This window comes from Electrona antarctica, assembly GCF_951216825.1.
Source record: "Electrona antarctica genome assembly, chromosome: 21".
Classification (NCBI taxonomy): Eukaryota; Metazoa; Chordata; class Actinopteri; order Myctophiformes; family Myctophidae; genus Electrona; species Electrona antarctica.
The window spans coordinates 14,754,997-14,892,496 of record NC_136802.1 but is presented as its reverse complement, the minus strand read 5'-3'; the positions used below and the strand labels follow the sequence as shown (position 1 = coordinate 14,892,496).

Below are 137,500 nucleotides of genomic sequence, written 5' to 3'. Positions count from 1 at the left end.
CTTTGTGAGTTGTTTTTACAGGCGACAAGCTGCAGAACTGTGTGCCAACATCGCTGACATTTCGGACATAAAGAACAGGGTGAATGTGCACCTTTTCAAGTAAAAAAGAAAAAAGGAGTCTATTATAGGTCTTTTTTTAGCCTTTACACCAAATCTCTTAAAAATAACCAATCTATAAGGTCAACAAAATTAACAGCTTGGGTCGAGTTCACCAGTGAGAAATGTGGCAACACACACCAAACATCTGGGGAAAAGAGCAAAAGAACCAACTACATTAGTAGTATAGGGGGCAAGCGCACTTTTAATTCATTATTTCAGTTGAAAGCCACTTATAACAGTAGAGAAAAGTCCACCCTGCAGGATTTTGTCTGTGTTACACCTGCAGCACATTAATCTACTTGTGTCAGGACAGCATAACAACAACACTTCCACATTGCTTTAAGAGTTCTTCCTCGCATCAACACCGGTACCGCTTTCACGAAGGCAGTCTTCGGCACACGCGCGGCTGGCCGGCGGCGAATGACACACGGCACACGCAGCCCAGGCCAGCACAGCATATTGGCTGGTACAGAGCCACCAGAGACACTCGCTATGATGAATTACAGGCGAGCGGAGAATGCTGAGGCTCTATCCAGTGTGCTTTACAACCCCGAGTCAGCCGGCCAGCTAGACAATCCATTTAACACTGTGTGGAAGCCTGTATCCAGCAAACACAGGCCCCGGATGGGGAGTTTAGGGCCCTCCATGACTGATGACACTGGCTGACGCTCAAATCACATACAGCTCCCTTTACTGTATGCTACAACAGTGTTTCCCAGAATCCCAACCTGGCGTACAGTACAGGCGCCCATAGATCATAGGCGGGCCTCGTCTTGTTTTGGAGGCAGTCGAACATTTTGAAAACGTTGAACAAAATCATTACGTGCCTTCATCCACTGTCTGCCTGTATGTTCTCAATGTGATATATCAGTGATCTACAGTTTCATATATAATACAATAAATAAACCAGTAAGACGCCTGAGGGCAAGAAGCAACCTCGCCGGCTGCCGGGGTGCGGCTGCACTAATAACTTTGGGGCAGGCGAGTTTAAATGGACAGGTATCAGTCAAAAGGGAGACATCGAAGAGGAAGGATGGATGGGGAAGGATAAACATAATATGTTTATGCTTCCATCCATCCATCCTTCCTCTTCGATGTCAGATCCTGTTCATTCCATATTATGGAATGAACAGGATCTGACATATATCCATATACTAATATTGATGACATCAGGGATCTCTTGCGACAGCATTTACTATGAACCCTGATTTACTATCATCCCTGATGATGTCATAGTGATGTCACGAGACCTGGGCACAATATATGGGGGCTTTTGAGTGATACACTAACATTGACGGAGAAAAAAAAGCACGATTCCATAGTTAACTGTGATAAATCATTCGCAAATAAATCATTGTGGGCTCATATATCGCTATCCTTCGCACGATAAGTAGGGCTTAAGACCTGAGTCAGAAATGCCTTCTAAATCAGTACTTCTCACACTTTCAAGATTTTTCTAAAATGTAAAAAATAAAAATAAAAAATAACAAAGCTTGTATACAGATATACAAGCGAGCTTGTATACAGATATACAAGCGAGCTTGTATATCTGCTATAAACGCAACGCAGAAATTGAAAATGACACAGGCGCTTTCCCGCTTTTAATGGGTCATGTGGTCAACATCATTTTCACTGGAATCGGATCGGGAGCAACAAAATGTGATCGGGACATCCCTATATCAATGTCCATAACATGATGTTTGACTGGATATTGTACTATTGTGATATGGCACAAGTGTCCTATAAAAAATGTAACGGATCGGATCTGGAAAAATCGTTTTCGGCAGATAACTCCAAATCAAATGATCGGAATGCGATCAAAAATTATCGAAATCTACAAAATAACTAGTAGCTAAAGTTTTCATATAAATGTAGTGGAGTAAAAGTACAATTTTGAGATCCAAGACGTAGTGGAGTAGAAGTAAAAGTATTGGAAATTGGATATACTCAAGTAAAGTACAAATGCCGCAAAAGTATACTCAAGTACAGCACTCAAGTAAATGAACTTGGGTGCTCTTTCCACCACTGCAAGTGCGTGCACGCCGTGCACACGGGAGGGCTCTCAGCCTGTGCTGTACGATGTAAGAAGAGGGGCTCCGAGATAAACAAAGGACCAAGGCGAAATGCTTGCAATGGAGGCGGGGAAACAGGGAGAGATTCAAGGTGAATGTCTCAGTAAGTGCACATGCAGCAGCACGCTAGACCATCCCAGCGGTGGAGAGAAGGCAACCAGCAGCACTACATCAGTGACTCTGTACTCTCTGTATGTGTGATTTGCAGAGCGCTGCTAGATGTGTTTATCACTGGTGGGAAGGAAGGGTTGCACGAAGAAATATTACGTACCATAAAGAACACTGCTTATGAACCCTCTGTAGGAAGGAGAGTGATTCTGGAGTTGTGGCCTTGAGGCTGATATAGCGTTGGACAGCGGTGGATTAACGGCATATTAAGATTAACTGTACATGGAATATACTGTACAGTAGGGGTGCATCTACTGTATATACTGGTACAAGCATTTAACAAGCGTCAAAATCGGTTTAACCACTTTAACGCTTAACCTTTTTAATATAGTCTATTCAAAAATAGCCGATTTACAAGCTCACAACGTAGATTGTAGATGTGCCATGTTGGAACCATTTTGAGAAATCTTGAAAATGTGTGAAGTACGCTGTAGTAATGATCAAGTACAGGGTCGGGATCGGGATCAGTTCCCTCACATTTTCCTGGAACTGGTTCTTATCACACTGGTTACTTGGGCTTCACGTCTTATTACAATACCAAACTCTTTCATTTTAAGGACCACAGTAAGGGTCCATTTGGTTCCGTTAAATCCAACAATCACAGCACTCCATCTTTAAGGAATTACTTTACAAAAAAAAAATAATAATCAGAACATGGCAATAAGAGGTTTCTGCCCTACGACAGCAGCAGCAACGACGACACGTTAAGTGTTCCTACCTGGATGGCCTCGGCCTGCGCGCAGAAGGGCTGCACGTAGTGGGACCGGACGAGCTCCAGGGTGCGCTGGATCCGCGCGACCTGTGGCGTCTGCAGCTGCCTGCCGATGCCCAGCAGGTCCTCCAGGCGGCCCCTCCAGAACACCAGCTCCTCCAGAGGGCCCGCGATGTCCCCCATCTCCACCGCCTCCTGGGCCTTCAGCATCTCCTTGATCTGCCGCGTCCAGTGGATCACCACGACTGCACGCACGTATAGGGAGGGAAAGCATGGTGGAAAGTGAACTTAACAAGGCTGCTTTGGAAGCAGAGATTTCATTATACTGTGCACAGACACATAATAGTAATAATATTTCCTGATGTAATCTAGGACAAGGTATCGTAAAGTAAGAACTTAGAAGCCTCCATAACTTTAATTTTTGATTCCAGCAATAATCTTTTTTATTTATTTTTTTAGCTTGTAAAGTTTATAATCTGTCCCCTGATAAAAGCCTTAAATGCTTGCCACAGTATAATTGCAGATGTCTCATCGGTATTTCAGTAGCAAAATGTTCTCCCATAAAAGTTATCAGCTCAGGATTCTGAAGCCATGTCTGCTCTAACCTCCACTTAGGGGGTCCTGAAGCCATGTCTGCTCTAACCTCCACTTAGGGGGTCCTGAAGCCATGTCTGCTCTAACCTCCACTTAGGGGGTCCTGAAGCCATGTCTGCTCTAACCTCCACTTAGGGGGTCCCGCATCCGACCCAGGGCTACAGAAACCAAACTGAGCCATGTCTGCTCTAACCTCCACTTAGGGGGTCCCGCATCCGACCCAGGGCTACATAAACCATGTCTGCTCTAACCTCCACTTAGGGGGTCCCGCATCCGACCCAGGGCTACATAAACCAAACTGCGCATGATGATGGAAAGTGAACCAGTGGATATTTTATTTGATGTTGCACTTTTTACCGCACTGCGATAATTTGACAGCTTTAGTTGCTAGTTACAATGTGGGTATTAATACTGAGTATTAATACAAAGCATACATTATCACCAAGGACTGTTTTAAATCGTTATAACCCGTCTACAGTTCACAACACGTCACGACGTGGCACGCTTTGAGCTTGTAGATCTGCAAAAAGAATTTAAACTATTTTGGAATTCTTCTAAATCTTTTGACAAGGAAAATAGTTTTGTGCTTTTACTCGAGTATTTTTTTTTCTTTTTACAATATAGTACATTTAATTGTATCACTGTATTAGAGTAGAGTAGAATAGAGGAGTGGAGGAGAGGACCCATGACCCACCTCATTTCAACCCATTTTGTTAGCCTAGGTTGGCTACGGGTAGAAGACAAATGGGATTGACATTCAAAATTGTAAATGCCTGGATACCTATTTTTTTTTATTTTGTTTGTTTTTTTCTAAGTTTGTTTTGATGTGAAAAGGAGAGGCAAAATAAGCCTAAACCTTTTTGGTCTTGTACAGAAGTTGTAAGAAAAGAATGATCAAATGTTTAATGTTCATTTTATGACTTAAAAAAACCTACTACTATAGTATAGTAGTAGGTTTTTTTAAGTAATAAAATAGTAGTAGTAGTAGTAGTATAGTAACTATACTAGTACCTGACTAATTACCTAAAGAAAGTGAGAAACAGAAACCACAGTCGCAATACTAGAGGGAGCGAGAACAATGATTTGGTACGACCCACTCATAAAACAAACATGGGTAAAGTGTGGAGTGACCTGACCCCTTCCATCAAAAAATGTAGATCACTGCATGGCTTTCATTAAAACAGGCCTGAAAATTCACCTCTCAGTAGGCCAAAGGCAGAGGAAATAATCACTTCTCCCTTAGACAGGTGATCACCCCCCCCCCCCCTCTCCTGTTTGCACCCCTTTTGTTTGTTTTTCTTCCACACTGTACATTTATCGTTTGCGATGACATTGAATTGTGTTGTTAGTTTTCATGTCATGTTTATGAATTGTATACCGGAATGGAAACAAGAGCTATCCTTTTAGACCTTAATGTTTGACTGTACTCTGTTGCTGTTCCTTCACATTCTGCCTAATAAAGTATTCAATCAATCAAAACAGAGGAGAGGAGAGGAGAGGAGGAGAGGAGAGGAGAGGAAGGCCGGGGTGAGAGACAACGAAGAAAACAGTGGTGAGTGGGTCGATTAGACTACGGGGGAAACGCGGAGAGGGGCGAGGGGATGAAGGCGTGTGAAAAGGTTAGGAAGGGGAAAAGAAGATGGTCTGGAAAAAAGGAGGCTGCGTGCGGGAGTATAGATGAGGGTGGAAAGGTGATGAGCCCAGCGCCTCATTAAATAATGTCTCAGAACAGGAAGGAAGCACAGCGCAGCTTCTTCTACGCAGATCAAAGAGATGAAAGGACCACTGACCTTTTTAGACAGCATCCCCCCCAGAGACGGACCACCACCATGCAAAAGGACACGCACGCACGCACGCACGCACGCACGCACGCACGCACGCACGCACGCACGCACGCACGCACGCACGCACGCACGCACGCACGCACGCACGCACCAAACTGGGCAAGGCCTGGTCGGGGCCCGACGGGCTCAGACTGAAATCTCAAGCTGGAACACACACGCACACGTACTTACTCTCCAGTCTGCCAACCAGTGCCTTGTCCTTGCTGGCCTCCTCGGGGCTGTGCTGCAGGGCCTCCATAGGGATGTAAAGCACGGTCTTCCCTTCCATCTTGAACCTGGCATCTGTTGCACACACACGCACACGCACACACACACACAAGAGGTTAGCACACATTAGCACAGTTACAACTTTACACCTTCACAGCCATGATGGCAATGCACAATGTGCCAAAAAAAAAAGTGCGCGCGCGTGTGTGTGTGTGCATACTAGCTCTCTAGAAAGTGTAGTGCTTTAGAGGTTTTTACGTCTACAAAGTGACACGCGAGTGGGGCAAATGTCGCTCCAGCAAAGGGTAGCGTAGGGTTGCTCTGACATCAAAGGGAACGTCGTTTCCAGTGCTTGGCAGGAGGAGAGAGACAAAAATAAATAAAAACAGTTTAGCACTTCTGCAGCAGAGAGGTGCCACTCGCCGTCCTCCCCAAGGACACGTGCCAGGACGGAGCGCGAGAGGCGAGCGCAGGCAGAACAACGTGAACGTGAGACAGAGAGAGAAAGAGACCTTACGTCAGCTAAAGGTAGAGCCAACAACATCATCATCATCATATTATAATCATATTATAATTCACTCAATGTCTGTCTGAATGAATGTCTGAAACACTGTCGTAGCTCCTCACTGCCTGCACCAATCGCTCAGACTTTGGCATTGATCATAATATTACAGAGGTCTTAACAAAGCCCCAATTTCACTTTAACAAATTATTGATTAGTAATTCATTTATTAGTGCATTAAAATTGCCCATCGACTTAACATGGGAAAATGCAAAAACTCACATCAAGTATTTTTCTCTCAGAAACCATCGGACCTACAGTTACAACACTTAGAGGAGAGGTTCAGCGGCACGGCTGCAGCTCACCGCTCCAAGAGATGGGTCAAATGCGGAGAACAAATTTCACTGCGGTAACCGGAACTGGTTCTTATCACACTGGTTACGTGGGCTTCACGTCATATTACAATACCGAACTCTTTCATTTTAAGGACCACAGTAGGACCATATTCAGAACGGGTACGGTTTAGTCTACAAAACCCAGGTCAAGAGCATTATGGTGTAGTCCTGCCTAGCCTGGATGAATGCCTCTCAGACCACTATTAGGCAGCTAGACAACATCCCAAAAAAAAGGCTTTAAAAATCATAGCGGTGGATGAGGATTGAGGACCTTGCCCTACAGCAGGGGTTCTCAACGTTTTTGGCCGGGGACCCCCGGAAATGCTTTGGCAATGTCTCGGGACCCCCCCCCCCCCCCCCCCCCCGCCCCCTCCCGACTCCCGAAATTGACTGCTACAATAACCTTAAACCATTTTGGGCGGGAACCCCTTTTGGTGTTTTAAGCATCGTTATAATTTAGCTATTGAAAAATAGCAGATCTACAAGCTCATAGCGCGCCACCGAGTGGCGCGCTACGAGCTTGTAGGTCTGCTATTTTTGAAAAATCGTGAAAATAATTTTTTTTTTTTAAATCTTTTTTTTTTTTTTTTATAATTTGGGGACCCCCTAAAATAATTTGGCGACCCCCCGAGGGGTCGCGACCCATGGGTTGAGAACCCCTGCCCTACAGCAGTATACCATCAGCAAGCTGAGTCACCGTGGAACACTTGCAGCAGCAACAACTGCACACTCCCAGCTGTCCAGTGGGTCTCAAAGCACTGCTACCCCAAGCTCACACCCCAGGTCAAATCACCCGGAGGGTACTACCATGCCACGCCCTGGAATCCCCCAAGTCAAACACCCAAATGCCTTGATAGGAGCTTTCTCCACTCTGCTATAACAATATGGAACCGCCTTCCCCCTGCGGTTGTTGGAGACATTACATCACGTAGTAAGCAAGCTGTCTGTTTATATAATGTATGTATCTGTATAGTATCTGTATCTGTGTACACTATGTGTTTATGTTATGTATCATGTTCATGTTTGTGTCCCGGCCCTCTGGTCTGTCCCCCCTTGAAAATGAGATGCTGCATCTCCCTTCAATACAAATCTGTGTCCATGCCTTCACGAAGAGGCTGAACAAACACCTCCTGAGTGTGACTGTAATCCCATAAAGCTCAAGGACTTTTAATCATCCAACATTCAGTTTAAATAGTTGCAGATCAGTGATAGGCTCTTCGCATATTTTTCTTAAAGCCTGTAACTGCCAAAGCATAATAAAAATGAGTGAGACTTTTACAATAATAAGATGGAGAAGAGAGTTTGGCTTCAGGCATCTTGCGCACGCACGCACGCACGCACGCACGCACGCACGCACGCACGCACGCACGCACGCACGCACGCACGCAGCCTTACTCTTTGTAAGGAGATAAACAACACGAGGACAGCAAACGACAGTGAGCGAGCTAGGGAGGGAGAGAGAAATAACGAGGCAACTGAGAGCACATAAGGTGAGCAAAAACAGCTAAAGAGCACAACACAGGAGAATGTGTGTGTATGCATGTCTGTGCACACCCACAGGTATGTTCAATGCCCCCCCTCCCCCCAGTGCGCGCATCAATTTGTTTTCCCACCACCTACTTTTGTGCGTGTGGTTGTGTGCGTTGTCTGTGTGTGAGCGTGCACGCTCCCGGGGCCTTCCGTTCGACCCTTACCACTGTACCTGTGGTGAATAGATAAATGACAGTGAACGAGGGTGCGGCCTTGCTCCGAGCCCCCATCATCATCGCGTGACTGCGTTTGTTACCGAGACTCTGGGAAGTTCTCAGAAAAACAGAACAGTTTCTCTGTGACTCGCATACAGCAGAGAGTGTGTTTACCCTGGAGGCAGGATTTGAGAAGTTGAGGAATTCCCGAATCCTTGACATGATTGCCGCATGCGTTTTACTGAAACTGATATTGCAAAATGGTGGTGGTAGTGGTGGTGGCGAGGGGCCGGGGATGAGAGGGATTTCGGTCAGGATTATCCAAACTCTGGCTGATTATCCTGGGCTGCGTGGAGCGGTGTCAGGTAGAGAGTCGTGTAAAGTATCCAAGTCAATGTTTTGTACTTTTACCTCCTACTCCACTGCCTCTCAGATCCAAATATGCTTTTGTATTCCACATTGTACTGCACTACAATTATTTGAAAACTTTAGTTGTAGATTTTGATTATTAGTGCAAATCATACGTTAACCACTTCAGCCCTATATAACATAGATTTTGACCACAATGCTGCGATGCCATGCATTATGAGCTTGTAGATCTGCTATTTTCCAAACATTTGTATACATTTGAAAACTTAATTGAAATGGGACATTCTGCACCCATGGACCCGTGACTCTTTTTGATACAGAGACAGTCATGGCGACAAGACTAACTGTTCAGGAGAGGAGAAAAACTGTTTTTCTTTTATGCAAAATGAGTTAATAGCACAGGCAGACTCTTCACATACTAGAGCATGTCTGTATAATACATGCTTAAACATGTAGCTAGGTGTAACGTTAGTCCACAGAAGTGAACCTTTCAAGCCTGTTTTCTGCAAGACATTAGTCTATAAGCCATATCTCCACAACTGGTGGGTCAAACTGAACAATGTCAATTTGAAGCTATGATTCCCTCCTTTCATATGACATGACAAAAACAAAAATAAAATAAAAAATTATCCAATGACTTAGCCTCAGTCAGAAACGGTCACATAATGAGTACTTTTACTTTTGGTACTTCAAGTGCATTTTGATGCCAATACTTTTGTACTTTTACTCAAGTACATTTTCAATTCTGGGCTTTTACTTGTAACGGAGTATTACATTACCATATTGATACTTTTTTTTTAAAACTCCACCACTGGGTTTCTGTTTACCAACCGCCAGTGCGTGTGTGAGTGTGGACTGCGCACACACTTGCACCCATGTGCGTCAGAAGAGCGGTGGTGTTTCAGCCAAGACGATTGGAATGATTAACATTGAGAATTGAACCATCACAGAGAACCCGGTATACAGTACACTGTATGATTACCTGTGGTGGAAAGTAACCAAGTACATTTACTCAAGTACTGTACTTAAGTATAGGGGTACTTTTACTTTGATCAAGTATTGCCTTTTTTCCTCAGAAGCAAATATTGTACTTTATACCTGACAACAATTATTTGAACGCTTTAGTTACTAGTGGATTTGGATTATTACTACAAAACATGCATGAACCAATTAAGCCTTATTTTATAATTCAACTTGTAGTGGCACTCCGTCTAAATGTTCTTAAAAATGTACCACTTGGTGGAGTAGACCTCACAAAAACACAAAACAGTAGTTGTACGCAAACGACAAGACAAAAAGGTTTTACTGAGAAAAAACACCAAAAGTTACAGAGTCCAATGTATGGTCAAAAAACTGTGTTGCTTCCTTCTATGTCTGACTCCAACTGACTACAAGACTGTGACATCAAACAGAAATACACACAGGTGCCTCCAACTGGTCCAAATTGGCTCCCATTAACATCAAAGGATAATTAGGTCACACTCAGATCAGGTCAGCTAGACCTTTTTAAACACACATGACACCCATGAAATGCAATCAAATATCCAGCATAGCTTTTTAACCCTTTTTAACCAAAATAATTATTAATCTTAATCATGAATTCACTTAAACATAAAACATTGACAATTGGCACCTACATTACCCGGCCCCTAATTGGTTAGGCAGGAGGGCTAAGCAATTATCATACTTAAACATTCAGAGCCACATTACTGTTCATGTCCATAAACAATCAAAAACTTAAACATGTTCTTTTTAATCAAATCTTCATTTTTCCTGTCCTCTTCTCAGTTAGGTATTTTTCTTCTGGCCTGGCTTCTTGCAACAGAGAGCAGAGTCTATAGGTCTTGGGTTATCTTCGTCCTTTGCAGGGTCTTTTTAAATGTCACTGATGATCTTCGCGCCCTGATTGTTTGTGATAACTCCTTTCTTTTCTCTTTCAGTTGCTGCAAAGTTTTCTTCAGCCTTAGAATCCAGGCGAGCTTGTGCCAGTCTGAGTAGTACTTGATCAGTTCGTTCCTTGGCTCCATGTTATCTTTGACTTTGATCTCAGGATCATCTTGAAGGGTTTCTTTCAGTTGAACAGGTTGAAACGAGTCTGTGCAGTCGGAGACCACTCGTATCCTTTTCCTTTTAGGGTGATGCACCCCTTGGTGCGGTATGTAGATCATGGTGCAGTCATCACGACTCGGTTCATCTGTTGGAACTTGAACAGTGCAGTCTTTGCCAATAATGGTGTCATTGAAGCCGTTGCCGTGAGACTTCTTCTTGAACTTCCTAAGCAAACTGACTGTAGGCTGAACCACATGGTTAGTAGGCTTTGCGTTCTTCTTGATCGGCAATTCAATGCTGCAATGTCCGTTCTCAAAGATTGTGGTTTTCTGCACAGCCTGTTTGTCCTCTTGGGACAGCTCTTTGTCGTCAGAGTTGCGCTCTGGAAAATCTTGAACCAGTAGCTTCTCAATCTCCACCACAGAGAGTCTGTTCAATGAATAATGAAGTCGTTTTTTCCCTCTGTCACTCGGTTCCTTCCTTAAAGGCCCATTCACGACCCAGCCGATGGCAGTCTTCACAGCATACGGTCCTCCATTTTGACCATTCATAACGTGCCATGGCTCCATTGCTCGTGGACAGTTCGCTCCAATAAGTAGGCCAACGTCTGCTTCTAATTCTGGCAGGTGTACTTCGCTGAGATACGGCCACTTCTGGATATCAGATTGCTTCGGTATGTTTTCAGGGTGAACAGGTACGTAGCTGTGGGTATACACCTTCGGAAGCTCAATATACTTGTTCTCTTCTAGCCCACATATTTCAAGATCCAATATCACACAACTGCTCAGGAGTTTCCGTTCTTCAGGCGTGTCTTGGCCCATGGTGCTGAGAAGTACTTGGGTTGGCTTCCCCTTAACGTTCAGTTTCTTTTGCAGAGCCACCGTGCAGAACGTTCCGGTGCTTCCCGGATCAATGAACGCGTACGTTTCGACATACTTGTCACTTTTTCTTGTCTTGACCTTCACCGGTACTATTGACAGAACACATTCAAGTTCCCCGGCCCCTGTGACGTTACAGGATTCTTGTGTGACAGAAACTTGTGCGCAAACTTCACTTCCCTGTGCACCGTCATCCTTTTCAGGTGAAGCTTCACGTGAGACAGAAACTTCTCTTTCTGTGTGTAGAATGTCTGGATGCTTTAATTTGCATTCGATACACTCTGCTCTTTTCTTGCAGAATTTGCTCAGATGTCCATAAGTTAAGCACCCAAAACATAAGCCCTTTGACTTCAAGAACTCCACACGTTCTGTATGTGGCTGCTTCTTGATCTTGTTGCACGAAGCTAGTGTGTGATCTTCCTGGCAGTACAAACACGGCTTCTCAAAAGCATTCACTGTTTTGCTTCTTTCTGGCTTCCTAGATGTTCCTTGAGGCTGCTGATTGTCATCTGAAACGTTGGTTGCGAAACTACTTCCACAGAATTCTCTCTTCACAGGAGGTCTTTCTCTTTGATCATTCTGTCCAGCCGTGACTGGGCGGCTGTCTGGTATATTACCAAAGAGGGGATCTGTAGCTATTTTAGCTTGCCGGTCAATGTATCTGACCAAATCCGCAAACTTCGCTCTTCTGCCCTGTCGCTCTTTGACATCGTAGGCTACATCACGCCAACGTTCTTTCATTCTGTATGGTAGTTTAGACACCACCGTTCGCAGGTTGGTTGGATTGTCCATCTCTTCCAAATAGTCTATGTCTTCCATAGTGTTGTGACATCCAACTAAGAACATTGCGTAGGCACTTAAAGCCTTTCCATCGTCGGACTTGATCGTCGGCCATTTGAGGGCTTTATCAATGTACGCACTGGCGATCCTTAGTTCATCCCCATAGTGCTTATGGAGAAGTTGCTTCGCAACTTGGTAACCTTTCCTCGACGGCATGTGAGCACAGCTGCGAACTAACTCTTGAGGTTCACCAGCTGTGAATTGTTCCAAGAAGTACAACTTGTCTTGATCAGTGTCAGTCTTTTGTTCTACTGAGTGCTCAAACGCTCTGATGAAAGATTTGTACTGCAATGCATCACCCTTGAACACAGGAATATCCTTTTTTGGTAACTGGGATTGCTTCTGTTGGCTTACAAGCAACTCTGTTATTGCATTCTGTTTCTGCAGGACTTCTATTATGCCATCACCTCTGGTGCCCTGATTGAAATTGTGATGATCTCCTTGTGAAACTTGTGACTGCGACGTTTGTGACTGTGCCCGAAAGTGTACATTTACTGGTTGAGCACTGCTGGCTCTTTCCTGCTTCACACTCCCATGCCGTGGTCTTTGTGATGCCAGATAGCTATTCATACCATCTTCCTGTCTTTCATGCTCTTTGAGTACTTTTATTTTTGCACTGCTTGCTGCTAATGCAGTCTCCAAATCGAGCTCCTCTTTTTTAGCTTTAATTTCAGCCTCTGCTTCCCCAAACTTAGCTTTAAGTTCTGCTTCTTCTTTTGCAAGCTGCTGTTTCTTCTTGAGTGCAGCGGAAAGTTCAAGCAGTGCTGCGTGCTCGGCCTCTTGTCTAACACGTGTTGACGACACTCGTGACACTGTTGAAGCACGACTTACTTGAGACCCACCTTTGCGAGCACTTCCTGTGTCCTTGACACTAACCTGTGATACACTATCACTTGGTTTAATTCCATCTTGCAGGTCATTTTCATTATCACAACCTTTCATCATTGTTAACTGATCCTGCCTTGCAATCCAATTTGCAACTGTGTTCATGAACTGGTGTAGATTTGCCTTTTTGGGTTCAAACCACATATCTTGATCCGCTATTCTTTCATCCTCAGGCAAAAGACTTGAAACTTCGTTATTGAAATGAAAGAACTCATCATAAGCATGTGCAAAATCACCTTTGTACACATCTTTTACATGTTGCAAGTTTTGAACATCATCCATCAATGGCTCTATCTCATTCATTTTGCTTGTCAGAGCTCCCAATCTCTGTCTCCTTAATGCAATGCTTTTTTGCAATTTCTCTTCTACTGCTTTCTCAGTCTGTTTGCGAGACTGTCTGCGTGACCTTCCTCCCTCCACACCTTCAGGTTCATTTTCATCAGCCATCATATCAATTGCAGAGTAGAATGCTCAAGTTGCATGCACAAGCTTAAAAGCACTTTGTATAGTCACTCTTCTTAATCAAACAAGTGCAAAACAACTTCTCAAGTGATGCAAAACTCCACGTAGGTTGAATGAAAGCTTGAAATTATGCTCACATGGAGAGAGCCACAGTCAACATAGCATAGAAGAGAAATCCAATCCACTTAGCTTCACAAATCCAGGTAGTATCTTCGTGTCACAAAGCACATGGAAAATGGGAATATTTTTAATACCTTGTCTTGGGAATCACTCCAAAAGATTACCCCTGTTACTGCCTTTCCTTCAGGTGAACTTGTTTTCCTCCAAAAATGTCCAGGCAAGTTCCAACTGTAGCTCATTAGCTCAGTTTTTTGACTAAATGTAATGGCACTCCGTCTAAATGTTCTTAAAAATGTACCACTTGGTGGAGTAGACCTCACAAAAACACAAAACAGTAGTTGTACGCAAACGACAAGACAAAAATAACTTTTCTTAAAAAGGTTTTACTGAGAAAAAACACCAAAAGTTACAGAGTCCAATGTATGGTCAAAAAACTGTGTTGCTTCCTTCTATGTCTGACTCCAACTGACTACAAGACTGTGACATCAAACAGAAATACACACAGGTGCCTCCAACTGGTCCAAATTGGCTCCCATTAACATCAAAGGATAATTAGGTCACACTCAGATCAGGTCAGCTAGACCTTTTTAAACACACATGACACCCATGAAATGCAATCAAATATCCAGCATAGCTTTTTAACCCTTTTTAACCAAAATAATTATTAATCTTAATCATGAATTCACTTAAACATAAAACATTGACAATTGGCACCTACACAACTGTTTTAAAATAGGAGATCGTCAAGCTCACAAGCTTGTAGAAGCTTGTAGATCTGTATTTTCAAAAGATCTTGACAAATTTGGAAAACTTCTGAACATTGAGCACTTTTACTTTTGGTACTCGAGTTATTATTTTGATGCCGATACTTTTGTACTTTTACTCATGTCAAGCTTTGAATACAGGACTTTTACTTGATACAGAGAATGTTTTGATACTTTTACTTCAATATAATAATAATAGTAATAGTAATAGTAATAATAATACTTCAGTAAAATAAAGTTCTTCCTCCACTGTGTGTTCCTCCTTGCTGCTTACCATGTGGGAACAGCCGGGGAGAGAGAGCACATCATCTCTGGCCCGCTAACCGTTATGTGGGACTGGAGAGAGAGCACATCATCTCTGTGGCCTGCTAACTGTTATGTGGGAACAACAGCCAGGGAGAGAGAGAGCACATCATCTCTGTGGCCCACTAACTGTTATGTGGGAACAACAGCCAGGGAGAGAGAGAGCACATCATCTCTGTGGCCCTATAACTGTTATGTGGGAACAACAGCCAGGGAGAGAGAGAGCACATCATCTCAGTGGCCCTCTAACTGTTATGTGGGAACAACAGCCAGGGATAGAGAGAGCACATCATCTCTGTGGCCCTCTAACTGTTATGTGGGAACAACAGCCAGGGAGAGAGAGAGCACATCATCTCTGTGGCCCTCTAACTGTTATGTGGGAACAACAGCCAGGGAGAGAGAGAGCACATCATCTCTGTGGCCCTCTAACTGTTATGTGGGAACAACAGCCAGGGAGAGAGAGAGCACATCATCTCTGTGGCCCTCTAACTGTTATGTGGGAACAACAGCCAGGGAGAGAGAGAGCACATCATCTCTGTGGCCCTCTAACTGTTATGTGGGAACAACAGCCAGGGAGAGAGAGAGCACATCATCTCTGTGGCCCTCTAACTGTTATGTGGGAACAACAGCCAGGGAGAGAGAGAGCACATCATCTCTGTGGCCCTCTAACTGTTATGTGGGAACAACAGCCAGGGAGAGAGAGAGCACATCATCTCTGTGGCCCTCTAACTGTTATGTGGGAACAACAGCCAGGGAGAGAGAGAGCACATCATCTCTGTGGCCCTCTAACTGTTATGTGGGAACAACAGCCAGGGAGAGAGAGAGCACATCATCTCTGTGGCCCTCTAACTGTTATGTGGGAACAACAGCCTGGGAGAGAAAGAGCACATCATCTATGAGGCCCGCTAACTGTTATGTGGGAACAGCCTGGGAGAGAGAGAGAGCACATCATCTCTGTGGCCCGCTAAACGTTATGTGGGAACAACAGCCTGGGAGAGAGAGAGAGCACATCATCTCTGTGGCCCACTGACTGTTATGTGGGAACAACAGCCAGGGAGAGAGAGAACACATCATCTCTGTGGCCCGCTAACTGTTATGTGGGAACAACAGCCAGGGAGAGAGAGAGCAAATCATCTCTGTGGCCCACTAACTGTTATGTGGGAACAACAGCCAGGGAGAGAGAGAGCACATCATCTCTGTGGCCCGCTAACTGTTATTTGGGAACAACAGCCAGGGAGAGCACATCATCTCTGTGGCCCGTGACATGAAATAACAATCCAACACTGTACAAAAGCCTCCCTCGTCCAGATCAATGCAGTGGCTGTCAGAGAGACATTCTGTACACTCTATTGTTGGGATGTGTTTCTCTCCCTTTCAAGGGGAAAACCTTTTATTTATTTATTTTGCTTGTGGCAGTTTTTTTCTTCTTCTTTTTTTTGGGGGGGGGGGGGGGGGGGGGGTTGCTTTAATGAAATTGATACAAGGGAGAAATGGCTCAGGGTGGTTTCAGTATACAGGAGAAAGAAAGGGGGAACTTACAGGGATGAGGAAAGACGTTGGGGGGAACACAGCGTGTCAAGGATTCAATCACAACACAGTGATGGCGGTTAAAAGACGGAACAGGGGAAGCAGAAAGTGTACTAGTGGCAACAAATTACCGACTACACTAGAGATGGCACTTTTCATTTTGTAACTGAGCTTAGCCAGTTTCAACATGGCGTCCCTATTGCGGGCACATTGAGGGCATATTGCGTGACAGTTTTGCCTACCCTGCTGAAAGCACAATGACATTTTAATGCTATGAGCATGTTCAACTACTTAAAGGGGAAAACCACCCATTTTCAATATTTTACTATGTCATTAATATACCTTAGAGCTGTTTCCTAGAACTGTAATTATGAAAAAAAATCATTAACATGGTGAAACACATCTTGATGACATCATCAAGATGTGTTTCACCATGTTAATGATTTTTTTCAGACCTCTAGTTCTAGGAAACACAGAATGCGGGGACTTTTTTTATAATTTCCACACAACAGCTCTAAGGTATATTAATGACATAGTAAAATGTTGAAAATGAGTGGAATGCCCCTTTAACCGCATAAACCCCAGTCACCCTATTCTGGCCTGGGCATGTCACAGTAGGCGAACGTTTGGTAATAACAGAATATCTCTAAAACAACACATGCTGGGCTTCCAGATTGTCGAAGCGTTGTGAGTATAGAGAGTAGACCTCTCGAAAATAGCCAACCGACTAACTCAGTTTTGAGCTTATAAAATAAGTTTGATTGACTGAACACTTTAACAGTTTGCATCCATGTGGCAAATACATGAGGAGCGTATCTCCTGTTTCCATATAGCGTGAGGCAGCTTGAAGTACACCCCCTGGACGTGACGCTAGTATGTCACACAGACTAACCCCTAATCCAACCCTTGATGCGGAGTGCCAAGCAGGAAGGCTTTTAGTCTTTTAAAGTAACGACTTGGCCAGGGTTTGAACACCGACCTCCCAGTCTCAGGGTGGACACCAACCAGTAATCACAAGCTGAGCTGGATTTCAGCTAGTAGATGGGCTATAATGGCATGCCCAACGCCAGGTTTGAAGTGAGTGGTTAAATCAGGCATGGCTAGAAGGAAATCATAGAATGTCACACCTCTCTTTCTTTCTCTTTCACAGTACAAAATCAGTATAAAAATATGTCCGTATAAAAGCAATTTCAGTCATATCTGCCCTGTGCATTTTTGGATTACCATGCAAACAGAAATGAATTCTTCATTCATAATTTCAAATGTTCAATGCCAAAAACACAATTAAATTGCTAATCACAAGTATTTGTGTGACAATTAATCGTCAATTTAATTTGCAACCGTGCCAGCCCTAAAACGCAACTCACCCGTGAGCTTGGAGAGGTACTGGTGCAGGTCTACGATGGAGTGGTTCCGGACGCTCTCGGGCCACTGGCTGGCCTCCCGGGCCATGTTGGGCACGAACATGGCACTCATCAGCCTCAGGAGGCCCTCGGTGGGCTCGCCGCGCACCATGCCGAACTGCACGCACGCCTCGAACGTCTCCTCCACGAACCCTGCGTCCGCTCGACGGATGAAGTAGGAGACCTGATCCACCACCTGTTGTGACACAGAGAGAGCAAGAGAGAGAGAGCAAGAGAGAGAGAGAGAGGGGGCACAACATATTTAAGTTGCCGATTAATTGTCACACAAAAAATTGCGATTGACGATTTAATTGTGTTTTTGCCATTGAACATTGGAACATATACAAATTTAAGTTTGTCATGGTCAGTGAGTGTATATACGGTCAGTGACCATATACATTAATTTATGGGCCCTTGACATGTCAGCTCCATATACACCAGTAAGACGCCTGAGTGCGAGAAGCGACCTCGCCCTTTTAGGGCACTTTGGAGGGCACTGGCCATAGGGAGCATGTCTTGAGTGTACACAATGTACAGGGTTTGATGAGGTCAGATCAACATATGAACAGGTCAACTCCATATATGGAGATCTAAGGGTGGCAGCAGGGGCAGTGTCTTGAGTGTACAGGGTTTGATGAGGGCCCAGGTAGGTCCGGGCATTAATTTTCGGGCCTGTTGAGAACTCTAGTTTTCGCCGGCTGCTGTGCACGGCTGCACAAATAATTTTGGGACAGGCCCGTCTAGAGTTAAAATAATAATACATTGCATTTGTATAGTGCTTTTCTATGCACTACTTGCCTACTCAATGCGCTTTACAATGGTCCATTCATTCATACATTGGGTGAAGCGGAAAACAATTGACGCCAGTGTCCTCACTTCCCACATTCACACACCAATGGTGACAACCACTGGATGCAATGTAGGGTTCAGTGTCTTGCCCAAAGACACTTTGACATGTAGACAGGAGGAGTCGGGATTCGAACCGCCGACCCACAGATCATTGGACGACCTGCTCTACCTCCTGAGCCACAGCCGGACAGGTATCAGTCAAAAGGGAGACATCGAAGAGGAAGGATGGATGGGGAAGGATCAACATATGGAATGGTTCTGACATCCATATACTAATATTGATGATATCAGGGAATTCCATATATGGGCTTAATTGCGACAGCAGGTCACATTTACTTCTATGACATCAGGGATCTCTGATGATGCCACGTGATGTCACAAGACCTGGGCACCATATATGGGAGCTTTGCCCATGTATGGGGATTTTGAGTGATACACTGACTGTCGGTGAAGAGGTGACCAACGAAACGATGGTTAGGAAAAACAGAGGGATGTGTTGTGTGAGCAATGACCCCCCGTGGCGTGAGCCGCGTGACATCATGTTGTAGTTTTCAGTGGTCACCTCTTCACCGAGAACTGGACTATGAATAGGCTTTTATGGACCGGCGGTGCGACGTAGGAGTGAAGGGCGCATATCGGCCCGAACTTGTGCGGAACAGTTTGCCTCCCGTTCGCCACCACTATACGTGAAAGAACATGAAAACAATAAATACAAAAATACTGTGTGTGTTGCATGACGAGTCATCCGCAAATATGATTAAATCCCAGCATCCATTGTGTGTCGTCTGTGGCAAGGAAACAAAAGGACGAAACACATTTCCATTCAGTCCTGTGGGTCTCTTTAGAGGCAGCCGGCTTGCTATTCAGGGACATCATTACCACAATCTATGAAAGCATATCAGTTGTAATATTGTTACAACTCTGTGTGTGTGTGTGTGTGTGTGTGTGTGTGTGTGTGTGTGTGTGTGTGTGTGTGTGTGTGTGTGTGTGTGTGTATTATTGTACTTGTGAGGACCAAAGAAAGAGAGAGACATTGTTAAGGACAATTTTCCTGGTCCTCGTAAGAAGGAATAGATTCAGGAATAGAATTAGGAATAGACTAGAAAAAGTGCCCTTCTGGGCACAGGTCTCCACCAGGAGGATAGGACTGTGAGATGTTTGGCAAAATGTTTAGGAGTAATATAAACATGTTTGCCTTTGATGGCAATTGGATGATTTGAGGCATTTTGTTCCAAAAATGTGTTTTGCAAAAATCAACCTGTTGGTGGCGCTATAACAGGCCAATGTGAAAAGGGTGGGATATATTCCTCAGCCTAGTAAGAAAATGTGTGAAAGATTTCACGTAAATTGCATGCTGCGTTCATGATTTGAGGCTTTTGTTCAAAACGGGGCAATCTTGCAAACTGTGAAAGCCAATTATAGCCAATTAGGATGGAATATGAAATATCGGACAGATCCGACTTGAGCACATGACCATAGATATACTGTGTAACGATTTGTGAGATTTTTGGACAGAATCTGGAGGAGTAATATCAAAAAATGTGTTTTACAAAAGTCGGCCTCCTGGTGGCGCTATAAAAGGCAGATGCGGAAAATGCAGGTCAAAGGTTTGTCCTTGGCCTCTAGGGAGTGTGCATGCAACGTTTCTCGCAGATCGGTGCAGTTTTAGGTAAAACATGTGAAAAGCTGCCTCATGGTGGCGCTATAACAGGCCGTTCTGGAAAATGTGGGGCAGAGGTTCATCGTTGGCATCCAGGGAGTGTGTGTGCAAAGTTTGGCATCGACCGGGTTAACGGTGCCGGAGATTAGCTGGTAACGGACGGACGGAAGGACGGACGGAAGGACGGACGGACACACGGACACACGGACGGAGTGCAAAACATACTCTCTCCCCATGCCTTCGGCCTGGTGGAGACAATAAGGTTATGGCAGCCTCTGTAGACATTTTTAAAGCACAGCTCAATGTACCAGCAGGGGGTCCCCGAATGTCTTAATGCCTAAAACATTGGGGGTCCTTGACATAAATGGATGCCTGCCGGTAGCAAAAATAGCTAATGTACAAGTTTACAACTCACGGCGCGAATCCGCTATTTTCGGCTTTGGGGTTAGGATAAAAAAAAAAATCGCACGAAACATAAAAGAAGAAATGGCATTCACAAAATTGGCGCCCTAAAATGTTGATATCCTCATTGGCATAGTAATACAAAACGTGTGTGTGTGTGTGTGCTGTGCACGTGTGGGTCTTGGACATGGCCCATTTGAAATCTCTATTCATATCTTTGGCTGTCCGAGAGAGAATGGAAGTCTGGCTTTTCTGAGCGTGTTTGACATTTCTATTAGTCGGGATAACGGCGGGAGCGGTTTCAGACATGGCCGACAACGAGGATGCATAACGACTTCAAAGTCGTCTCTCGCCATGCATACCAATATGAATAGTGGAGGAAAAGTAAGTAAGTACATTCACTCGAATACTTAGGGCATTAAGCAACTAGTCGACTAGTTTACTAGTCGACTAGTAAATCCACTAGTCGACCCTGTTGGTACTAGTTGACTCGTTTTTTTCCCCGATTTTGTAGGCCTCAAGATCAGGTAGATTATAGTTATAGTCACCATGTACACAGTTTTTCAATGTACAAATATTTATAACAAAAAAAAAAGAAAAAAAAAAAGTTTATTTTTTTAATTTATTTTTTACATAAACAACTAGTCGACTAGTCGACTAGTAAACTAGGCAACTAGTCAACTAGTAAAAATGACTAGAAGTGAATGCCTGTACTTACTGTAAGAACAACTTTGAGATACTTTTACTTTACTTGATCATTTCCATTGTTCTGTACTTTCTGTATTTTCTACTCCAGCTATCAGCTGTCAGATAATAGCTATCAGCTATTATCTGACAGCTTTGCTTGGCCAATTCATATTATTGATACAAAACCCATATTCTACAGTTCGGCTATTTGTGCGTGTTGTGAGCTTGTGGATCTGCTATTTGCACATACAACTGACACATTTGGAAACATCTTAAAAGAAAAAGAAGGCAATAGCTACATCGAGGTACTTAGCTCATCAAAAGACAGAAAGCGCAGCTTTTTGTGTTGGCTATTCAAAAAAATAGCAAATAGCAAAAACTGACACAAAAAAAAGCGGTGGCTATTCGAAAATAGCAGACATACAAGCTCGCAGCGTGTCACACTGCGAGCTTGTACATCTGCTATTTTTGAACATTTTAGAAAAATCTTTTAAAGTGTGGGAACACACTGCAGGCCTGCTCTCTCTCTCTCTGTCTCTGTCCACCCGTACACACTGCAGGCCTGCTCTCTCTCTCTGTCTCTGTCCACCCGTACACACTGCAGGCCTGCTCTCTCTCTCTCTCTCTGTCCACCCGTACACACTGCAGGCCTCTCTCTCTCTCTGTCCACCCATACACACTGCAGGCCTGCTCTCTCTCTCTGTCCACCCGTACACACTGCAGGCCTGCTCTCTCTCTCTCTGTCCACCCGTACACACTGCAGGCCTCTCTCTCTCTCTCTCTGTGTCCACCCATACACACTGCAGGCCTGCTCTCTCTCTCTCTCTCTCTGTCCACCCGTACACACTGCAGGCCTGCTCTCTCTCTCTCTCTCTCTGTCCACCCGTACACACTGCAGGCCTGCTCTCTCTCTCTCTCTCTCTGTCCACCCGTACACACTGCAGGCCTGCTCTCTCTCTCTCTGTCCACCCGTACACACTGCAGGCCTCTCTCTCTCTCTCTCTGTGTCCACCCATACACACTGCAGGCCTGCTCTCTCTCTCTCTCTCTGTCCACCCGTACACACTGCAGGCCTGCTCTCTCTCTCTCTGTCCACCCGTACACACTGCAGGCCTGCTCTCTCTCTCTCTCTCTCTGTCCACCCGTACACACTGCAGGCCTGCTCTCTCTCTCTCTCTCTCTGTCCACCCGTACACACTGCAGGCCTGCTCTCTCTCTCTCTGTCCACCCGTACACACTGCAGGCCTCTCTCTCTCTCTCTCTGTCCACCCGTACACACTGCAGGCCTCTCTCTCTCTCTCTCTGTCCACCCGTACACACTGCAGGCCTGCTCTCTCTCTCTCTCTGTCCACCCGTACACACTGCAGGCCTCTCTCTCTCTCTCTCTGTCCACCCGTACACACTGCAGGCCTCTCTCTCTCTCTCTCTGTCCACCCATACACACTGCAGGCCTCTCTCTCTCTCTCTCTGTCCACCCATACACACTGCAGGCCTCTCTCTCTCTCTCTCTGTCCACCCGTACACACTGCAGGCCTCTCTCTCTCTCTCTCTCTCTCTGTCCACCCATACACACTGCAGGCCTCTCTCTCTCTCTCTCTGTCCACCCATACACACTGCAGGCCTCTCTCTCTCTCTCTCTGTCCACCCATACACACTGCAGGCCTGCTCTCTCTCTGTCCACCCGTACACACTGCAGGCCTCTCTCTCTCTCTCTCTCTGTCCACCCATACACACTGCAGGCCTCTCTCTCTCTCTCTCTGTCTGTCTGTCCACCCGTACACACTGCAGACCTGCTCTCTCTCTCTCTGTCCACCCGTACACACTGCAGACCTGCTTGAAATGCATAAGGTGAATGTTTCCTCTGAGGGTGACACGTACAGTATAAAGCCAGTCAAACAGTACTCTCACAGGAATTACAGATGCCGACCCCCCTGAGATGTTCAATGTCACTACATTCATTATAGCGGTGCTTCCCAAACCTTTTTAGCTCCAGTCCGGACATAAAAGATGTATCGTCGCTGTCGGGTCGTAGAAAACCTCTTATCTCCATATTCTAACTTTTTGTGTGTTTTTTTTTCCCATAAATTAAAGCCCTGCTTACATTTACAATGTATGCATTTGGCAGACGCAGTTAAAGCCCTACTTACAATTTACAATGTATGCATTTGGCAGACGCAGTTAATCCTGAATGATTTACTACTGAAAGAACACCACAAGGTGATACATCAAATACATAATAGTCATCTATAGGATCTAAGGATCAGGAGTAAACTAAGAACCTAACATCCGTCTAACAGTAGAATAATATGCCATCTGAATTACATTTTAGCCTTTACTTCTCATGCGCCTGCAAGCCAAGGTCATCGAGGCTAGGGTAAGTGCTACGGCAAGATCGTACTTGATCGTATTACAGCGTCACACAAAAGCATCAAAAGTAGCGGATCAGCAAACTCGAAACGCAGCTCGAAGCGGCGTGTTTGAATCCTGAAAAGTAACAGTTTTCGACGTATGAGGTTTCCAATCAAGGCCTTATGTGCCACAAGGCACGACGTGGATAGGTAACAGGTAACAGAGGTTTCCAACTGACAGACGATTTATCATGAGGTGTCTCCCTGGGACACAAACTCAATGAGCCCGATTCACAATGCTGGTCGTAAATAACGTGTGAATAAAGGAAGGGTTTATTTTCTCCAAGCAAAAAACAACGTGAAATTCACAATAGGGGGAGTGTAAATCCTGAAATGTGCAGATCACAGGTGTAGGTCACTGACGGCTGCCAGCTGTCGTAAAATCACACACACAGTGCCAGATTAGCTGTACACGGACGGACGGACACACACGGATGGACGCGCGGACGGACAGGGTGCAAAACATCTCTGCCCAACGCCACGCCTTTGGCCTGGTGGAGACAAAAAGAGGGCAAAAGAGGAAAATTCCTAAAAATGGGTAAACGACCCATTGTTTGGGAAATGCTGAGCCACCTTCATAGGACTTCTACACAGATGCCCTCTCCCCCCCCACCTGCAGATGCTCAATGTCAGAGCATTCATTACGGGGCTCAATGGGGCACACGGCTCAGTCATTAAGGGCTCAATGGCACACATCTCTCTGCAGGGACTGCATGTACAGTGTGTGCTCTGGCCACTTAACCACTTGTTAGTACAGGATACTTAACCATACGCTGTAGGGCTCACACTGGCCATTATCTTCCTAATGATCGCTCTATCGATTACTTTCTCCGTTAACCACTTAAACACCAGCATCCGTACTCCGAGGAGAACCTTTGCAGAGAATAGCTAATCGACTAAGTTCGTTTTGAGTTTGTCGATCGGCTATTTTATGCGAAGATATTTAATGTAGCGTGAAAACAGAAAGGTTACTAGAGGGACTCTCTCGTATGGGTTTAAATTAATCGACTTTTGTATAATTGTTGATATAAAAAGGAATATCCATTATACAGTTTTTATCAACACAAACAAATATTCTAATAGATTTGTTATGTTCAACTATACTGATTACTGATAAACAAGTCTTACTCTCCGGGGCGGTATTGCAGTCGCTGTACCGCACTGTTGTGACGAAAAGAGAGCTGAGCCAGAAGGCAAAGCTCTCCGTCTACCGAGCAATCTTCGTTCCTATACTCTCACCCTATGGTCATGAAGTGTGGGTCATGACAGAAAGAATAAGGTCGTGAAAATAAGCGGCCGAAACGACGGGTGGCTGGCATCTCCCTTAGAGATAGGGTGAGAAGTTCAGTCACACGAGAGAGACTCGGAGTAGAGTCGCTGCTTCTTCGCCTGGAAAGGATTCAGCTTAGGTGGTTTGGGCATCTGGCTAGGATGCCTCTCGAGCGTCTCCCTAGGGAGTAGAGCTCTTCACCGGGTTCCCTGACTCCGAAATTACCCGAGTGGACCCGAGACCCGCCTGGGTCGGAGCCGTGTTTTATCGTAATCACTCGGGCAGGGTCGGAATCGGACGTACCCCCCGCGGATCTCGGGTCTGTCAATCATTATATGTAATGCCCGAGTGAATCCGAGAAGACCTGTACGCTACGGTGTGTGACGTGTGTGTAGCCTACTGTCAGTGCTTTTTTTTTGTTGTTGTTGCAAATCAGTGTGTGATTGTGTGCCAGTCTGACTGTAGAGACTCTCTCTCTCTGTCCGCTGTATGTGCGCTCTGCTGCCAAGCGCTGCGGTGGGGGGGGGGGGGGGGGGGGGGGGGGTTCTGTTTAAAGTGTGATAATTTAGGCTGACCTAGGATCAGGTTAGTGTTGCAGTAGCCTCGATACCCAGGCTTTAATTTCGTTCTGCGCGAAAAATAGTGTTGCAGCGACATGAAACGGCTGTGTTACTTGTGTGACGATTATGCTGGTTTAGGATCAGCCCCGTCCTGGTTTGCCTTGCGGCGCTGATTTGAATGAAAACACCGGCGTGCAATTAAATACTTTATATCACGATCACGGATCCCGACAACAGTGTGAGGTGAAAGCAAACTATAGCAAAGCTCAAAGCGAATTTATATAAGAAGGCAACCATGGCAACTCTCCTGTGTATCCCCACACGTGGATACAGAAGAGAGCAAAGTAGGAGCTGTTATAAGTGCGTTGAGTGTGGCGCCTTGTTAATATTCCATTCAGCCAAGACCGGTACATGGATCTGCTAAAACTCTGATGATTGTGTAAAAAACAGAAGAGAAGAGAAGAGTCTCTCTTTACCTCCCCCCCCCCCCCCCCCCCCCCCCCCCCCCCCCTCCCCCCCCCCCCCCCCCCCCCCACCCTCCGCTGCAGCCTGCAAGCAACATCTCTCTCTCTCGCTTTAATCATAAAATGGTAATTGGTCAATAGGTCCGCTATATTATTTCATAAAGTCCACATTTATGTCTGCCTGGCTGGGTTGGGTCTCTCGGAATGTCGGAAATAATTGGATCTCGGTCGGGCTCGGCACCGCCATTTGAAAAAAATCTCGGAACGTGTCGGAATTGGACGAAAGTGTCACGGATCCATTCGGGTTTGGTTTAACAATTTGAAAATGGTTTCAGAACGGCTCAGAATCGGTAAAACTTCACAGATTCATTTGGGACCATTTTTTTTTTACCCATGAAGAGCTCTACTAGGAATGTCCTCGAGGCATGTCCCACTAGGAGGAGACCCCCAGGCAGACCAAGGATGAGATGGAGGGATTACATCGACTCACTGGCCTTGGAACGCCTCGGGATCGCCCAGGAGGAAGTTACTAATGTTGCTCTGGAGAGGGAAATCTGGAGCTCTCTGGTGGATCTGTTGCCCCCACGACCCGACTACAGATAAGCGGTTGAAGATGGATGGATGGATCATGAACAAGTCTTATGTCTTATGAATGTGTTTATAATGCACACGTGGCCTACATGTCTACATTATTTTGAAAATACATGAATTAGTCGGGGAGCAGTGTTGCTTTCTTCGACTAAAACAATGACGAAAAATGATTGTCGACTACCATTTTTCACTGACGAAAGCGAAATACAAACTTGATGTGCCGAGCTAACTTCAGCACCCTGGGCGTGTTCCTGTGGGGCAAACTAAGCTACAAGTCAGTGTCATCAATATGATATGGGTAGGTAAGGCCATTCAAACGAGACAGATACTGTAGAAAAGCTTAAATATGTTCCTTTCAAAATAAATCGGTATCGGTCGATGAATAAAAAAATAAATCGGTGATCAGATCGGCCCCCAAAAAAACCTGATGGAAGTACTGTAGCCCTAATGTGTTTACCTTTGAGGGCATGGTGAACTCCACCTGCAGCCCAGCGGACGACGGGTCCAGGTACACCACCATCAGCATGATGGAGGTGTCTGTGGCGTACTGGTCCAGCCGCTGCAAGTTCTCCTCCGTCCAGGAGTCCTCTGTCACACCCAGCAGCGCCACACGCTTCCTGAACATCTCACGCTACAGAGAGAGGGAGAGAGAGAGAGAGAGAGAGAGAGATAGAGAGAGAGAGAGAGAGAATTAGGATGATACCCACTAATTATCAAAACCCAAGAGCATTGAAATTAATAAACACCTAAAGGAAAGTGAACCAGACGCGCTCCACAAAAAGGCCCTCACACACAGTGAATCCCTGGAAAGATGTCCCCTCAGCCAGCTAGTTCTGGGACTAACACAAGCACAACCACCAGACATTAAAACAAACGGGACTACACCAAATCATAAGAAAACAAAAAGAAAGCTATCTCACACACTGGAAAAGATCTACTCAAAACCAGGGCAAAATGGAATGCTATTTAGCTCTAAACAGAGAAAACACAGTAGCAGAATACTTGAGCACAGTAACTGACCCAAAACTAAGGAAAACATGAACTCGATATAGACTCAGTGAACAGTCTTGCGATTGAGAAAGGCCGCCATAGGCAGACCTGGCTCCCAAGAGAAGACAGACTGTGCACCCACTGCACACAAAACGAGGTAGAGACTGAGCTACACTTCCTAACCGTCTGCCCACTGTACCAACACATCAGAGACATATACTTTCCACGGATTACAATCACTCAAAGAGAGTTTGAAAACATGACTTAATGACAAAAAACTCCCATATCTGTTGGGTGAAGTACAACAATGTGCAAACACAGCAGCGAGATTTGTGAGCTGCTGTGACAGGAGAAGGATGTTAAATGGAATACAAGCACCTTAAGGAATACAAACCATTGTGTGTATAAGATAGTATTACCCATAAGTGTTAATGTAACACAGTTCTGTTTACACCTTTATTTAATTCCTATTTATATCCAATATTTATTTGTAAATACATTGTTTTATTTTGATTGTCTTCTGCTTTGGCAATGTTTGAATTGAATTGAAAGAGACAGAGACAGAGACAGAGACAGACACAGAGAGACAGAGAGACGGGGAGGGAGAGAGAGCGTGTAGTAGTGTACTAAGTACATTTACTCAAGTACTGTACTTAAGTACAACTGAGGTATTTCTACATTACTTCAGTATTTCCAATTATTTCCAATACTTTTACTTCTACTCCACTACATCTCAGAGGCAAATATTATTTTTCTTCACTACATTTATTTGAAAACTTTAGTTACTAGTTAATTTGTAGATTTTTATTATTATTACAAACCATACACCACTTCAGCCTTATACTGTACATTTTGGTTTTTGGCAATTTGAAAATAGGCGATCTACAAGCTCACATACTACTCATACAGTATAATGAGTAGTACTTATGGGACTTTATGCACAGTGTGATGTCAATACTTGTGTACATTTACTCAAGTACATTTAGAATTCTGGACTTTTACTTTTAACAAACTACTTCTATATTGTAGTATTGGTACTTTTACTTTTCAACAATTCCGTACTTTTTACACCACTGACAGCCACAAGTGTCGGCCACCAGTTTGTCTCTCCGCGTCACACGGCCTCCAGTGAAAATGACTTGTGGCCTGTTGCTTTGTCACAGGTGTGGCGTGACCGCAATAACTCAGACGCCCGACAAATCACCGCAGCCGCGGCGGGCGGTCCCTTCCTCTTTACCTGCAATTTCAACACACAGCAGGTGGCCGCCTCCAATTTTACCCAAATGATATCACTATGCAGATTACACGGGCGGGGGACGCCTCGTCGAATAATGCTAACGGGCAGGGTGTGTGTGTGTGTGTGTGTGTTGTGCGCGCGTGTGTACTTGGATTAATATAGTTGTGAGGGCCAAATGTACCCACCAAAGAGCACAATGTCCTGGTCCTCACCAGAGAAATGGAAGTTTTATGGGTAAAACGAAGGATTTGGGAATTGGAGAGTTATACAGTAGTAAGCCTCCAATTAGGAAAAAGATTCAGGTGTGTCTAAGGATTAGACATTTACATGTTAGATTTAGGGTGTTAGGATTAGAGTCATGCCCGACGGATGATTCATAAATTAAAATCACCGTCCTAAAATGTCGATGTCCTCACAAGCATAGTGATGCAAATGTGTGCGTGTGCATGCATGTGATCACTGATCACGCCGCGCCCACTCTCGGCATCTGTTTGGTTTTCAGCGGGGGAGGAGGACCGCGTGTGTGCGTGCACGCACGCACTGTTCACAGCACGGGGTGCGGGTCGTTGCATGTAAAGTGCTACCTCTACCTTCCCTGGCAGAGAGATGTAATTAATGTAATTAATTCAGTTGATGGTGGGAACAGTGACAACAACAGTGACGGAGCATGGGGTTCACTAAGCATGCTCTTGCGATCACAACTTGATCCTCCTATAGCAGTGGCTTTCAACCCTTATCATTACATCAACGTCCATTATTTGCCATTTGTGCCACGGACCACCTTTTGATGAGATTTTAGCCTCCCAGACCCAGTTCATATTTGTTGTCATTGGATACGATTTTGTCCACAATTCCACGCTGAGTTGCTGGTACAATAGGAGAGACAACAGGCAAACATTGATAAAAAAAATATATATACACACCGGTATATATTCTACATTCTCTAACTGACTCTAATTCTCTTGTACATTAAATTTGCAACCAGATCTTATTGTATGTGTTTTTAGATATTTTAGTATTTCAAAGTGTCAGTGATGTCACAGACACTGGCCTCACTTCCTTCCTGCCTGGATTACATGTTGTCTCAGTAAGGGTCTGAGCACACTTTAGATTCCATGCGCGGACAGAAGAAGCTGTGTTTTGAGTTTTTAGACAGCTGGTGGATAGAAATGAAGCTCCACCCACGCTGCAGGTTTCCGCGTCGGCCAGATTCCCGGAAAAGCTTGCCCCAGCGGCATTTGCCGCGTGGGTGGAGCATTCACATCCACCAGCTGTCTAAAAACTCGGAAATGACACAAAACACAGCTTCCTTTGGCCGTGCATGGAAGTTCAAGTTTACCCAGGCTGTAAGACAGCCCTTCCTTTGGTTTAACATCTTGGCTGGGGTACTGCAAGGGGACACCCTAGACCCCTTCCTCTTTCATAGTCCTGGAACTACGCGTTAAGGAAGGCCATCAATGGACGGACCTTGGCCTCACCATAACACCAAGGAGGTCGAGACGACACCCAACAGTAGTCCTGACAGACTTGGACTATGCGGACGACATCAGCCTGCTCTCTGACCACGTGGAACAAGCTCAGGAGCTCCTGACCAGAGTGGAATCAGAGTGTGCCAAGGTTGGCCTCCGGCTGAATGCCAAAAAAACTGAAGTTATCACCTATAACATCTCATCAGAGCATCCACCTCTGACAACAACAGGAGGCACTGCTTTGAAGGAAGTCAAGGACTTCAAGTACCTGGGCTCATGGGTCAACTCAACCGAACAAGACCTGAAAGTGAGGAAGGCACTTGCATGGAGGGCCATAAACGGCATGGCCAGTGTATATGGAACTCCAACCTTTCCCGTCAAACCAAACTCAGCTTCTTCTACGCAACGGTAGAGTCTGTTCTCCTATACGGCAGTGAATGCTGGACCCTGAAGCCAACCCTGCAGAAGTCTCTCGATGGGTGCTACACCAGAATGCTGCGTGCAGCACTCAACATCAGTAAGAGCACACATGTTACCAACACAAATCTGTATGATGGAATGCCAAGGGTGAGCCAGAAAATAGCAGCCAGGAGAATGAGACTAGCAGGACACTGCCAAAGACACCAAGAGCTGCCAGCCAGCAAACTAGTGCTGTGGGAACCAACAAACGGGCACCGGTCACGAGGACGTCCCACGCCAACATACGTGGATGTACTCAAGAACGACGCAGGAGCGCAAAGCACCAACGAGCTGGCCAGATGTATGGACAACCGGGATGACTGGAAGCAACGATGGAGGGCTCGTCTGAGGACGACCTAGAGAGATAGCATATTGTATTATTTATGTATTGAATTTTGTGATAATGCATTGTTGTTTTCCTTCATCTTTCCACTCGCCTGGCGAGGCAGGCAACCCACGCTTCCCCACAGAGAGAGACTTTCCTATGCTCACCCCTACGCACTCACTTTAAATCACGCACACATTGTACACAAGCATTCAGACATTCATACATCAACACATTGTTGACACACGTACATCCTCAAGGACTTCAATGGAAATACGCGCTCAGGTATGTTACGTTTTTTCATCCTTTTTGACAATGGTGGAGCACTGCACTAGAGCCTGGCTACAGTATGTACATTGCAGTTATTGCATTGTATTGTCAATAAAGATAGCAAAGTCAAATATCTGCTGCTATTTTAACCGCTTCATTCCATTGCTATTTTTCTGTCTTTCCGGGGTCTTGACAAGGATTGACAGCAGACAATAGAATATTATACTAAAAATTTAAAAAGCTTGATATTAAACAACACAAAACATGACGTAACCAAACACACACCCATACAAAGCCCATACTCAAGAGTGTAACAAACAAGACAATTCAGTATGAACAAATTGTACATAATATCTGACCCGTTTTTCGGTGTATTTATTTCTCTCTCTTTCCACCTTTCTTGAAACTGCAATGATGAGAAGCTTGTTGTACAACTCTGATGTTGGCATTTAAAGCAACCAAAGGTATGGCTCCCCCATATCTTGCCAGCATGATTGAACCCTACAAACCCTCCCGTGCACTCAGATCAGCCAACGCAGGGAAGCTGGAAGTACCCTCACTAAAAACGCCGGGACAACGCTCCACACGTCCCAAACTCTTCTCCCTTCTGGCCCCAAAACGGTGGAATGCACTTCCTGTTGCAATCAGAACTGCAGCATCACTCCCGATCTTCCGCCGTAGTCTGAAAACCCACCTTTTCAGACTCCATCATGGCCCATAGCACTTACCCTACCCCCCTTAGACAGCACTTCTTAGACTTATATAGCATTTGAAACAGACTTATAGCATGTCATGTAGACAGCACAATAAGTGCATTGTATGTAGTCATAGCACTTCATAGTATATATGTACAGCATAGTATAGCATATATGTATAGTTTATATGTATAGTGTCATTATATAGATATGTTCTAGTTATAGTTTCTATGTATAGTGTCATTATATAGATATGTTCTAGTCACGTTCTTAGGTTACGCATGTTTCGCGATAAATGCATTTTACATATGTGATGTATTCCCATGCTTTTTGTTCTTGCTTAATGTAAGTCGCTCTGGATTAAGAGCGTCTGCTAAATACCTAAATTGTAAATTGTACAACAAAGAATTGTACTCACTTTTGTTATTACACCTGTGATTCAGCTATGTTTTTGTGCATATTCCAAAAAACTCAAACCAATCTGAAACTAACTGACCACTTTGGAAGGTGGTGTGAGTACTGAGTATATGACATAATATGACAAATAGCTAAATATCTTCCATTTTAATTATTTTTGCCTATAGTGACATGCCCATAAAGGGAAGCCAGATTGGGTTAGTGTATCGTGAACACAAGGCTATCCACATTGAATTCACTCTTTACCATTGTATTTTATCCCTTGCCGTAGACAGATCGCCCTGTGCTGACCCAAAAATGTACAATAGCGTGAACAGAAAGAGGACGCTTTTCAAATAGACTGACAAGGTGAACGCAAAAAAGAACTCAGTCCCTTTTCATTTCATCCACTTCTAAGTTCTCGGTCCACTAGTTTGGTTTTCGTTTAAAAGGGGACTAGTAAAAACACCCTGTCTTGCAGGCATTATTCTGCTTGCTTCTACACAGTGTCACCCCAGATATGAGCTGAAACTCGCCGCCGGCTCTTTTAAAGCGAAGGAAAGTGTGAGCTTTAAAGAAAGAAAAACATGAGAAGGATGGGTAGATAGATATTCGCAGAAGCACCGGTGGGGTAGTTCAGGTTCACGGCCCGTTGTATTACAGTTTGCGAATAACCGCGATAAGCTGTGGTGTCACCCGCTGCAACCAAAGCGTAGCTAAATGACGGATGCATAAAGGGTGATTCAATAAATATTCAATTCGTTCCGCCTTTGAGAAAAAGTTTATAGTTTCAGTTGCCGGGGATAGACAACAGCCTCTCTGTGCCAAGAGAAAGCGAAGGTGCCCCCTCATCTAATCTGTGAAGTCATGCCAATGTGCTGAGAATCAATTACAAAATATGGAAAAGTTGACTCGGAGTCGGGTGTTGGGTACTTTCTGCGGATAAGTGTAATTTTCTGCTCGAGCAGGGATATCAATACCATAGGATGAGGTTCAATTGGTCGTAAAAGCTTTAACAAACATATGGGCCCGCACACTCAAGTCTCCCATTTAGCGTTTATGGACGCGTTCCAGCACAGAGCATGTGGTTGATAACTTTTTTTTTTTACGTGGGCCTGTGTTTTTGGTTTCTATGGTTCTCTGGATTTGGGAAGAGGGGCTTGTTACATGTTCACAAATACTGATTGGGTCGACCCCGATCACAGCAATAACATATGTGAAGTATTAAGTTCAGAGCAAATATTTAAAGTGAAAATGAAAGTTGTATGGCATATTTTATACGTGGTTGTGTGACGCTATCACAAGCCGAAAGTTGCCGATCTACAAGCTGAGACACGCTCCACGTCCACGGCGTGCTCTGAGCTTGCGACACTGATGTATGACGGATCATAGATTAAGCATTCGAACGTTGGGGAGAAAAACGGCAGCGCGGCTCTGACTTCCTGCTTAAAGCCGAGGGCTGTTACATTATACTTGACGTCCAGCTGCAATGCTCATTTAGCGTAACCCTACCGTTGGCCCATATCAAAATGCCACCACCGGTGGTTTCGGGAGGAAAGGCTAACAATCAATTTTTCACCGTTGACAAAGTCTCCATTAGCAGCTTGATGGCTTTACCTGGCTGATGTGCAGTTCCTGAAACTCTTCTTCCACCACCGCAAGGCCATTATTCACTTCTTCTTCTGAATGACTCTCCTCTGTGACTGATGGAAGCACACACACACACACACACACACACACACACACACACACACACAATTACTATACTAGGACATCAACCTTTTAGTAGCAATTTAACACACGTAGGCATGAAAAGGTATACCATATTACCGCGGCATCAACAGCCACAGCATTGATACCATTAGATTTGTGTGCTTGCAGTATTTAATGATTTCTTTTAATATGTGCATAATGTGTGCATATGCATTATGCATATGCATAATGTGTGCATATGCTGCCATATTTGTGATTATTTTGAGCACAATCATTACTTTTGACAGCAGTTTGGGGTTCAAGTCACGTTGCGACTTTTTGTTCTTTAGAATGTTTACCAACAGATAGAGACAGTACAAACATACTTTAGATCTTCACAGAAGGTCTCTACAATACAGTATAGTAAATGTTACGGTCCGTAGTACCAAAAAAAGAAAGTCCCTCAAAAAGAATCAAAACATTTGTATTATTATTATTATTATTATTATTTTATACTGTGGTATACTGTATTTTGTTTGATACCATAGTACCATACTGTAAAATCTCATAACGCTACATGTAGATCATAATAACAGACATAACAACAACCCTTTTTCTTCTGAAGACCAGGAAAATGGTAAATGGTCAAATTTAGCGCTTTTATCCAAAGCGCTTTACACAACAACATGTGCATTACATTCACCCATACACTCACTGATGGCGGAGGAAACCATGCAGGGCACCAACGTGCTCATCGGGGGGAATTAGGGGTTCAGTGTCTTGCTCAAGGACAGTTCAACACTAACTCTGGGCCCGGGGAGCCCGGCATTGAACTGGGAACCTTCCGGTTCCCATCTAGCCACTCTACCCCTGATCCACTGCCGCCCATAATGGTCCTGACAACTCGTCGATACATTTGGCCCTCACAACTTAAGTATAGTAATACTAGTACGCGCGCACGCGCACGCACACACACACACACACACACACACACACACACACACACACACACACACACACACACACACACACACACACACACACACACACACACACACACACACACACACACACACACACACACACACACACACACACACACACACACACACACACACACACACACACACACAGCAACAAGACATTATGAAAAGCCTCTGGAAATGCAGTGACGCAGCGACACCAATTTTCATAAATACATCTGGTTCGCATTGTCAGAATAATGTAGCCTCTCTCTTTTTTGTGATTATTTTGAGCACAATCATTACTTTTGACAGCAGTTTGGGGTTCAAGGTTGATATAATTGTGCTGAGCTCTGCTGTGCTATTGTATAAATCAAGATTTAAAAAAATTACAGACAGCTGATGAAAAGAACAGGAGAATTGTTTGTCAAAATGTGCACAGGCAATCATGTAATTGCATAATTGGGTATTTTGGAAAAGTATTTACAGGATAATTATGCTATAGCTTGTCACTTCAATACTTTCCTGGAGACCATATCAAAGCAAGTATTCATAACATTAAGCTGTGTGTGTGTGTGTGTGTGTGTGTGGGGGGGGTGTTTATGGGCAACACATGGCCTATATACGTATACACTGTACTGTACATACAGTGGTGGAAACTAACTAAGTACATTTACTTACTGCAAGTACTGTACAATTTTGAGGTATTTGTAATTCACTTGAGTATTTCCAATTTCCAATACTTGTACTCCACTACATCTCCGAACCAAATATTGCACTTTTACTCCACTACATTTATTTGAAAACTTTAGTTTTTTAGCATTAACAAGAGCTTGTGACTAAATAACTACATCGGTGCAGCTACGATATAGTATGTGTGCTATATATTTTTGTGGGCTCTATATACAGTACCTTCAGGGGGCGATGTGTCCAGGACCTCTTCGGGGAGGGCAGCAGGCCTGGGGGTCGGTGGGGGGGCAGCAGGGCTGCGGGGGGCTGTGGGGGTCACGCTGGCTCTGGTGCTTCTCCTCTTGGACTTGGCGCTGCTGTTGCTGCTGCTGCTGGCGGACCCCCGCGGCTTCCCCGGGGGACGTGGCCGTGCGTCTGCCATGGGGGTCCTATAATGGCATCGGCAAGCACAGAAGAGAAAAAAAGAAAAAGGTGTAAGAGCACAGGGCTGGATGAAAGGGTGCGAGTTGTGATCTTGTAGATCTGCTTTTGTCAGCAATCTTCATGACGTGCCCAAAATAGGGACAGCAGGATAAAGGTAGGTGCGTGCGTGCGTGCGTGCGTGCGTGCGTGCGTGCGTGCGTGCGTGCGTGCGTGCGTGCGTGCGTGCGTGCGTGCGTGCGTGCGTGCGTGCGTGAGACTTGGCTCTCCCTGAGTCATTTGGAAAAAAGAGCTGTTTCTTTTGCACCTCAGCTAACAACATAGCAAATTTGACACAACAAAGTACAAGTAGATAGGCTGTACAATATAAATCAAACATTAAATATGAGCACGCATATTCATGACAAATAGGCCTATAGGATACCAATTTTAATTAAACAATAAGCAATTAGATTCAATCACATAACCGGAAAACCCATATTTTGTTAAAACAGAAAATCACAGAATCAATTCTCATTAACATGTCAAGTCTAGATGCACAATAGCATTAAAAGGCAACACTGCAGTTACCATAGCAACCACACAAGCTAGACTTAACATAGCTACACTAAAGTGGTGTGAATGAATGCACTGGCTATGAGGCTACATCCTTTCATTAAGCACTAAATAGACTCGGTAGCATTTTCAAAAGAAACCTCATCTCCATACCTGTGGTGATAATTGCAAATGCACAAACACATCAGCTGTGTTTATGTGCACATGTGTGTGTGTGTGTGTGTGTGTGTGTGTGTGTGGACATAAATAAATTATTAAGTGTGCGTGTTCGTGCGCGTGTCATTCTTGGCTCCCAATGGCTCACCTGATAGTTCAACAACAGAAATAATAACTATTTTGTCCAATTCAGTGTGCCGCAGATTTGCTGCATGTCACTTCCCAAATCTCTCTCCCGTTTCCAATCTCTCTCAGTGTCCTATCAAAATAAAGACGAAATAGCTCAAAAACTTCTATTCCACTTATAATTTTCTTTCAGTGAGCCAAAAACTCTGCCATATGTCAAACAAACTACAAACCAGGGCAACATGGGAAATGGACGCATCTGAAGTCCCGGCTTGTGTTGACTACAATATGTATGAAGCACCTGTGTGACTCGCGCCTAGCGCTTGCCTACTGTGTCCCTGCCAAAAACAACAGATATACAAGCTCTCAATGCCTCACGGTGCAACACGTTGTGAGCTTGAAGATCTGCTCTTTTTGGCGGGTGGCCGAAAGTATAAATCAGACTTATGTCAAAGGGCCCTGCCCCGCTAACCTGACTCCGCCAGATGGGGCAGCAGAGAGTACACTGGGTTCCCCCCTCCTGCTCCCATCTGGGAACTCTCAGGCAGACTTGATGCTCCGGCCACAAAACGGCCTGGCCAATCAGCGTCAGCTAGAGGCGGGATCAAGGCATACACAGTGCTGCCTACCCAGTGTACTCTCTGCTGCCCCATCTGGCGGAGTCAGGTTACTGCGGGCCTGCCCCACCCCGCAGACTTCTGCATCATGCCTTGGAAAAGGCCAGCAGAGTTCAATATTAAACTGCCCCCCTTTTCCACTACACCCGATTGACAGGCTCCCCATGGGCTGAGTGCTGAACAATTTGCGGGCAAATGGAGCTGCAGGCAGGCGGAAAATTCAGAGACAAAAGTAATAAAATGCTGGAGTCAACAACTTCATGAACTATTTATCTTGGTAGGACTGATATGTCTCCCTCTCCCTCAGTTATTTCTTTGCGTTCTGCTTCGCCACAACCACGCCACTTGTCAAAGCCCACAGCAGCGGTCCACTTCTTTATTGAAACTTTGATTCCCCCCAAGTTGTCACTTTCTAACGACTGTGTGCAATAAAGGATACAGGTTATTGTTGGAGGGGAGGGGAGGGGGGGGGGGGGGGGGAAGGGAGGAGAAAGAGTAATGAAAAAAGAAACATTCGCACCGGAGAGACGGAACGCCAGCGTGGCAACTTCACACGGCAGGTAAGTTGACAGTGATCAATAACATTAATATTGGCTGCAGGAGAGACAGTGTGCTGGAGGCAGATTAACTACCTGCTGCTGGAAAACACAATGGACTTACAGACAGAGAAGAGCTATTGCTACAGTAGGTGCTTAGTGAGAGTCTGTCTGTCTGTTCTCCAGTCTCCCACACGTCACCGCATTACTCATCCCTTGGTAAAAAACACATTATTATGTCAGGCTATATGACAGGTTTTTTTTTTGTCAATACCTTATTGCCTTTGTGGAATGTGCATGTGCTGCTATACAGTATGTGTAACTTCAAAAACAGATATAGCCAGGGATGGAGAGTACTCAACCCCCCCAGTACTTGGAAAGTTAAGTTGCTCAGTCAAATTTGTATTTCAGTTAATCCATTTTAGACCTGAGTTAAAAACATTCACTTTGAAAGAATATATATTTAAAAGATTTGCGCCACATTTTTACGATTTTTCAAAAATAGCAGACCTACAAGTTCATAGCGTGGCACTCGGTGCCGCGCTATGAGCTTGTAGATCTGCTATTTTTCAATAGCTAAAGTATACCTAAAGTATACCACCCAAAATGGGTTCAAGTGGCACTACATAACTTTTCTTTTAAATGAATAAAATGTAATTTTGTTCAATCTGTATGGAGAGTATGTTACATAATTATATAACTTGGTTGTATTTTCTCACCCTGCTCTTCTAATTGGGACATTTAGATTGTGCCAACTGTCATATGTCTCACCTAGACAGAATCTGACACGAATTTTGACCTGTTGGTCAAGATTCAATTTATCCCATGAGCAAACTTAGGCAGGCTCTATTAGCTCAATGGTAAACATAAAAGTATTCAAAAGTGGTGTACATTGTCTTGTGAATATCAGTTGCTGTATTCAAATGTACTCACTTCAAGTTCTCACCAAAGTACAAATGGAAACAAATGAACCCTAACGGGTCCATTTGGTTCCATTTGTACGCTCTCAGAGTTAAAATAACATTGATTTTACATTATAAATTGGGGGTCCCAGAGATAGAAATGCCATTAAATGGGGGGTCCATAGACTAAATGCATGTCAAACTGGGGGTCCTTGAGGGGTCCTTGAAATTAAACAGGTTGAAAATCACTGCTAGAGCCATAAAACTCTTCTCTTATGGATGGCCCCTGGCATATATTTTCAAATGGGGGTCCGCGGGCTAATTAGTGTCAATTTGGGGGTCCTTGACATGAAAAAGTTTGGGAACCACTGGTCTAGTTAGTTCGTTAGTTGTCCAGTGTCCACCAGTGCATAGTGTGTTGTTTTCCAGTCTCCTCTCCCATGCATGACACCATTCTCTCGTCCCTTGATAACACCCATTATAACTTCAGACTACGACTGTACTGTACCTTATTGTCTTCGTGGAGTGCAGCAGGTGTAACTTTAAAAACTAATATATTAGCTAGCCTATAGCAATTAGCAGCTACTGTTGTCATCAGTTCAGGTAAAAACTGGAGTCCTGCCAACTGAGAACCACGAAAAACTAAGCTATCTGGTGTTTTCTAAAACGTTAAAATGTCCGTGTCAATCGTCAAAGTATATAAAAGTTCAAATGTTGTAGCTTCATAAAAAACATAACTTTCTAAACTGGCGTTGTCTGACCACGCAACAAAGCTGCTGCTAATTGCCCTGGCACAACACCGGTGTGTAGACTCATCTCCATAGAAACTGACGCATACATGGGGTAGTTTTTTTTGCCCATGCTGGAACTGGTAAGCAATGGTTCTGCTATATTATTTTAATTACTTTGACCTATTTAACATTTTATAGCTGCATATTCAGTGTTAAACTAGTCCACTGACTCCACTTAGAGGATCATGGCACGTGAGCTGTAGCAAAATGCATCTGTAGTGAAATATTTCAAAAATATCCAGGATTACAGGCTAAGAGTAATACCTCAAGTCACATAAGTTAGAATTGATTGGAAAATGTTTAGCCTGCTATAAAATGATATTTCTAAAATAAATAATTGCATAGTAGATAAAGCATCAATAACTTGTTGAGAAAATTGCATGGTTACATTATTTATTTTTCAATGTGTCTCCTCACCAGTTCAAAAGAGCCCTGAAATCACTTATCTTTAACCAGCCAATATTTTCCATATTTGTTGTGTATGGGCCCAATCAATATTTTTCAAATTAGTATTATCGTTGATGTCGTTGTTTCTTTCCTTTTCTTTACTGTGTGTGTGTGTGTGTGTGTGTGTGTGTGTGTGTGTGTGTGTGTGTGTGTGTGTGTGTGTGTGTGTGTGTGTGTGTGTGTGTGGCGCGTGCGCGCGTGTACATATTTTGAAGAAAATCTGGGAGACTTTTGCATTCAGTAATTGGGTCTTATGATCAAAATAATAACATTATAATAGATTGGTGTGTAAAAAAAGAAAAGGAAATCAATAGTGACTATGGACATAATGACCCCTGGCTCCTGACCTATAGACCACATGGTCCGTAAACCGTTGGTTATTTGGTTCCCAAGGCTATATTACTTATACTTTCAACCTGGCATCCCTATTTTGGGCATGGCAAAACCCCAAAAAGAGTGAAAATAGCCAATCTACAAGGTCACAAATATGAGCTAGACTAGCTATTTTCGCTATCTGTCATACAAATAGGCTAGGGCTCAAGTGGTCAAAACTAGAGGCCTACTAGCCTGATTATCAGACTGTAGCTTTCTTGAGACGCAGTCCACTCAGAGAGTGGGCGGGGTCTTTGGGCTGGATCCAGGCTAGGCCACCCTGGGCAAGACCTACGCTGAAAAGACTATCATCGGAAGTTGCGGGATTTTAGCGGAAGTATCTCCCAAGGAAATGACGTTGATGCTTTACAAATCAGTTTACATTCTCCGCAAATGAAACAAGTGTTGTGATTGGTCGGGGAAATATCGTATCCGGGGGAAATACATCTGATGGATGTTCCGGAGGATACGTACGCCGATAGCTTCTTTGCCTTACGTTGTGACCAGGCTCTTCTTTTCGCAGAAAAGTAAGCCTGGGACCGAGGCTAAGGCTAGGCCTATACTGTAGCTATAGCTGTGTGGGCGATTGTTTTACTTTTGTGTTACTCGTCGTGGACCCCAGGGCTCCTAAAATGCTTTAAAGATAACGTTTAAGTGTTACATATAAACAATAATTTGGTTAATTTATGGCTGACGGGGATTTTATAGATATCTTTTGTATTTAGACAAGCTGCGGCTCAAACAAATTCGTCATCGCAATCTCACAAATTACACCCATGTTGTTATAAGTTCCCTGTTATCCTTTCTAAATGTCAACATGATGCAGTGACATTCCCTTTTAAGTGCTTGCACATGTTCAAAAAAACTGGCATTTTTGTATACCCCACGTAGCCGAGCACATCGTCACTGTCGGGTGAAGACCTCGATTGTCCAAAACAGTAGCCTTTCAGGATTCAAATTGGAAAAATAGCAAAAGTAGCAGATCGACAAGCTTGAAATGCGTCGCTTCGCGCGCGTTTCGAGCATGTGGATCGGCTCCTTTTGACACCACTGTGTGACGCTGTAGTGTGTACAAGTAGGGCGTTCATTTACAAAATATGAAATGAAAAATAAATTAAGATAAAAGCAAAAAGGTATGACATATGGAGATAAGTGGTTTCTGCCCGACATACTCTATCTCAAGGCATTTAACGAGACCACCAGACTGTAAATAGAAGTGCACCTGTTCCATTTAGGCTCTATCTGCTGGGTGACCCCTTGAGAAACGGAGCCACTTGTGTCTTTTAACTGTAAAACGATAAGTACTGTCACTCTTCTGCTGCTCGCTTGCATTTCTTCCTCTTATTCAAGGGATTGAAACCCAAAGAGGCAGGAGGGAGGAGGGCGCTTTCAGGGTCAATCTTCTTTTTTTTTTCATCATCTCCAATTTAAAAACAGATTAGACCTTAAATTATGTTTAGAAAAAAGCTCTTTTCAAAAGGGGTGAAGCTCTGCTCTTGGTGATAGTGTCAAGCCATCACTCTGCACTCATAATATGGTTCAACTCTATTACCCATATCGCCAAACAAGGCTGTGCCCTATGGCCACAGAGTATGCTGCAGGAAACTCAATAACCCCTCAATAACATTCAGCAAACAGAATTAAATCGCAGCGTGGTTCCCTCAAAAGATTTAGTCTGAATAAAATTGGCCTTCAACTCCAACCGCCAATAAGACTTGAGGGGCTATAGCAGGCAGCACAACCGGCTGAATAAATATACTTGGGTATCGGGTGATAGGATCCATCACTTTAAAACAAAGCAATTATTTGTTTTGTTTTCTGTGCAGGAATTCGCACGGAAGCCGAAGCTGAAGGCAATGTTGCACACCTTCATTTGGTGCCGCCGGTCATCAGCAGTCATTTTAATGGTTTAGTGCTGCTCTGTGCAAGTAATTTCATTCGGATCAGCGATTCCCAACCTGTGGGCTGGGGCTCACTGGTGTGGCCGTGACGATATTGCAAGTGGGTCTCCAAAGTATTGGCCAAACAAGATTGTAATGATGTTAAAACATTAACTTCAGGCCTGGGCCGTGGCTCAGCGGTCCAGGCACCTTGGCTGGTAATCCAGTCTGGTAATGCATGTATAGTTGGCAGTGTGGCTCTGCTCATGTGATATTACAGATTACCTGTGCAATTAACATGCACAATCTGAGATCACAAACCCCACAGAGCAGAGCACAAGATCAAGACCTTACATGAACAAAATAACAACTTCAATTGTATACCATATCACATAGATACATATCACATACAATCCATAAATCACAATATAATCAAATGAATCACCCATTACAAAACTGGATAGTGGAGACCACATACCGGTATCATAGTGTAGGCTATACAGTGCTGCGTTGCTACTCGCCCATTGGGCCATGGCTCTTTAGTCGACTGGTAACGTACAGGCCTGTGGAATGGGGAACCCGGGTTCGCCTCCCGGCTGAGGCTACATTGGTGGCAGCGGTGTGTATGGGTAACCTCTGCATGTATGTTCCCGGGCGGCACAGACCCTAACCTAGTAGTCGACAGCTCCGCATGGACACGCTTCCAGGTTAGGGGACAACTGTAGGCTGCGTTGCTACTCGCCCATTGGGCCATATGGCTCTTTAGTCGGCTGGTAACGTACAGTACGTGCCTGTGGAATGGGGAACCCGGGTTCCCCATACATGTGGAATGGGGAACCCGGGTTCCCCATACATGCCTCTGTCCTTTATTTCTTGTCTGTTACAGTAGTTTGTTTGTATTTTCTACATTATGCGTTGTCTACATAATTTGCATACTTTCCAATCAGTAGTAGTGGTAATACTAATTACTTCTAATTCAGTCCTATAGGCCTATATATACTCACTGTATTCTTGTTTGGATATTACAAGTTGCAGGGTTTGGTATCCATTGTGGGGTTTTTTTTGCTTCCCATAACGTATAGTATATGTATAAAATTAAAATTGAGTTCAGCATCTGAAGAGGACTTGAGCAGGGATTATATGGACAATGCAAATGTAACACCAGACACCATTAAATCACCAGCTTATAGAATTCCATTTTGGAATTTCAATCAAGAGAGAAAATTGCATCCACACAACCAGGACCAGCCACTTGGTATTAAACTGCAGGCTACAAATCAGACACTGAGAAATATTTGGGTGCATCGGGTTGCGTTGTGAGCTTTATATGAGTGGTGAGTCGCTTATCACCACGGAGTGACGTCATGTAGTTTTCACGATGACTGCGGTTGGTCACCTTATTTATCTCCTAAAACTGGAGTATGAATGCCCATCAAGAGGAACAAGACCACTCACATTTCCAGATGTTCCGAGTAGGGAACAGGACTCACTGTGGGAATGAACTAGACCACCAGTCCAAGCAGCTTATCGTGTCACAGATCTCGAGTGTACTCGAATGATGATGATGATGATGATGATGATGATGATGATGATGATGATGAAGTGTTTAAAACCATCACCTGACTGACAGAAACATTACATCACATTGCACTACGTTACATCATTGCATATAGTACTCCACTAAAGGTACTAACCTGTTCCCTGTCAATGAATGAATCCGTGTGTGTGTGTGTGCATGTGTGTGTGTGTGTGTGTGTGTGTGTGTGTGTTGAGCTGAATAGAATGTGAAGTGCTCACAGCCATACACCCCCGGAGCCGTCATCAAGCCTCCTCCTCCCTGGGGCTGCTGTTCGCATCATGTGAGGCGTGTTACCTCTCCTATAGCACCCTGCACAACTGTACATCATCACTCTAGTCAGTGGTGGAGTAAGCACTCACATTTTAGATAAAAAGTATCAATAGAGTGTATGTGCATGCATACAATGAGTGGCAAAGTGAGTTTAACGTGTTTAATGCAATCAGATTTCTGTTTGGATGTGGGCTGTCAAGGCCAGAAGGCATACCTTCTGGGTATGATGATGATCAGTGCTGGCCGTGAGCAATTTGGAGCCCTAGGCAGGGTTTGTCCTAACATATGCATCCTTGGTGGGTGCACCCCCCTCCCATCATGGCGCCCTAGGCAACGGCCTGCTCTGCCTATAGGAGGTGCCGGCTCTGATGATGATGATGTCACGCGGCGCATACCCTCTATACTGCAATATATACTGTAAGTACTCTGTTACAAGTAAAAGTCTGGAATTAAAATGTACATAAAGTACAGTACCAAAAGAAAAAGTACTCATTATACAGAATGTCCTATTTCAAGTTTTCAAATAATGTTTTGAAAATAGCAGATCTACAAGCTCACAATGTGTAATGATTGAAACATTTTGATTAATTTTTTTCATACATTTCTCTTGTGGTTGTCCCTGGCACAAAACATTTTCCGATGGGGGTCCGTGGCCAAATATATCAATTTGGGGGTCCTTAGTTGGCACAACAAAGTTTGAGAACTACTGCGCCATGGCCGGACCCCCAAATGACCCCACACAACTCTACAGCACTGGCCCGCATGACATTGCATCATGGAGGCTTGCTAAAGTGCAAGCAGCCGAAGATGGTGGTGGTGGCAGGCCATTTATACTTCGACAACAAAAGAAAACGACACATTCTCAACTGAAAAATATGTCTTTTAGTACTCAGAAACACACACATACTGTGTGCACTCACATTTTATGCGTGTTTGCACACAGGCACACATGAGCCAACACGCGCGCTCGCAGTCGCCAAGTAGACCGAATGAAAGAGGACTGAATTAGCAATGAGGAGGCAGCAATACAGCATGGGTTCTTTACCGTAACAGACTGGAGGAATGTTGTGCATTAGCCGGGCCAGCCGCTCGTCTCTAGGCACCACATTACAAAAGAACCACAACGCCATGGTTTGTGCCTTAGTTACGGTTCGGCGCAGTGCACCGAAAACAGCAGATCTACAAGCTCACAACGCATCATGCTGTGACGCTATTGTGAGCTTGTAGATCTGCTGTTTCTGGTGGACGACACCGGACCGCAACCGTCAACTGAGCATAAATCCCCCTCAACGGGACAGATGTACCGCGACACACACATTCACACTTTTACACCAGCCGAGAAAATACAGCACATCTTTCCTCTTTCTGCTTGGTGCTCCAGACGTAATTGTGTGTGTGTGTGTGTGAGTGTGTGAGTGTGTGTGTGTGTGTGTGTGTGTGTGTGTGTGTGTGTGTGTGTGTGTGTGTGCGTATGTGTATGTACGTGTGTGTACGTGAGCACAGAGCACTAAAGCACCCTTTGGAATCACACTGGAGAAAGTCTCCGATGTTTCAATAAAACATCACAGCCAGACGCAAAGACACTTATTCTATTTTTTTTAAGATGAATGGCAGCACACTTTTTTCTTTTCCATTTCTGTTCCATTCCTTTCCTTTTATTTCTCAATAATTCATCTGTGAAAGAGGAAGACACACACACACACACACACACACACACACACACACACACACACACACACACACACACACACACACACACACACACACACACACACACACACACAGAGCTTGTTTGGTACGTAGCCTTTGGGAAGTTAGTTTCGGGGGAAGTTGTCGGATGGTGTGTGTCAGGCAAGGAAACTTTCACGCCCCGGCGAGCCTTGCCATTTTGCTGCCAGTCAAAATTCAATAACCAGAGCTGGATCACAGCTCTAAATCTACTTCCTCAGCCCCTCGAGGCCCAATGCCAGCCAATTTAGTTCTGGGTGGAAGTAAGAAATAGCCCTGTGTGTGCCCGGCGCCTATATCAGTGCTGTCAAGACGGGAGAGAGTTGTAACTGCAGTAATGCACCATCGCTGCATATTAAAAGTGCAGGAATGGGTGACTCATTGATCAAGTTTTTTTGGGGAAAAAGAGGGTACTTATCCAGTCAAATCATTATGCTCATCATTTCACTACTTCCAAGACAATATTCAAATGTAGTTATTTAATGAATAAAACATGATTAACACATTACAATTTAGACATTTAGCTCGACGAAGAGCGACTTACAATAAGCAAGAACACAAGCGAATACATGAAATGCATAGGAATAGTAATCTAGGATCATAAGTAACTAAGAACCTGTCATCCGTCTAACAGCATATCCATGAATTGAAACTATAAACACTATAGAATGCTATAGGATGCCAGATCAATAGTGACCTGGCATCGGTCTAAACCAGTAAGGCGCCCTGAGGGCGAGAAGAAACAAGGTATGGGAATGCCCATGTATGGACTTTTCTTTTTTTATTTACATTTTTGGCCCAGGTAGGGCATACAATGTGTCCTAATTAGTAAGGCCAGGTGGGGCCCAGTTAGTGGGAAGAGCCTTCGGGCTCTGGTGGTCCTGGCCATCCTGTGGTTGGATGGCAGGGTCCAGAAGTGATGGGACCCACCCCTGCCACCGGAGCCCGAAGGCTCTGGTGGTCCTGGTCTGGGAAATGATCTCCTCCAGGGCCTGATGGTCCTGACGGTTCTGGCTGTCAGATTTTAGTACAGCTCCGTCCCAAGGTACAGAGATAACCATCTCCACCGGGGATTTTGCAGGTTTTCATAGTAATCTGCGACCTACAGTCGCAATAACATAAATTACATATTTTAGCCTTTGCATAAGCATCCACGGTCGCCGAGGCTAGGTCAAGTGCTACAGCAAGTGCTAGGTCAAGTGCTACAGCAAGTGCTATGGCAAGTGCTTCGGTCTAAGATGGAGTCTGAAGAGGTGAGTTTCCAGATTACGATTGAAGATTGGGAGTGAGTCTGCAGTTCTAGAGGAACATTCCCAAAAAAGCTAAATAATCCATGAATTAAAAACAAAATTCAATGAATATTGTTTTTCAGTAATTTCATGAAGAAATGAACAAAAAACCTAAGAAATTCCATCAATTAGAAAACAAATGTTTAAGAAGTAGTGAAAATAGCAGATATACAAGCTCACAACGCAGTGCGACCCACACGTGCACACAGAAGCACGTGTGGGTCCCGGGGCATAATGTCTATTGTCCCTTTTGGGTCTTGAGCTAAAACGTTTGGGAACCATGGGGTTAAATGACTCCATGTCATAACAATCCCGTGCACTACCTATTCTAGTGTCACCATGCGGCGATATAGCAATGTCTCGTCTCTGTAAACCGCTAAGTCAAGGTGAGGCGGCGTGTGAATGACAGGCAGCGTGACAATGGCAAGCAGACCCCCCCCGACCCCCCCCCCCCCCTCCTCCCGGGGGCGCACGGGCCAGGAACCCCATTGATCCCTGGCGGTATTAAGAGATTAAAAGGTTCCCCCGTCCCCTCTGTGTGGCTGACAGGCATACTGACTCATTACGCCCATTAGCATTAAACAGGGCCATCAATAAGCACTCGGCTCAGCGATCAGTCTCTGTGAGACACGGCCCTGGGGGACCCCTCTATGGAGGACCCCTGCATGGAGGCTCAACTGGATGACCAGAGGCCAGCCAGGCACCCGGCCTTGATCTGCCAGACCGTCACCTGTCATGTGCACGCACGCACGCACGCACGCACGCACACACTCACGCACGCGCACACACACACGTACACACACACACACACACACACACTCACACACTAGGGCTGCAAGAATCGATTGTTTTCGCAGTGATTAAATAATCGAGAAGCGTGGGGTTTTATTTAAATCATTTTTTTAAGAATATATATCAAAGTAACACAATTTCCAATTGATTTTTTGTATCGATTAAATGCATGTAGTTCGATTAACTGCTGGCTGCACCCCACACACGCACGCACGCACACACCTCCCCCCCCCCCCCCCCCCCCCCCCCCCCCCACACACACACACACACACACACACACACACACTTGTTATTCTGATAGGACACATTGTGCTGGTTATTACAGTAGATGCCTGTTCAAGTGTTGTCAGACTCTGTTTGTCAGCAAGTTACCGTTCCATAGTGCACTCTGGTTTGCCAGTGTGTTCAGTGTTGACTTGCTCGCCAGTACCCACTCTTCCTGTGTGTGTGTGTGTGTGTGTGTGTGTGTGTGTGTGTGTGTGCGTGCGTGCGTACAGTACATGCGTGCGTGGGAGGGAAAGAGAAGTGGAACAGACGTAGCCTGTGTCCCTCGTCAATGCCACGCCACCCGATGTTAGCATCGCCAGTATCCATGTCAAGTACGGTAGTGCCTTATATACAATATGTGCGCATGCGTGTGTGTATGTGCGTGCATGCATGCGTGTGTCTGTGCGTGCAGTGCGCGCGTGCAGAAGCAGCCATGCAGTGTCAGTGGAGCGGTGAGCGTGTCACGTATCGACACGCCGACCGCAGCGTGATGTGACATGGTGGTGTCATGGTCGTCACGGTGGGTGTCCCCATGCGGCCTGCCTGCGCACCAACACTGTCTCTTCTGCTTCCCTGTGATATGAGGTGCAGTACAACGCTGTGAGGCAGCCAACGGCAGTGGTGGGAAAAGCATACTCACATGTTCTACACACACTGTAAGTAAAAGTATCAATACTGCAATATAGAAATACTCTGTTAGAAAAAAATGTGGGCTTCAAAATGTACTTAATGTACCAAAAGTAGAAAGTACTAATTCATGCAAAATGTCCCATTTCATGTTCATCATGTTTGCATCTTTTTTAAATAGCAGATCTACAAGCTCACAATGTGTTGCGATGCGACTCATTGTGAGCTTGTAGATCGGCAATTTTCAAATGGCCAAAATATACCGGGCTGAAGTGGTTAATGTATGCTTTGTAATCTACAATCTACAAAGTAACTATAGTAACTAAGGTTTTCAAATCCTCTGAGATGTAGTGGAGTAGAAGTAAAAGTACTGGAAATTGGAAATAATCAAGTAAAAGAAACCTCAAAACAGTACTTGGCTCGGGACCACCAACCACCTCCACCCCCCCCCCCCCCCCCCCCCACCACCAACACAAATTGACAGCTACAATAACCTTAATAATAGAGAAAATACATCATAAATAAATACTGAAACCAGATATAATCGTTAAGGAATGTACGTTTATGCATGTACTACTGTATGTGTACTATGTAACCTCTACATTTCCATTTTCCAGCCATTCAGTTGAATTTTCATTTTTCTTTTTAATCTGGGGACCCCCCAAAATGGTTTGGGGACGCCCCGATGGGTTGCAACCCCCAGGTTGAGAACCCCTGCTAAGGCTTCCCAGGCCAGGACACCCCACCCTGACAAGCACTTGTAATAGTAGCCATTACATTTAGTTTCACTCGGTTCCACAGATGCACTGCGAGGCATTGTAGGCTTTTTGATCAACTATTTTCACAATGTTTGACTCCATTTTATGTAATATACTCAGGGGTGCACACAACTTTTTTGGTCTAGTACTCAGAGGAGTACCTGGAGGAGTTACTTGGTGCTCCTAAAATGCGGCGACCCGTCTCGCCGGATGGATAAAAGAGGGATGCATGAATAACTTATAGAAAAACTATATTTATTGGATAGGTGGGGACTGGTGAGTCAATGGAGGGTATTGCAACTCTAGATTCATACCATTATAAAAAAAATCTAGAGTTGGAAATTGCAGCTAGGTCCATGTGTGGTCCAGCCCTAAATGCATATTCTAATAAAAACAACTTAATACTTCCTAAGGATAATATGAGCATCAAAGCAATATTTAGGTACTTAAAAAAAATAATATATATATATATTTAAATAGCCGATCTACTAGCTCACAACGTGTTGCGGAGGCGACACGTTGTGAGCTTGCAGATCAGCTATTTGTTTAACATACACGTCGGTCGTACGGCGAAGCATACGTCAGGCTTCCCTTTTGTTTTTTACCGAGGCAACGTACAGTCAGACTCAGACAGTTAGACACACATGGCTCCTCGGTGCAAAAATAAACAGTGTACACTACCCGACTTTACGATAATAAGGGACAGTATGTCGGGACACGGTGTTGTCATGTTGATAACTACGCTTCATGTTGTGCAGGCTGCAGCAGCAGTGCCAGTCCGCAATGCTTTGCACTCTTCCCACTGTCGGAACTAAAACCTGTACCCGTAAAAAGTCAGTGGCTGATGCCTATAAGCCAGACCGAATCACGACAGTGTGATTTGAGTCTGGCTTATTAGCCAGGCTACGGTGCCTAGGCTGTGAGAGACGGCATCGCACACGAGCAACTTGCTCCAGCACCCGGAAAACAAACATAAGCACAGCGGCGAATGGGAAGAGTGCAAAGCATCCAAAGCATCCCCTTTTACAACTTTTACTTTTTAGTTTGCTCCACATCTGAAACGGAGAAGCCGAACCATTTGTTTCTCAGTAGTAAACGCCTGTCAACCGAACCGCCCTCCTCCCAGCAGCGAGCAGCATGGAAATGGAAATAGATCCTCCCTCGTTTGAGTAAGGACGCGCTGTGATTGGCCACAATGGCCAGTGCACTTGTGCAAGACGTACTTTGATTGGCAGTCGGTGGGAAATGCTCTCGCTACAGATTTTACTAGTATTCTGGCCATAATAATCATTCTGGGCGGCGCCAGCTGTTGGTACGCAAATGCGCTTCCCGGCGCTTGATTGACAGCGCAGAATGAATTTTGACAACGCATGCGCACTGGTGTACCGCTTGTGTGCACCCCTGAATATACTACTTACTAGTCGTGCAGTACTGGGAGCGGATGGTTGGTGTGGCGAAACGGGGATAGGCTTCCACGATCTGGCTGATACCGTTTGGGCAATTTGGTATTAAAAATGTCTTAAAAGTCATTCAATTGTAACTTCAGAAATGTGCAGATACCCTGTATACACTTGTTGGTTTTGAGAAAACAATGTTGCACATATAATCATCTGAGGGGCATGGGGGGCTCTCCTGGCTCCTACAGCTCGTCGTGGAGGGCCTCTCCCTCTGCGTGGTCCAGGGCCCCCATGAGCAGCAGGGCCCCGCTGGCGTTGTCCCGCACCAGGGCGATGAAGGGGTGGTCGGCGTAGAACATCTTGGGCCTCTTGTCCACACTCTCGTCCTCCAGACCGTCCGCTCCCGTCGCGGCGTCGGGCGCCAGCTCCAGGGAGGCCCAGTGGAGGACCGCCTCCAGGTGGAGCTCGTTGGCTCGTTTCGACGACGACACCCCCGAGAAGTCCGCCGTCTTCCGGTCCCAGGCGTCGCTCAGGCCCAGCGCCGACAGCGCCTCCTAGAGGGGGAGAAAGAGAAGGATTAAGGAACGACACAGCAGTGTTGATTGAAACTATGGCGAAAGATGTCTGTTGACTACCTTTTTTTCCACTGACGAGAACTAAACAAAAAACTAAGCTAAAGTATGATGACTAAAACTAAGACTGAATACACTGACAATTTAGTCAACAAATTAATAATGTTAGAGAGGGACTAGTGGAGAAGAGATCCAGAAGAACTAAAAGACAAGTCATTGTATGCTTGGTTGCATCTGCCACTATGACGCCATCAATGCCTGCCAAAAATACATTATTTTTAGTCGACAAAATCAACTGTAGATTATTTGACAAAAAAAACGTATATTTAGTCGACTAAAACTAGACTAATATATAGACTATATTGTTTGATTATTTTGTATGTATATCATATATTATGATTATCCTTATTTAGAATATTCTTTTTTCTTCTCATCCTTGTTTATTATTTCAGCAACACTGCTTTCTGTGTGTCTGTTTGGCAGCTCAAAAAGGAAAATTGGAAACTAAACGTTCATCAGTGAAGCTGTCATAATGTTTGCACCACACATAAAAGTCAAATCAATCCCCCCCCACCCCCCAATGTGCCTCGGTGAAGAAGAGGAGTAGGAAGGGCTTGTTGTGCGCCGGCGAACAAAGCGATGCGATGGTTGGGAAGCAGCAAATGAATAATTTAAGGAGCGACGCCACTGCGACCTCAGTGCCTCAAGTCGCTTCGCCGCCGATATGATGCGGCGGTGACAGGTACTTTATCCTGCGTGAGGGCCACTCACAGTGACAGGGCTGCACCGCAGGGGCCACAGGTGAGATATTGAGAGCCCTGTTGCGTGTGCGCGCGGGAACCCGGGCCGAGGATAAAGAGGAAGGGGGCAAGACAAATGATCGAAGGTCTTGTTTTTCCTCGCAATTTCTTCTCGCCCTCTTTTGATTAGCTGTAGTTTGGACCGCAGCTGTAATTAGAGTTTATTCCCTGAAGCACCGGCGACGACACATCTTGAAGAACTTCTATAGGGGTTGACATCGGCGAAGCGCACGGCCCAATCGTGCTTTGGTTTTAAATCGGCGGGAGGCTGAGAGTACAGCAGCGCTTGCGTTGTGTAAAACAGTTATCAGCAGTGATGGATTTTTTTTTATTTAAGTAAATGTATCAATACTGCAATACAAAAATCTGTCTGTTACAAGTAAAAGTCTGTCTGTTACAAGTAAAAGTACAAAAGCATTGGCATCAAAATGTACTTAATGAGGCACATATTGGTTTGTCTGAATACTGATATAGACCCACGATTGATTCCAAACAAACAAACATGACCCGCTTTAATTACTTCAGTTATTAGTATAGCTTAATGGCTAGTATTACAGTACTATAAGCACTGTACTTAAACTACAATTTTGAGGTATCTATACTTTACTTGAGTATTTCCAATTTCCAATACTTTTACTTCTACTTCACTACATCTCAGATCCTTTTACTCCACTGCATTTATTTGAAAACTTTAGTTACTTTGTAGATTTTGATTATTATTACAAAACACCACTTCAGCTCTATATAAATTTCGGCCAATAGCCAATCTGCTAGCTCACAATGTGCCGCGATACGACGCATTGTGAGCTTGTAGATCTGCTATTTTCAAAAGATGTATTATTACAGCACAGCACGGTTCAGATCTGCAACGTTCAGATCTGCAACGCGGACCCCCATCTGAAAATGTTTCAGGGACCCCCAGAAGGGAAGGTTTGTGTAAAAAAAAAAGTTCAACCACTTTCAAGATTTGAGCTTGTACATCTGCTATTCTTGAGATCCACTGTTCTAAACCACCGTTCTAAATCCAAGGAGTTTTCTGAAAAATGTACAGGTATGTTAAAGTTAAAATGATGCAGATGCTTCCCTGCAGTTCTCTTTATATTACCTGCCAGGAACGGCAAGGAAGTACGTTGGTTTGCACAGGATTTCATAGGACCACGGCTCATAACACCAGACTGGCTCCTTGCCCGAGCATTCCTTCACATTTCATCATTTTTATAATGCGGAAACGATTGCAGGGAGATTCAGGCCCTGGCGAGTCATATTGCAAGCGCTCAACGTTTTGTGGCAGGCGGCAGCTAGGGGGGGGGGGGGGGGGGGGGAGGATGGCTATCGGTCGAATTTGAGTCAAATTAGTGTGATCGCAAGACCGCAAATCTGCGGAGGGATCGACTGATCAGGGTGTTATTTTAGGGCTGTGGGTTTAGAGAGGGAGGAGAGCGTGTGCAAGAGTGAAGGAGAGGATAGAGCAACATGACATGTCGTCACTGGCTGGTGGAAACCTCCTGAAACCTCATGTCCAAAAAACATTTGTTTCCAAAATAACCTATATATTATATACTGTATGTCCCAGTGGATCCAATGGAGTTATTATGGAGTCACGAGCTCGTGTTAATACTTTTCTTTGTCTTCTCAATAATCAGTATATGCACTACAACACAGTATATAAACCAACAGACACACTTTCACTCTCACCTTCAAGTCAAATTGTTTCATAAAAAAACGGTAGCTAAAATATCACATACGGTGTAGCAAGCTCCATACTCTGTTGCGATGCAACAAGCTGCGGGTTGGCTATTTATTTACACCTTCGCTATTAACCACTTTAACCATTATATTTAAACTTTAAACTATTGAGAAATAGCACATTTGCACACAGATATTGTTTTTAACTCAAATATTTGCTTCTGGGGTTCGGTGGCCAAAATTCTTAAAAGAGCACCATGCACCGATATAGAAACATGGGTTTTCTATTAGATAGGATTTAAGAAGACATTTGTAGAATCGGGTTCTCAGGTCTTAATGGGTTAATGTATGGGGGAACAAATCATAAAAAGTTTAAATATGGATATACTGTAGGAGGTTTCTGCCCGACAGCAACCATTGCAGCGGGGAGTGGAGGGGCAGTACTAAACCATTCCCCTCGGAGAGGAGAACACGTCCAGCTGACTGGAACCTATTATCATGTCCTCATTAGACTAGATGGTACACTACACTGTAAAGCGCATCGCGAGGGCTGATGAAATGCACTCTGCCCTCCCACTAGTTTAACAAACATCTCCGCAGACTGCACGCTGCCATGTTTCTGTTGCCGGCCGTGCCCTGAAGAGCAAGCTTTCGACATTAACATCGTAAAGGGACACGCTGCCTGGGGGGGGACGGCGGCTGTAATCTAGTATTAAAGCTTGAAGCGTCTCTTTTTGACACGGCCGTGACTTTGCTTCGGAAGGGATCCAGCAAGTACACATTATTAGAAACCCTCTTTATTTTTATGTTGCTGGGGGGATTGTAAAGCCACAAAAACCACGTTTACTGTTGCAAATGGCTAATACTACCCGTGTTATATGGCCTAATTATGGCTGAGCTACACCGCTGTTTTCTTAACCGCACGAACAAACCCTCGCGTTCCACTTCTGGGGATGTCATTATAGGCAAACGTTTTGCGTACTGTAGAGGGGAAAGTATGGACCCCTGGGGGACTCCGGTCAATGGAGTATGTCGGGTTTAAGTTGTTAAAATAAATAGTAAAAGAATTGTGTCATCCCAACGGAGGGAAATAACCTTTCTGCATTCACCCAGCAGATGGCTTGCTCAGACGAGTGCTCGCTGTCGTGCTCAGGAACGCGACATTCTAAATCCTACACGGCTTGTGCTTATAACCGTGCCCCGCGTCTGTGGCCAACACGGAAATGCCTCTCGCCTAAAACAACTACGGACAGTTTATTTTGGTCGATAAAGTATCATTTCAGGCGAACTTGAGCCACGTGAGGCACCAGCGAGCGAGCTAAAGCGAGCGAGTTCCCGTGCCGAACATTGCGAAGTTCGATTAAGCCGACTCAGCGCCATTCGAGTTGCGACCCGATAGGCACAGAATAATGTTCTGGCGAGAGCGTTCTGGCGAGAACTGCCAGTCAAAGAGGCTACTGGCCAATCACAGTACGTCCTCGCACAAGTGCACTGGCCAATCACAGCGCGTCCTTGCACAAGTGCACTGGCCAATCACAGCGCGTCCTTGCACAAGTGCACTGGCCAATCACAAGGCGTCCTTGCACAAGTGCACTGGCCAATCACAGCGCGTCCTTGCACAAGTGCACTGGCCAATCACAGCGCGTCCTTGCACAAGTGCACTGGCCAATCACCTTTCTCTCTGTTTTTACTCACCACCGCTCCGCTATTTCAGCTCCGGTGGTCAGCTCACCACCAGAGCGGTGGTCACCTCACCACCGAAAATCCAGACTATGAATAGGCCTTCAGCGTGCCCGCCCACGAGGCTGCACGGTGTGCATTCGAGGAATCATTACAGAAGAAAGGCCCACACAACGAGACCGAGCCCAGGCACTCGCTCCCTCTGTCTGGGCGATGTACGGAACGCCCTGCCCCCCCCCCGCCTCCCCTCCCCCTCGACCATCATTTCTCCAATTGGCTCGGGCAAAACATTGCTCATCATGGTGCGTTAGCACTGTTTACCCCTCCGTCTGTCAGGGCCGGGACATGGCGGCCTCCAGTTCGGGGTGCATTACGATTGAGGACGCCAGTGGTGGAAATTAACACATTTTGTGCCCAAAACGTCTGTGGACGTCTTGGGTATTACCGCACGTGCATAGCCCAAGACGTCTGTGGACGTCTTTGAAAAAAAAATATATATATATATTTGTATTTATTTTTTAATTTTTTTAATTTTTTTATTAAAAAAAAATCAAAAAAATCAAAACACTTTTTTTTCCTTTTTTTTAACACGTGGTGCCAAAGTTTGTGTTTTCGCCATTGAGAATGCATTTGGCGTTTAAATTAAATAACTCAGAAACTATAAAACATTTCAAAGTAAAAAGTTCCAGCATGTGTCTCCACAGTCAGCTGAATTATAAAAAATGTGAATGGATTTTCTAGGTTAAAGTGATTTTGGGCAGTTCTGCGTGGGCTCTCAATGTATTAACAAAGTGCATTTACTCCAGTATGTACTTAAGCACAATTTCTCAATACTTTAGTTTTACTTGACTCCACTACGATTCTTTGAAAACTTTTAGTTACGATAGTTACTTTGTAGGTTTTGATTATTTCAAACCATATACCACTTCAGCCCTAAACATGTATACATTTAGGCCATTTGAAAATAGCCGATCTACAAGCTCACAATGTGTCGCGATGCAACGCATGTGAGCTTGTAGATCTACTATTTTCTAAATATTGTACTGTATAAAACTGTACTTCTATAACACAGAACAGATGGACACGTTGGCACTGTACATCTCTGCAAACAACATTGATTGTTGTTTTTTTCTTTTCTTTTTTTTTACCACTAATACGTTGCATTGCATATCAACATTTTCAGCAGTGGTGGATTAAGTACTCACGTTTTTTACTTAAGTAAAGGTACCACTACTTCAATATAGAAGTACTCTGTTACAAGTAAAAGTCCGGAATTCAAAATGTACTTGAGTAAAAGTACAAAAGTATTGACATTAAAATGTACTTAAAGTATGAAAAGTAAAAGTACTCATTATTCAGAATTTCAACGTATACAAATCTTTTGAATATAGCAGATCTATGTAGATAGTGGTCAATGTATGTTTTGTAATAATAATCAAAATCTAGAAAGTAACTAGTCACTAAAGTAGTGGAGTAAAAGCACAATATTTGCCTCCGAGATGTAGTGGAGTAGAAATAAAAGTACTGGAAATTAGAAATACTCAAGTAAAGTACAAATACCTCAAAATTGTACTTAAGTAAATGTACTTTCCACCACTGATTTCCAGATGCAGACCACATCAACTCAATAATACATTTCCATATCAAATATGTGCCGTTTAAATCAGTGGTTTTCAGGCCAAGGACGTCTTATATTAGAGAAAGATGAAGCAGGGATGCCCAGTGTTGCCCACATTGTTTTTAATTGTGTCGCACATAAAACCTTTTCATAGATTTCATAGATAGCTTTGTATAGATTTAGTGTGACAGCACTGTCAGTGTTGGATTCACGACAATGTGTATTTTCTGACATTTACCCACTTAGACATAGACCGTCTTCACCAAACCTCTTTGCCGAAAATTGCCTATTTACAAGCTCTCTCGCTCACAACGCTGATGTTATAACACAAAGATTTGTCTGCCCCCCCCCTTTAGTAAATCCGAGGACCCCCCCCCCCTCTAGTTGTCCCCTATTGGTTTGTAACTGGAATTCTGCCGAGTCATTAGCACGGCCATCGCACCGCCCGGCATGTGCGCTTGCTCAGCATGGGCACATGCTCGGCTAGCACCCTGCTCCCTTGCGACGTCACGTATTCAGGGGTTTGCAGAAATGTACAATGCCAAAACAAAAGAAAATAAATTGCGATAATGTTGTGTGAATATTTCATCATCCTGTGCTATCCCTCCCCCCTCTCTCTGCTCATCAGACCTGATATAACATGTTGTACGCAGGTGTCGCACGTCTAAAACTGCCGATCTACAAGCTCACGACGCGGCGCGGCACATTGTGAGCTTGTGTGTTGGCTATTTTCGATGTGCAACACGGTACATGAATCAGGCATCGGTCTCAGACATCTGGTTCCTCACATGTGCTCCAGTGTGCCATCGCTCAATGGCCGCGCCATGCTCTGCTGACCTAAATAGGAGTGACATTCAGCGGGTGAGGGAGGGAGAGGTGTGTGTGTGCGCGCGCCCACATGTGTGTGTGTGTGGGTGTGTGTGTGTGCGTGTGTCTGTTGGGGGGGGGGGGGGATTCGATGGCTCAGGGGATGAAGTGGAAACTATAAATAGCGGTATAGAGTTCTCTCTTTCTTTCTGTCTTTCTCTCTCTTTCCCCTCTGGTGAAGGGCAGGCTGTGATGGGAGGGAGGAGGTCTGTGGCCAGAGAGAGAGAGAAACTTAACGATCTTGGCCTGTAGGTCACTGGCTAAAATACCCTCATTGCTCTCTCTCTCTCTCTCACGCGCACACGCACGCGCACGCACACGCACACACACACACACACACACACACACACACACACACACACACACACACACACACACACACACACACACAGTGTGTGTCTCTCTCTCTACACAGTAATGGCATTGGCCTGAGCTGCAGTCTGGCTGAATGTCCAGCCGGTGACTAAGACATACGAGCACGCACGGGAGAACTCACTCAATCATGGCTAATGAGGTCGAAAAGGTCATCAAATATTTACGAGAGCACACACACACACACATGCACACACTCCCCAGTATACAGTGTGTGTCGGGGGGGAGAGCTGTCTTTGACATCGCTACCACCGTCTTGTACCGTATGAATTAATCACATTTAAAATAAAGCCTTTGCACCGATGTGCACCGATAATAATCTCAATAAAAAAGTGGAGGCCGCTTTCGCATGTAAATGTGGTTAAAAAAAACACGGCCTTGCGGGGATGAAAGCGTGCGTGCACGTGTGATGGAATGGGATGTAAAGCTGTAGTAGACGAGCTAAAAGCACGCCGCGTCAATGGGATCGCTGCCTGGAGGTGTTGTCGATGAGCGAATAGTGAATGAAGAGGCTTTGAAGCCCAGACAGGTGCACAGCTAGCTGCATGCTGCTGCACCGTGCCCACTGCATCGGAGCGTCAATGAATGAAGGGACCAATAGTGGAAAAAGTACTTGCAGGTTTTACTTAAGTAAAAGTATCAATACTGCAATGTAGAACTACTCTGTAAAAGTCTGGTATTCAAAATGTACTTGAGTAAAAGTACAAAGTACCAGTATTGGTACCAAAAGTAGAATGTACTCATTATGCAGATTGTCCCATTTCAAGTTTTCAAATGTTTAATCATCTTTTAAAAAATACCCGATCTGCAAGCTCACAATGCGTCGCTTTGCGGCACACTGTGAGCTTGTAGATCAGCTATTTTCAAATGGCCGAAATGTATATAGGGCTGAAGTGTGTAATGCATGTTTTAAAAAAAAAAAAAAAATTAAATTACAATAGTAACTAGTAACTAAAAGTTTTAGAAGTAAAAGTGTTGGAAATTGAAAATACTGCAGTAAATACCTATTAAGTACAGTACTTAAGTAAATATGTACTTAGTTACTTTCCACCACTGGAAGGGACACAGATGGGAGGACGACAAAATATTTAACTCAAGATACCAGTTTCATCCAATCAGGAGCGAGAACCTGCACACTACTTTCTCCTGATTGGCTGAAGATTGGCCAACCACCTGGAAATGTATTTTCAGTGAGACGCGTTGTGAGCTTGTAGATCGGCTATTTTCAGCATGCAACCAAGTCTAACCGAATGTAAAATCTGCCATTATGACACCACCAAGGCCCGCCAAAAAAAATTTTTAGTCGACAAAATCAACTGTAGATCTAGTCTAAATATATGCGTCATTCCACGCCACGTGTCGAAGCTTGTGCATCTGGTACTTTTGATGCTTTTGTGTGATGCTGTGGGCATTCGTTTATGAAATAACAGTATAATGGAGATGCCCGACATTGACGATATACAGATTGGCGGCGAATCGAGGCGATCGCAAATTCCGCGACGCCGTCTCCGCCTTGCGATCTCAACTCGTCCTCTGTGCCCCACGCAACGCCCAAGGCATGCTATCCCTTTAAAAAAGAAAAGAAAAATAAAGACTCCCCCCACACCCAACTCACCCCCCCCAGTCCACGGAGATGCAGATGAAACATTTCCCGGCTCCCCAGAGCCATCTCCCCTTTTAACCCCCATCATCCAGCCCGCACGTCCAACCAGCTCCTCAGCCCTGCTCAATCATCAGACTAATTAAATGCAATATGGAGCGCCGCACGCCAGAGACTTGTTGCCATGTTACCCCAGGCCCGATTGGAGGACTGTTCCACTGTATAGTATCTCCCTCTGTCTGTCTCTCTCTCCCTCCCTCCCTCTCTCTCTCCCTCCCTCCCTCCCTCCCTCTCTCCCTCTCTCTCTCTCTCTCTCTCTCTCTCTCTCTCTCTCTCTCTCTCCCTCTCTCTCTCTCTCTCTCTCCCCGCCAGCTTGACAGTAGTGCCTGTAGCGCTCGCTCACAGACAAACGGCTGATCGATGCTGGGCATCATCAGCAGTCGGCACCCAGCAGCGCCGTATAGCATCTAAGATTCATGCAGCGCTGCGTTGGCCGCCACGCTACGGAGGGGAGAGATAAAGGCCAGCCAAAGACCACCTCCCAGAGGCCTTCATCGTGTCCTCCTCGTCACCTCTCCCTCCCACGCAGTGCCACTATGTGCCCGTGCACCTTGGCTCTGCCGCGGGGCCTCCAATAGGCTCCTGCCGTAATGGAACATGACCTCTATGTCACGATGGGGGATCCTCCATTTTTAAACACGCAAGTGTTTAGAAAGATTAAGCCAGAGCCGTTTTTTTTTCTCTCTCTTCTTCCTTAAAGGGACATTTCACCGCTGAAAGAAACTGCAGTCACTCAATATTAATAGGATTTGTAGGAGATAAGAGTAGCACAGTTTGAAATGTGCACCCTATGGCCAGAAAAATAATGAAGTCTGTGTGTTTGACTAGGGTTTGACTGGATTGCTGAATTCCTACAATGACCATAATGCCTTGGTGCACTGACCACATTTTCATGACAAATGAACATGGTGTCATGACTAAAATATCTAAAAGCACAAACAAAATTCGTCATTAAAATAAGATCTGGTTGGGGGTGAAGTGGCCTTTTAAGGGCGGCCTTCGTCTCGTGGACGGAGGGCGGTGCAGGCACAGAGGGAGGTTATGTCAGGAGGAACTCGTTCAGTTCTATTTATAAACTAGTTCAGCAGCTAGTGTGCGCCGCCCGCCCGCCCGCCCGCTGAGGTTATATGTGACTGTAATGGCTGCTGACAGGATCTCCGTGCCGCCGCCCTGGATTCCATGTTGGCGCTCGGCTAATGGTGCAGCCTAAGCCCCGATTTATACTTTGTCGTACGATCGGGAGTCGGGAGTCGACTTACAAGTTCACAACGTGAACGGGAGCTTAAATTAGGCATTTAGGGTCTGATGGACAAAGCCGTAGGCATTGTCTCCACTGCAGGAAAGGGAGTGTGTGCGTGCGTGCGTGCGTGCGTGCGTGCGTGCGTGCGAGTGAGTGAGTGAGTGTGTGAGTGTGTGACTGAGTGAGAGAGAGAGAGAGAGAGAGAGTGAGCAGGGAGGCATGCTTTCCTCCTCGGACACATTTGTCTTCGGAGATTTGAGGAATTCACTGGGAAAAATCTATTTCAGGTTCCTCCGCTTAGATAAGAAGTGAAAAACCTTGAAATGATCGCCGATGGAGATAGAGGGGCTTCGGGGTGTGATGTATACCTCGAAGGGTGTGTGTGTGTGTTGGGGGGGCGGGGACTTAGGAATGGGATGCGAGAGAGAGGCGTGAGGGATGGTGGTTTGGCGGAGAGATGGCGTGGCAGAGGATGCAGCTGTGGAAGAAGTACCACTTAAGTACTAGTACTAATTTTACTTGAGTAAAAGTACCAACACCACAGTATGAAAATACTCTGTTACAGGGAATGAATCCTGTAAAAGTCCAAAAGTAATGGCATCCAAATAATATTAAAAGTACCAAGGTAAGGTAATATAGCATTATTTGTTTTTAAGTTACAAGGCAAGCTCATGTCCCACCGCGACGTGAGATTGTAGATTGGCTATTAGTCAAAGTAAAAATAGGGCTTGATTGGTTAGTGTATTATAAGAATCCACTGTGAATGTGCAAAGTAACTGGCTGAAGCTGTCAAAGAATTGAGTCAGCAATTCTAGTCGAGTAAAAAGCAATTTGCCCCTGAGATGTAGTGGAGTAGAATTACAAGTACAATGTAAAAACTAGAATAGAACTGGGATGGTTGGTTGGTTTGTAATTCTGTTGAGACGATCCTGCGTCGAGGTTTGGCACGACCTTTGACACAATCCTGTTTCTGGTTTGCCTGCATTTTGACCTGAAGGTGAAAAATTCTCATTTCTCCCCTGAGCTAGTAGGACATTTATTTAACCCATTTTGGGCGGGAAGCCGGGAACCCCTTTTGGTGTTAGCATTATGTTATGCTTTACCTATTGAAAAATAGCAGATCTACAAGCTCATAGCACGCCACCGAGTGGCGCGCTACGAGCTTGTAGGTCTGCTATTTTTGAAAAATCGAAGAACCACTGACATAGAAACATAGCTTTTTCAGAAAACTGTCAGGATGTAGAAGACATTTTTAGAATATCATCTCAGGTCAAAATGGGTTAAATAAATAAAAATAAATTGATTGAAAGCTTTATTTATTCTCTAAAGAGCATTGAGGTTCAGCCTCATTTGCAATGCTGCCCAGATCACATACAAAATCAACAATTAAGGCATACAGTATGCAAGGGATAATGAATGGCTATAGGTGATTTATTGTTGATAAATAAATCACTGACAGGCCCTGAAGGCCCGACTATTCGGTCTTTTACTTAAGGCCTCACTCAGACCTTTACTGCATTGTTGTATGCTTGTTGGATGAATGTTGTGTAGTGTCATGGCCACCCCAATGCATTTCCAATGGAAGTCACATGGTTTGTAGTCCACATTTTGGACTACAAGCTGTTGTATGGCTTTCGGCTGTGTTTCGACTGCGCCCCTCCCCCTCATACAACACAAATGTTGTGTCAAACCATGTGACTTCCATTGGAAATGCATTGGGGCGGCCATGACACTACACAACATTCATCCAACAAGCATACAACAATGCAGTAAAGGTCTGAGTGAGGCCTGACACTACACAACATTCATCCAACAAGCATACAGCAATGCAGTAAAGGTCTGAGTGAGGCCTAACGGAGTCTGTTTCTATATTGTAGTATTGATACTTTACTTTTACTTAAGTAAAAAAAATATATAAGTACTTTTTCCACCACTGCTTGGTTCTCCTCCCCAGTACTGGAAGAGAGGACGGACTACACAGAACATGGAGGCGAGCGTGCGGGGATGAGGGATGGGCTCTGGGCCGGCGAGGTGGCGGAGCAGCGGAGGAAGACAGTGATGAAGTGTCGGGAGAGAGAGATAGAGAGAGAGAGGAGGAATAATGGATGAGGACAATAGAAGTGCATTAGAGCAGGAGGGAGACGCGTGTCGAGTCCGTGGCGTGCATGACGGTGTGACGCCGATGAGATGATGCCTCAGATTGTTACATTATCTCTGTGCTTATTTCATGTGTGGGTCCGGGTGACGCAAAGCTGACATGATCCAGTCTATTAACTCCCCCTCGTGTGGGCTCACATCCACTCCTGTTATCTTTCTTTCTTTCTTTTCTTTTCTTTTTAGGTAGGTAGGGAGCAGTATTGATTTCGTTGACTTGTCTAAAACTATGATGAAAAACCTGTCGACTAGCTTTTTTCAAAAGCAAATAAAAGCGTAGCTATGATGACTAAAACTAAGACTAAATATATATTGCCAATGTTGTCAACAAATAAAAACTAGACTAAAATCTTAGGGAGGGACTATAGTAATCCAGGTGAATTAAAAGACAAGTCATTTTATGTTTGGTCTGAAAATAGCAGATCTACAATGCATCGCGCTGTGACACGTTGTGAGATTGTAGATTGGCTATTTTCAGCATGCAACCAAGTTTAAAATCTGCCGTTTTTGTGAGGGTACCTACCTACCCTAGGGGACACGGGGAGAACATGCAAACTCCTTTTTGCCAACCCCACATAGGCACTGATGACGCGTCGGAGAGAACACGCTCCCAGCGGGAATCGAACCCAGGACCTTTTAGCATCAGCGCTACAGACTGCGGTGCCGTGCTTCCTAAATTACATTTTTAACATTGTGGCCAAGAAAAACAAGCCTGAGTAGTTGAGCAGGGATGGAAATGAGTAGCTCGTCTGTGCTATCTTCCTCCGTGAGTGTCGTGTGTGATTATTTGAATCCTGCTTTCATGGAGACTCGAGAAATATTTTTTCTCTTTTATGTTTATTTTCCATAGCACTCCTCTACAGTACCTTATGATGCAGATAATTATGTTGGTTATTTGTCTGGTGGTTGTTGTCGTCGTATTCATTATATAGATGGGTTGTTCTTGACCATAAATGTTAAGAAGGTTACTTAGAAACGTTTAAGTAAGACAGCTGCTAGGTTCATTGTTTACCCGGTATCCTAGCTGCTTTGTTTGGCAATACGCTGTTCTCTCTGCATTCACGTTGTTGCTCGTTGACTGGAGGTCACGCTTACTCTGATCTCACGCTTCTAAGTCGTTCTGAATTAAACGCCAGAATCCGCGAAATGCCTCCTGAATTGTACGTAGTAACTGCTGACTCGAGGAATGCTTTTCTCTCCTCATTGTACTGCATAAGAACTGACCACTAACTAATGGTTAGCTCTCCTTGTCTCTCGTCCACACAGATACATCATGATTTATGATCAGCGGTGGAAAAGTAACTAAGTACATTTACTCAAGTGCAGTACTTAACTATAGTATTTTGAGGTATCTGTACTTTACTAGAGTATTTCCAATTTCCAATAGTTTTATTTCTACTACACTACATCTCAGATCAAAATATTACTCCACTACATTTCTTTGAAAACTTTAGTAATTGTTATTTTGTAGATGTATTATTACAAAATAAACATACATTAACCACTTCAGCCCATTTGAAAATAGAAGATGTACAAGCTGCCCATACATACATATATATATATATATATATATATATATGTGAAATAGGCATAACGAGTACTTTCTACTTTAAGTACATTTTGATACCAATACTTTTGTACAGTACTTTTACTCAAGTACATTTTGAATTCCGGACTTTTGCTTGCAACAGAGTATTTCTATATTGCAGTATTGATACTTACACAATACACAATACGAGTACACAATACGAGTACTTTTTCTACCACTGGCAAAAGCTCTCCTTGTCCCTCATCCACCATGATTTATGATGTTCACCCCCCCCCCTCGCCCTGCCACAGGCTCACAGGGAGAGAGTCCCCAGAGGAGAGAATCCCCGCAGGCCTCTGCAGGAGAGACCCCTGGGAAATCTTCTGTGAACGGTATAGCTTCAGCTGTGTGTTAGCCGTGTTCATACTAATGGGCAGGGCGCTACCCAAGCCAGATGCCCATCCTGATGTTGGACAGTACTAGACCATTTTGACCTGAGATCAGATTCTGACAGTTTTCTGAAAAAGCTATGTTTCTATGTCAGTCATTCTTCGATTTTTCAAAAATAGCAGATCTACAAGCTCGTAGCGCGCCACTCGGTGGCGCGCTATGAGCTTGTAGATCTGCTATTTTTCAATAGCTAAAGCATAACATAATGCTAACACCAAAAGGGGTTCCCGCCTAAAATGGGCTAGACCACCGATTGCTAATGATTGATTGATTTCAAGATTATAATTATTGAACAATTATAATCTTGAAATCAAATTTGAAAAAACAAAAAACAAAAAAACATTTAGATTCAAGTTTCTATATTGAGAACATTTAAAGGAGTGGCGTGATTTTTGTACTTTTTTCTGTTTTGTATATACGGGTCTATGGACTAGTTAACATTACTCTAATAGACCCCCAGGTGTTTTGTATATACGGGTCTATGGAGTTAACATTACTCTAATAGACCCCCAGGTGTTTTGTATATACGGGTCTATGGAGTTAACATTACTCTAATAGACCCCCAGGTGTTTTGTATATACGGGTCTATGGAGTTAACATTACTCTAATAGACCCCCAGGTGTTTTGTATATACGGGTCTATGGAGTTAACATTACTCTAATAGACCCCCAGGTGTTTTGTATATACGGGTCTATGGAGTTAACATTTCTCTAATAGACCCCCAGGTGTTTTGTATATACGGGTCTATGGAGTTAACATTACTCTAATAGACCCCCAGGTGTTTTGTATATACGGGTCTATGGAGTTAACATTACTCTAATAGACCCCCAGGTGTTTTGTATATACGGGTCTATGGAGTTAACATTACTCTAATAGACCCCCAGGTGTTTTGTATATACGGGTCTATGGAGTTAACATTACTCTAATAGACCCCCAGGTGCATAATATTCAAATATATACCTGTGTATTTTTGGTTTCTTCCTGGAAGCTGAAAGCCTTTGAGTCAAAAGGTCCAGTCGAAATACACCACTTTAGTGGCATCATAACCCTAACCCTTCCCCCATTATTATACAGCTGTGGGCGAGGCTTAAGTTCAGGTGGGTGGTATTAAGGTGAAAAGTAATGAACTATTGATGACATCAGGAATCTCCATATATGGGCTTAATATTGATGACATCAGGGATCTCCATGCCATCCCTGATGATGTCACGTGATGTCACGTGCTCCATCCCTGATAATGTCACGTGATGTCACGTGCTCCATCCCTGATGATGTCACGTGATGTCACATGCTCCATCCCTGATGATGTCACGTGATGTCACAAGCCCCGACCAACCAACACACTCCTTCGGTCGCAATAATAATAAAATAAATGTCTATAATTGTGCATGAAGAAACATTTCTCTAAAAGAGAAAACCAGCACTCACGGAACTCATGTTTTAAGGCACTCTTAATTTATGTAATTGTTGACATGATATGCTGCAGAGCAGCAGCAACGAACGCGTTTCGGCATTCAAGCCTTCATCAGCGTTGTCTGCTGGAGACACGGGAAGTGTCACATTATATAGTCTCCCTAGGTGAGACAACTTCCTCTGTCCCGTGCAGACACATGAACACACAGCCAACTTGTACCACAAGTGCAAATATTCAGCAGTTCAGACATAGCCTGGTTAATAAACCAGACCGAATCAGCCGTTGGCAAAAAAAAGTTGCCTGCCAGCGGATTACGGTCTGGCGAGGCTCAGTAGCACGCCTCTTTCCTACAGCAGAGAACAGGTCGGACCAATCGGGACACGGTATGCAATATAGGCAGGCTTTGGTACAGTGACGTTCAATGCTTGAGACCTTTGACTGACAGTAGCTCTGACCAATTGCGTCGAAGAGAAAATGTTCCCCGGGAAATGAAATCCAAGTGGAGCCAGCCCAGACTGATATACCGCGACAGTGTTGTGTGATATTAGTCTGGCTTATTAGCCAGGCTAGTTCAGACAGTCATTAAATAATAGACATCAAAGTCGATAAATGCATATATAGGACTAAAGGCGAAATATCAGAGTTTCCTGTCATCTTGTCACATATAAAAGTCCCAGAGGTTATGGGTATACACATTGAAACACAGTATTTACAAAATACAAACAGGTACATCTGACTGAGTCCTTGAGGGAAATATAGAAAAACATTTGGGTTGACTGATAAAGTTCATCATAGGTTCTCATAGAGTGCTATTTTATAAGTCCACTCCTCTCTTCAAAGGTTGTCATTAAATCTGCATTAAGACAAAGGAACACGAGTAATATAATTTTGCATGCCCAATATAGGGATGGCAGGTTTAAATATCAGGACACATAGGTGCATAATTGCCAATATCAGTGTCGTCAAAAAAATAAAGGTTATGTAGCCTCTAGTCTAGAGTCTAGTACTAGGCCACATGGCCTGGTGAAACCCCTTCTCTGTCAGTGTCTCAGAGGATGGCTCCATCATCCCTATAACAACAGCCCAGACACTGCCTCTGTGAACCTCAGAAAACCCCACTCATGCTCTACTACTGTAGCTTCATCCAGCACAGACCATCAGAGCCTGACGGGGTCTCCTCTCCCCCTCTCCCCTCACCCAGGCCACTGACCGGGCGGCTCCGAGGGCGCAGAGAGCACAGGGTCCACGCAGGCCCACAGGAGGACCTTGTCACGCCTGGAACGGGGGGAGTCTGGAAATGAGCTACAGCTCAGGGTCATCCTCAGACCTGCATGCCAGGCTGTCTGGGAGGTTGGACGCTGCAGTGGCTAACCGGAGACCCCTCCCGTCCGTCTGCTGCTGGTCCCCTGGCACCCGGCCCATGTGACCGCGTGCACCGGGCACATATACCTGTGTCTCAGAGAGCGAGGACGACGTCGAGACAGAGGAGGAGGAGGAGGTAGTGGGAAGCGAAGGGAGGGAAAGGGCAGACGAGTGAGAGAGAGGGAGAGACAGAGAGAGAGGGGGGGGGGGGGGGGGGGGGGGGGCACTGGTGACAGAAGAGGAGAGGAGGGGGAAGAATGCAGAGAAAAGACAGTGTGTGAGAGAGAGAGCGAGAGAGAGAGAACTGGGAAGAGAACCAAGCAAGGCAGAGATAAATTTGGAAAGCTGAGGCGGAAAATGCTTAATTTAGATTCTATCCTATACGATTGTGTTGCGCGCCAAAAAATAGCAATAGTCCAAGCGTCGCATATTCTCGTCACTCGCCAGTTAACAGCATTGTCAGTGGCGGTCATGGAGGGAGACGGCTGCTCAAATGTGACCTTCGTTCGTCCCGTCCAGTCCCCCCTATCCCTGGTCCCTGAGGGTGCACGCAGGGCTATAGCGGCTGGCGCCGGGCCCGCTGACGTGGCAGCAGTGTTCATTTGGTCGGCTAAAACCATCACGAAAAATGTTCACCGGCTACCTTTTTTCACTGACAAAAACGAAGAAAAAAGACTAAAACCAAGACTCAATTTCTTAACAATTTCGTCATCAAATGAAAACTGGCCTAAACTGTCCCTTGGGAGGGACTAGTGGAGAAGAGATCCAGTAGAAATAAAAGACGTTTTATGTGTGATTACACTGGGGTCGGGTGTTAACAACGTTGCAAGCTTGTAGGATCGGCTATTTTCAGCATTCAACCATTTGTAAAATCTGCCATTGCGACGGCATCATGGTCCCCGCCAAAATACATATACTTGTACTTAAAATGTTATAGGACCTATATGCCTATTCTATTGTGCGTGTGTTTGTGTGTGTATGTGTGTGTGTGTGTGTGTGTGTGTGCGTGCGTGCGTGCGTGCGTGCGTGCGTGCGTGCGTGCGTGCGTGCGTGCGTGCGTGCGTGCGTGCGTGCGTGCGCATACCTTCAGGCTGAGCGTGCAGGTGATGTTGGCGACAGGCAGGGACACGGAGGCGCTGGTCGTGGCGTTGCTCCCGTCCAGCCGGTCCAGCCAGGCGGCGAGCAGCTCGGGGGAGAGCAGCCGGTCCAGCCGGGACAGAGCCTCCACGTGGAAGGGCAGCAGCAGCACCAGGCTGGCCCGGCCCGCCCACAGCCCCAGCTCCACCACTTGCACCATGTTCTGCACGTCCTCGTAGTGGCGGTACACGCCTGGGGAAAAAGTCCCAAGGGAAATTTAATTTGCCCCAGTCTTTGAACCTTTTTTAAAACATCAAAATTGGCTAATGGGCAAGTTAGAATAGAGAGTGAGACACTGGACCTTGTTGGTATGGCTGGAGGTGTTTTTTTAATCAATCTATCTATCTATCTATCTATCTATCTATCTATTATATACTGATTGTATGATGGTCTTTCTTGTGAATGTTACCATTACAGTGATTTTAGTTAACACATGTTTTAGGAGTGAGTTATAGTATATGCTGCAATTATTTATTGGGATCACAATGTATAATTAAGCCCTCTGACTTTTCCCTGTTTACTTGAGTAAAAGTACAAAGGTATTGGTATCTAAAATGTACTTAAAGTCACAGTGAACTTGGAGATCGGCTATTTTCAAATGGCCTAAATGTATAAAGGGCTGAAGTGGTTATTGTATATTATTTTGTAATAAATAGTAAAAGTACAATATTTGACTATGAGATGTTGTGGTGTAGAAGTACAATTACAACAAATTGGAAATACAGTAAAGTAAAAGTACCTCAAAATTGTACTTAAGTATATGTACTATGTTACTTTCCCCCACTGGCAGGGACAAAATGAAGATTTTAGATTCATTACAGGGGTCCTTACATTTTTACAATGTTTTTACAAGCCACGGAACCCCTGAGAGATGATGAAGCAGGGACACCCTCTAGCTGGGTTTAACCACTCCCCAAAAGCATTTAAAAAATGCAAATGCAGGCGATTTACCGGGAGGGGGTGCTTTACGAGGCTAGGGACCCCCTGCTACATATTATTCAAATTGTGTTGGGAAAGCATCTGTGTACAGTGGTGGAAAAGGTACTACATTTTTTGTTTTACTTAAGTAAAAGTATCAATTCAGCAATATGGAAATACTCTGTTACAAGTAAAAATCTGGAATTAAAAATGTACTTCTGTAAAGGTACAAAAGTATTGCCATCAAAACGGACATAAAATTACGAAAAGTGTAAGTATTCATTCTACAGAATGTTCCGTTTCAAGTTTTCAAATGTATACAAATATTTTGAAAATAGAAGATCGCGACACATTGTGAGCTTGTAGATCGGCTATATTCTGTAGGGCTAAAGTGGTTAATGTATGTTTTGTAAAAAATAATCCTAATGTACAAACAAAGTAACTAGTAACAAAAACGTACAATATTTGGATCCGAGAAGTAGTGGAGTAGAAGTAAAAGTATTGGAAATTGGAAATACTCAAGTACATATATCTCAAACATTGTAAGATAAGTTTGAGTAAATGCATTTACCGGTAGTTACTTTACAGTACCACTACAGGGGTTTTTCAGGCCAAGGAACCCCTTAGCTGAGAGATGATGAAACAGGGACCCCCTGCTACATATTATATTAAAATTGTGATGGGAAGGCTGGAAAACATCTGTCCTTCATTTTAACCACTTTAGCTCAAACATAGCAAATAGAGGGTATGCGCATTCATAAAGTGAGTTGCAAATCGAGTGGCAAAGTGAGTTTAACCTTGTTTAATGCATCAGATAGGACATTTCTGTTTGGATGTATGGGCTGTCAAGGTCAGAAAGTATTTTTTTGCCACAGTATAGGCATTCCCACATAAATTCCCCATATGATGATGATGTCATGTGCATACCCTCTATATATTTTTGAAAAATCTTGAAAATGTGTCCAATTCTTTGAATATGTATGTTAAAGGAGCATTCAGTGATTTGGGTGATTTGGAAAAAACCCTGGTCCGCCCGGTAACAAAACCCTGGTCCGCCCGGTAACAAAACCCTGGTCCGCCAGGTAACAAAACCCTGGTCCGCCCCGGTAACAAGATGTGCACACGCTCTACAGTGGGGGCCAACAGCACGTGCACCAAGGCCTGCCCCCACTCGATCATGATTAGAGGAAGGCCCCTCTCATCCTGATTGGATGAAGGCTGGATAACCCTAGCCAAAAACGAAACCTACGGTTTTTTAACTCGAGTCGTTGCTTTTATGGGGGTCCCTGGAACAGAATATTTTGACATTTTTTAGAATCAGTCTCATGTCTTATAGTAACCCTTTTCATAGATATCATCCACAGGGGGGAAAAGGGTTGGAATGGGAACCACTGCATTACAGGAACAATGGGGAGATCAGAAACTGAGTGACCCTCTTGGAGGCTGGATGAAAGCGATGATCCTGTAGAGAGGGAGGAGGGGTTTGTAATCTTCCAATCTTACACCTCCAGTTCTGCTCACATCATCGTCAGACATATCGGAGCGGACGTGATTATCATCAAACATGCTTGATATTTATCTGGGACGGTCGCGTGCGACCAAAGAGAGATACGTCTACGAGGTGTGAAGCAGAGAGACACTTCTGGGGCATGTCTGAAGGTGGAACCACGAGCATTGTCTAGAGTTGAAAGGGATGAGAATCGGCTACTTATCTGCCTGGTGCAATAGAGCATCGCAGTCCCGCCCCCTACCAGGGCCCAGGAAATGATTCCCTGTTAATTTTCCTCATAGACATTTCAAAAAGTATTTATTTAAAGAGCTTTTAAGCCTCGTACAAAGCCAACTCGAGTCGTGACAAATCATGACAACAAACAACATTTTTTGGGCCAAACAAAGAATTAGAAAGAAGAAAAAAACAGCAGGTTCAAACACTTTTTTTGTTGTTTTTCTTCTGTGTAATTATTTGTTTGGTCCAAAATATTGCGTTTGTCGTCATGATTTGTCACGACTCGAGTTGGCATTGTCCGCGGCGTAACCGTCTTTAAATAAATACTTTGTGAAATGTCTATGGGAAAAATGCATTGGGAATTATTTCCTGGGCCTGGCGTCGTCATGAAAGGGGGCGGGACTGCGACGCTCTATAGGCTCTATGCACACAGAATAACTATTCCTGCTTCCGGGCAAGGAAGCTTACACATAATACACAAGGAAAAATCATGGTCACGTGACTGGGCTGCACCACGACGCTCTCTGTGGCAAATCTCGCAGCGGAAGTTCAAAGAAATACATTGCAGTGGATGGAGCGGCTGGAACAGCTCATTAAACAAACACTATTTATGATGAACGATTGTGACCTTTGTCATATAATCGGTTCAGGAGTATAAAAGAAGATATCACAGGTTGTTTTCCAATAACTTGCTTTTCGATGTGCACAGTACATCATTTTATTGAGGCATCTAAACAGCGGCAGGTATCGTTTCTGTCTCTGAAGTTTTGTGAGATTTGGTTGCCAGACAGTCAACGGTGGACACTAGTCTCGCGACACTTGGCACGTTCGGAAACTACAGTAGTTTGTGCTCTTTAGATACCTCTATAAAATTACACATTGTACACATCGTAAAGCAACACAGCAGACAATAATGTGTTATACAATGTGTATGTCTTCTTTAATATTCCTGAACCGATTATATGACAAAGGTCTCAATGTTTCATAAATAGAATTTGTTTATGAGCTGGAACAGCTCATGAACAAATACTATTTAGTGTACAGTGGTTCTCAATTTCAAGGACCCCCATAACTATGAGTGTTCAAATGGAACCAAATGGACCACTATACGGGTTCATTTGGTTCCACCTCTCAGAGTTACACACCCATACGGGGCCATTTGGAACTCACTCAAGGACACTTTGAGACCCACTGGTGGAGCAGAGTGTTCCCAGTGAGCCAACACGCACAATAACTGCAGCACCCTGACTCTGTTTGACCAGAATGGAGCCTTCATTAATATCATCGGTAACACCTGTGAAGAAGTAGGGAAGGGCCCCGGAAGGAAGTTATTCTGTGTGCATAGAGCCTATTGAGGCGCTGACTTTTGGCAAAAAAAACAAACAAAAAAACCCCACGAAATTTGGAGATGGACGAAATGCGTGGTGATGCATAGTTCTGCACAGCACAGACAGTGCAATCGTTATCCTGTAGTGTGCCTTGATGCAGAATTTTTTAAATATCTCGTGTGTTTCATTTTCATTTATTTATTATACCTTGCGAGAGAATTTGATTGACACTTGGCTTCATTTAAGCGAGCTGCACTGGTGTAGGACAACAGTGACACGAGCGTGGACATGAAATGGAACAGCATCTGCCGTGAATTCCCACAGCTCCTTCAACTGCTGCGACAGCACAAACACACACAGCACCTCGTCCTGACTGCAGGGCAACGCACACACACATTAAATATGAAAACCTATTAATAAATAAGGCATAGGCCACGCATTGATGAATAATAATGAGACGGGGGCACATGCTTAAGTTATTGGAAAACCTGGGTTCCTGTGTTATTCAGAGTTGGAAAGTAACTAAGTGTATGTACTCAAGTACTGTACATAAGTGTAGTTTTGTATAATGCGTAGTTATTTTGAGCTGCTTTTACTTTACTCGAGTATTTCCAATGTATTACACTTCATATTTCCTACTCCACTACATCTCAACTCCAGGCAAATGTTGCATTTTTTACTCCGCTATACAGATTATTCAGTTCACTTCAGTGTTGTTTATTTCCAGCTCTTTTGGACGATGCATTGTGATATTGCGTTGTGAGCTTGTAATTTGCTTTGCGAATGTTGGTCCCAGAATTGAGATGGGGGGACTCTAGGCTTCAAGTAGTTGCATTAAAGGTCTGGTGACATAAAAAAAGAAAAATGTTTTTGTTATTTTTCTTCTTCTTTCTTTTTTTCTTCTGAGCTCAATTGCACCCAAAAAAACTTTTAACATTTCTGTAGCCTGAGGTTTTCTGGTTGCCTGGGGTGCTCTGATTTGCCTGTGGACTGTGATGTAACAGTCCACAAATCCCATATAAGACAGCAGATGCCACTGTTAGTTCAGGTTCAGTTCAGGTTGTGTGGGTTGTGTGGGTGTAATTGAGGTCATAAAACCTAAAATAAAAATAAAAATAAATGACAATGAATGTCATGAAACCTTTAAAAAATAAATCAAACTTGTGTGAAGTGAGGGGCGCTCTTATCATCAACTTCCGTGCAAAGCCAATCAAATCATCACATTCCGTGCTACAAACAGACACACAAAGTTGTGGAACTTCTCCCACCACCAATGGCATTAACCGTCCATCCATACCTGCCCTGTGCATGATGGGAACTTTAGTGTATTTCTTCCCCAAGAAGGTGCGTTTATCTCCGTGGTCCACGCTGAACTCTCTCTCCCACAGCCCTGAATAGAAAGACATGACAGCCAGACAGACAGACAGAAAGACAGACAGAGGTCAGAGCCAGTTTAAATGCGGGATTCTCCGCATGGACGGGCCCTTAGAGAAAATATTGAAATGCGCAAGTTACAGTACATGCGGGGGCGGGAGGACACCAGGCTTCACCCGGGGGCACCCATTCATGAAGGCGAGGAGGGCTATGTGTCGGTCGCCCCCCACACCCCATTGACACCGGCTCATCAAACATTGATATACAGAGTGCATTGAAAGAGCCTATATATATTGCTCTCCGTAAAACCGCGTGCGGAGGGTTATACGGTGGCGGTTATGAGGTCTAGGGAGGTCACACTTCCTCATTCACCACGGTGGCCGTGCTCGGCAACGCCCCGCCCCCCGTGACTGAGAGGACAGGAGATGAGTGGAATTGGTCGGGCGGTAATAAACGCGCTCGGTTGCAGCACTGCCTTCCTATGCTGCCAAACGCCAGTGGTGCAAGTAACTAAGTACATTTAGTAAAGTACTGTACAATTTTGAGGTATATTTTTTATTTTACTGGAGTATTTCCAATTTCCAATACTTTGACTTCTACTCCACTACATCTCGCCGATCTCGGATCAAAAATATTGCACTTTCACTCCACTGCATTTATTTAAAAACGTGGAGTAGAAGTAAAAGTACAGAAAATTGGAAATACTAAAAGAATAAGCACCTCAAAATTGTAATTAAGTACAGTACTTGAGGAAAGGTACTTAGTTACTTAATGCCAATGAGACACAGAGTGAGCCGACAGAAATGATGCCATCTTATAATGAGAATTAGTGAGGACCAATTATATGAACATATGGTTGAGAATGGGCAAAGTGCTCGCTTAAGTGATTAAAGCCAGACAAAGACAATATCTAATCTCTTATCACAATAAAGATAGAATATCCATATTGCCCGGCCCTAGCATGAATCTGACACCTGATAGTGGTGGCCTTCGCACAGTGGTGTCAAGTAACTAAGTACAGCTTTGAGGTATTTGTACTTTACTTGAGTATTTCCAAAATCCAAAAAGAATTGCTTCTACTCCACTACATCTCAGATCCAAATATTGTACTTTTACTTTTTTTACTTTTACTCCACTACATTTATTTGACAGCTTTAGTTACTTGTTACTTTGTAGATGTGGAATATTATTAAAGAACATACTGTACAGTACCCACGTCAGCCCTATATACATTTTGGCTATTTTCAAATGATTTTTATACATTTGAAAACTTGAAATGAGACATTCGGCATAAAGACTACTTTCTACTTTTGGTACTGTAAGTGCATTTTGATGCCAATACATTTGTACCTTTACTCAAATACATTTAAAATTCCAGACTTTTATATTGCAGTATTGGTAGTTTTAGTAAAAACTTTTTACTTCACTGCCCTTCGCATGTAAACCGGCTCACCTCGGCTCACTTCGGAGCAAGGCCGGCCAATCACGGCAGGCGGTGCGCGGGAAAGGAATTTGTTCTTCCAAGACATGCAAACACAAGCCACCCGTCTGCTGTTACACACACTCTGGAGGAGGAAGAAACGGGATCCCATTTTTCTTTTTCTTTTTTTTTTCTATTTTAACCTGGGTGGCATTCGGCAGTGGTGAAAATAAATACTCAAGGTTTTTTTAAAGTATCAATACTGCAATACAGAACTACTCTGTTACAAGAAAAAGTCCGGAAATACTTGAGTAAAAGTACAAAAGTATTGACATCCAAATGCACTTCAAGTAGGAAAAGTAAAACTACTCATTATGCAGAAAGTCCCATTTCAAGTTTTCAAATGTATATGCGTTGCGATGCGACACATTGTGAGCTTGTAGATCTGCTATATTGAAAAAGAAGGGACTCCCGCACACTGTCTTCAAATGCAGTGAAATTGTTTATTAGGGAACCAGCAATGTTGCGGCCTATACAGCCTTCATCAAGCTATCTTGATAAAGATAGATACGAGATATTATCTAGCATTGCGTAGCGACCGAGGGCCCTGCTTTACGGTAAATATGAGCGTGATGATTAAACACGTTAAAAGCGTTCCTGGCCACAAGGGATTTCATGAAATACACGTTAATTTAAGTCCGTGGCATTCAATGAGTACTAAATGTACTTAAGTTACTTTCCACCACCAGCATTCGTCCGCTGCAGTAACATGTGGGAAAGGTGACAGCAGTCAAAGCGAGCTCCCAAGTCTCTCTGCATGTTTGTGTGTGTCCAAAAACGCTATGATGAGGTGATACCTGGCAGAAGTATTACCTGGCCAGTAGTCAAAGCAGGCGAGGCGTGCTGATTTGGGCCAAGGTGTGAGGCTGTGTGGACAAGCGCTGTGTCTAGACAAGCGCACCGTGCTTCCTGGCCGAGTACTGCTTCATCCAGTGATGTAACTAAGAACATTTACTCAAGTACTGTGCTGAGTATTTCCACGTTTCAGTACTTTTACTTCTAGGTGTGTTTTTTAGTTTACTGGGAAGTTGGATTCGATCCCCGGGCGGGCCATACCAAAGACTGTAAAAATGGGACCCAGTGCCTCCCTGCTTGGCACTCAGCATCAAGGGTTGGTTTGTAAGTCCCTGCAACATACTATAGTGTCATGTCAGGGGGTGTACTTGTACATCAAGCTGCCTCACGCTACAGAAACAGGAGACAGGCTCCTGCCTTATGGGCCTCATGGCTCGGCAAGGCTTACTATATACATTTGAAAAGTTGTGAAATGGCAAATGGGACAAGCTGCATAATGAGTATACTTTCTACTTTTGGTACTTTAAGTACATTTTGATACCAATACTTTTGTACTTTTACTTTTTTTAAATTTTCAATTTTTACTTGTAACAAGAGTATCTCTACATTTTCACCACTAGCTTTATCTCCCAGCCGTGGCCAGCCCCGCAGAGGAGGTCCGGCCTTACTCGAAACCCCAACCCATTAATACCCAATCCCTCCCGACAATAAACAAAGAGACAATTGCAATCTCGGAGAAAGAATAAAGCCCATGGCATTCTCCAGCCCATACGCCGAAACGTCGGGAATACATAAAAGAGAAAAGAGGAAGAGAGAGAATCAATGAGGCCGGCCCCGCCGCTCTCCTCCCGCTCATCAACTTTCGATTACGAGCGGTCGTGGTATTTCAGAAGCCATTATTAGAGGTTACATATGTGAGGACGTGTTGTTTCACCTCGTGTGTAGTGTACGTTTTTCTCTGCTTTTCTTTTCTTTTATCCCCCCCCCCCTCCCCCATTCTGAGAGATCTTATATTTCTGTGCCCCACTGTTTGTTTGTCTAAAAACAGGCACAGAGCCTGAATTAATTAACAAGTATGGACTGAAACTCCCAAGGTAGGCCTCCCTCACTCCCTCGCCCCATCTCCCCTTTCTCCTTCTCTCCTCCTCCTCCTCTCTCTGTCTTTCTTCCTTTCTTCCCCCTCCTCTCTCTCTCTCTCTCTCTCCGCTATCTTTCTCCCTCCCCTCTCTCTCTCTCCGCTATGTTTCTCTCCGTCTCTCAGGGGTTTCTTCACTTCGTTCACACTGCTTTGTCCGCCAAAACCACCCAGAAGTCTCTCTGTCTCATCACATTTCCTCTCGTTCAACAACAGCCCTCACTCTCCATTCTGTTTCCTTAACATCACTCGCCGCTACACTGATTTCCTGTCCACTAATTGTCGTCCCCCTCCCCTCTCTCTCTCTCTCTGAGTCATGCATACAGCCAAGAGAGTGGGGGTGGGATAGTGTCTCCCCCTTCCCACCCCTCGATTCTCTTCAATAATTAACTAGAAGGAGCGAGAGGGAAGCAAACAGACAAACAAACAAACAAACAAACAGAGGAAGCAGATGCTTTTGCCACGGCAAAAGAATTCCCCACCATTATTATCGTTCTCCGAGACCGCTGCGTCATCGATTCATCGCGTGCCGAGTGTTGCCTCAGGACCCCTCCGGAATCAAAGACAAAACTCAACGAAGAGGAAAAGAAAAAGTCACCGCAACGACAGACACAAACTATCGACTGCATTTGAATTATACATCAAAACTAAAGGAATTCAATTTGCGGTAATCTAATTTGAAGAGCCCCAACCTGCCGGGTAATCTAATTTGTATATTTCCTCCGCAAAAAAATTAATGAACGGACCAACGAGGGTTCAACAAAAAAAATAAAACTAATTTTCATAATGAAGTCAAAACATCAAACAAAGAAAATTAATTAAATTGCTTATCAACGTTCAGTCTGTCAGCGAATGTTATTTTCCGAGGGCCTGTCTGTCTGTCTGCCACCTGTTCTCTCCTCCAAAAAGCCTGGTTTATACGTCGTGGTACGACGGCGTCACGCACCAAATAGTAGCTGGATCTACAAGGCTTGTAGACGAGAGGAAGATAATACCTGGAAAGAGAGAGAGAGAGGGAGAGAGAGAGGGAGGGAGAGAGAGGGGGTAGTAACAGCAGTGGTGGAACATTTTTTACAAGTAAAAGTCTTGAATTCTAAATGTTCTTGAGTAAAAGTTCAAAAGTATTGGCTTCAAAATGTACTTAAAAGTATCAAAAGTAGTCATTGTGCAGAATCTCCCATTTCAAGTTTTCAAATGAAAACTGAGAGAGATAGACAGCCGCAATGCGACACATTGTGAGCCAGAACATCGGCTATTTTCAAATAGCCGAAAATAATAGCCGAAATATATAGGGCTGAATGTTTTGGAAATAATGATCAAAATCTACAAATTAACTAGTAACTAAAGTTTTCAAACAAAGTCAAATATTTGGATCCGAGATGTAGTGGAGTAGAAGTAAATGTTTTGCGTGTGGGAAATACTCAAGTACAATACTGAGTATACTGTACTGTCCACCACTGAGCAACAGATATAATGGTATGAACAGCAGGGCCGCTGGGGACTGGTGGGGGAGTGAGACGGGGAAGAGGAGACGTACGGCAGCAGACAAGACAGATGACGCCCGCAAAGCGCCCGGTGGCCGGAAACAAAGAGACTGCGAAAGTGTGTGCCGCGGAACGGGGGAGGAGGATGCGGTTTGGTGCATTGTGTCTTCTTTTTTCCCCTAAAAAACTAGAACAAACCTGAGCCTTTCCCTCACACACCTGCAGGCTTCGGGCATGCACACACATTTTGAGGGGCCAGTGCTCAAGTGAAAAAAGGGTACTTACTACTTAAGTGTGTGAGATTTATATATTTTGGGGGCATAAATAATATATTATACGCTTTTAATCCAGAATTGATCTATGTCACCATGGGCCAAGAATATTCTTACAGAACTAACCGTTATTTTTCATTTTGTGAAATGGGACATTCTGCACAATGGCTACTTTAAGTACATTTTGATGCCACGACTTTTGTACTTATTTTACTCAAGTGCATTTTGAATTCCCGGACTTTTACTTTCGTACCAGAGTATTTCTATATTGCGGTATTGATACTTTTACTCAAGTTAGTACTTCTTTCCACCACTAGCTGCGAACCATGCACCCCGGGGTGTTAGCAGTGCTCCAACAGGGGGCGCCACCACGCAACAACGACCAGATCAGGGGCTCTTCAAACACATTGAAGCCTGCAGCAAAAAGCTAAGCGAGTCCGTGCCACCGTGGCCGCTCTCACAAAAGGAGCAGATCAGAGCCCGGGCTCTGCTCTGCGGCAGACTTGGAGCGCTCCGAGCACAGATGTTGGGCACGGCGCCGCCACGGGGAGAGAGTCTGGACACTTGTTACTCAATTATTTAAGATGACACATTGCCCCATCCCCCCCCCCCCCCGGCGGAAGATGAATGCGCTCTCAGTGACAGACCCCAGAATCATTCTTTATCTGCTGTGTCCACCAGCTGGGGTCCAACGGATGGCCCGCGCGCACGAGCACCCCCCTCGTGCACGCGCCCCCCCTCACGTGTGTGCGTGCGTGAACACAGGTGGGGCGAGGCTGGCAACCCGGTGGCTTTGATGGACGAGTTGGCGAGCGCACAGTCGGAGCTATAGCTCCGTGAGCACTGACACAGACCCACGGGCACGCACGCACGCACACACGCTAATATTAATCACAATGAACCGTCAAACCCAGGAAATTAACTCATTGCTGGACCGGCCCCTCCAATAGAGTGCTCTGGCCGTTACAGACAAACTGCCGCATTTCAACACCATTCTTATTGTTCACGCCTGGCTAGCGATGTGATGAGCTTCACTGTCCAGCCAAACACTTATGCCATGGTTGTCTGCACATAGCTACATGAAACATGCAACCACTTGGCTAGACTCGCTAGAGGAGGATTTGAGTGACCCGTTTCTGTTAGAAAGAGGTAAATGGTGTATTTATAGATAGAATATACTCTTTGGGGTGGTTTTTGTCACATTATGTAATATATTATGTATACTGTAGGTGAAATTCGTCCTCTGCATTGTACCCATCCTATAACAACTATAGGAGCTGTGAGTAGCCACTGGATTCTACGGCACTCTGGGAGCAATTTGGGGTTACGAGTCTTGCTCAGGGACACAGATCGACACATTGCTGGCCTGGAATCGTACCTGGGACAACCAGGGGGTCTGGCTCCCCGAGGGCTCACGAACGACTAACCACTCAGCTATGGTAGACCAGGGGTTCTCAACGTTTTGGCTGGGGAGTCGGGACCACCCCCAATACAAACTGACAAAAATAACCTTAATAATAGAGAAAATATATCATAAATGAATACTGAAACCAGATATAACCATTAAGGAAGGTTTTATGCATGCTATGTGTACTATGTAAACTCTTCATTTCCATTTTCCAAGTTGCAAACATTTTTTTTTTAAATAATTGAAAATAATTTGGGGACCCCCCAAAATAATTTGGCGACCCACAGGTTGAGAACCCCTGATGTAGACTAGAGCCTTTGTCCAAACATGTTATACAAATTACATTGATACATTCACACATGGGAAGTAAACAGGAACCTTTCGATTCCCTAAGGTTCCTGTTGCAAGCGTGCTAATCTTAACACGAATCTGCACAAGCCATATGCTTTCTTGGGTTTAAAATTTAAATCCTCTTAGCAGACCTTGTATTGAACTGTAATTTCCTGTGCTTTACTGTTTTTCCCCAAACTGTTAACTCTTTGAGAGTTTCAAGGATTTCTATATAGTTTTTAGACTTCTCTATGGCAGAATGGCGTTTTTGAATGATTTATTGAAAATTCTCTGCTGTGAATGTGTGACAACGAAAGACCTTCAGAGAAAGCTTGGCTTGTCTGCTTCCAGGAAAAAAATGAACTGAGTTGATAAAATGTTTAGTTTGTGTGTTGGAAGCCATTTAAAAGAGCCTGCATTTACACTGGGTAGTGTTTCTAGGACAACAAAAAAAGTTATGCCCGGTTGAAGTTTTATTTTCTAAATAACTTTTTTTCTGCTGGGCGTACATAGCCATGCAATATCTCATTTTAAAGGGTGAGTTGTCTAGTTCAATTAAAATAAAATAAAAAGTTTCTCACATGTACCACTGTAGATATTTTGCCATCTATAAATAGCATGGTCAGTCATGATCAATCTGACCTATCCAGCTAAAAGTCCCCCTAGCTCTGAAATGGAACATCATATAAACTCAATTCTTTTTTGGGGTAAAATTAGACATTCTAACGCACATTTTGATATATACCATGTTTACATAGTCTTACCAGTACCTTGTCTATTCATGCATGTATCTCAAAAACCTGTTGTGAAGAAACAGTTTTGATAAAAAACACATCCAAGGACATTGTTTTTGATATGACTTTGTGCCCATGATATGTATCAAAATATAGACTTGAATGTATACTGTATTATAACAAAAAAATTGGGTTCTTACCATCTACCGTTACAGAGTAAATCACAGTTGAAACTCGCTTAGTCAAACCATAAACCTCAGAATAGTGAACAAAATAGCCATGACAGGTCTAACTCATTGTAAAAGCTTGTCTTTTATTTTTTATGACTAACATAATACAATTATAATAAATATTAGGGAAAATAAATAGGCCTACATACAAAACAGTTGTCCCCAAACTCCCCAGTGTCCCCAAACCACTGCATTCCAGTTGTTCTTGACGGTGTGTGTGTGTGTAGGCTAAATTTAAAAAAAACAACAACTGAAATGAATGAATGCATCCGGTTCAGTGTCGGAGAACTCCATCGTAGTCTTGACTCTTCGTCTTCATCATCATCATCATCATCCTCCTCCTCCTCCTCATCTGATGCCAGTTCTAAATATATAAAAATAAACATTTAGCTGTAGTCAGCCCGGCCAATAGCCAGTTGGGGGGGGGGGGGGGGGGGGGAACGTAGGCTATCTGACATCATCGTCATCATCATCATCACACGGAGACACACTAAACAATGTACAATCATGATTGTGTACAATATACAATGAATGCAATTATCATGCAAGCTCAGACGTCAATGAAACGTCATACAGATCTTATATAATACGCTACTGTTAGCTTCACTCCCCGTCCCCCCTCCGATCCTTGTAGCAAGGTCATCATAACCAACCACGCGTTGCTTCAGTAAACGATGCATGTTTGTTCTCCGTCTTTGTAGACAGTAAATAAAAAGGAGCGAACATTACTCTAAAGATCAGATCGCCTATAAGGCACGCTACAATATAAAATACTTGTACTGCCATGCGTGCATGCCTGCTACGATACATTTGTACTGCACCAACCAACCGATCAACACCAACCCCCCCTCCAACCATTAGCCAGCACCAATGCACCGACCAACACCATTAGCCAGCACCTTTGGTGCTGGCTAATGGCTGGGGGCCATCGTGGTGAGTCATTCTGGCGTCATGATCTGACTAGTAGTAGTAATTATCCAAGCATCTATTTGTAGCGATCATCTTATGATTTCTGATCACTATAGAAGGGCATTTTCTACAATAAGATTACCTCAAAACATTCCGGGTTGATCGTCTTCTTCAATGGTTTCCCGGTATAGCTCATCGGACGACGATGGGGAGACAATGAAAAAAGGAGGGAGGGAGCAGCGAGTCTCGCTGTAAGCACTGGACCAGGGCTACTCCGCCTGGAGAAGGCGACTGGGACGCGTATGGATCAATACTACTACCACAAAACTCGCTCAAATAAATAGTACTGCTTTAAACTTTTTCTGCTAGAAAATCGCTCGGGCGAGACGGCAAAACAGGCAAAGCAATGAAAACTATGAAGACTCCCTCTGCCCCCACTGTTTACAGGGGGTGGGACCAGCTTCCAATGGCAACACGTACACGTGTGTCACGTGACACGGGTTTTCTGGGTAATGTAGTTGGAATATAAGCTCAGGAATTTAAACAGCGCTTCGGAGCATATTAATATGTTTAGATTCATCAAAAACTGTGAAGACGCCAATTGGCGTCATTGATCATTTACGGAATTCTGATGAAGACGCCAATTGGCGTCTTTCATCTTCTAAGGGTTAATAGAGTATTCAATCAATCAAAGACTCAATTGATAATGAAGTAATCAAGTGACGTGTTTTCATTCAACTATAATTGATTCCCATAAGCCAGGGGTGTCCAAAGTGCGGCCCGCAGGCCACATGCGGCCGGGGGAAGAATTGTATGCGGCCAGCGGCTTCACACCTGAATTGTATTGTGAACGGCTCGCCCAACAGTATGGGACATTTTTACAGTTTTTTTATTCACCTTTCCCAGAGTATTCCTTCATTGTTGTCTCATTCTGAAGGGGTCAAAGAAAGGCTATTATATCTTATTTTTTACCTTGCACGTCTGGTTATATTTGGTAATATAGTCGGCCCTTGGGTGATTTCATATTTTCTAATATGGGCCCCTTAATAATAATAACTATGTAGGTCATGCACACTATTTCTCCTCACCTTTAAAACGCAGGGCGCTGGCCAGTATGAGGGCGCCCGCCTTGGCCTGGATCTGGGCGCCTAGAGGAGGGACCCCGTCTGGCCCGCCGAGGCCAGCCTGGGCCCAGGCGTGGAGCTGCTTCAGGAGGTCGGCCTGGGAGTCTCCCTTCCACAGAGGCTGATGCTGCACCCCGAACATGGCCTGGACGTAGTGTTCTTTTTGTGATTAGTATTTTATTGGATTTTCTTTTTCAGACACAAACACAACACCCACAATACCAGTAACAACAATACAGAACAAACAAACGAAGAAAAAAAAAAAAAAAAAAAAAAAAAAAGGTTTGACACAAATCGACAGTCACATTACAAAGAAAAAAAAGAAAAGAAAAGAAGAAAAAAAGAAAAGAAAACACAACTAGGAGGGAAGGAAGGGGAGGGAGGCTGTGTTCTTCTCGATAGAGACATATATGAGCAGGCGAAGCAGCCTGGACGTAGTGTTGATTTTGACAGCAACATTTTTATTTGGTTTTAGTCTAGTTTTAGTTGATTTAGTATATAATTTAGGATATTATTTCATGTGTTGTTTTTTTTAGGGTTATTGTTCAAGTTACTTAACTGTACAACCACCTTAAAGGTAACAAAAACTAAAAGAAAAAGGAGTAATAGAACATTTAGACCAAAATACTTTTTGGCTAACGAAACGGTCGTTCTACAAAAGTATAAATGAAGGTATAGAACTGCAAATCATAGAATGCGCATTCACTGTACCACACTATATATATGATAAGGCATTTTATCAAAATATTTTATCACAATACAATATTTATCACCATATCGCCCACCCCTACTTTTAGTCGACGAACTTGACACTACCTTGATGTCTTCGGCGAAGGCCTGGTCCACGGACGGAGCGTCCTTGGAGAAGAGGGCCGAGGCGCTGTGGAGGTGGAAGCTGCTTCCGTTGGCCTCCTCCCTCCAGAGGGTCCTCAGCGCCCCGGATAAAGCCTCCTCCCAGTCCCCGGCCCCCGCTGCAGCCTCGGGGGAAGAACAACAGTGGTGTAAAGTCTCTAATAAGTACATTGTCTGTACTGTACGTAAGTAGAATTTTGAGCTATTTCTAGTTTGCTTCATGGGCATCAAATTCCAATACTTTTACTTCTACTCTACTGCTACATCTCAGAGGCAAATATTGCACTTTTACTCTACACTTCTACTTTTACTCTACATTTATTTGAAAACTAGTTACTAGTTACAAAGGGAGTCTACCAACTCATGACTCTGATGAAGACCACAAGGTCGAAACGTTAGTCGGTCTGTATACTTAGCACCTAATACATGACTCTGATGAAGACCACAAGGTCATTCTGTATACTTAGCACCTAATACATGACTCTGATGAAGACCACAAGGTCATTCTGTATACTTAGCACCTAATACATGACTCTGATGAAGACCACAAGGCCGAAACGTTAGTCATTCTGTATACTTAGCACCTAATACATGACTCTGATGAAGACCACAAGGTCGAAACGTTAGTCATTCTGTATACTTAGCACCTAATACATGACTCTGATGAAGACCACAAGGTCGAAACGTTAGTCGCTCTGTATACTTAGCACCTAATACATGACTCTGATGAAGACCACAAGGTCAAAACGTTAGTCGGTCTGTATACTTAGCACCTAATACATGACTCTGATGAAGACCACAAGGTCATTCTGTATACTTAGCACCTAATACATGACTCTGATGAAGACCACAAGGTCATTCTGTATACTTAGCACCTAATACATGACTCTGATGAAGACCACAAGGCCGAAACGTTAGTCATTCTGTATACTTAGCACCTAATACATGACTCTGATGAAGACCACAAGGTCGAAACGTTAGTCATTCTGTATACTTAGCACCTAATACATGACTCTGATGAAGACCACAAGGTCGAAACGTTAGTCGCTCTGTATACTTAGCACCTAATACATGACTCTGATGAAGACCACAAGGTCAAAACATTAGTCGGTCTGTATACTTAGCACCTAATACATGACTCTGATGAAGACCACAAGGTCAAAACGTTAGTCGGTCTGTATACTTAGCACCTAATACATGACTCTGATGAAGACCGCAAGGTCGAAACGTTAGTCGCTCTGTATACTTAGCACCTAATACATGACTCTGATGAAGACCGCAAGGTCGAAACGTTAGTCGATCTGTATACTTAGCACCTAATACATGACTCTGATGAAGACCACAAGGTCGAAACGTTAGTCATTCTGTATACTTAGCACCTAATACATGACTCTGATGAAGACCACAAGGTCGAAACGTTAGTCGGTCTGTATACTTAGCACCTAATACATGACTCTGATGAAGACCGCAAGGTCGAAACGTTAGTCGGTCTGTATACTTAGCACCTAATACATGACTCTGATGAAGACCGCAAGGTCGAAACGTTAGTCGATCTGTATACTTAGCACCTAATAAAAGGCTCTAAGGGACCAGTCGAAATTTAGAAAAGGGGGCCCTGGAGGAAAATAGGGGAGGGCCATGTCTTTTTAATTTTAGTCAGAGGGAGGGTGAGCTAATTTTATTTCGAGTCCAAGGGAGGGTGATCCAATTTTGATAATAAAATAGTCCGGGTTTTATATATATATATATATCTAATACTACAGCTTTTCTGAATTAAAGTACAACTTTGGTCAACGATACCCCTCTGTTGCTTTCACTTGGTTCTTCCCAACAGGACCGGTTTTCATTGTTCCCCCTGTGTCAATCATTGTGCTTGGCCTATCCAAGTGTGTAAGTACACACTGCAACCCCCACTTTTCAATAGCTTCCATAGCTTGGAACGCCAGGGCTCCACCGGACGCGTTGCGTCTCCGTCGCGTGCGTCAAAAAACGCACCGGTTCAATTTTAATGCACGCGTCGCGTCTCCGTCAACGCAACGCGGGCAGTGGAGCCACCCTTCATTGATTAAAAAGGGAACATTCCCTGACGGTGACGGAGACGCGACGCTGACGCGCCCGGTGGAGCCCTGGTGTTAGGCGTTAGACTACGAGACCATTGTCCGTGTTGGCCGTGAGTTCAAATCTCACAGCGGACAGTTTTTTTTCGCGATTTTTGCGGTCACTTTATTTTCTCACATATTAAAAACGCTAGCAGATTAAAGTTAGGAATAAATAATACTCAGGTAAATGTGATATTAATTAATAGGGGAGGGTGATTCCTTTTTGTTTAATCACCTGGGGAGGGGACTGGATTTTTATTTTCATTCACAGGGAGGGTGATGGTATTTTATATCAGGACACATACATTTCCTCCAGGGGTACCCCTATTTAAATTTCGACCGGTCCCTAAATGTCCGTGCTGCTCCAGTGTCCTCTCCTCCTTCTGCTAGTTACTAGTTACTTTGTAGATTTTGATTATTATTACAAAACATACATTAAGCACTTCAGCCCTATATACATTTCTGCCATTTGAAAATAGCCGATCTACAAGCTCACAATGCGTCGGCTGCTATTTTCAAAGGATTTTTTATACATTTGAAAGCTTGAAATTAAACATTCTGCATAAAGAGTACTTTCTACTATTGGTACTTTACATACATTTTTATACCAATACTTTTGTACTTTTACTCAAGTAAATGTTTATTTCCGGACTTTTACTTGTAAACTGAGTATTTCTACATTGCAGTATTGATACTTATTACTTAAGTAAAAACATGTGAGTACTTTTTCCACCACTGAAGAAGAAGAAGAAGGAGATGAGGACGGGGCGGGGGTCTTGAGGAGGTCCCGGAGCTGGCTGGAGGTGTTGCCACCGGAGCCTCTGCCCAGCGCGCCCAGGGAGCACGCCAACAGCAACGGGGAGAAGACGGTGTTGATGTGGGAGGAGGAGGAGGAGGGGGAGGCGGGTGCGCGCAGAGCACGGTACACGCGCAGACCCACCGCCCAGCTGGGGTCCCCGAGGGGCGACGGAGGGCGGCGAGGTGGTGGCGGTGGGGGTGGGCTGGCAGGGGCGGCAGCGGCAGGGGTCTCCTGGGATGAAGCGTCGACTGCGTCGTTGGCCACCCCCTGCAGCGATAGGAGCGCTGCTGGCACGGAGATGAGGATGACGAGGAGAGAGATGGAGAGCGTAGGCAGCATGGCAGACCTGGAGGAGAGAGAGATAAACACCATCAAAACTGTTGCCGTGTGTTAATAAATATGTTCCATTCCGTCAATATGCTACTCTCTCTCTCACACACACACACGCACACACACACACACAAGAGACAACACAAGCACCATTAAAATGCTAGTTTAGATTATGCTCACAGCAAATAAATAGCTTACTCATGTGCCCCTTTGCAAAGACATTGTTTCAGATCATGTAATAAAGTCTTTAAAGTGCTAGCCTGGGGGCCATCCCTCTCACAGCATGGTGACTCCCACTGCTTCCAATCCACACACACAGACTGCATGCTAACTATCTCTCTGTTTGCTTAATTGCTTGTACAGTACACAGAAACTAAGTTTAAAGTAAAGTCTCCTTCATCAGTGTGCTTTACTGCTTTTGTTTTAAATGGATCACACCCACTGCACCAATACAGTGCGTTATAATTAGTGTGTTAGTGTTTTTTTGTTTTGTTTTTAAGCCTGAACGGAATGATGAAAAGGAGAATGAAGCAAAGCGTTTGTTTCCTTTCAACGCCCCCCTCCCACCACCGCCTACTCTTTGAATTCGCCAAGCCGATGACAGAATGACGCTCAACATCTGTTTCCCCACTTTATTATGATATCCGAAAGCCTCTGGGAAAAAAAGGAAAGGTTGATGTTTACTCCAAAATTACCGTTTAATTAATTCAGAGTTTCTTCCTCCAGTCCTCCTCAGCTGCGACGCTGTCCTTGGAAGTGATTTTGAGGGGAAGTGAGGCAGGGCTGCGCTCAGACGTGGCAGACACACACAGACGTGTTCATACACATTTTTCTGCCCTTTTGGGGAGTGAGAGCGCTTTTTCACAAACTTCCACACAGCCACAACAAACCAGCTTTGTTGTAGGTGACGGAGGGCTAGGCTACTAACCTCGCCCACCAGGCTTTCCACCACCTCGGAGGAAAACTAGGCTACTAGCTGTCGTCAGTGTTGCCATGTCTGCTTATTATAAGCGACTTTGGGCTTCTTTTTCTGTAATGTTGCGTAAATAGGCCTATTGGAAATTGGAATTGATTGATTGAAATATTTATTAACAGTTTGCAGAATTACAGTACATTTCAAGCACAAACTCAATACAAAGGCTGTTAACTGTGAGTGGACGACCCAATTAAGCATTACACTTGTTTACAATAGGGTCCACCATGTTCAATTCATCAAAACATTTAGAGACGTACAAATAGCGGCAAATTGTGGCAGCGGTGGCCGAACGGATAGCGGAGCGGTCTTGATACCGGAAGGTCGCCAGTTCGAATCAGCGGTCCGACACGTTAAAATTACCACCGCTAAAGTGCCCTTGAACAAGGCATTGAACCACTACGATGAAATGTTCTATGAGCAGGGCCTGGCTGGAAACAAGTTCTTGAGCTTAGCCCATAATGGAGGTAAAAAGGGAAAAGAAACATATACAGTGAGGGAAAAAGGGGTGGGGGGGGATTCAGATTTTACGGGGGACAGTTTCGAATTGCAGCCGTCCGTAGGTGCCCTTTGAGAGCGGTTTTGAAGGAGTCAAGGGATTTGCATGTCTTAATGACTGTTGGTAGGGCGTTCCACATTTTGGTGGCATAGGAGCGAAAATAATTTAGTCCCTTGTTTGTGCTGAATCTGGGTTGTACATGGTTCGTTGCACTCCCTCTGGTGTTGTGGGTGTGGACTTCGTTACTCTAGTAAAGTACAAATAGCACAACATTGTACTTAATTACAGTACTTAAGTAAATGTACGTATAGTTACTTGAATACTTTCCACCACTGGTAAATATTGGCAGTTGCAGGTTTGGGGGGCTTGTTTCTAAAGTGTATAGTTGCTTATTTGGGCTTTCCTCACATTTCCACGCCAAGTGGGCGGGGTCTTTGGGCTGGATCCAGGCTACCTGGGCCCCACATTAATGTATTTGTCCAAAGGACGCTACATCTACAAATATGTTGTGCCAGGGACACGACCCTCGCCCATACCAGAGTCCAGATTTGAGTTGTTATATATATAGTCCTATATTCTACATTTGTTTCCAAGATTATTTTGAAAATAGCCTATCTACAAGCTCTCAACGCTACGCGAGCTTGTAGATCTGCTATTTTCAAAATAGCCGATGTTTTCTTTGGGCTTGTTTTCATAGACATGGCTACTTATTTCTCTCACACAATCTGGCAACACTGGCTGTCGCTTTATAATTGCCGAAGTCAACCGTCGCAGCAAGCGTCTCGCAGTGGAGTGGCTTAATCAGCTTCAACCTCACAAAAGTGATCTTCTTACCTTATGATATGTTATGGATTCATTGCTTATTGATTTGAATAGCAAATAACCCACAAATCATGCATGGTCAAAAGACAATAAGTTAGTCAATAAGTTAAAACAAAGTGAGTATAGCAGCCCAGGACTTTCCATTGCTCACAGATGAAACAATAGCATGAGAAAAGATAAGGCATTCGTGATTTGTCTATAAAAATCATAGACTGTAAAAAAATAGATAAAAATGCATAAAAACGCCCATGGCAACTATGAACTATCAGCCTACAATTATTATTATTATTATTATTATTATTGGGCTACTGCTATAACAGTGTAAACTATTGCATTAACCGCGTGTGGAATATTTCTTTCCTTTTCTTTATTTGGATGGACGTCAAGAAAGTGGACCTGCTGCGCTCTCGTGGGTTGTAGTTCAGAAGACTCCCAAGCGGGGTCGCTAATGGTCTTCTAAGGGCCTATAGGTCGGATGACCCTATGCGATCTGGTGTAGTATAGAGCAGAGCCTATTACATGGCTCTGGTAGGGCAGGATCTGTATCTGCTGAGAAAAATGGAACAGACCAATTCAAGCCTAAGACTTTAATACTGTATGTCTGGCGCCTCTAAAACCTTCCCCTCTACATTGTAGCCTGCAACTCAGTGTTTCATTTTATGAAATAGGCTATCTCCCTATTGGTTCTCTTACTTTGATTGATTGATTGAATAATTAACATTTTGCAGGGGGGGAAAAGCACAGGAAAGTAAAGTTCAGTAAGATCTGCTAAAAGGATTTATAACCCAAGAAAAGCACTATTGCTTGTATACAGACCATTTGGGTCCTTCATATTAAATTAATCTGATGTCAAAGGGCCTCCAAATGAATGTGTATTTGGTCTCAGAACGCCATTTGAAAATATTTTGTGCCAGGCAGGACCCCCATACAAGATTTGAGTTGTTAAAATGTCCCACATTTTTCACATTTTATTCCTTTGTTCACAGAACAATTATGTTCCTGCAACGGTGAAAGGTTTTCCACATCTTTCTTAAGATTAATTAATTAATAAAAGAAAAAATAAATAAAATGTGCACACGCATGAACGTCGTGGCCCTCGGCATGTCACCCTAGACATGATTTGGCCCTTGGGGAAAACTAATTGGGGAACCCTGGTAGGTGGTTAAAATATAAAGTGGTTAAACTGACAATGCTATAACTCATTTTACCGGGGACCCCCTGGAACCCCCCAGGGACCCTCTGGGGTCCCACGGACACCACTTTGAAAACCACTTCTCTACTCCCCCCTCTCCCAAGTCATTTTTTCATTTTACGAAATAGGCCATCGTCTGCCCTCGCCCCAATAGCAACAACAACAAAAAGAGAAGACTTGTAACGCAAGGCTTCAGAATAAGGATTACTGTCCAAAAATTGTGCTAATCGATAAATGTAGAGATAGACTAAGAAGGCCTGGAGAAGGATCAGAGAGGGATATGGTGGGAGATAACTGCTTTAGACCACACAGTGCTCAGCAATCAGGCCGAACATGACAGCTTGTAGAACCAACCAATTATTTACCCCAGCCAAATCAATAGAGCCTCTCTCTCCCAGAGATAGCCATCAGCTGCACTATCTGCAGCGCACTCACACTCTCACACACAGGCACGCACGCAGGCACGCACGCTCATACACACGCTCATACACACACACACACACACACACACACACACACACACACACACACACACACACACACACACACACACGCGCGCGCGCGCACGCACGCACACACACACACATCCACACACACACACATGTGCATGCACGCACACGCACGTTTGTGCTGCTAATTATATACTTGTGAGGACATCGACATTTTTACAAAAGCCATTTTGACAATTTTGTGCCATTTTTAACCCAAAACCCTAGAGCCCAAAATAGTCTACAAGCTCGTCTGAGAAAACTCATTTCCCATCTCATAAATATAACCTCTAATGCCTAAATCTTAACCCCAGCCTAAATCGTGTACACTTATCTATTAGTCTTTGTTTTACCATACAATTTTCTTGGATGAGGACCAGGAACATCAAATTTCTACTATACTAGTGGGGACATTTGGCCTTCACGAGTACTGTACTATAAGTGCACGCACGCACGCATGCACGCACGCACGCACGCACGCACGCACGCACGCACGCACCAATAATGCTGTGAATCTCTGTTCTGAATCTCTCTCTCAGGGACACGTCTCTCTCTCTCCCTCTCTCTCTCATAAACACTTGTTATGAGTTCCTTGAGAATAAACCATACATCATCTCATTAGAGCACATCACACAGGAAAATGGGACGCACGGGAGCTGCACGCCAAGAAGACACACATCTTCTGTTCTGACTGCTACACACTCCAGTACTATTGTACCACACGTCCACACCATAGATGTTTATGAACTAAATCTAATCCAAAACAATACTATAGAGGTTGGGCCTGGACCTGTTTATGTTACAGTTTGTGTAGTGGTGGGAAAAGTACTCACAATTTTTATTTAAGTAAAAGTATCAATACTGCAATATAGAAATACTCAGTTACAAGTAAAAGTCTGGAATTAAAAATGTAATTGAGTAAAAGTACAAACGTGTTGGCATCAAAATGCACTTAAAGCACCAAAAGTAGAAAGTAGCCTACTGATGTCCTATTTCACGTTTTCAAATATCTAAACATCCTTTGAAAATAGCAGATCTACCAGCTTGGCTATACAAATGGCCAGAATGTATATGGCTGAAGGAAGCCAAACAAAATTAAGTTTTACTCTCATGTACCTTCAGTCCTTCACACAAGATGTAGCAATAAAGTACAACCTTGAACCTTGAACGTTGGTTAGTTTTGTAATAATAATAAAAATTTGCAAAGTAACTAGTAACTAAACTTTTCAAATAAATGTAGTGGAGTATAAGATACAATATTTGGATCCGAGATGTAGTGGATATAATTGGAAAAATAAAAGTACCTCGAAATGTTACTTGTAAGTTGTACAGTACTTGAGTAAATGTACTATCCACCTCTGCAGCCGAACAACAAAACACCCACGCGTGTACTCGCTGCACCCTCTAATGATGACAAGGCCACCCTGCTGTGCTGTGCTGCGACACGGCCGGAAAGAGAGGCGTGTTTGGCTGTGCATCGTGTGATCAGTGGTGAGTGGGATTTGAGTGTTCCACGTGAGAGGCCTCAACCCCGTGGCGGTGCCCCCAGGGGCCTCTCAGAGAGCCGCGTATACGCCACAGCCGGCGTAATGTAATGAGCGCATTAAAGTTGCAGGTGATTCATAATAAGCGCCCCCCATGTCCCCACGCGCGCTCTATATACGCCTAAACGAGTCCCCAGGGAAACAACGCGGCGGGAACCCAAGATGCATCTCAGTTGCGGTGGTGCATGCGTGTGTGTGTGTACTTCTGGGACTTTGTCGGCACACAGGGGAGCTGCACTTTAGCCACAATACATGTAAACGCCACCCACCCCCAAAAAGGACCTCACCTGTTAAGCCCAATTTATGTTCCATTGTGAGTCGCACCCCAACAATAGCTGGCGTACAAGCACACAGCGGGGCTTGTAGGTCGGCTATTGTCTGCGAGCGACACCATCCTACGATGGAAGTATAAATCAAGCTTTACTCTCGCCCCCACCCCTGACCTGCCCCTAGGGGGCTTTCATCCAATTTCTGGCTCCAGATTTCATTGTCCTGGAAGGTACAAACTACACAGGGCACACGCCCCATGTGTTATCAGTTTATGTGGCTGTTAGTCACCGTTTGTTTGGCTAGTAGCTGAGTTATGAATGCCCTTATAGCACAGAGGCTTGGAGGTATAGAAGCAACGATGAATGCCCTTATAGCACAGAGGCTTGGAGGTATAGAAGCAACGATGAATGCCCTTATAGCACAGAGGCTTGGAGGTATAGAAGCAACGATGAATGCCCTTATAGCACAGAGGCTTGGAGGTATAGAAGCAACGATGAATGCCCTTATAGCACAGAGGCTTGGAGGTATAGAAGCAACGATGAATGCCCTTATAGCACAGAGGCTTGGAGGTAGAAGCAACGCCTTACAATGGAAGGCGATCACTGCGGGCACTGCAAACGAGGCCTAAAGCCACACGACATGACCCTAGTTATACGTCTTGTTTTCTATAAATGCCTTATATTTCTCCTGGCATTTATGATGATTTGTATTGTCTGATGAATTGAATTACATATAGGACCACAAGTCAGTAAGGTGCAAGTTGTATTGATTAATAATAAACAACAATTTTTCTGGGAAAATTGTCCTCACAATGTCTATTTCCCGAATTGTACTGTATTTGTCAGGAAATGTGGCCCTCACACGCAGTCGTGGAAAATAAGTAAATACAAATATTATACTGTTACTCCACTACAATTATTATCATTTTGAATTCTGGACTTTTACTTGTAATAGAGTATTTATATATTGCAGTATTTATACTTTTACTTAGGTAAAACATTAGAGTACTTTTTCCACCACTGTTCACACGTATAGTAATACAACAATACAAGCACGCACGCATGCACACACGCATGCACACACGCATGCACACATGCAAACGTGCGCGCACACACACACACACACACACACACACACACACACACACACACACACACACACACACACACGCGCGCACACGCACGCATCTCCCTTCCACATCGTTACATTTATCACCATCCCACTCCTCTCCTCATTTCCTCAGTCCTTCAGAGTGGTTATTTGACTGAGTCACCTCATTAGCCCGGCATAACCCTTCCACTCTACTACGGACGCAGCGCTCCATCACTCACCACCTCTCTCTCTCTCTCTCACTCTCTCTCTATGTCTCTCTCTCTCCTTCTCTCTGCACATGTGAGGTGGAGCGATAGTCAGTCCTCTTTCTATCCTCTCCCTACCTCCACTCACCACCTCCACACCCTCCACTCACCTCCACCACCTCCACTCACCACCTCCACCACCACCACCACCAACATGAGGTAAATCAGTTGTCCCCAATCTTTCCTGGATCAAGGCCAGTGGTGGAAAGTAACTATCTGTACTTCATGTATACAATTTTGAGGCATTTGGACTTTACTTGAGTATTTCCAATTTCCAATACTTTTACTTCTACTCCACTACATCTCGGATCCAAATTGCCCTTTCACTCCACTTAATTTACGTGAAAAACTTTAGTAACAATTTACTTTGTAGATCAGAAGATTGGTTGACTTGGTTCTGATTGAAAACTGGAAGTGTGTACCCGTTCCAACAGAAAGGTCTTTGTTCAAAATTGTGAAGAACGGTGAAGTTCAGAATGGGGCATCATGGTCATGAGGACATGACAGACAGACAGAACTAACAGGGTGTCATGGCTGGTGAGGACTCAGTCTAGCCGCTGTGCATCTCTCACACACACACACACACACACACACACACACACACACACACACACACACACACACATTACATACATTCCATTGGAGCCATGTCTTCCCTGCCGGTCTCCTCCTACCTTGCTCACCGCACTGCCTCTGTTCCAGTGTATCAGACATGACAGTACCAGCTGGCTGCTGGCACATACTCACAGCCAGAGGATATCATATAGGCGCTGTGGGTGTGTGTGGGCGCTGTGTGTGTGTGTGTGTGTGTGTGTGTGTGTGTGTGTGTGTGTGTGTGTGTGTGTGTGTGTGTGTGTGTGTGTGTGTGTGTGTGTGTGTGTGAAAACGTCGTGTTTATACAACGTGTGTGGGCGTGCATGTGCAGCCATATTCATTTCTGTGTGCTGTGTCAGTATCTACAGTACATGTATGTACTTCTCGGGTATGTGAGCATGTGTGTGTGTGTGTGTGTGTGCGTGTCTGTGTGTGTGTGTGTGTGTGTGTGTGTGTGTGTGTGTGTGTGTGTGTGTGTACTACTATATCTGGCCAAATGTCCCCACAAGTATAGAATTTGAGGAATAGACACTCCTCAGAAAATAAATGCCTTTTTTTGTATATGGTTACAAAATTAGGGAAAGATGTAGGGTGGGGTTAAACCTCAGGGGTCTTGGTCTATAGGCTATTACTATTATTATGTAATCTTTGAATATGTATTCTTTCAGAGCGAACGTTTTTAACTAAAGTCTTTGCTTCTGGGGTGTCCCTGGAACAACATATTTTCAGATGGGGGTCGGCGGCCAATTACATATATTTTTGGGGGTCCTTGACATGAAAATGTTTGAGAACGACTGACATAGAAACATAGGTTTTTCAGAAAACTGTCATGATTTAGAAGACATTTTGTAGAACCTGTTGTCAGCTCAAAATGGTTTTAAAGATCAGGCATTAAAACCGGGTTAGCCTCTGTGTCATTTTAGATTGTAGCATTGACTATTCAAAAATAGCAGATCTAAAAGCTTGCAGCGTGTGACTTTGCGCCCGCCGCGAGCTTGCACACGTGCTATTAGACAAATATATCTTGAGAGTGTGAGAACTAATAGATTTAGACAGCGTTTCTAGAATTAATCAGGTCTGAATGGGGTATAGGTTTAGGGCTGTGTCATGCTCTGAACATAGCAGATCCATAATCTCACAACTGATGGATTTATAATTAAGATAAAACCCATTTGTTGCATACAAAATGCAGAAGGGACAATTAATGATTCCCAAAGATACAAAGGACTGTATACTACTGAATTACTGAGCTACACAGGGCTATAACTATAAAAAAATACTTCTAAGAAAGTATTTAAAAGTACTGATACCTACTCAGCACCACAACTAGGCAGAGAGCCTATGACCAAGTTAACCATTAGCTTTAACAGGATTACTTTAAGCAGGAAATACTCTTTTAGAAAAATACCTTTAAGTAACCAATAAAAAGATGACACCACCAGGAAGAAGGATTGTCCAGTCAGCAGATTATGGTTTAGGTCTATTCATTTTCAGATCAGAGAGACAGAACAGATCCGCACACAGCCAAATTACAAAAAACTCTCACCCTGTGCGACAAACTGCACAGGGTTCTCTCTGACGAACAATTCATTTCAAAGGCATTAATACTGTAGAATACGTATTGTTGATACACATTTCATTGGCTGAATAGACAGTTAATTTCCACTATGCCACGCTGGCACTGCTCATTGGACCAGCACATGGCTGATGAGACGGATATTGTGACAGCTTCCTTAGGTCCGTCATTGAAAGCCATAGGCCGGGAAAGCGCTGAGGCTGGCGTTGCTATGGCAACCTGAAGATAACATTTCTTCCCGGCTAGCTGTGAACTCTTTACAGAGAGAAATGCTCCCTGAGCAGCTATCTCTTCTCTCACTAGGCATCAAGGTCAAATACATGCAGTGTCTCAAATCAAAATAGACCTCTCAGTATTGCAAGTTAACGTTTGACTGGGGACAGACAGTGAGTCTTAACTTGGCGTCAGGCAATCCATAATATAATAGTATAACGGATAATATAGGGCTGAGATGATTAGGCACGTGGATGGTGACATGACATAAATAGGATAAGGAGAACAACCCAGAGTAAACAGGCAGTAGGCTGATGATAAAACCGATGGTCAAAGGGCAAGATGAACACGGTCTGGGCCAAAAGGAAACATATTGACACCAGTCCACAAAAATACCAAAATAGCAGATCTACCAGATCTATCAACAACGCATCTCGTTGTGAGCTTGTGGATCAGTTTTTTTGTATGCGTGTGCGTGTGTGTGTGTGTGTGTGTGTGTGTGTGTGTGTGTGTGTGTGTACGTGTGTGTGTGTGTGTGTGTGTGTGTGTGTGTGTGTGTGTGTGTGTGTGTGTACACGTGTGTGCGTGTGTGTGTGCGTGTGTGTGTGTGTGTGCGTGCAAGTGTGTGCAGTGTGTGCGTGTGTGTGTGTGTGTGTGTGTGTGTGTGTGTGTGTGTGTGTGTGCGGTTGCGTGCGTGTGCGTGTGTGCAGTGTGTGTGTGTGTGTGTGTGTGTGGTGTGTGTGTGCGGCTGCGCGCGTGCACGTGTGTGTGTGTGTGTGTGTGTGTGCGTGTGTGCGTGTTGGAGGAAAACACACTGCTTTAATGTCACGGTGTCTCTGGCGTGGTGATGTGAGTCACCGTTGACGGATGTGCTCTGGGGGTGGGGTTAAGAGCAATACTTTATTCCCATAAAGATAGCTGTCAACACTTTGCATGTGGGAGCTCCCCCATTAGACGCACACTTGTGGGTGTTTGGCATTTGCCTCTATTTTTCTTTTTTTTTGCCTGACTCATTGAGCATATTAAATGCCACTTATTCGCTCTCTTCCCCACTGTGTGTGCGCGCGTGCATGTGCGTGTGTGTGTGTGTGCGACTGTGCGTGTGTGTGTGCGGCGTGCTGGTGTGCGCCTTTGTGCATCGATCTGCTGCACTCCGGTGGGAGTTTGTGTCATTTTTTTGGGCGTGAGGAAAAAAACCCCAAAAGAAACAAAACTGGAACTAAATGGAGCGCCAGCAGCCTTCCTTCCTTCTAAATGTTTCCAACTCTCTCCTCACAGACACACGTTTGTGTTACTATACTTGTGAGAACATCAACATTTTCGGCTCCCGGTTTGAATGCTATCAATGCACTGAGAGACAAAATCACGTTTAATCATCTCAGTGGTCATCTATACTGACCTATACCAAGATCTCAGTATGCTGCATTCTGTGCGTTGATCACAGCTACTGTTTTGACAGCGACGGAGTGATATTACTGCCGCTGAAGGGACAACAAGGTGAAACTGCGCTATACAACAACTTCTCTTTATGTTTACTTACGTGGCCGGTTAAGACTGCAGGTTAGGTTTCTGGTTATCTTTGGATCGTGTGGTCTCCTAGTTCCATTTTTCTTATTCCATTCCATCGAGTTAGGGTTAGTAGTCGGACGACGCGCCTCCGTCGTAGCCATGAATGCAGCCATGAACGCACAGAATGAGCATGTTGAGATCTTGGTATAGGTCTGCAGTAGATGGCTAATGAGAGCATTCGATGGTCTGATTAAACGTGATTTTGTCCCTTTCAGTGCATTTTTGTTGGCTTTTTTAACCCTTACCCTGAGCCGAAAATATCCGATCCACAACGACGGTGTTGTGAGCTTGTCGATCTCCAAGTGTCCAAACCTCCACACCTAAACCTGACCTCCAAGTGTCCAAACCTCCACCCCTAAACCTGACCTCCAAGTATCCAAACCTCCACCCCTAAACCTGACCTCCAAGTGTCCAAACCTCCACCCCTAAACCTGACCTCCAAGTATCCAAACCTCCACCCCTAAACCTGACCTCCAATTGTCCAAACCTCCACCCCTAAACCTGACCTCCAAGTATCCAAACCTCCACCCCTAAACCTGACCTCCAAGTGTCCAAACCTCCACCCCTGAACCTGACCTCCAAGTGTCCAAACCTCCACCCCTGAACCTGACCTCCAAGTGTCCAAACCTCCACCCCTAAACCTGACCTCCAAGTGTCCAAACCCCCACCCCTAAACCTGACCTCCAAGTGTCCAAACCTCCACCCCTAAACCTGACCTCCAAGTGTCCAAACCTCCACCCCTAAACCTGACCTCCAAGTGTCCAAACCTCCACCCCTGAACCTGACCTCCAAGTGTCCAAACCTCCACCCCTAAACCTGACCTCCAAGTGTCCAAAACTCCACCCCTGAACCTGACCTCCAAGTGTCCAAACCTCCACCCCTAAACCTGACCTCCAAGTGTCCAAACCTCCACCCCTGAACCTGACCTCCAAGTGTCCAAACCTCCACCCCTAAACCTGACCTCCAAGTGTCCAAACCTCCACCCCTGAACCTGACCTCCAAGTGTCCAAACCTCCACCCCTGAACCTGACCTCCAAGTGTCCAAACCTCCACCCCTAAACCTGACCTCCAAGTGTCCAAACCTCCACCCCTAAACATGACCTCCTTGGCCCTCAGGAGTATAAGTACACACACACACATACGCCCCTCCCCCCACCCACACACTCACACACTCATCTTCTTGGCACTCTCACAGAACTGCAGTAAACAGTGTGTGTGTGCGTGTGCGTGTGTGTGTGTGCGTGTGTGTATGTGTGTGTTTTCCACACTGTTCAACATGTCTGCCCCATGCATCCCCTCTCGTCACCCTGCCCCATGTCCTGCCCTCGTTAACCCCCCCCCCCCCTCCCCACCACCACCCCACTCTCTATCCCTTCTCTCCGTTAAGCTCCGACACAAAGTGACTCTGTGTCTGTCTCTTCTTTCTCTCTCTCTCTCTCTCTCTCTCTCTCTCTCTCTCTCTCTATCCTGCCAGATCTGACCTTCCAACGCCTGTCCCCATAGAAGGACTGTGGCTGTGTGTGTGTGTGCTTGTGATGGCCTAATGACCCACAAGGTAGATTTGTTTTTGTATGGAGTGACGTAGCCGTTCAGACGTCATACGCAAACCAAGCTTATTTTTGGCCAATATCCGAGATATTTATGTTCTAAGTAGTCGTGTCCCCATAGAAAGCATAAGCTTTTATTTTTTTCCATATCCGGTTTGAGACGTTTTTTTTCGAAACGGCAATGTTATGAGGGGTTAACTGGACGCAGGTGATCACAGTAATCAATTGTTATTTAAAAAAAGGCGTGATAAGGCGTCATCGGCGCCGAGGTACATATACGAAAATAGGCGTCAAAAGGCGAACTTGGCGACGGGTGAGTTAAAAATGGCCCCCCAAATTGTTATATCCTCACAAGGACAGTGGTTCACAAACCTTTTAGGACGTGACCCAAAAGATAAACTTGATGTCTCCCCGAGACCCAAACTAGTGAAAATATAGCAGATCTACAAGCTCACGGCGTGTCGCCTTGCACCGCGTTGAAGATCGGCTATTTTCAATACTGCATCTCATTATTCCTTTTGTTCACTAGTTGGAGAAAACACACCATTGAGGAGGTTTAAAGGATTTATTGACAGTAAGGAAATGGAGGGATGAATGGAATGAATCCAGGGGGGGGGGGGGGGGGGGTCTCTTTGGGGAGGAGGTCATATGGCGTTCGTCGTATGGCGTTCGTCGTAAGGTGTTCGTCTTACGGTGCGCATGGATGGTCACCCCCCAGCATGAACCTGAAGAGGAGAGAGAGTTTTGTTTTAATCGTTTGTTCCACTTTGGCAAAGTGAATGTAGTATTCCTAGTGTCGATAAGCTCCTTTGAGGGGAGCAGGGAAAGGAGCTACTAGGAGGTGGGGGTGGGATGCGAGAAGCCTGTAGGAAGGCAGCTAGTGTGCGACGCAGCGAGGCGGGCGAAACGTGGAGGATTCTGGGTGGTACTGGGCAGGTATAAATAGGGACAGGTAGATTGACGTGGAGGGCGGAGAGTGGCGTGAAGGGCAGGGTCAATGTGTGTTTCTCCGCCTCCTGAACATCTGTTGTTCCAACTCCATTTAATGGAATTTCTTAGATTTGTTTGTTTGTTCTAACATAAATCAAATTATTAACAAAAAAATATATATATCAAAAAATAATTTGAAATATATACTACTTTTTTAAATGTATAGGAAAATAAAATGGTATTTTTACTCGAGTCGTGACCCATAAAAATTGGTCCGTGGCCCACAAATGGGTCTCGACGCCTTTGAAACAATGCAGTTACAGTGTGCGTGCGTGCACATATTTGACTGCATGCATGCTGTGTTGAACCCAAATCCTCTCTCTCTCCCTCCCTATTCATTATCTCCTCTCCAGTCTTCCTTCTCTTCCCACACTCCATCCATCCGTCCCTCCCTCCCTCTGTCTTGGTTCAGTGCCTCTTGGCGGCTCATCCGGAGCCAGAGCTGCAGTTCCACAACCCCAGATCCCCCGCACTGATTGGACAAGATCAAGCCTGGACTGGGACGGGCGCCACCGGCGGACCCGTCACTCACAGCTACAAGTTTGGACCAGTGTTGATTTCGTCGACCTTTTTCCACTGACGAAAACTACATGGAAACTAAATGAAAACTAAGCTATGAGGACTAAAACTAGACTATTGACAATTTCGTCGACAAATAAAAACTAGACTAAAATGTTAGGGAGGGACTATAGTGGACAAGAGATCCAGTATAAGTCATTTTACACTTGGTTTGCATGCTGAAAATAGCCGATCTACAAGCTCACAACGCGTCGTGCAGCGACGTGTTGTGAGCTTGTAGATCTGCTATTCTGTAAAAACAGTCATTACGACGGCATCAAGGCCCACCAAAATACATTTTAGTCGACTAAATCAACTGTAGATTTAGTCGACTAAAATCTTATGATATTTAGTCGACTGAAACTAAATGAAAACTATTCAAGAGACTATGACTAAACCAAATATCTAAACTTGCTGCCAAAAACAACACGGTTTTGGACTCTGTTCTCACTTCTCTCTGGCCGCCACATGGAGGAAGAAGTACTTATTTTTATTTTTGTATTATTATATTTATTATAAGTGAGGGGCGCTCTTATCATTAGTGTACATCATCATACATCATCTCATGAACAACTGAATTTATGTGATTGGTTGGTTAAATTTACGTCATATTTGGCGGACATTTGACATAATTTCTCCTTTCATTGTCAATGGCAAATATGAGACGTGTGGGGACAAGACGTAAGAGAGCTGTAGGAGGGGCTAGCGCCCCTCAAAAATAGTAAACCCTCGAAATTATACTTTACAAGTAGTACCTCAGTAAAAGTACTTGTAGTTCATGCCACCCGACTAGCAAATCTTTGAAAAGCGTTGAGTTTAAAAGTCTGTGGTACTTTTGTCTCCGTTTTTTAAGGCTATGGAGGGGTTATTCGAAAAGGACAGCATCAAAGGTTTGCATTAAAGTAAAATGTTAGACCTATAAACAGCTTTACGGGGGCTGACCTTTCAAATTCCATCAGAGAATCCTAGTTGGTGGGGAGTGGGGTCCACAATGGAAGGGGGGCCCGGCCCGTCCAGGGGGAGTGGGGTCCACAATGGAAGGGGGCCCGGCCCGTCCAGGTTACCAGTGTGGTATACATTAGGCCACGGACCCCCATAACTCCAAGAGTGTACAAATGGGTCCTTTGTACACTCTTGGGAGTTACAGACCTTTAAGGGTCCATTTTGTTCCTACATAAATCATGTATTCGTTCTTCTCTCAAACATTTTAATTAATATCATTTAACAGTGTCCTGTTAAGGTTAATGAATAATAAATACTGCCACTATGCAATGCTGCCGGTGTTATGAACCTGGAAATACTGTGAGTTTTTACAGTGCAATTTGGTCTAATAGAATAGAGTATTTTATTAATACAAATTTGCCTAGTAGGCCTAGCTAGTAACTAAATGATTAGTAAAAAGTAAGTTAGCCTCTTCTAAGATGAATGGAGTAGAAGTATTAATTGTTAAAGTGTAAAGTTAACCTCAGAATACAGTACTTGTGTAAATGTACTTTCCACCACTGTTTGGTATGCATTAGGTCACTTTGAGACTATCCATTCAGTTCCATTTGTACACTTAGAGTTACAGCCCTGCAAAGGGTCCATTTGGTTCCTAACTATCAATCATTTAGCAGTGCGGGGACCCCCTGGAACCGCCTCAAGGACTCCAGGGGGGTCCCCGAACCCCACTATGAGGACCCTGGTGGTTGTAATGGTCCAGAACCGGCGACAGACCAACAGACAGATGGGCGGACACGCGGACCAGACCTAGAACTGAGGCTCACATGTTGCTTCTGTTTGTTCTGAAAACACTCCAAAAAACCCTGCCATGAGGAAGCAGGGGGAGATAGAGGGGAAGAGAGAGAGAGAGAGAGAGAGAGAGAGAGAGAGAGAGAGAGAGAGAGAGGGGGGGGAGGGAGGGAGAGAGAGAGAGAGAGAGAGAGAGAGAGAAAGAGAGAAGAGAGATTAATTGCAGTGGGAGGACATTTGAGTGCATTTGTATTTTTTACCCAGTAGAAATCCTGAGAGTCCTGATAAGGGTCACTTCTTTTGCCCCTCTGAGTTAAAGACAGGCAGGGAAATTGATAACTTTAAATGCTGGAAATCCAACTAATGTTACACTAAATAAACGGTACCTATATATCATTTGGAATTCTCACAAACATGTTCTACATTTTGGAAATGGAAATTGATAGTACGAAGGCTTCCAAGTTCCAGGACATTGGAAGCCAGAAAGAAAGAAAGAAAGCAAGCAAACCACATGGCTTGGTTTATGTAAGTATTTTGAGGACTGAGAGCACACCAAATACACACCAGAGGCAGTTTCAACGTTCCAGCCAATATTGGCACATTTATTAGTTTCACATGAACAGTTTAAGTAAGCAGTTCAGGTAAGCTAGGATCACACTGTCTTTCTCTTTCAGGGGGGAGGGGGGGGGGCTGGGCCCCCGGGGCCCAGGATGGAGGCGGAGTCCATCCGGAGCCAGCAGGTAAGTGGAATTAACTAAAGTTTCTTCTGAAATAAGAATAATAATCAGATAAGGTTTCTTCTGTTTCTTTAATGGGTTAAACTCAACTAATAATGTCTCTTCAATCATAGGGGCCAGGATGGATCATCAAAACAGGTAAGTGGGGTCGGGTTACCTTCTTCAGGACCAACAGGTAGGTTAAACGCTGTAGCGATCGGCTATCGCATGCACTCACACGCACCCACTCACACCACCGCAAGTATTCATGTCCACGTACATTCCAGTACTCACACAGACTAACGTCAGATCAGCGACACGCCCCGCCGCTCGTTACGTTCCCTTCTGTTTTCATGAATGGAACAGTGGCCAAGATGGCGCGGCCCTGACAGAGAGAAGCCAGACGGGAGTGGAGATAAGTGATCGCGAGTTACAGTCCGCGCGGTGCGTTTGCATGAATGAAGACCAAGCTGTAATCAGATCCTGGTGGAGGAGAGAAAACCCAAGAAGTGAATCCTTGCGGTGTTTTCCATTGTACGTGTCGTTGTTCCTTGTCGTCGTTCAGCAACGGAGCTGCTCTCTCACTGACTGGTACCTACGGGGCGGGGCCCCCCACACACACACACACACACACACACATGCTCATACACACATTCACACACACAAACAACCCTGCTGCCTCGTTCTAATCACCCCGGTACAGGCCGTGGGATTTTTCATTTGTTTTCTTTTCTTTTGGGGTTGAATAACATTGAATTCATTGAATGAATAACTTTGTGTGTGTTCTGATTCTGAATATACTGTATACATTATTGACTGTGGACACTACTACTGTGGTACCTGGGAAACTGTGGACTGGATTTTGGGTGTGGGCTGGAATCTTTAATACAAGCAATCAAACTGAGTTCTTCTGTGTCTGTGTGAATTTACTGATTTACTGTTGTATTGCTTTTTGGGTAACCTATCCCTGGCTATATGGTTTACAGGTTCATGTGGTACTGCTATAGCAGTGCGTCGAGCACTCCAATCTCTGAGGTAAACAACTTCTCTCTCACTCCATAGAGCCCAACGGTCACTTCACATGCATCAGAGAGAACGAGCCAGGAGGTGAGAGACACACAATCACGCTTATTTCACCAAGAGTGAGGGCGCAGGTGGTGGCTGGTGAGTCTTGATTGAGTAGGTAACGTGAGAAGTACAGCGATTCACTCCCCTCCCCCCCCCCCCCCCCCCCCCCCCCCCTCCTACCGTACCGTGGCTGTCTGTGGTCAAGAAGTAGGGCAGCATGAGGGATAAAACTCAAAAGAGGTACAGTTCCACATTTTAAAGTGCTTCATCTGTATGTCAAGCTATTATACTGTATATAGGCTACTATATACATCACAACATACAGTACTTGCAACATATGGAGAGCTGTGCCATCACATCAGTGTCGAATAACTAACTAGCCTGGCATTTTACCTTCCATCACGAGCCTGAGCCTGAGCTTATAAGGGTAAGAATGACAGTTGCCATGGTATAAAGATGTCTAATAAAGAAAGCAGAGAGAGATGGATGGAAGCTCCCAGCCTCCCACACACAACGTCTTAAAAAAGAGCAGGTCTAAAAGGTCAAAAATGATCCAAATATTGTATTTTGTTGTCTGGGTGTCAACAACCCACTATGCAAGAGAAATAGTGAAATATGAATGCATTAGAATGCAGCCTGGTTGATTAGATGTGTTAGAGATGTAGAGGCCTTCCTTGTTTGCAACTTAATCCCAAAAGAAAAGAAAAAACAAACAAAAAGGAAAAAAACACTTCAACCTAACTCTAAAGCCCAATTCATTCTTCACCGCACGACGGGAATATTGCTCGTTGAAAATAGCCAACCTACAGTTGGAGGCCATCGATATTGTCCTTTTCTTTTTGCTGAGGTTTGCGTGATCTGCGCAAAAGGACAGTTAACCCATTTTGGGCGGGAACCCCTTTTGGTGTTTTAAACATTGTTATAATTTAGCTATTGAAAAATAGCAGATCTACAAGCTCATAGCGCGCCACCGAGTGGCGCGCTACGAGCTTGTAGGTCTGCTATTTTTGAAAAATCGTGAAAATATTTATTTCAGAAAACTGGAGGATTTAGAAGGATTTTTTAAAAATTTGAGGTCAGGCCTAAATGGGTCAAATGATAAGGGACAATATCGGTGGCACCCAACTGTAGGTGTTTTTGCGCTAATTACGCCACACACACCTCACCGGGCCTCCTGTGCCGAGAACGTGTGATCACACTCACAGGTTGTCAAGAGGCAGAATGGTTCCGTATGGTGTTTGTGGAACTATATCAGCGGCTAACAGTACAACACTGCTGTTAAAGTAATGTTTTACACACGTTTAAGGGTAGTTGTATTTTTACTACGTAGTTTAAGGAGTAGCACGGCAGTGCACGCTCTGCTTATCACTGCCACTCTGTTCTCAATCACCTCCCGCCTTCACTCAACGGCCACTCCCCATTCACAATCACCCGTATCCACTACACCTGCCTCCTCTCACCACAGCCAACCCCTGGTGCAATCACCACAACATAAATACACCTGCGATCTCTCAACCAAGTTCTTTGTTCTGCTTCACGACACACCAAACATGGGTTGTGAGTGAGTACTCGGCTATTTTCACTACGATTCAAATTTGCCATCCTCCTCCACCCTCCTCCTTCCGCCTCGATTCTCTAGGAATCCAGGGGGGGCAGTGACGGAGCAGAGACGACCAACCGCTCATCCCGAGTAGAGCAAAGATGGCTGTCAGCTCCAGAGACTACGCCCCCACCCTGAGTCTCGCCCTACCTTGGGTTCCTCACTCCGTTCCACATTCATCTCATTATGTTTCAATAAACTGTTAAACTTAAGTAGAGGTGTGGTCTCTTACTAGTGAAAGCTCTTTTCAGTCACTCAGTCTTGAATGTAGAGGGTTTGATGATGTCAGATCGACATCGTCGTGATCTTCATATAATTATGGAGACAGCCATATATGGAGCGTGTCACAAGGCGTGCCGGACTGACAATCTTCAGGAGCGTGTCACGTCGTGATCTTCATATATGGAGACAGCCATATATGGAGCGTGTAGCGTGAGTGACGGAGCAACAGAGCGGCGGACGCGTTTTGCAGGTTTTCATAGTAATCTGTGAGCTACGGTTGCAATTAAAAGTCCAAACTTAATGACTTCCTGTCAAACAAAATCCATAATCTTGACCACGGTCGAAAAATGATGATGATGATGATTCCCATAGCTCAGTGTTCCTCCACACGCAGCTGATAATCATTATGGGGACACTATGGCCTGATGGTGTGTTACGAACGTTCTCATTTTAAACTTACACTATACACTCTAAACACTATGGCCCTCATTTATCAATGGAGTGTAAAATCTGCCTCAAATTCGAGTGTCGGTTTTGGAGTAAACTCACGTCGGTATTTATGAAGTGATCGCAAACAGCTGATCCTTGCTTAATTTCATTCCTAGCATTGATAAATGTGACGGCTGAAATCCATCTGGCATGCCATATAAAATCAAGCTTCGCCCTCGTTTTTGCAACATGAACAACTGCAATACAACCAAACAACGTATGGAAACCATAGTTACATGATGGAAAAAGCCAATAAAAAGGTTCCCCCGCTTGCCTTGCTGCCTGCCCCCCCCCCTTTTCATACATACACACACACACACACACTCACACACTTGCAAGCCCAACTGGTGTGTTGTATCTTAAATAAATAAAGAACGAACACCGGCATGAATTAAATAATAGCTGTAGGCCTACCGTACACATTGTCTGTTTCCCTCTCGCCTCACTTGCCTGGCTGTCATGTCCACGCACGGCTACATGACACATCACAGTTGCATCGTCATGAATGCAATACGTTTGTAGGCTACTATATTAATTTTACCCATCCGTGCACAGTGCACGTTAAAGCAGTCATATAGCCTAGGTGAAGGCGATCCCAGTGAAACTGCTCACTGCTGTGAGTGCCGTGGGTGAGTGATGGCTGCACCCACGTTAATGAGAAATAGCCTGGCAAGGCAGTCATAATCAACGTTTATGGTGTGATTGATGAATGAATCATAAACATATGGATGAAGGCTGGTGTGTGCTGGTGTCGCTGTAAAAGGCACCGGCCGCGGTCCCGTCCCAATGATCTCGCATAAGCGCTCTGCAGCCTTTCAGCCTTTCATCTGAATGACTGTTAAAGCACTTATTTAAATGGGAGAATGATTAAGCCCCATACGCCTATAGGCCTATAGCCTACAATTACAAATGGGCAAGCTATATGCTTGTCATTGTCACTTAATATCACAGGGATTATAGGCATCTGATGTCACGCTGTGCTCCCGAATCATCTCACAAGTGCGCTCGCATATATGTTTAACAAGGCCAGTAAAGCACTGTTTGATTAGGCATAAACTTGTACATTGTAAACATGTTGTATTGTTTTTAATTGCGCGATTTTAATTGCTTGTAAGGTTGGAAATCTACCAATTTCATATGACACAAAGACACATCGTTGATGTATTCCTTTACCTTTTTTTTCTTTTTTTTTAACATTATATAACATTTTAGGAGTGAATAGGCTACATATGTTTAGATGCCTGTGACAGCCTGTCAGCTGGTCAGACAATGCTGCTCCGCTCTTCTACGAAAAACAGGTGATGACAAAGCCTACGACAGCTCCCGACCTGACGTGATATTTGTCCAGGCACACGTTCAAGTTCAAGTTCATGCGGGAATGATAAATGCCGAAAATTGCGATGATTCCGGTGTACGCCTATATTTGGGCGTATGTCACGTTGATAAATGAGGGCCTATATCATGTACTGTATCTGAAGACCTTTTGGGTGAGAAATGGGCAATGCAATGACACAAACGTGCTTCAGCACTGCTTCTGTCCCGTGTGATTACCGTAATTCTGACTAGCCTATATTCATTCCTATGTGGAAACAAAACCTGTTTGAATCATTTGCCAGGAAACAGCCAAAGACGTTATTTCATTCAATGCAGTTTCTTGACTATGCAAATAATCACATCATTTTATACACCGAGCGCTTTTCAGGGAATTCAATTGCACTTTACACAAATTAAAAATGGCAGATTCAACCCATCCATAAAATTATAGCATTTCCGTGCGCTTAGCACTGGAAAGAATTAACGTTGCATACATTAACCCATTTTGGGCGGGATCCCCTTTTGGTGTTAGCATTATGTTAGGCTTTAGCTATTGAAAAATCACACCCGTGTGAACTTAGTGGTGCAAGGTCTTATATAGCCTGATCAGCTGTGGTCTGTGTAATGTCAGTGACCATAGTAACCATGCTCGTTTTTTTGGTACGAACACAGGTACACGGGTACAAAGCCAGTTGTTGGAGTGGTTTGCACCACTCAAAAATAGCAGATCTACAAGCTCATAGCGCGCCACCGAGTGGCGCGCTACGAGCTTGTAGGTCTGCTATTTTTGAAAAATCGAAGAACGACTGACATAGAAACAAAGCTTTTTCAGAAAACTGTCAGGATGTAGAAGACATTTTTAGAATCTGATCTCAGGTCAGAATGGGTTAAACAGAATCGCGGACATCACACAGTGCTTAGAGGAAAACGAGGCCTTTAGACAGCTCCCAGATCTTACTATAGTGTCTGCGTGGCTGCATGTCTCAGATGTGTGATAAAGAGGATGTGTGCCAACATGAGCTGCAGGTTATTGAGTTTACCTACCAGGAACTGTCTGTGTCTGTCGGTCTGTTGGGCAAATTCTGTGTGACGGCTGACTGACGGATGAATTAACGTGCACTTCTTGTCGTAATTATCAATTAGCTCTCTGTGGTGACTGACGAGTGCCGTCCAACAGCAGGTCGGACTCATAAGAGCCACACGCAAACTCAACTAGCCAGTTGCGCTTTTAGCTTTATGTTTTCTTTGAAATGGGCTTCCATTTGACGGACCAGTGACAGTCTCGTTCGGAAATAACGCACTGAGTGCACTGTGCAATCATGCAAACTAATTGCCTTTGGAAGGCAGCAACTCCTGAAAACCCTCGCCATTGACCACGTAGATATATCGCATATATATCCTTTTAGACCATCCGGTTACGTAACCTCATTATCATTCTTTAATCTCTTGGGAAAAACTTTCCCAAACACCACTTCTCTCACCCGCTTCATGCTGTGTTTTTTAGTTCTGGGTTGTTTTGGGTGGAGGTTGCGTGTGGTTGCAGGGACTGCGCTTCAAAATATATTTGTATCAGATAATAGCTGTTAATGTTTGTCGGTTATCTTATTTATTTTATTTAGTTATTTCTTAAGGGATAACGGTTATGGGTTGGCCATCTCTATAGTCCAAAGTTATATTCCAAATGAATGCTTTGATCATGTAAACAATTGAGGAATAGGAATACAGTTGGGTATGAATCTCTGTTCGGAATGAATTCATTCATTCTGAATACATTTTGTGCATGTAACTGAGGCCAATGTGTCGCAATGTGACGCTTTGCTGTGAGCTTGTAAATTGGCTATTTTTGCTACTTTGGTGTGATACACAACTGACATAAGAAGTAAGCCTTGCCGAGCCACGAGGCCCATAGGGCAGGAGCCTATCTCTGTAGCGTGAGGAAGCTTGATGGACAAGTACACCCCCTGGACACGATGGACAAGTACACCCCCTGGACACGATGGACAAGTACACCCCCTGGACATGACGATGGTTATCGCAGGGACTTACCCCCAATCCAACCCAAGCAGGAGGCACTGGGTCCCATTTTTCAGAATCTTTGGTATGACTCGGCCGGGGATCGAACCCAGACCTCCACGTTTCAGGGCGGACACTAACCGCAAGGCCACTGAGCTGAGTGTGACACAGTATGACAGATTAGGGCATTCATGTATACGAAACAACGACGATAATGTGCTCCTAAAGTTTCAAGAGTCTATGGGGTGAGTGTCCAATGCAGTAATCCTGGTCTCTATACTGCCTCCCCCTGGCCAGCCAGGGCGCCTGATGGAAGGGACAGGGGGTGCATGTGTTTGTTCCAATGTACTAACAGTCCGAGAGGCATTAATTCAACATTGTATATCCAAAACCCTAACCCTAACCTCACAGGGAAGCCACAGGCCAGTTTTAACGCAAGTCGGGAGCCACGGGTGAGTGTTAACCGGCCACGCATGTGTCTTAACCTGGCAACACATGTCGGGAGCCACGCGTGAGTCTTAACCAGCACGTCAGCCACACGTGTCGGACTCACTCATGTATCGGACTGTTGCACATCAGACCAACGTATGCGCTCCGGGGACAGAACTGGTTGGAATAATGTGTTCCTTCCATGCGCTACAGTACGTCCAACCGGTGGAAACACCCCCCTATCAGGTGAAAAGAAGTGGCTGCATGGGACTCCTCATGCATAGAAGAATGAGGTCAGTCCGTTGCTCTCCCCAGGTTGCCAGAGGGAGTGTAGTCTGCAGGATTACACTGCATGGGTGAAAACAAAAATCGTGGGATAAAAATGTAAGAATAGTTATAGTAAACATGTTTAAATACATAATGCAGTGTGTATCTCTCTCAAGTCTTTTTTGGGGGTGATCTGTGGGTTTTCATCTCAACAGAATATCCATCTCAAAAAGCGTCCTGCTCAGAATATTCCAAATAAATTACCATGGAAACTGAGTGACAGACTGAACTGTGCAGAGGTTGGGGCACAGCGTGCTACTGTACTGTATATAGGGTAAGCATTTCGGAGTCCAGACACACACACGTGCACGCACGCACGCGCGCATGCACGTCTTAGTGGGTGGGTGAAATGTATGTTGGTTGAAATCAGGTGATATTCTGGGCCAGATGTGACTAGTCTTGGTTTGACTTGATCTGGCCCCAATCGAGGCGTCACTAATTCGTCCAGGTCCTGACCGTGCTTGCTGGGTTGTATGTTATTGTATTTATTTTTCCTGTTTTTTGTTTATTTTCTGTTTTTTGTTGTCCCTACCTGAATGTTTTCCTTTTGACCTATAAAACCAGTCCTCTTCTGAGGACCAGAGAAATTATCCTCTCAATAACTATTTATCAAATTCTGCTTGTGGGGACATTTGGCCCTCACAAGTAATGCAAGTACACACACACGCAGGTCTTTTAAAAGTGACTTTCGGCATATGGCATGCAGACGAACGCCCCACAAAGAGCTTTATAGTTCGGTTAATGGTTATGGTCAAATACGTACTGTCCGTACACAAAACGCTTTTCTAGCGCTTTCATTTGCCGTGAATCCCAAACCTCAGAATGTTTCCAAATGTACTTCAAGTAAAACCCCACGTAGCCAGCCAGCCAGCCAGCCAGCCAGCCGTGTTTATCATAAATTCTACTGCAAAACTTTTTTTCCCCGCTCGCGACGTGTATACAAAATAAACTTCTATAATGGATCTTCACTGTGCCCTTTTTTTCTCGTCGTTAATTTCACTGCGGAACCGTCCGTGGCTGCCCTTTACTTATACAGCTGGCACACTCGTGTGTAAACGCAAAAATAGTGCTCAGACGCTCCATAGTTAACCCATTTTGGCCTGGGAACGATTCTACAAATGTCTTCTAAATCCTGACAGTTATCTGAAAAACCCGATATTTCTATGTCAGTCGTTCTCAAACATTTTCATGTGAAGGACCACCAGTTTATATGTAATTGGCTGCCAACCCCCCCCATTTGAAAATATGTTGTTCCAGGAACTCCCACAGAAGCAAAGGTTTGAGTTAAAAACTTTTTTTTCAAAAATAGCAGACCTACAAGCTCGTAGCGCGCCACCTATGAGCTTGTAGATCTGCTATTTTTCAATAGCTAAGGTATAACATAGGGCTTCAAACACGAAAATGGGTTCCCGCCCAAAATGGGTTAATAATACAGGGCAGACATGCATGCATGTATGAATTTCCATGCGCGGTGACATACTGTACGAACACAACCTTCTCATGTCCACATGACAGAATCACATGGTCCGGCAGATTAATATCCACCAGCCCACATGAAGCAGCCATTAGTCATTCACCGTCACGCCAACACAGACATGTTTTATTCACCACGCTCGCTGCCATGAATTACAGCACGCACACGCTCACGTGCACGTGCACACGCACACACCCCTGCAATTATACGTACTGTATGTGGCATGTCTGTAAGCACCAGCGTGCGCGCACGCGCAGGCACACATACATACACACACACACACACACCTGCAGAAGTTCAGCCTATACCCGAGGGCGAGAGCTGTCACTTTAGTCCTTCACGGCTGTGACTGTTCGTATCCCGTGGGTTGATCCAATTTTTTGTGCGCGTGTGTGTGTGTGTGTGTGTGTGTGTGTGTGTGTGTGTGTGTGTGTGTGTGTGTGTGTGGGCGTGCGGGCTGGCATGGTCAAATTGATTGATAGGCGATATCCGCGGGGCAGGTGGGAACTGTATGATCTCATCTGCCTGTGTTTTGGACGGACAGGCAGACGGATGGATAGGGCTGTCACAATTACACTTTTAAGTTGACAATTAATTGTCACACAAATAATTGCGATTAACGATTTAATTGTGTTTTCCCGCGTTGGAAATTGGAACATTATGCCTTTCAGGCTTTGTAATGAAAAAGTGCACAGGACAGATAAGACAAATAACTGAACTATATCAACTATTACTGGCATTTTTTTTTAAAGCTAAAAAAAATCAAGCAGCTATTTCTGCTTGATTTATGTGTGAACATATTTCAACATGGAAACGATTATGACAAAATAATTGCGATTAGACGATTATGTTTTTTTTAAATTGTGACAACCCTATGGACGGACGGACGGACGGACTGATGGACTGTCGGATGTGAACTGTCAGGATGGTTGATAGAAAGATGAAATAGAGGCGGACGCAGACTGAAGGCCAGACAGCCTGGTGCAGTCACCTTCAGTGGAAACAGGTTACATCATGCCTGGAGGGCAAACACACACAGGTAGGCTGGAGGAAGGAGAAAGAAGAAAGCAAAAGAGAGAAAACTCTGGGAAAGAAGCAGCATACTGTAGGAGGTGAGGCGGAAAGGAGAGCAAAAAAGTTAACCTCTCAGTCTTAACCCGTTCTGGGTGGGAACCCCATAGGTGTTTTAAGCATTATGTTATACTTTAGCTATTGAAAAATAGCAGATCTACAAGCTCGTAGTGCAGCACCGAGTGCCGCGCTATGGGCTTGTAGATCTGCTATTTTTGAAAAATCCTGAAAATGTGGCGCAAATCTTTGATGTGGCGCAAATCTAGAATCGTCCTCAGGTCTAAATGGGGGGATGGAGCTCGATACCCAATACCCGACAAAACCTGATAACAAGCTTATTGAGTACCTGGTATCAATAAGCTTATCAAGCCTGTTATCGAGCATAGCGGCCCATGACGTCATGTTTAAACAATCAAGACATAAGATGCGATCAGGAAATAAATCTACAGCGCTGGTTGGCGGGCATAAAGGTCAGCCGGTCGTCTGTTAGAAAAGTACTGTATTTGGCCCTATAGTAAAAGATACTGGTTCTGTTCAGAATTTATTTTTTTGTCGTCTCCCGTCTAGAAAATGCTCGATAGTGGGCTTGATAAGAACCCGGCTCGATAAGCCTGATCGATAAGGTGCTCGTTATCAATAAAATGTAACAAGCTCCATCCCTCCCATCCCATACATTAAAGGAGCATTCAGTGATTTGGGTGATTTGGAAAACCACCCAGTCCGCCCCGGTAACAAAATGTGCACATGCACGCTCTACAGTGGGAGGAAGTGCAACAGGCCAACAGCATGTGCACCAATGCCCGCCCCCACTCGATCATGATTGGAGGAAGGCCCCTCTCATCCTCATTGGATGAAGGCTTTGCCACCCGCCACCAAAACTGAAACTAGGGTTTTTTGACCCCAGGGGCTCACTGGAGACAGGGAGGAACTCCTTATATGGTCAGCACACTCTATAGTAGGGAGGATTATCCAGAAAAAAATAAAAAATAAGTGATATTTGAATTAAGTCAAATCACTGAATATACCTTTAAGACTCTTAAACCCTCTACACTTTGTTTGCAACCCATTCTCACACTATCTACGGTGGCAGCATTTGATCAAGCGCCCACATGTTGTTGGACAGGACAGGGCAGGGATCACCAGACAACCTATACTTTGATGGAAGAATCATCCAAATCGGCCCATTATTTGCTTAGTCATGCCATTCACTATATACAATTTTATATCAGATAAAAGGGCCGAAAACAAGTAATCAGCTGCCATTTTGACATTGCTGTCACATCATTTCATAAACTACAGACATGTAGCAATACATAAATGACATTGTCCCTTTTTATGGCAACGATATCCGATAATGAGGCATCTGGCCTATATGGACTATAAAGGGGGCAAACCTTTGGAACTCTTTGCCTGCGGTTCTAAAACGAGAGACGGATGGTAATGTGTTTAACAGAGGACTCAGACTATGGTTGAAATCCAATCAACTATGCTCACATGTTTAGTTTCTGACTGGCTACTTGAATGATTATGTCTACTTTTGTTTTGTTTCACAAGTAAATGTATTGGGTTTGTTACCCAACGTTAAATAGTGTACTTTTTTTTGTGGGGCTACATTTTCGTCAACGCTAAACCCCTTATCCCTAAACTTCTTTGCCTTTTTTTTACTATTTTGAAAAACATTTTTGAATAGTTCAACTAGCCAATCTACATTGACATGTTGTGAGCTTTTAACTATTCAAAAATGTTTTGCAAAATAGTAAAAAAAAGCCAAAGAAGTTTAGGGATAAGGGGTTTAGCGGTGACGAAAATGGAGCATGTGATGTTGAAAACTAGCACTCGTGCTAAATACACTGTAATGACTGCATCTGGTTCGTCCAATGTGATTGTGATGTCCATGTCATGTATGCGTGGCAAAGTTTTGGCCTTGTCCGTGGCAAATTCTACATGTTCTATTTTACACGTCATTATAATGTTCTTATTTTGATCAAGACCCAATTACTGAATGTCAAATCTCCAGGTTTTCTTCATGAAATGTATGACTCTTATTTAATATGACACTATGGCACAGATATGAGTCCACTAGTACCACTAGTAGGCTACACATGGAACCATTGGTTGTACACTCGCAGAGTTACAAACCTCTTATGGTCATTCAGGGCTAACGCTCTGTGTTTCTGGCAATATTATCGTCCGCTCATTTTGTATCTCATGTGGCAGAAATGGAATTTGGACAAAAAATGTCCACCACATGCAAGCAAACTTGACCATGACCCCTGCTCGCTCGGGGAACGCCTCACGGAGAGCTTCAAGTCGGCTTTCCGACCCGCTCACATCCTCGCCACCTAGGATGTTCACCTATTATGGCATGCCATGGAATATGGATGCTAGAGTTCACGTGGTTACAGGAGAAACAAAGAAGAGAGAGAGAGAGAGAGAGAGAGAGAGAGAGAGAGAGAGAGAGAGAGAGAGAGAGAGAGAGAGAAGCCGAAGCGGAGGGAATCATCATAGTAACAGAGAGTAAGCACACTGCAGTGGAAGACAGGAGGGAACAAGAACAAGGGCATGAGTAATGCTGGAGGAATGAGAGAGAGAGAGAGAGAGAGAGAGAGAGAGAGAGAGAGAGAGAGAGAGACAGCAGCAGGCGCAGACAGAATAAAACAAAAGACTAACACATAAAGAGAAGAATATTAAAAAAAACAGAAGGCGGCGGCAGCGAGAGAGAGAGAGAGAGAGAGAGAGAGCGAGAGATGTAATATATCAACTGGGCCCCCGGCACCGAATCAACAGGTGATGTCATCTGGTCAAATACGCTCTCAGACTACCAGGAGCGAGGGAGGGGCTGGTAGGGGGGGGGGGATTATTGTGTCTCTGCCTGGAAGGAGAGGAAGACCCTGGATATCACCTTCTCCCTCTTCCTCCTCTAAGCCTCCTTCACCTCCTCCCACACCCCTCCCCATCTCCTTTCCTTTAACACCCTTCATCAGGTCCCTATAGCTATAAGCTGCAATGCTGTGGCTTAAGATGGAGGAATTTTCCTCTCCTCTCCTCTCCTCTCCTCTCCTCTCCTCTCCTCTCCTCTCCTCTCCTCTCCCCTCCTCTCCTCTCCTTCACGTGTCAGTTCATTTCCAGGTCAGAGTGCCATGCAGCGGTCCCATCTATCAGCGGGGAGATATAAGCCGCTATGAAGAGGTCAAGGGTCAAGCCGTGATATTATTCCGCTGTTAATGGCCCGCCGTGTTGCAGGACCGCTGGAAATGACTGCCCAGACAGCTTAACTATGTGTGTGTGTGTGTGTGTGTGTGTGTGTGTGTGTGTGTGTGTGTCTTGAGACCACCTTGCTGTGTGCCATGTGACCATGAGTAATGATTGCTGGCTTATATCTCTAGAAAGTCATACATGGTGCCTGAATCTCACGCATATGCCACACACACACACACACACACACACACACACACACACACACACACACACGCACACACACACAAGTCTGGAATTCAAAATGTATTTGAGTAAAAGTACCAACGTATTGGTATGACAATGTATTCAAAGTGCCAAAGTAAAAGTACTCAATATGCAGAATGTCCCTTTCAATTGTATACAAATCTGTTGAAAATAGCAGATCTACAAGCACACGCACACACACACGCACACAGGCACACTCGTACGCACCCACATGCACGCGCACACACACGCACGCACATGCACCCACACAATCGTTTGTCCATCCCTTTAATAGTTTGTAAAGCTGCGTCTCTGGCATCCGTAGATCACAAGCACTTTGGCCTGCTCTTTTCCCTGTGGCGCTTTAAAAAACATGGCACGGCTACACTGTTCATAATATTTTTATTAAGTTGTGCGTGCGGGCGTGCATGTGTGCGTGCGGTGTTTTGTTTTATGAATGTGCACGGCGGGACGGGGTGAGGGGAGGTGCATGCGTGCCTTCATTCTTTAGTTTGCATTCATTAAAATTACATTTGGCCAGACGTCGCATTTTTTTTTAACCACTTTTGCTCCACCTTATCATTCCAAAATAGCAGATCTAGTCATTCAGAAAATAGTACGTCTATACACGGTCACAACGTATTTATGATCTTGTAGATATATTTCCACAATTATTTTTAAAAACAATAATGACATTTTTATAAATAATGACAGGATGAAAGTGGTTAGACTTGAAGACATGCAGCGAGAGGCCTGCAGTGGTGGAAAAAGTACTCAAATGTTTTACTCAAGTAAAAGTATCAATACTGCAACATAGAAATGCAGTATTAAGAAGTAAAAATCCGGAATTCAAAATGTAATTGAGTAAACGTACAAAAGGTATTGGCATCAAAATGTACTTAAAGTACTAAAAGTACAAGTACTCATTGTGCAGAATGAGTACTTGTACCTGTATCTTTTGAAAATAGCAGCTCTACCAGCTCACAAGCTCAGCTATTTTCAAATGTCCGAAATGTATGGGCTGAAGTTGTTACTGTATGTTTTGTAATAATAATACAAATCTACAAAGTAACTAGTAACTCAAGTTTCCAAATAAATGCAGTAAAACTACAATATTTGAGATGTAGTGGAGTTGAAGCAAATTAAGTACTGGAAATTGGAAATACTCAAGTAAAGTAGGCTACAAATACCTCAAAACTTTACTCACGTGCAGTACTTGAGTAAATGTACTTTGTTACTTAACACCACTGGAGGCCTGCAAATATTTGTCTTGGAACACCAAGGAGACCGCCGATCAACATAGGCTTCATGCATTTATTAAGAGACCATTAAATATTTTAAAGCACCTGAATGCACTGCGGTGATGACGCTGTGGAACAAATTAAAGCCTGCGTGCGTGCTGTGGTTGTAAAGTAACTAAGTACATAAAGTAACTAAGTACATAAAGTAACTAAGTACATGCACTGGAGTGTTGTAAACAACTCTGAGCTATTTGGACTCTACTGGAGCATTTGCGATTTTCAATACTTTTACCACTACATCTCGGATAGAGGCAAATATAGCAATTGTTACTCCACTACAAGTATTTGAAAATGTCCGTTACTAATCCTATATTAAACTTTAGTTATTTGAGCTTGTAAATCTGCTATTGTTTTAATAGATTTTTTACACTTCTGAAAAGGGACATTCTGCCTAATGAGTACTTTATTTTTATTTAACCCATTTTGACCTGAGATCAGATTCTAAAAACGTTCTTCGATTTTTCAAAAATAGCAGACCTACAAGCTCGTAGCGCGCCACTCGGTGGCGCGCTATGAGCTTGTAGATCTGCTATTTTTCAATAGCTAAAGCATAACATAATGCTAACACCAAAAGGGGTTCCCGCCCAAAATGGGTTAAAACGCCAACGTAATTTTACAAATGCACTTGTAACAGTAGAGTATTTCTACATTGTGGTATTGATACTTTGACTTAAGTACTAAAAAACGGAGTACGTCATTCTTCTGCCTGCGTGTCCCCTTCGGTCATCCTGCGAGAACAGAACACTTACAGGACGGCTATTTTCGGAGAGACCGCTGTCCCTTCCTTCCTACGTCTGTGCGTGCGTGTGCGTGCGTGCGTGCGTGCTTGCGTGCGTGCACACTGAAAACGCTTCCCCACAGCCAACTGGCCAGCCGTCTCTGCATCATTAAAGTCATCAATTACTATCATTTTACAGTCCGTTAGTCGGTGGGCGGTGCCACGGTCAATAATGTGATAGGACGGCAAAGAATACTAAACAGAGCTTTGACCGTGGTTCACATTTGCTGATTTAACCCTAGAACACTAAACATGGGTGATTTTCACACGGACGATTATATTTTTGCAATTTTCATAATGTTGCTGATGTCTGAGGTGGGCGGGTCTTTCAGTACCTTCATGATGCTCAGTGACATCATAATGATGCTGATGTCTGAGGTGGGTGGGTCTTTCAGTACCTTCATGATGCTCAGTGACATCATAATGATGCTGATGTCTGAGGTGGGTGGGTCTTTCAGTGCCTTCATGATGCTCAGTGACATCATAATGATGCTGATGTCTGAGGTGGGTGGGTCTTTCAGTACCTTCATGATGCTCAGTGACATCATAATGATGCTGATGTCTGAGGTGGGTGGGTCTTTCAGTGCCTTCATGATGCTCAGTGACATCATAATGATGCTGATGTCTGAGGTGGGTGGGTCTTTCAGTACCTTCATGATGCTCAGTGACATCATAATGATGCTGATGTCTGAGGTGGGTGGGTCTTTCAGTGCCTTCATGATGCTCAGTGACATCATAATGATGCTGATGTCTGAGGTGGGTGGGTCTTTCAGTACCTTCATGATGCTCAGTGACATCATAATGATGCTGATGTCTGAGGTGGGTGGGTCTTTCAGTACCTTCATGATGCTCAGTGACATCATAATGATGCTGATGTCTGAGGTGGGTGGGTCTTTCAGTACCTTCATGATGCTCAGTGACATCATAATGATGCTGATGTCTGAGGTGGGTGGGTCTTTCAGTACCTTCATGATGCTCAGTGACATCATAATGTTGCTGATGTCTGAGGTGGGTGGGTCTTTCAGTACCTTCATGATGCTCAGTGACATCATAATGATGCTGATGTCTGAGGTGGGTGGGTCTTTCAGTACCTTCATGATGCTCAGTGACATCATAATGATGCTGATGTCTGAGGTGGGTGGGTCTTTCAGTACCTTCATGATGCTCAGTGACATCATAATGATGCTGATGTCTGAGGTGGGTGGGTCTTTCAGTACCTTCATGATGCTCAGTGACATCATAATGATGCTGATGTCTGAGGTGGGTGGGTCTTTCAGTACCTTCATGATGCTCAGTGACATCATAGAAGGTAGGTTTGTTTCCCTGCCCACATTCCTGGTTTTTCCTACAGGCAGGTGTTCGGGTGAATTTCACCCGTGTTTAGTGATAGTGTGATAGAGAAAAATCCAATACACCCACACTGGACTTTTTTATTTTTTTCTTCACTGGGCCATTCTCACATGTTTTAGGAATGGGTGGACGAAAGGAGAAGTTCCCAACTTCATTTCTCTTTTTTTTAAGAATATTTAAAAAATAATATGCATGTTTTTCACCGATTTTGCCCCCCCATGATAGTTCCCCCCATGAAATATTTATTTTTGTTTTTTTGTGAAAAGTCATGATGAAATATTAAAGAAGAGTACCTCAAATTGCCATGTATTGCTGTACTGGAATATATTGCACATTTTATATTGGGTAAAATATACCCGCGTTTAGTGATGGTGTAACACAAAATATGTTTAGTGTTCTAGGGTTAAAGATGAGTCTGGGATGATCATGGGTTTCTACGAGCAAGGGAACAGGTGTATAACAATTATTATTACAATTATTATACAATTATTATGTAGCAGTGATTTGCTGAGTTCATTAGAAGGGGCAGGCCAGAGGTAACCTGACCCCGCCAGTGTACTCTCTGCTGCCCCATCTGGCGGAGTCAGGTTAGGCCAGAGGCTCAGGAGGAAAAATGTCCAATGTGAGAATACATTTCTCACCAATACAGGTCTTCACCCATGCGTTTGTATAGGTGTCTAGTAACACATTTCACAAAGACTGCAGAATTTACACATTTTAAGGTTATACAACTAAATATAAACTTTCAGCAGCTGTCACAGATTCTCCTAGGGAAACTGAATTTCAGTCATTGGAATGTTAATAGACATCTTTACAAACACATTGGTGAAGAAATGCATTTATTGGTAAGATAAGGAATTTATTCTCTGATATTTTTTTAAATATCCCCTGTGTCAAGGAGCAGTGTTTCCAATGTCCACTTTTTTTTCGAAAATAGCAGATCTACAAGCTCACAACGCGTCGCATTGCGGCACGTTGTGAGCTTGTAGATTGGCTATTTTCAAATAGCCAATGTATGTGTGTATATATATATATATATATATATATATGCAGTCTTTGTGAAATGTGTTACTAGACACCTATACAAACGCATGGGTGAAGAAATGTATTTATGTTGTGTTTACATATGGCCTATAGTCACTTCTCTTGGGCTCGTTTTCCTATGGTTGCAATTTTTCTCTCACAAAATCTGGTAACACATTGCATGCCGCGTGCGCAACACCAGTTCGCATCCCAGTATAAATCACTCTTGTGTTAAGTGTTGCCAACAAAGCAATCTTGTTGCCAGATTTAGCAAACCTTTCAGATTCACCCTATATAATAACTAGGCTAGTGTCGAAAAACGCAAAAATGCATGCATTTTCCCTCTATATGACTCTCTGAAACACATGAAATGCATCGTGCACTTGACATGCACTAGTGAGTAGTGACATAAATTATGCTCTTATATGCCTTTTCCAAATAAAGAATGTGATAACAAATCTAAACTGACACATTCCATGTCATATCTTTCACCACGATGGCCAGTCAACCGGTTCTCAATGTTGGGTCCATTTGGTTCCATTGTTACACTACAGTTAAATTAACAAGACACATTTTCAGTGTAAAATTGGGGTCGCAAAGATTTTAATAAAAAGAAGAAAAAAAAGTACACTCTCGGAGGGCCCATTTGGACCTCTGCAGGTCCCGGGACCGGATGTTGAGAAACATTGCATTAGTCATTGTGTAATTTTTTATAATGATGTCATGCATTTAATGATGTAATTCAGAAACTCTTGACAACAAATCATAGCAACTTCCGCTGGCTTTTAGTCACTGAATGCGTAACGTGTTCCGTGTGTGTGTGTGTGTGTGTGTGTGTGTGTGTGTGTGTGTGTGTGTGAATGGGCATTGCTTGTACTGTACATTGTAAAGTGCATTTGAGGTTAGAAAGACTAGGAAAAAAGCTATTAAAGCTATTATAAATGGAACCCATGCCCTACCACCAAGAACATACTGTACAGATCCTCGTCGTTAGACAATACAGTTCACATGTCTCCCTAAGTGCCAGTAACCAGAGACCACCTTACATCAGTGTTGATTTTGTCGACTACCTTTTTTCACTAACCAAAACTAAATAAAAACTAAGTCATAATGACTGAAACTATGACTAAATATACTGAAAAAGTCAATAAACAAATAAAAACTAGACTAAAATGTTAGGGAGGGCCTAGTGGAAAAGAGATCATTTTATGTTTGGTTGCGCTTGGGTGTTGCACTCTGAAAATAGCAGATCTACAAGCTTGTAGATTGGCTATTTTCAGCATGTGACCAAGAGTAAAATCTTCCTTTATGACCACCAAAATGCATTTTAGTCAACTAAATCAACTGTAGACTAAATTCTTATGGTATTTAATCGACTAAAACTACTGTAGACTAACACTAAAACATTTCAGGTGACTAAATGAAAATGTATTCAAAAGACTATGACTATAACGTAATCAAAATATGCTGTCAGAAACACCACTGCATGCCGCACATTCTGCCACAGAACACAATTCAAGCTAATAATAACAGCATGTTGCGCCGTAGATTCACTAGATTGTGAAATGACGCACATCCCGTGTTCCTGTGAGCACAGCAAAAAAAACACAAACGCAATATTCGTGACTAACTGGAATTCCAGTCAACAAGTCGTGTCTCCGTTGCGTACTTAATACCACACACAGAGCAATAACACGTGTCACGATTTATGACCAAATTTATCCGTGGCATTATTCACGATAATTACAATCAAATGCGTGTACGCCACAACATGTGCACATACCACCCCCCCCCCCCCACCCACCCTGGAGGATTTGAAGTAATTGAGTCGTTATGTCAGCACTCGGCATGGGGACAATGCCTCCGTACTCTGTGTCCAAAACCATACGCTGCATTTATTTGCTGCTTTTATCCAAAGCGCTTTACATAGACAATTTTTCCAGTTTTTCATGCGTCTATGAGGTGACAGTACTTCATTAGACACCCTGGAGTCATTTGTATGTGCAATGGTGTATTAACTTTGTATTTAGGGTTTCTTCCTGGAGGCTGAACCCTTGACAGTCAAACGGGCCAATGAATTAACAGTAATATAGTGACACCACACTATCAGCCCCTCCCCTAATCCCTCCCCCTTTATCATACAACTACAGCTGTGGTTCAGGTGGATCACCACCCATCACCACCCACCAGGCAAACCAGGCATAGCCTACTTATGAACTGGTGGGCGTGTCCACATAAAAGCATGATTTTAACAAATACTGTACACGTTTTGGAAAAAGTTCTTCCTCCTTATATTATAATAATACCTGATGATCATGTTTTAGGGTGGAAAAGAATCGTGGCACTCCATCTTTAACCATATACATTCACCCATTCACACACACACATGGTGGAGGAAACCATGCAAGGCACCAAACTGCACATTGGGAGGAGTTCAGGGTCTTGCTCAAGGACACTTCAACAATAACTCTGAGGGAGCCCGGGATCGAACTGGCAACCTCACGTTCCCATCCGGCAACGTTACCAGCCACTCTACCCCCAATCCACTGCCGCCCCCTAAGTATGCCAACAAATGATGTGACCATTCGGCGAAAATAGCCGATCTACAAGTTCATCCTGAATCTCCCAGTAACATTTCCACAATAAAATGTGCTTGTGTTCTGATGAGATGTGGTCATGTCGCAACTCAACGGGTTGCGACCTGCTACATCATCACCTTACTTAGCACAGACTTCCATTACAGCCTAACCCTTAGCCAGAGGCTCACCTGAGATTCTTTTTTTGACAAATCTGGACATGCTGACTTGTGGATCAGACACCCCCCCCCCCGTCCCCGTCCCAACCTCCCCGTCCCGTCCCGTCGCTGGAATTGAATTGGAATTGTCTGGCGTAGCCAGATGATCGGATATCTCCTGTTGCCTACTGATATGTCTGTCGGGGGAAATCTAAATTCATTGAATGGTCCAACTAAACGTATATACTACACCCACTGCTTTGAAAAGCAATCCTCATACCAACCCAAAACGAAAGTACTTTTTTTATTATATCCAAATTGCATCTACTCAGTTTATTCATATAATTTATACGAGATGACACCATAATGGTGGAGATCAGTGGACAAAGTACTCATCCCTAGTACTTGCGTCAAGGTATATATACCGGTACTAAAATGAGTCAACTACCAGTGAAAGTTTTTCAGTCATATTTGTGCTTGAGTTAAAGTACTGGTATACTTAAAGCCAAAGGGCTAGGACACTTTTGTAAATGTTTGTAGTCATAACGTACTTTCCTAGAAATTGAGTCAAGAGTACTATATTTGTCTTTGAAATGTACAGTAGTATCAAAAAATATATATTTCATTGAGACACTTCAGCTCAGGATTATGCATTTACCATTTATTGCAATGTTATTGCTTATCATGTGATATTACAGATGACCTAACATACACAATCTGAGATCACAAACCCCCAGAGCAGAGCACAAGATAAAGACATTACATGAACAACTTCAATTGTATGCCATATACCACATACAGTAGATACACATCACATAAATCACGAACAATCCATAAATAACCTTATAATCACAGAATCACTCATTACAGAACTGACAGGGGTATAGGCAATCTTAGGCACGGGTGCCAACATTGGCACAGGGGAGGGTGATGACTGGCACACGTGAGGTTTTTGAGTGGTGCAACCACTCCTTTAGACAGCTGTGTGTCCGGGTCTCTGCCCCTGGCTGTGTCCCTGGGTCTCTGCCCCTGGCTGTGTCCCTGGGTCTCTGCCCCTGGCTGTGTCCCTGGGTCTCTGCCCCTGGCTGTGTCCCTGGGTCTCTGCTCCTGGCTGTGTCCCTGGGTCTCTGCCCCTGGCTGTGTCCCTGGGTCTCTGCCCCTGGCTGTGTCCCTGGGTCTCTGCCCCTGGCTGTGTCCCTGGGTCTCTGCCCCTGGCTGTGTCCCTGGGTCTCTGCCCCTGGCTGTGTCCCTGGGTCTCTGCCCCTGGCTGTGTCCCTGGGTCTCTGCCCCTGGCTGTGTCCCTGGGTCTCTGCCCCTGGCTGTGTCCCTGGGTCTCTGCCCCTGGCTGTGTCCCTGCGGGGTCCCAGGCTGTGTCCCTGGGTCCCTGGCTGTGTCCCTGGGTCTCTGCCCCTGGCTGTGTCCCTGGGTCTCTGCTCCTGGCTGTGTCCCTGAGTCCGTCCGAGCACGGAAATAGCATGTTTTCACCACCAAGTCTCACTGTTGTGCAGCCTAACACGCACGCACGCACGCACGCACGCACGCACGCACGCACGCACGCACGCACGCGGTACTGTGTTCTACGACCATGACACCACTGGTGACAGCAGTGGTGTAAAGTAACTAAAGTGCATTTACTCAAGTACTGTATTTAGGTATACTTTAAAGGTATTTTACTTTACTACAGTATTTCCAATTTTCTGAACTTTTACTTCTACTCCTGTTAGAAAGGTTCCAAAGATTACCACCTTAAGAACTGTTCAGCGCAACATGTACCTGCCACCTTAAGTGCGCAATGCATTGTGTGTCTTTATTCCAGTCAGAGCGGTGAACGCAAGTCTCGCAAGTTCGCTCGTCTCCAAACTCTTCTCTTTATTGTGCAGCATTGCAGTGCCAGTGTGCGTCTGTGACTAATGTAAGTGTATAAGTGTATTATTTAGTTCAGTGATGCCTGCTGACTGTCATCTCTGAATGCTGTTTAGTCACCGCTGTTTCTGTGTGTTTAGTCCGTCGCTGGTTTGAGTGACAGTGATGGATTACTTGGTTCCTTCATTCAATGTCTTACATTGCGTGCCTTCGGCACGTCACTTCATTATATTTCCCTATGTTTCCGTAACATGAAAGAGTGCATTTAGGAAGGACCGACGTGTATGTATATGTTAAGCTCCTTGTTCAGCACGCTAGGTCTGTGAACTGTTTGGTCATGTGTATATCACGGGCGCCGCCATTGTGCAACGTCCCGCGGCTGCGGTCGGCCCTTTGATGTTCAATTAAGCCAATTTAGTGCAGATTTGGGCCGCAGAGACTTATTAATGGAGTCATTGATACATGGTTGATCTTATTGGGCAGCTTACATGGAAAGGTGTTGTGTGTACTAATGTTATGATGATATTAATGTGCTCCAGTATCCTGTTATAGTGTATGGTAATTCTGTACTCATACTTATTATTGTTTTGTGTCTGTATTTATTGCAGAAACCACATTGACACGCACTCAGTGCTGTATACCACCACATTGCCATGCCTGTATGCCTGTGCCTACAACTAAACAGTAAACTACCATAAACCCCCTTCACTCTCCTGTCCAATGTGTTCTGACCGACGCACCGGGGGCGAATGACTTACAACTAATACAGAACTAGTCCATATATACAGTCCTTTCAAATCCTCTCCAACATTGGTCCTTCGAGCCGGAGATTCATTTACCCCTGGACATTAACATGGAGTTTGAAGGCCACGGAGCATGGCATAAGCGTCAGACACGCCCACCCACCCGCTTTGATGATTACCAGCTCAATTACACTGGGCACAGGCAAAGAGACAGGCATGGGCAGATCGGGCAACAGGAGGAGTGGCTATCTCATGAGGAGGGAGCAGCCAGGATGATCCACCCCTGCTCCACACCCACTCCCTACACAGATCACCATAGGCGGGATGCTGCGTTACAAGAGGCGGACCTGCGCAGGTGCAGTCCGGAGGCCCAGCTAGCCTACCTGCGGTATCCAGAGAGAGAACCACCTTCACTTCACTATGCAGCCCATGAGCACACCCTGAGGGACGAACTCAGGGGAATACAAACGGAGAGTGCTATGCTGCAGCGGTCACAGCAGGCCATAAACACAGATATGGCTGGACTCCGTGAGGTTCAGGCTGAGATGAGGAGGCTAACCAGCATGGTGACCTACCTTCAGCAAGCTTCACCTCACCCCATCAGCCACCCTAACCCCCATCCTGTCCCTACTGAGGATGAAGAGGACTGGCCAGACCCCCCCCCAGACATACCAGGCCTCGAGGAGCCAGCACAACCAACCATGGAACGATTAGACCAGCTGATGAGGGAGCTACAGCTGATAAAGAACCAAACCATGGCAGCTAGCCGCCGCAAAGCGATGCCAGCAAAGGTCAGCAGTCAACCTCCGCACCCCCAAACCCGTCAGTACATGGCTTCCACCTCCACCACGTCCCGGCGCCATCAAGAGGATCCTACCTCACAGCCTACCAACATGGCACGCTACCTACCTCAGCAGCCTTCACACCACTTCCAGTCGTCCATGTATCCTCCACACCACCACCAGCCTTCTATGTATCCCCCACTCCAGAGGCCTGTGTACTACGCCACAACGCCATCGCCTCAGTGGCCTCCATACCAGTACCAGCCTTCACCTATCCGGGCTACGCCTTACTCCGCCGTATACCACCAGCCTGCATACGCACAGACTCTACCTCCCAGAGCCCCGTCCCATGACGCAGCAGCCACAGCTGAACAGACTTACAGGGGTCCACGCCCGACCATACCCAACTTCAGCCACCACGACCCATGTGAGTTTGCACGTTTGAAGATAGCCCTGGAGAACCTCTTGCCTGTAGAGGGGACCGAACTGTTCAAGTATCAGATTCTGGTAGACCACCTGAAGTTTGAAGAAGCCAATCTGATAGCAGATTCCTACCTCAACTCTCCCACACCATACACTGATACCATGTCAGCCCTCAATGAGAAATTCGGCCAGCCCCACCATATAACCCTCAGGAAAATAGCCAGTGTCCTAGACTCACCTGATGTTCGGCGTGGAGACACCGCAGCTTTCGGGCGGTTCGCCCTCCACGTTCAGTCGCTGGTTGGCCTACTGAAGACCTTGGGCGCTGATGGTGACGCGGAGCTTCGCTGTGGATCTCACGTGGTGAGGCTGCTAAGCAAACTACCTCCGGAGCAGCGAGCAGACTTCCGCCGATGCACCTTTAAGGAGCGAGGGACTGTTCCTACTCTGTGCGATCTAGCCCAGTGGCTACAGTACGAATCCTGGTGTCAGGACTTCGACGAGCAGACATCATCCGGAGGGGTGAAAGAGAACCAAGTGTCCAGGTCAGAGGGTCACCAGGGACGACGGCCTGTTACTGTCCTCCACGGATCAGAAGACCCTGGAGATTCAGAGGAGAAGAAAGGGAGAGCCAAGCCCTATTGTCCTTTCTGCGAGAACGAGGAACACTTCCTCAGCCAGTGTGCAGAAGTCACAAAGCTGACCAAAGAACAACTCACAGAGTGGATAAAGGCCAACAAGAGGTGCTGGCGCTGCGCAAGGCCTCACCAAGCATCCCAATGTAACTTAAAGAAGCCCTGTGGCCTGTGCCAAGGGAAACATCTACAGGTCCTTCACGATGTCAACGATCGACCATCAAGACTGACAAGCGAGGAGGAGAGCTGCTTGCTGAGCTCTGTCACTGAGGTCCTCTACGTCGACCATCCACCAGAGCACAACAGGGTCTTACTGAAGGTCGTCAGAGTGCTTCTCCACCACGGCAATCGCACTATACCCACCTATGCCATCCTGGATGATGGGTCTGAAAGGACTATGCTCCTGTCAGCAGCTGCCCGAGAGCTCGGCCTACAAGGCACATGTGAGGACCTCCCCCTGCGGACCATTAGACAGGACGTCCAGACCCTCCGTGGCTCTGCAGTGTCCTTCCACATTTCTCCAGCTGACAAACCAAAGACCCGCTTCCTAGTCTCCAGAGCCTTCACCTCAAATCGTCTTGGTCTGGCAGACCAGTCCTACCCCATGGACCGACTCCAGAAGAGGTACCCCCACCTGATTGGTTTGCCAATGAAGTCCTTTCAGAGCGTCAGACCCCTGGTGCTTATCGGTTCCGACCACCCACACCTGATCACCGCCATCAAGCCGGTCAGACTGGGTCTTCCAGGTGGTCCCGCTGCTGTCTGTACCAGACTAGGTTGGACCCTTCAGGGCCCAGCGAGGTTCGTCCAGCAGCCTCTACGGCCACAGCAGTGTCTGGTGACATCAGTCCCCCCACAAGGTTCAGAACTATTCACGCACAATGTCGAATATGATGTCGATGCCTCCGAGCTGCAGACATCTACCTTCTGTGGTAGCATCTTGACCACACCCAGTGCAGTGGACACAGAGGCGAAGCAGTATGACACCTGGAAGGAGCTGTTAGGAGCTACAGTGCAGGAGCTGAATGGGGCGGCAGATCAAAGCAGCAGCTGTACTGCTGAAGATTACCGCAATGCAGAGATCCTAATGCTCAAGCGAGCCCAGCTTGAGAGCTTCCCGGACAAAGTGCGGCTCCTGAAGGCAGGCAAGCCTGTCTTATCCAGCAGTAGACTGCTCACCTTATCACCTGAGATGGATGAAGAGGAAGGGCTCCTTCGTGTTGGCGGCAGACTCCGTCAAGCCGAAGATCTTGAGCAGACAGCAGTGCATCCTGTCGTGTTGGATCCCGGGCACCCTTCTACCAGACTCCTCATTCAAGACTTCGACAGTCGTCTGCACCATCCCGGATCAGAGGAGATGCTTGCGGTGATTCGCCGTTCATTCTGGACCCTGCGGAGCCGTGAAGCGATACGTTGCTACCAACACGCCTGTACTGAGTGCCAGCACTGGACGGCCAGGCCTGCTGTCCCCGAAATGGCAGACCTGCCGCCCCCACACCTGTTCCCGACGGGGATGGAAAGACTCACCAAGACACCTGTGACACCCAATGTCTTGTTGATGGGGCGGCCGGACGGAGCCTTACCACAGAGACCGAATCCAGAGACCAAATTACTGAGCCGTCATCACTGGAAGCACAAAGTTATGGCAGATCGGAACTATCTCTCAGCACATGTGAGAATCGGAGATCGTGACATCAGACCAGTAGACAGGCTGGTCGTCCTGCCAGCTGTCCTGACCAGTGAGGAGGGGGACAGCCCTACAGGCACGACACCCTTTCGTAAGACAGTAGAGACTTTGTGTCACCTTTCTTGATTGGAGCGAATGTACTAGGTACATTCGGGGGCGGCTGTTAGAAAGGTTCCAAAGATTACCACCTTAAGAACTGTTCAGCGCAACATGTACCTGCCACCTTAAGTGCGCAATGCATTGTGTGTCTTTATTCCAGTCAGAGCGGTGAACGCAAGTCTCGCAAGTTCGCTCGTCTCCAAACTCTTCTCTTTATTGTGCAGCATTGCAGTGCCAGTGTGCGTCTGTGACTAATGTAAGTGTATAAGTGTATTATTTAGTTCAGTGATGCCTGCTGACTGTCATCTCTGAATGCTGTTTAGTCACCGCTGTTTCTGTGTGTTTAGTCCGTCGCTGGTTTGAGTGACAGTGATGGATTACTTGGTTCCTTCATTCAATGTCTTACATTGCGTGCCTTCGGCACGTCACTTCATTATATTTCCCTATGTTTCCGTAACATGAAAGAGTGCATTTAGGAAGGACCGACGTGTATGTATATGTTAAGCTCCTTGTTCAGCACGCTAGGTCTGTGAACTGTTTGGTCATGTGTATATCACGGGCGCCGCCATTGTGCAACGTCCCGCGGCTGCGGTCGGCCCTTTGATGTTCAATTAAGCCAATTTAGTGCAGATTTGGGCCGCAGAGACTTATTAATGGAGTCATTGATACATGGTTGATCTTATTGGGCAGCTTACATGGAAAGGTGTTGTGTGTACTAATGTTATGATGATATTAATGTGCTCCAGTATCCTGTTATAGTGTATGGTAATTCTGTACTCATACTTATTATTGTTTTGTGTCTGTATTTATTGCAGAAACCACATTGACACGCACTCAGTGCTGTATACCACCACATTGCCATGCCTGTATGCCTGTGCCTACAACTAAACAGTAAACTACCATAAACCCCCTTCACTCTCCTGTCCAATGTGTTCTGACCGACGCCCCGGGGGCGAATGACTTACAACTAATACAGAACTAGTCCATATATACAGTCCTTTCAAATCCTCTCCAACAACTCCACTAAATCATATAGTGTAGTTTTGAATTCATATTACAAAACATACATAATATGTGCCATTCCAACTCTTTATGCTTTCCTAATCTTTTCCTGGAGGTTTTCTGAAAATGCATATCTTCCCTACAGGTTTTATTCACTGATTAGCCTCGTTAATTCTACTGCTTTGATTCAGGGAATCAAAGCAGCATTGGCAAATGCCCCATCCCCCTTTCGATAGGTCTGAGAGATAGGTGGGTTATTGAGTCTAATGATTCAGATTCAGATTCAGATACCTTTATTTGCCATTGTGGAGGGAAACCAGAGTAATTTAGCAGCCTGGCGGCTGAGGGGAAAAAGCTCAGTCTGTGGCGGGCTTTTGAAGCCTTCGGCAGCCGCAAGCTTCTCCCAGAGGGGAGCAGGCAGGGTGAGGAGGCCGTGGCCAGGGTGGGAGGGGTCGGCCATGATCTTCCTCGCTCTCCTCAGTGCCCTGGAGTCGTGCAGGGACTTGAGGGAGGGCAGAGGACGGCCAATCACCCTCACTCCGCAGAGCGCATCACCAGCTGCAGCGGGGAACCAGGTGATGATGAAGTGTGTGAGGATGGACTCAATGATGGCTGTGTAAAACTGAGCCATCATGTTCCTTGATAGTCTGAACTTCCTCAGCTGCCTGAGGAAGTACAGCCTCTTCTGGGCCTTCTTCAGAAGGGCCATGATGTTAAGTTCCCACTTCAGGTCCCGAGAGAGGATCATGCCCAGGAACCGACATGACTGTGCTGGGGTCACCTGGGTGCCTCCCAGCATGATGGGAGGGGGCGGGGCTGCGTTCCTCCTGAAGTCCACCACAATGTCTTCAGAGCATTAAGCTAAATTGTTGTTGCTGCATCAACTCTGCGCAGCTGCTCGATCTCCCTCCTGCACGCTGCAGCCGCTCATCCCCCTTGGAGATGAGGCCCACCAGGGTGGTGTCATCTCCAAACTTCAGGAGCTTGACTGATGGGTGGAGGGAAACACAGCTGTTGGTGTACAGGGAGAACAGGAGTGGGGACAGGACACAGCCCTGCAGGGGAACCGGTACTGGTGGACCTAGAGCTTCACCCGCTGAGACCTGTTGGTGAGGAAGTCCGTAATCCACCTGCGAGTGGAGTCCGGCCCTTGCAGCAGGGACAGCTGGTGCTCCAGGAAGGATGGGAGGATGGTGTTAAAGGCCGAGCTGAAGTCCACAAACAGGATCCTGGCGTAGTTGCCTGCAGTGTCCAGATGTTCCAGCATCCTCTATGGATCTGTTGGCTCTGTACGCAAACTGCAGTGGGTCCAGCACAGGATCTGTAATGTTCTTCAGGTGAGCCAGGACAAGGCGCTCCAGGACATTCATGACCACAGAGGTCAGGGCGACAGGTCTGTAGTCATTAAGGCCCGTGACCGTGGCCTTCTTGGGGACGGGGATGATGGTCGAGGCCTTGAAGCACGCTGGGACATGACACAGCTCCAGCGAGGCGTTAAAGATGTTGGTGAACACCGGGGCGAGCTGGTCAGCACAGTGCTTCAGGGCGGAGGGGGAGGCAGAATCCGGGCCGGCCGCCTTAAGGGGATTCTGGCTCCTCAGCAGCAGTTTCACCTCTCTCTCCGTGACAGAGAGAGGGGGGTGCGGGGGTAGTGGCTGTGGCAGGGGGGGTGGGGGGGTGGAGGAAGAGGGCGGGGGGAACCTCTCTTTCTCAAATCTACAGTAGAACTCATTGAGCTTGTTCGCAAGGGGGAGGTTGTCAGTTGCCTGTGGGGAGTCGGGACTTCGGCTTGTAGTTGGTGATGGTCTTGAGGCCTTTCCAGACGGAGGAGGAATTCCCCTCAGAGAGCTGCTGCCGCAGTTTCTCTGAGAAGCGATGTTTCGCCTCCTTCACAACTTTGGCAAACCTGTATTTAGCTTGCCTGAACAGAACCACGTCTCCGCTGCGCCTGGCCACCTCCTTCTCCGACCTTAGCCTCCTGAGTTGGGCTGAGAACCAGGGCTTTCCTGATATATATAACATATTTCTTGGACAATAAAAATATGTTGGAAATAGTAAAGTTGGGTGTGGTGTTAATAATTAAACGTAACATTGATATGGCAGTAATGGCACACTGACTATCAAGAAAAAAATACATTTACTACACTACAATTATTTTAAATTATTTTGAATTAATATTACAAAACATACATAGTGCCATTCCAACTCTTCACGCTTTCCTGATCTTTTCCTGGAGGTTTTCTGAAAATGCATATCTTCCCTGCAGGTTTTATTCACTGATTAGCCTTGTTAATTCTACTGCTTTGATTCAGGGAATCTGAATAGAATTAACACCTTGGCAAATGCCCCCCCCCCCCCTTTCTCACTGACAATGTACTTGTAGATCTGCTGTTTTCACAATATTTTTGAAAACTTGAAATGAGACATTCTGCACAAAAGTAGTTTCCACTTTTGGTACTTTAAGTAGGCCTACATTTTGATAGCAATACTTTTGTAGGATTTTGAATTCCAGGCATTTACTTGTAACAGAGCATTTCTACAATGCAGTATTGATAATTTTACTGAAGTAAAAAACGTGAATACCTTTATCCACCACTGCCACTTAGAAGTAGAACATGCGAGTGAGTCAGGTAACCTTTATTTAACCAGTAAAAACACATTGAGACTGCGTCTCTTTTACAAGTGGGAACTGGCCAAGAGGCAGAAATAAAATTACACTTCAATACCACATCGTCAATGTTACATAATGTTACACTGTTACATAGATATAAGCGATGACGAGGCTGCCTCTCTCTCTCTCTCTCTCTCTCTCTCTCTCTCTCCTCTCTCTCTCTCTCTCTCTCTCTCTCTCTCTCTCTCCATAATAAATCTCTCTCTCTCTCTCTCTCTCTCTCTCTCTCTCTCTCTCTCTCTCTCCATAATAAAGGGTGTAATTATGCAGCCTTTGTCCGGGTGGTGCATGACGCATATATACACCATTTCTGGCTGTGTCGTTGTGACAGACGAGAGATCGGGTGGACAGAAGGCGCTATAGCGCGCGGCGGCTGTCTCCGGGGTTAGGGTGTTTTGTTTGGCGGAGCTCTGGGGCTGTAATGAAACAGGTGGAGGAGGCATTAGTCGAGAGGTGTGGAGCCGTAATCTGGGAGTCTGTCGGCTTAATTACCAGCGCACCTTGTCACGATGAGCGAGGCGAGCGCGTGAGTGGATTCATGCACGTGTACACACACACACGCGCGCACAAACTGACACATGCACAGCGTTGATATTCCTGTAATTGCTAGGACAACAATAATTATACGACGGAAATTTTTAGAAATGCCATTTTTCACATTTTCTTTTGCCCATTTGTCACCCTAACCCTAATAAAAAAGCCTGACTAAAGCCTGAGTCATACTTAGTTCTGTGTGGGTGTCGAGCACCAGAAAGCTCTATATACTGTAACTTCACAGTGTGTCACTCTGTTTGTAGTTCCACGATGCCAGACAGTTGCTTCTCGCAATTTCCAAATGCTTCCATCATACAGTCTGGAGCAACGGAAGTTCTATCATGAGTCAAATATAATGCAGAAGTGGAGCCTCCTCTCCACTTCCGTTTCATCTCTACAGTTGCGCAAATGTATCCTAATATAATTAAAAACCATCTAAGCATATATAGCTTGCTGC

General features: G+C 44.7%; 2 protein-coding genes across 3 annotated transcripts in view; both read right to left on the bottom strand.

Moving 5' to 3' along the window:
* LOC306913850 (dynein axonemal heavy chain 2-like) overlaps positions 1-40,042 on the bottom strand; it is a gene marked incomplete at its 3' end in the record, with an annotated part of 263,300 nt that extends 223,258 nt beyond the window's left edge. The window contains exons 1-7 of the mRNA XM_079490662.1: positions 39,775-40,042; positions 36,177-36,382; positions 34,228-34,313; positions 27,227-27,400; positions 17,843-18,074; positions 5,661-5,771; positions 3,058-3,296 (exon numbers count right to left, since the gene is read on the bottom strand). Of these exons, the coding sequence (XP_079346788.1) occupies positions 3,058-3,296; positions 5,661-5,771; positions 17,843-18,074; positions 27,227-27,400; positions 34,228-34,313; positions 36,177-36,375 (1,041 nt within the window). The 5' untranslated portion in view covers positions 36,376-36,382; positions 39,775-40,042. The remainder of the gene's footprint in view (positions 1-3,057; positions 3,297-5,660; positions 5,772-17,842; positions 18,075-27,226; positions 27,401-34,227; positions 34,314-36,176; positions 36,383-39,774) is intronic.
* Positions 40,043-50,724: 10,682 nt separating this feature from the next.
* serpinh2 (serine (or cysteine) peptidase inhibitor, clade H, member 2) lies at positions 50,725-90,267 on the bottom strand. 2 transcript variants are annotated; one of them, XM_079490519.1, is made up of 7 exons: positions 90,026-90,267; positions 88,926-89,346; positions 86,067-86,228; positions 85,215-85,395; positions 75,273-75,365; positions 69,951-70,195; positions 50,725-52,017 (listed from the first exon to the last, which is right to left on the bottom strand). In XM_079490519.1, the coding sequence occupies exons 2-7, from the start codon at positions 89,337-89,339 to the stop codon at positions 51,706-51,708; spliced, it is 1,407 nt and encodes a 468-aa protein (XP_079346645.1). In that variant the 5' UTR covers positions 89,340-89,346; positions 90,026-90,267; the 3' UTR covers positions 50,725-51,705. The 2 variants fall into 2 exon arrangements, with proteins under 2 accessions (XP_079346645.1, XP_079346646.1); XM_079490520.1 differs by lacking the exon at positions 90,026-90,267 and adding an exon at positions 89,529-89,635.
* Positions 90,268-137,500: the final 47,233 nt, after the last annotated feature.

What these genes read in the sequence shown, in the direction of transcription:
- serpinh2 (XM_079490519.1), bottom strand. Translation starts at nt 89,339, where the DNA reads ATGCTGCCTACGCTCTCCATCTCTCTCCTCGTCATCCTCATCTCCGTG. An exon ending in CTTCTTCAGTGGTGGAAAAA is followed by an intron (nt 86,229 to 88,925) that starts GTACTCACATGT and finishes TCTTCCCCCGAG; the next exon opens with GCTGCAGCGGGGGCCGGGGA. An exon ending in CCTTCGCCGAAGACATCAAG is followed by an intron (nt 85,396 to 86,066) that starts GTAGTGTCAAGT and finishes CACTACGTCCAG; the next exon opens with GCCATGTTCGGGGTGCAGCA.